At 42.1% G+C, this 144,179-nt stretch overlaps 2 protein-coding genes and 1 long non-coding RNA gene across 5 annotated transcripts; 1 reads left to right on the forward strand and 2 right to left on the reverse strand.

The window, feature by feature from the left end:
- Window positions 1-36,869: 36,869 nt before the first annotated feature.
- On the reverse strand, window positions 36,870-93,461 carry LOC125451460 (uncharacterized). The gene is made up of 5 exons (XR_009445803.1): window positions 93,406-93,461; window positions 93,062-93,158; window positions 51,921-52,069; window positions 39,013-39,072; window positions 36,870-37,015 (listed from the first exon to the last, which is right to left on the reverse strand). It is a non-coding gene; the product is annotated as an uncharacterized LOC125451460 (long non-coding RNA).
- Window positions 49,312-73,361, forward strand: LOC125451459 (tyrosine-protein kinase SRK2-like). The gene is made up of 8 exons (XM_048528537.2): window positions 49,312-49,885; window positions 51,679-51,800; window positions 53,214-53,377; window positions 63,333-63,498; window positions 68,377-68,535; window positions 68,661-68,839; window positions 72,442-72,598; window positions 72,685-73,361. The coding sequence occupies exons 1-8, from the start codon at window positions 49,404-49,406 to the stop codon at window positions 72,876-72,878; spliced, it is 1,623 nt and encodes a 540-aa protein (XP_048384494.1). The 5' UTR covers window positions 49,312-49,403; the 3' UTR covers window positions 72,879-73,361.
- Window positions 93,462-106,016: 12,555 nt separating the features above from the next.
- Window positions 106,017-109,291, reverse strand: LOC125451811 (pancreatic progenitor cell differentiation and proliferation factor-like protein). Of its 3 annotated transcripts, none has more exons than XM_048529415.2 (5): window positions 108,535-109,291; window positions 108,271-108,360; window positions 108,052-108,144; window positions 107,874-107,970; window positions 106,017-107,286 (listed from the first exon to the last, which is right to left on the reverse strand). In XM_048529415.2, exons 2-5 carry the CDS (start codon window positions 108,326-108,328, stop codon window positions 107,274-107,276), a joined length of 261 nt encoding a protein of 86 aa, XP_048385372.1. In that variant the 5' UTR covers window positions 108,329-108,360; window positions 108,535-109,291; the 3' UTR covers window positions 106,017-107,273. The 3 variants fall into 3 exon arrangements, with proteins under 3 accessions (XP_048385372.1, XP_048385371.1, XP_048385373.1); XM_048529414.2 differs by having other exon boundaries at window positions 108,271-108,378; window positions 108,535-109,256; XM_048529416.2 differs by having other exon boundaries at window positions 108,061-108,144; window positions 108,271-108,378; window positions 108,535-109,240.
- Between the last annotated feature and the right edge of the window lie 34,888 nt (window positions 109,292-144,179).

Genomic DNA, 144,179 nt, shown 5'->3' on the forward strand with positions numbered 1-144,179 from the left:
AAGTTTAAATTTACTATGGCAAATATATGAAAGAGTTTTTACATTTTAACTTAGGGAGCTCTGCATCAGGATTTGTAGCTCTTTTGTATATTAGATATAAACAACTGGGTTCAAATGAATCTCTTGAACAGTATAAAGAGTTGCTGTATTCTTTGGAGAGAGATCAGGAAGGCAAAGAGGCAATTGAGATAGGCTTAGCAGATAAGGGTAAGGATACTTAAGAGATTCTATAAATACATTAAAGGCAAGGGAGCAACTAGAGAGAGAGAAGAGTCCTTTAAAGGTCAAAGAGGATATCTTAGTGTCGAACCTCAGGAGATGGCAGAGATATTAAATGAATATTTTTTACCAGTTTCTACTTTGTAGAAAGAAATAGAGGCTAGAGAACTCAGGGCAATAAATATTGATGCTTTAGAAACGGTTTACATTACAGAAGAGGAAGTGCTGTAAGCTTTAGAAAATATAAAGGTGGATAAATCTCCCGGACCTGATCTGGTATATCCTGAACATTGAGAAGTTAGGGAGGAAATTGTGGGGCCCCTTGCAAAAATATTTGTATCATCTATAATTGTGAGTGATGTGACTGATGACTGGAGAATGGTTAATGTTGTGCTTTTGTTTAAGAAAGGATGTAAGGAGAGGCATGAGAACTATAGACTCATGATCTGACTTCAGTGCATAAGTTGCTGGAGATGATTCTGAAAGATAAGATTTATATGTATTTGGAGAGGCAAGGAATGATTAGAGAGAGTCCGCATGATTTTGAGCAAGGGAAATAGTGCCTCACAAACTTGATTGAGTTTTTTGAGGAAGTACCCAAGATGATTGAGGGCAGAGCCATAGATTTTGTTTACTTAGACTTTGGTAAAGCCTTTGACAAAGTTCCGCATGGTAGGCCAATGAGTAAAGTTAGATCACATGGGATTCAGGGTGAGCTTGTCATTTGGATACAAAATTGGCTGAACAGCAGGAGACAGAGTGATGGTGGAGGGTTGTTTTTCAGACTGGAGGCCATTACCAAGGGTATTCCACAGGTATCAGTGCTGGGCCCACCTTTGTTTGTCATTCATATAAATGATTTAGATGAGAATATACAAGGCATGGTTAGTATGTTTGCAGTTGACACCAAAATTGGTGGCGTAGTTGACAGTGGAGAAGGTTATCTAAGATTATAAAGAAATCTTGATCCATTGGGTCAATGGGCTGAGGAGTGGCAGATGAAGGTTAATTTAGATAAATGTGAGATATTGCATTTTGGTGAAACAAATAGCAGCAGACTGGTACAAATAAAAATAAGGCCGTGGGTACGGTCGTTAAGCAGAGAGATCTATGAGTTCAGATACCTAATTCTTTGAGTTTGTATCACGTGTAGACTGGCTGCTTAAGAAGGTGTGTAGGTTGGGACATTTTTCACTGCAGCGTAGAAGATTGAGGGGTGACCTTTATAGAGATTTATAAAAACATGAGAAGTATAAGTAAGCTGAATGGGGGGTACCTTTTCCCTAGGGTAGCGGATTTCAAGACTAGGGGGCATATTTTTCAGGTGAGATGAGAAAGATTTAAAGACATGAGAGCAACTTTTTTACACACAGAATGGTTCATTGGTGGAATAAACTTTCAGAGGAAGCAATGAATGCAAGTACAGTTACATTTCGGATAAGTACATGAATAAGAAATGTTTGGAGAAATATGGACCAAGTGCAAGCAGTGGAACTAATTTAGTTTGGGATTACGGTCAGCTATTTGGACTAAAGAGTCTGTTTCTGCACTGCATGAGTCTATGACTGGTCACAGTTTATTCTGAGGGCCACCACCCCCAGATGAGGGGTCAACACATTCCTCTCACCCCGCCCCCACAATAAGCACCCTAAGAGAATCCCCCTCGTCCTCACATACCACCCCACCAACCTCCAGATACAACGCATCATCCTCCAACACTTCCATCATCTACAATCCAACCCCACCACCCAAGACATTTTTCCATCCCCACCCTTGTCTGCCTTCCGCAGAGACCACTCTCTCCGGGACTCCCTTGTCCGCTCCACACTCCCCTCCAATGCCACCATGCCCAGCACCTTCCCCTGAACTGCAGCAAGTGCTACACTTGCCCCCACACCTCTTCCCTCATCCCCATCCCAGGCCCCAAGACGACTTTCCATATTAAGCAGATGCTCACCTGCACATCTGCCAATGTAGTATACTGTATCCAGTGTACCTGGTGTGTCTTCCTCTACATTGGGGAAACCAAGCAGAGGCTTGGGGACCGCTTTGCAGAACACCTCCGCTCGGTTCGCAATAAACAACTGCACCTCCCAGTCGCGAACCATTTTAACTCCCCCCTCCCCTTCCTTAGACGACATGTCCATCATGGGCCTCCTGCAGTGCCACAATGACGCCACCCGAAGGTTGCAGGAACTGCAATTCATATTCCGCTTGGGAACCCTGCAGCCCAATGGTATCAATGTGGACGTCACAAGTTTCAAAATCTCAGCCTCCCCCACTGCATCCCAAAACCAGCCCAGCTCGTCCCCTCCCCCCACTACATCACAAAACCAGCCCAGCTCGTCTCTGCCTCCCTAACCTGTTCTTCCTCTCACCTATCCCCTCCTCCCACCTCAAGCCACACCTCCGTTTCCTACCTACTAACCTCATCCCGCCTCCTTGACCTGTCCGTCCTCCCCAGACTGACTTATCCTGTCCCCACCTATACATTCCTCTCCACCTATCTTCTCCTCTATCCATCTTCGGTCTGCCTACCCCCCTCTCCCTAATTATTTCGGAACCCTCTCCCCAGGAAATGGGAATAGTGCCAGATGACTGGAGGTTAGCAAATGTGGTTCCCCTGTTCAAGAAGGGGAGTAGAGACAACCCGGGTAATTATAGACCAGTGAGCCTTACCCCAGTTGTTGATATAGTGTTGGAAAAGGTTATAAGGGTTAGGATTTTTAATCATCTAGAAAAGAATAAATTGATTAGGGATAGTCAGCACGGTTTTGTGAAGGGAAGGTCGTGCCTCACAAACCTTATTGAGTTCTTTGAGAAGGTGATCAAACAGATAGGTGAGAGTAAACCGGTTGATGTGGTGTATATGGATTTCAGCAAGGCGTTCGATAAGGTGCCCCACAATAGGCTATTGTACAAAATGCGGAGGATTGGAATTGTGAGACATATAGCAGTTTGGATCGGAAATTGGCTTGCTGAAAGAAGACAGAGGGTGGTAGTTGATGGGAAATGTGCATCCTGGAGACCAGTTACTAGTGGTGTACCGCAAGTGTTGGTGTTAGGTCCACTGCTGTTTGTCATTTTTATAAATGACCTGGATGAGGGTGTAGAAGGATGGGTTAGTAAATCTGCAGATGACACCTAAGGTCGGTGGAGTTGTGGATCGTGACGAAGGATGCTGTAGGTTTCAGAGATACATAGATAAGCTGCAGAGCTGGGCTGAGAGGTGGCAAATGGAGTTTAATGCAGACAAGTGTGAGGTGATGCACTTTGGTAGGAGTAACCGGAAGGCAAAGTACTGGGCTAATGGTAAGATTCTTAGTGGTGTAGATGAGCAGAGAGATCTCAGTGTCCATGTACACAGATCATTGAAAGTTGCTACCCAGGTTGACGGAGCTGTTAAGAAGGCATAGTGTTTTAGCTTTTATTAATAGAGGGATCGAGTTCGGGAACCAAGAGGTTATGGTGAAGCTGTACAAAACTTTGGTGCGGCCGCACTTGGAGTATTGTGTACAGTTCTGGTCACCGCATTATTAGAAGGATGTGGAAGCTTTAGAAAGGGTGCAGAGGAGATTTACTAGGATGTTGCCTGGTATGGAGGGAAGGTCTTACGAGGAAAGGCTGAGGGACTTGAGGCTGTTTTCATTCGAGAGAAGAAGGTGGAGAGGTGACTTAATTGAAATATATAAAATAATCAGAGGGTTGGATAGGGAAAGCCTTTTTCCTTGGATGGTGATGGCGAGCACGAGGAGGCATAGCTTTAAATTGAGAGGTGAAAGATATAGGACAGATGTCAGAGGTAGTACCTTTACTCAGAGAGTAGTAAGGGAATGGAATGCTTTGCCTGCAACGGTCGTAGATTCGCCAACTTTAGGTACATTTAAGTTGCCATTGGATAAACATATGGACGTACATGAAATAGTGTAGGTTAGATGGGCTTGAGATCGGGATGACGGGTCGGCACAACATCGAGGGCCGAAGGGCCTGTACTGTGCTGTAATGTTCTATGTTCTATGTTCTATCCCCCTCTCTGATGAAGGGTCTAGGCCTGAAACGTCAGCTTTTGTGCTCCTGAGATGCTGCTTGGCCTGCTGTGTTCATCCAGCTCCACACTTTGTTATCTTGGATTCTCCAGCATCTGCAGTTCCCATTATCTCTTATCCTTCACAGTAACTGACTTAAACCCACACTGTTGATATCACAAAGTATTGCAAAGAAGCATTCCTGCTAGCTAAACCAACCAAGCCCCAATCTTAAATCATAACCTTTAAATCAAAAAGTTGTTTTCTCTTTGTAATATGGGTTCCTTACTGTAACTTTTGAATTGATGTTGACAATGGAGTATCACTAAAATTTTCCAAGTCCCTATTTGCATGCAGTGACCCCTAATTCAGGATACGAGGTTGGGGTTATTTTGAAGTTCAGTTGTAGGTGTCAGTGCAGTTAACATAACCCAGAAGGAAATCAATCCAGACAAAGAAGTCTGATATAATTTGCTATTTTAGACCAAGGTCTTAATGTTAAATGATGTTGCTGCCATTAATGGTTCCTGTCAAGTATGCATTGTTTGTGCCATTATGTGTCTGCTTGTTCTATTATGTGTTCTATTTTTAAATTTATCCTGCTTTTAGTGAGAATATGTTTTCATTTTTTTACTGAAGTGAAATTGAATCCCACAGGAATGAAAATGGCAAAGAATGGTAGCAAGTAGTACACATACTATAGAAATGGAATATGTAAGTCGTGGTTGCGTAAAATTTATAATGTTTGTTTTAAGAAACACTTGATCAAATCTTTGCTTTCTTGTCGAAGTGACATTTTGGAATTATTATATTAAGACAAATGTATTGAATTATTAAGGCTCTTTCCCTCTAACACAACTATCATTATAATCTGTCTTTATCCTTAATGCCATAATTCTATTATCTTTAACGTTTAAATTTATTATGGCAAATATATGAAAGAGTTTTACATTTTCATTTCGGGAGCTCTGCATCAGGATTTGTGGTTCTTCATTTTTGTTCTCTCTTCACATTCTTACACTATTTTTGAAAATTGGAACAAAAATTTCCAAAAATATTGTAAATGTGTTGTAATAATGTCTACATTAATAATGCATTGCATTCAAACATCACTGTCACTATATTCATTAGGTACTTTTATTTGAGATAGGAACAAGATAGCGAATTCCGTTGCTACTTTCTTAATTTGTAACAGCCACCGCAACCTAAATGCTGTGAATTTAAGTCATCATATTGACTACATTGTATCCATATGGAACTAGCATCAATGGGTTTGAAAAAGAACTCTATGAACAAATCATATGCCATTGATAAGCTACTAGAAGAAGGATGCAAGTTCAAAGCAATTGTGAACAACATCCTCTGCAAGTGCTTTGTTCTGGAATAACTATTGCAGCTGTATGATTTTGGTCTTGTATTGCTCACCTAGACGCTGTCCAGGATTTCTGCCTGGTCATCTGAAACCTTTCACATTGTTGAATAAATGGACCTCCTATCAATACATTGATCTACATGAGCTTACAGTATGCGAGGTGACAAATCTGTCAGTTGCAACAGCAAAGCTCCAGACTGCATGATCAAGCCTATCCATCATCTGACGAACTTTTACCTGGACTGGTTTGATGCTACTTCCAATTTTAAGAGCACTGTAGTGTTTTATCTGATAGATGATGCCCATCACAGCATTTGCGCTCCCACACGTGCAACATTCATGTTAAAGAAAAGTTCTAATAAAGCACTCAATGGTGAAACAGTCTCTCCACAGTTATCCTGTCAAGATCTCTCAGGTTTTTGTACCTTTGTATCAAGTTGCCTGTTTCACTTCTAAACTCTGATGAATACAAACCTTGTCTGTCCAACCCAGCCAATTCTTCTGATGGCCAGTACTGTGCACAGTACTCCATGTGTGATCTCACCAGTGTAACTGAATTATAAGCTCCCTGTTTTTGTATTCAATTCCTTTCATAATAAATGTTAATATTCTATTAGTTTTCATGATTACTTGTTGTACCTGCATAATAACCTCTTGTGATTAAGAGATAACAAATCCCCCTGAATATTAGTATCTGTAGGCTCTCTCCAGTGAGATAATAGGCCCCATTTTTAACCTTCCTGCCAAAATGGGCAATTTTCATGTTTTCTCACATTATACTTCATTTTCCAGATATTTGCCCAATCACTTAATTTATCAATATCTTTTTGAAACTCCTTTATGTCCTCTTCACAACTCACTATCCTCCCTAACTATGTTGTCAGCAAATGTGGAAACCTTCGGCCCCTTCATTTAAATTATTTACATAAATTGTCAACAGTTGAGGTCGCAACATTGATCCCCAAGATACAGTGCTCATTGCAACTTGCCAACCTGAAAGAAACCATTTCCATCTACTTTGTGCTTCCAGTAGGCCATCCAATTTTCTAACCACACCTGCCGCACCATGACATTTTATTTTCTGCATAACCTTCAAGGTAGCACATTATTGAATGTCTTTTGGAAATCTAAGGTAGCGTTATTCATGTATCTTTAGATGCAAGATGCCTGAAGAATGCACTGAAAAAATGTGTCCACAGAAAATACCTGCCGTGGAAGAGCTTAATTCAAAGTTTTCAGATGGCAAGTTTATTTTTCATGCTATTTGCCAAGAAATGTTTTTAGTCCATACATCTCTCCCTGGAATATGACTTTTTCAACATCATTCTTAGAATTTGTTTTGCTCAATGAATAATCTAACACATAGTGATTTTGTCATCAAGAATCCAGCAGGTTGTTTCTGGATCACAGATGATGTCACTGTTCTCATTAGAATTAAACATGAGCAGAACACAAACTTCCATCACCTCATGACACTGTCAAGGAGACATGGCTTTGTTTTCAGTAGTTAAAAATGTCAAATCAGATCAATTTCTTTAATTGAATTTGCTCATCAACTAATATTTGATCTGATCCTCCCAAAAATGTAAGATGTACAGCAGGTGCCTCGCAGCAAGGCAATGGTGACTTACAAAGATTCTTGCTCTTTTTAAGCATTTTGTTCCTGTCTGTTGTAGTTTTTGCACCAGAGATATTCCACTTTTGAGATCATCTTCTCCACAAAAATTCCCCATATATATATATATATATATATACAAAATAGAACATAGAACAATACAGCGCAGAACTAGCCCTTCGGCCCTTGATGTTGCGCCGACCTGTGAACTAATCTAAGCCCATCCCCTTACACTATCCCATCATCATCCATATGCTATCCAAGGACTGTTTAAATGCCCCTAATGTGGCTGAGTTAACTACATTGGCAGGCAGGGCATAGAATTAACAGCAACGCATTTTCTAGTGCTTTAAAATGCAGCATCATCCAGTCAGTGTGTATTTCGATATTATGATCCCACCAAGGTTGAAACAGATGTATTCAGAAAGACCTCAGGGCATGTCTATTACAGGATTACAAACCTATTGTGTTTAGTTCTCAAGTCCTTATGGTGGCTCAGACAAACTACTCTCCAACACTGAAAGAGAGACATTTGTTCCAGTTTTCAGGATATAGTGGTTTTTGTAAGAAACTATTCAGCAACAACTTCATTGTTCAGACCAATCACAAACTATTAGAAATGACCTGTCAAAAACATCTCATAAGTGGACTTCCACGATGGCCACATATAATTGTTGTTACCCAACAGTATAATTTCTATGTATAATATCAGTCATGTTCCCAAATAAACATCTCTGGTGCTCTTAGCTGACATCCAAGACTCCATACTGAGAAAAAGATCTCATTTAAGATCTGCCAATTGATTATTATTGAATCTGAACTGAAAGATAGTCTTAAAATCTCTTATTGAACTTGGTTACAGCCAAGTAGAACCAAATCGTTAAGCTATGTAGGTCACATGGCTGCAGTGAAAGAAACAAGAGGTTTACATGTAAATCCATATTGACCCACCACTGATAATAAATTAATCGAGCCATGTAAAACATGCTAGTTCTATCGAACCAAACAGTCAAAAGAATATCTCATTCTATACAATATTCTTTTTGAGCCATGATGTAAAATTGCTACAGATGTTTGAAATACCCAGGAACATGATTACATTTTGGGTGATTGAGCATTTCATCAAATTCTCCTTAGTGAGGCAATAAATATGCAACTAGTACAACGTTGTTGTACTAATTAAATATTTATCTAATTTAAACTTACATCATCTTAATGAAATATAGAAAGATATTAAAGCAAGTATTATAAAATACAATGCAAATTAAACTTAGCTAAAGGAAAGTGTGTTCAAATGAGTCAAAGTGGTTAATGCAGTTAAAAACAAATTAATGATTGCGGAGTGAATTTTGCTGAATTTGAGTAATACTCCAACTGGCTTTCATTTCGGAAATAAATGCAATGTTGATGTTGATTTAAGAGTTATTCATGCTTTATCAACATCATCAATATTTCATGACCAATGCTGCTGAAATTGTGAAACGGACACAGAAACACAGCAGAAGACATCATGTGGCACATCAAGACTTCACCAACTCCCAAGGCACATATATTTAACAAATTCTCTAAAGGCTTCATCCAAAAAATGTAAATAGTTTGCTACACCACATTATAGGCTTGCAACATTTGAGTAAAGAAAAAAGGTTTGCCTGCTGAAGGATGTCTTGCTGGAGTTTCACTTGGTCAGGAGGGAAGAGTAGATTGAGGAAATGAGCTGGCCAGAGAAGCTCATGGAAAGGGGATGTGTGATGGAGAACAAGGAGCATGAAGTGGGCTCCTTCCCTTCTGAAGGTATAGTATCTCATTCTTCCTTTTGATGTCTTCAGCAGGCCCTTTTATTGTCATAACCAAAAGTAGTGGCTCCTCATCTATATGTCCCTAAACCATTCTGAAATGTGTCACTTGGTGTCAAACAGGCAAGTTCGTATCTTGTATGGTCACTGACTTTATCTTGAACGTAGGACTTTCTTAAAACTATATTAATGAGTATTCATGGCAAACAATGATATTTCAAGAATGAACCCACCACAAAGAGGCCAAAAACCACCACAAAGAGGCCAAAACCACACTATTGACTTTGTCAATGCATCATAACCTGCCATTGAGAAATTGAAATTTTGCATCCTGCATAACTAAGTCATCGTTCATATCATTTTTCTCACCCTTCTTATGGAGAGGGTTCGGAGGAGGTTTACCAGGATGCTGCCTGGACTGGAGGGCTTACCTTATGAAGAGAGGTTGACTGAGCTCGGTCTCTTTTCATTGGAGAAAAGGAGGAGGAGAGGGGACCTAATCGAGGTATACAAGATAATGAGAGGCATAGATAGAGTTGATAGCCAGAGACTATTTCCCAGGGCAGAAATGGCTAGCACGAGGGGTCATAGTTTTAAGCTGGTTGGTGGAAAGTATAGAGGGGATGTCAGAGGCAGGTTCTTTACGCAGAGAGTTGTGAGAGCATGGAATGCGTTGCCAGCAGCAGTTGTGGAAGCAAGGTCATTGGGGTCATTTAAGAGACTGCTGGACATGTATATGGTCACAGAAATTTGAGGGTGCATACATGAGGATCAATGGTCGGCACAACATTGTGGGCTGAAGGGCCTGTTCTGTGCTGTACTGTTCTATGTTCTATGTTCTATTCTCCATAAAATTCCCCCATCAGTTTCTGTTTAGCACTTTCAGGCCAGTTTGAATTAAAGTACTAATGAATTTGGAGTGAAGTTTCCTCTGTCTCTTCTCAATTTTACTTTGTTTCTGTCCTTTCCTCCTCCTCACCCTACACTGTCCCCCACATTACCTTTCTCCCTCCCTTTTCTGTTTTCCTTCTTCCTCTTCTCTTCCACTGCAAATCATCTTCTTTCTCCCTCCCCACCAACCTGTGTATTTTCTCCTTTGCACTTTCACTCCCACTACTCTACCCTTCCTCTCCTCCCCTTTGTCCGTGGCTTCCCTCTCAGTTACTCCTCTATGATCAGTCCCATCGCAAATTCCTCTTTCTTCCGTTTATCTTCCTTCTCCTTCCATTCTCCACTTATCTTCATCACTTTCTCCTTTTGTCTGTACAGGGATTGAGCCACAGGATTGGAGAACAGCAAATGTTTCATCCTTTCTCGAGTGAAGGGCAAAGTATTAAGCTGGCAATCCTAATTGAAGAATGTTTTGTGAAAAAGCCAAATGAGCAAGTGAAAACAAATTTAAAAAGAGCCAGTGCAAATTTGTTAAGGGCAAGTCACGCTAATTTTACGCTTTTGGATAAGATGATAGGAAGATAAATTAAGAAGAATCTTGTGTACATAGAATTTCAAACATTAGAATGGCACACTTTTGGTTCATTAATAAAATGTTTCCCATGAGATTAAAAAAGGCAAAATCAGTATAAATTAACTAAGGGATTGAACACAATAGTGTTGAATGGCTGCAGAATACAACGGTCTTTCCCAGCTTTCACTAATTGTTCCACTATCGATTTTAGATATGCATGAATTACTTAGAATCATTAGATTCCCTACAGTGCACAGAGAGAGGTCATTGGGTCTGCACTGACACTCAAAAATCGTCCCACCCACACCCACTGTAACCCCATAATCCCACTGTTAACCCACCTAGCCTGCTCAATAAGGGCAATATAGCAAGGCCAAGACCACACAGAGAGGGAGAATGTGCAAACTCCACACAGACAGTCCCCTGAGGCTGAAATCAAATCTGGGTCCCTGGTGTTGTTAGGCAACATTGCTGACCACTGAGCCACCGGACCTATTTGGAGTTGAAGTTACCGGACACAATGTTAAAATTTGCAGATTATACTGTAATTAGAAGTGCAGCAAACAGTGGAGAAAGATAGAGAAAAAAATTGGGAGGTTATAGATAGGCTTATGGTATAGGAAGACACATGGTAAGTCAAATTCAACACATGAAAGAATGTGGAAAGTAGAAAGAACATTAAAATCAGGCCCAAATCTGGCTAAATGGTACAACCTTAGCACTTTTGGCATTTTTTAGGTGTACATTAATACAAAAAATTGGCAGCAATTCTACACAAATCTTTGAAGCTGGCAGACCAAGTGAATAAAAATGTGAATGAAGCAAACAGGACCTTTTGGCTTTTTTAAGTATGTGCATAGAGTATAAAAGCCAGAATCATTCCTTCAAATTCAGCTGGAATATTGTTCCAAATTCTGGGCAATACACTTTAGGAAGGATTTGAACACTTTGTAGAATTATGGTCAAGTTTTTCTGAAATGTTTCCCAGAGATAAGCAATTACAGTGACAACTGTAGCACGGCTTGAACCCATGACCTTAAGTTAAAGGGCTGCCACAAAACTAATGATGGCTGTGCAGAGCCAAATCTTTAATGTTAACCCCGTACTGCACGATTTGAGCTCAGCATTTACGAGCCGACAAACCACGTAGGAACAATACCGCAGGTGGGATTTTGTGTTAAAACATCGCCATCATGTGGCTGGTAGGAAAAAAAAATAACTTCAATATGCATACAAGTAATTGGCTGGAAAGTTGACCAAAATTTAAAATTGGGTCAACAGCACAGCCTTTTGGAAAAAGTATGAAATTTATAACTTCTAGCAAGAATAGGAATGGGAGCAGGTGCAAGTGGCTGATGCAGCTCAGTTTTATCAATCAATGAGGAGTGAGAAATCCGTGAAGACGGGCAGAAGAAATCGATGATATAAAATGTACCTCCTCAGCCCTTGCTGCATATTTCTATCTCTGATACTGAACTCAGACCCAACAACAATATCAGCTATCATTATAGAAAATCTCAAAATGTTACTGATGAGAAATAAGAGATAAAGCTGAGGGTTTTGGAATTTTTTGGAATTCTCTCTCTTAGTGATGTACAGATAGTCAGTGCTTCCATAGGTAGGTAGACATTTTTGCTCTAAAGGAATTAAGAAAAACGGAGAAAGGCCAACAAAGTTGATGTGTTGTGATTTAACTTGACATTAAGGAGTATCTGTGGAACACAAGTGTATTACAACAATGAAGCCATCATAGGTCTATGTAATGCTTGATATGGCACATCTTGCTGAATGATGATACAGATTCAAGAGGCTGTTAGATCTTCTCACTCCTGTTCTTAAGTTTTTATGTTCTGTCTGTATACTGAAGGGAAAAAGAAGACAACATTAATAATTGAGGTAACTACGGTCATGTTATTTTACAATAATGTAAGAAACTCTATTTTTAATAGCACAAATTTGAAATGCTAGCCACGTGAAGTTTCCAAGGAAGTTCTTGAAAACATATCATAGTGAATATAGAAAAGGGAAGAAGTGGGGGTGGCAGATGCAGCTCAGTTTAACTGCTGAATTAGATCAAACTGAGATATCATCATCATGAATTTGAAGTTTCCCTTATCCCCATGTGTATATATATATTTGTTTTCAAATCTCAGTTCAATAGTTAGGATGTTTGAATTCTTGTATAATATCACCTTTCAACTCAATCCAAGATCTCATTTCTATTCCATCTCTTTGTGTTTTGCCTTATGATTTTTATGCCTCATCCAGTCACATCCTTCCATAAATCGTTCCATCTCCCAAGCCTTCCTGAATATCCTTCTTCAAACTCATCTCATTTGGTGCAAATGATTTATTCTCCTCTTCTAATGTGCCCTCCTCTGGGTCAGAAGCCATTCCTTTCCATTTTTCTGTGAGCTGTTTAGGATAATTTTTCTACATTTCTACATGAATTTGGCTGTCAATAAGTGTGAATCCTGAACAGAATGCACAGATTCACTGTTGCTGTAATAACTGGGGAGGTGGCGGCATAGTGGTAATGTGACTGTAATAAGCCAGAATCCCAGGAGAGTTTTCTGGGAAGTGGGTTTGAATCTCACCTAGCAGATGTTGAAATTTGAATTCAGTTGGAAAAATAATCTGGAATATAAAGTGATAGCTTAACAATGATCATGCAACCACTGACATTAAAAAAAAAAGGTCCACTAGCAAGTTTTGGAAAACAAATCTTTCATCCTCACCTGGCCGAGCTTACACGTTACTACGCACCTACAGCAATGTGAGTGACTCTTAATTGTCCTGTGTGCAACTGGAGATGGGAAATATATGTTGGCCAACTCAGTGACATCCACATCCCTTAAATAAATTTTTAAAAATCCAGAAAAGCATTTTCTTTTAAGAATGGATGGAAATTTGAATGGATATAGCAGACAATTAATGTTAATCATCTAATCTGGCTTCCACCCATCTGAAGCAGCCCTTATCAAAGCTGCAAATGATATCCTATATGATGGTAAACAATCCATCTGTCATCATCATTCTTGGACCTCTTCTATTTCTTATCTACTTGCTGATCCACTTCCAAAGTCATGTCAGGTTCCATATGCATGCTGGCTATATTTAGCCTGGCTTCACCACCACCTCCCTGGACTCTCAGCTGTATTTAATGTTGGGTGAGCAGAAATTTCAACTAACTATTTTCTTTAGTCTCTCTCTCACAAGTTCCATTCCTAAATCACAATCCCATCCCAATTCTTGACAACTCCCTGAAGCTGACCCATAAGATCATAAAACATTGGAGCTGAAATGGGCCATTCAGCCCATAAGAGTCTCTTCATACAAGCACTAGTATATGAAGGATGGAGGATAAGAACTGAGTAACTTAAGCATCAAAATTATCAAATCTAAAGGTAACATTGGGGGTTTCAGTTGCAGATAAGCTAAAGCAGACCAGGGTTGTGTAATGTAACAGAGGTGGAAATAGGAAGTCTTAATCATGGATCGGATTAGTGGAAATTGGAAAATTACCTTGAGACCATTATGACAGTTTTGACACACTAGGTCGCAATGTCATTTTCACTGAATAAGGTTCACCCTTTTAAGACATAAGGATAAGGATGTTTTTTTTTCACTTAGAGGGTAGTGTATTTGTGGAATTTCCTGTATTCTAACTCTGCTGCTTGTCTTCTAACTTGGACCAAGTCCAGTTCACCCATTATCCTGACCAACTTTAGATCCAACAGGTCAGCTTTAAAATTTCTATACTATTTTTAATTCCCTCCAAAGCAGCATCCCTCCCAAACTGAGACTTTTAGCCGTACATCCTACTGTAATCTCTGCACTTCTCTATTTCTGGCCTGCTGTGCATCCTTCAGCATCCTGAGCTGTAGGCTCTGGATTTCCAAATATTTCCATGTCTTCATCCTCCTTTGAAATGCTTCATAACATTGATGGGCAAGATCTTATGAGAGCTCATGGAACATCCTGGGAGACAGAAGAGCCAAAGAATTGGGTGGGAGAATGGCAAGGGCATACTCATCACTTACCTGGCCTCGCAGATCTTTTGAACAGTGACAGTGAAGCTGACAGATGGCACTCCAAACCAGTGACAAATGAATGGCCAAGTCAGGGCCTCTTCTTACCAACATTAGTAAATTGCCAGCGGACCCACTGCCAGTAAGGAGAGTGTCAGGTATACTTTAGTAGCTTACTTCCTGAAAGTAAGGCGCAACTAAATGGGCGCTTATTATCCAACACAAGATCCCAACTACTGTGGCTTATTTATTAGCACTGCTGCTTCACAGTGCTAGGGATCCAGGTTCAATTCAATCCTTGGGCAACTGACTGTGTGGAGTTTGCATATTCTCCCGGCGTCTGCCTGGGTTTCTCTGAATGTTCTGGCTTCTACCTACAGTCCAAAGAAGTGCAGGTTAAGTGGAAATGCAGGTTTACCGGGATAGGGTGGTGAGGCGTGGGTTTGGGTGGGCTGCTGTGTGGAGGATCGGTGCGGGCTGAATGGCCTGCTGCCACACTTTAGGAATTCTATGACTGTAATCCATGATTAACTAATAAAGGTAAAGATGTTCTCCAGAGGAAAAAACGGACAAGTGTACAAATGCCAGATCAAAAGTCTGATCTGAAAATTAAAATAATTCAAAAAAAATGAATAGAGATAAACAAGGCAGGAATGATTACAGTACAAGAGAAAGCCAGCCTGAATTATATTTTAAATAAAGTTTCTACAGATAGTTAAAATAGCAAAAGAGCTAACATAAAGGTTATTGGTCCTATAGAAAATGAATCTGGTAATTTATTCATGGAAAATAAGGAGCTGGCAAATGAACGGAACAAAATCAGTTGCTATAATAGAGAGTAGAAGAATCTTTACAGAAATAACTGTAAATCAGGAAATCGAAGAAAGGGAGTAATTAAGGAAAATCACAATCAGCAGAGAAGTGCTACTGAGTAAATGATTGGAGTTGCAGATTTATAAATTGATTGATTTCATCCTAGAATCTCAAAGATAGTGAGTTGGATATTCAATTGGTTAATTTAAATAGGTTAAAAACTAGGTTTAATTTTCCAAAACGTAATAGATTAAGGCAATGTTCCATTAAACTAAAAACTAACAAATGTAGCCCTTTATTCAAAAAGGAAGGAAGACAGAAAGTGGGAAACTATAGGCCAATTAGCATAACATCTGTCATGGCAGAAGATGTTAGAAGCTATTAATAAGTATTTTGTAGCCAGGCACTTAGGTGGATTCAAGACAATCAGGTAAAGTAAACGAGTTCATGAAAGAGAAGTAATGCTTAACCAACTTTTTGGACTTCTTTGAGAAAACAATGTGAGATATTTGATAAGACCACATCAAAATTTATTGTAGAAAATAAGATTTCATGGTATCAGGAATAACAAATTGGCATGAACAGAAGATTGGCTTGCTATCAGGAAGTAGACAATGGTAAGACGTAATGACCGGTGTGCTGCAGGAATTAATGATGAAGTCTCAATTTATTACAATTCATATAAATGAGTTGAATGAAAGAACCAAAGAATGGTTGCTAAATATTCCAAAGACACAAAAATAAATAAGCAAGTAACATGTGAAGAGAACATATACAAGTTACAGAGGCATTGTGTGAGTGGACAAAGGTATGGCACATGGGAATAACATGGGAAAATGTCAGAAGTCCAACAAATTTAATTGAAACCACAAGCTTTTGGAACGCTGCTCCTTCATCGGGTGAAGTCAGGTGAGCAGTGTTCCGAAGGCTTATGATTTCAAATAAACCTGTTAGACTATAACCTGGTTAACAAAGTCTGGAGCTGGATGAACACAGCAGGCCTAGCAGTATCTTAAGAGCACAAAAGCTGACATTTCGGGCCTAGACCCTTCATCAGGAAAGGGGAATGGGAAAAAGATTCTGAAATAAATAGGGAGCGAGGGGGAGGCGGGCTGAATATGGATAGAGGAGAAGATAGGTGGAGAGGAGAGTATGGGTGTGGAGGTAGGGAGGGGATAGGTCAGTCCGGGGAGGATGGACAGGTCAAGGGGGCGAGATGAGGTTAGTAAGTAGGAAATGGAGGTGCGGCTTGAGGTGGGAGGATGGGATAAGTGAGAGGAAGAACAGGTTAGCCCAGCTCGTCCCAGCCTGCCTGGTTCTGGGATGCAGTGGGGGGAGGGTAGATTTTGAGGCTGGTGAAACCCACATTGATACCATTGGGCTGCAGGGTTCCCAAGCAGAATATGATTTGCTGTTCCTGCAACCTACGGGTGGCATCATTGTGGCACTGCAGGAGGCCCAGGATGGTCATGTTGTCTAAGGAATGGGAGGATGAGTTGAAATGGTTTGCAACTGGGAGGTGCAGTTGTTTACTGCGAACCAAGCGTAGGTGTGGCTTCCCCAATGTAGAGGAAGCCACGCTGTGTACTGTGTACGGATGCAGTATACCATATTGGTAGATGTGCAGGTGAACATCTGCTTGATGTGGAAAGTCATCTTGGGGCCTGGGATGGGGGTGAGGGAGGTGGTGTGAGGGCAGGTGTAGCACTTCCTGCGGTTGCAGGGGAAAGTGCCGGTTGTGGTGGGGTTGGGGAGTGTTGAGCAGACAGGGAGTCGCGGAAAGAGTGGTCTCTCCAGAAGGCAGACAAGGGTGGGGTGGGAAAAATGTCTTTGGTGGTGGGATCAGATTGTAGATGGCGGAAGTGTCGGAGGATGATGCATTGTATCCAGAGGTTGGTGGGGTGGTATGTGAGGACTAGGGGGATTCTCTTGGGGCGGTTATTGAGATGGTGGGGTGTGAGGGATGATATGTGGGAGACACAGTCAAGGGTGTTCTCCACCACTGCAGGGGGGTGGAGGGGGTGGGGGGGATGTTGCGGCCCTCGAAGAACGAGGACATCTGGGATGTGCAGGAGTGGAATGCCTCATTCTGGGAGCAGATGTGGGGGAGGCAAAGGAATTGGGAATAGGGGATGGAATTTTTGCAGGAAGGTGGGTGGGAGGAGGTATATTCCAGGTAGCTGTGGGAGTCGGTGAGCTTGAAATGGACATCGATTTGTAGATGGTTGCCTAAGATGGAGACAGAAATTTCCAGGAAGGTGAGGGATGTATTGGAGATGGTCCAGGTGAACTTGAGGTTGGGGTGCCATGTGACTTCTGAGCTTGTCCACCCCAGTCCAACACCAGCACCTCCACAGCATGGGGAAAAAGTGATGTTTTCAATTTTGGTAGTTAAAACGAAACAGGGGCATATTATCTAAGTGTTGAGAGACTGTGCAGCTCTGAGATGTAGATGGATCAAAGTATCCTACATGTTTTGCAAAATATGAGTATGCAAGTGCACAGTCAATTAGGAAAGGTAATGAGATGTTACTGTTTATCTTGAGAGGAATTGAAAATAAAAGTAGGAAAGTTATGCATCAATTAGTCATGGCAGTAAAGCAACTACATCTGGAATACTGGATCTAACTGTATTGGAAGCAGTTCAGACAAAGTTTAGCTGACTGATCCTTGGAGTGCATGGGATATCTTATGAAGAAAAGTTGGATAGGGTAGGCTTGTATCTGCTGGAGTTTAGAAGAGCAGAAGATAATTTCATTGAAATATATTAGATCCTATGACAGGTTGGATGCAGGTAATATTTACTCTTGCTGCAGAATCTGGAACTGTTGTGGAGTTTGTTTAAGAATAAGGATTTTCCATTTAAGACAGATGAAGAGAAATTTATTTACATAGCGGTGTAAGAATTTTGGAATCTTGGTACTGAAAATGTGGTGGAAGCACAGTCTTTGAATATTTTTAAGGGAAAATGTTAATAAATCTTTGATAGATAAGAACATGAAAGGCTTTTGGGATTGGGCTTGAATATGAGCAATTAAATCAGCCATGATTTTGGGTGGAGCATATTCAGGAGTCCTGGTTTCCTGCTCCTGCTCCTGGTCCCTAGTTCATACTTTTGCTTGTTCGAAGGCAGAGCTTTATCGCTTAAAGGCTGAAAACGCCAGCATCTGTTCATTTCCTCCTCCACCAAAAATTAGGTCAGGGCCCAGTAACCATTCAAGATACCCCACCACCAACCCATTGGCTTTTCATTGGTGTACAAAACCTCTGACACCATATAAATCCCTGGCCTATGTCATTTTGCTGAAGTATCTTGTCATGCCTTGGTGTCAGGTTTTAATTGTGAACATTCCTTTGAAGTGCCTTAAGACGGTTTACTACATTAAACATGATGTACTGTTGTCACTGTTTCCTTGAGCAGTGTGCAGTTGGGCAAGTCAGAATTGTGGAACTGTAGAGATAAATATTTTGAAACCTTCACTTCAGGAAATAGCTGCAACGCAGATTTTTTTTATCAGTCTGTATTTCTGGGCTGCCTGCTAACTCTGATAATACGTATTTTATAATATGCTTTTTGTAATACTTAATCACAGAAATCTTGTGATAGAAATTACAAACTAATTTCTTGAACATACAGTGGAATATACAGCTAATGGTGTTGTCTCTGCCTATAGCTTTTGTGAAGATGCAACCCTCCACAATCTATGAAATAATGCAAAAATTGTATAACTGTTTTCATTCGTAGAAATCATACTGAGTTGAGACTGCACCTGATCATATGATCACAAAGAAAGCCCCAAATTTGTGGTCCTCGTGAAATTACGTACACCATGCTGCCATGTTCCCTGTTCTTTGGAGCTCACCTAATTAAAGGAATTCAATTTTTTGGTTGTGGATGTCATTTAAGTTAATCTCCTCATCTTGAAGAGGAGGTTTTGACTGCAATAACTGTCAGTGAAGATTGTGAAATATAGCAGGCAGAGCAGAAAGTTAGGTTTTTACATGCTCTGTTGGTGGTTTTGCTGGAGGAGATTGGCAGGAAGATGGAAAATGTTTTATTTATGTGTGTTAGGAAGATAACTAAGCAGGCTGCCCTGCACACGTGGGCAAAGGTCACAGAATGTGTGAAAGCCAAGGGCAGAACACGGCTGAAATGCCGAAAAATATTTAATGGCCTAGTTAGAGCAACTAAGGTAAACTTTCTAATGCATATATGTTTTATTCCACTCTTCTCAGGCATACACTATCAGATGGTCCAGCATATACAACACCATCCCCAATCACTAGCAGTCTCCTGAAGTCACTACGATACGTTAATGAATCACCCTACCTTGTTCATTAAAGAAGTGACATTAACAGTACTACCAAGCACAACTTCCTTCAGAATTCGCTGCTTAGTGATACAGTTTGAATTCTGCAATTTAGCACCTGTCATTACAGAAATTGTCCAAATATGATCAAAAAAGTTGAATTCTAGAGGTGAGGCAAGAGTGACCACCCTGACATCAAGGTAACATTTGATTGAGAGTAGCATCATGGAATTCCATGGAGGGTGTGGGAATCGGGGGGAAAACTCTATGTTGACTGGAGCTTTACTTGATACAAGGAAAGTTAGCTGTTTCGGCATTCGTCACAGTCCCAGGACTTCAATGCAGGATTTTCCTCAGATATTTTCTAATCAACCTGTTCAGAGATGCTATGACATACCTCTGGAGCAGGTGGAACTTGAGATTTGCCCTCCGGCCTCAGAGGCGGGGACTTTACCACAGCACAAGAAATGCCCAAGCTTTTCCTCTGTATTTTTCTGGACCCAACCATATTCAGTTTGCTTCATCAATGATCACATCTTGCGCTGGCATTTTGGAAGACCTGTTAAATTTAGTCCCATGTGCAAGTTTTTTATTTTAGCCATGTAAATTAGACTTATGCACATATCTGCCTAATTGTTTTTTGAACAAACTCGCAGAATCTAACCCACTCTCTTCTCAGTTGGTGTTTTTCAGATTTTCACAACCCTCTGTGAGAAATAATTTCTCCTTATTTTCCATTTGATTACTTTGCCAATTATTAAAATCTACCTTCATTGGCTAACAGCCCTTTTGCCTGAGGAAACCATTTCTCCTGATGTGTTCAATCGAAACCCCTTATAACTTTGATTACTTTTATTAGGTTTCCCATTAATCTTCTCTGCTCTAAGGAGAAGATAAAGTCATGGGGGGGTAATGATGGTGGAAAGCAGGATAGAACAATTAAATTTGAATAGCTTTAGTAAAGAGTTGGTAGGGAGACTTAAGGCCTCATTTTAAAGCAAAACATTCTAAAGCTTAACTTTAACTTATCTCTCCTGACAAGAAAGGGGCAGATTTCTATCAGCCTCCCAATTTACATCTTGTTCTCAACGTATGGGTAGGTTAGCACTGGGACTCATGATTCACTCTCTGGAATAGAATACATTTCAATTAAAATAAACAGGTCTCAGGATTCAGTTTGTTACCACATGAATCTTGAGATCTGTTTATTTTCTTGTAATTGCTGTCACACAATGACTGTTGCTTGTGCTATATCCTTCCAGAAAATAAATTGCAATGTTATTCTGTACTGTTACCGTAATAGTCATTTCCGGAAGACTTCGGTTTATGTCAGTTGTATATTGAAAGTTGATGGGCTCAACGAGTTTAATCACAGTGAGTTTTAATTCTCCATGGAGACCGAACCATATCAGCTGCTACAAGTCAGTGTAAAGGTAGATGAAGTTGAGGGTTAAATGAAATGATGGTAGGTAAATAAAATTATAGGTGAGGACAGATCAAGGATTTTGGATTTGTGATTTAGCTGATGTGGGGAGGGTTTATTTGCTAATCTTGTTAAAACTCATTGCAAGACATGCTAATAGAAAACAAACACGTTTATAGCTCTCTTTCTGTTTTTATTGACAATGGTATTCCTGTCATTGTAATTGCAGTAAACATCATTCAGCAAGACAGTAAAGGAAAAGAAGTGCTTTCTACTGTACTTCAAAATTCTAAGTAAGCATGAGGGAAACTCAAGGTGATTACCCCTAAGCATGGGGTCTAAGACAAATGGGCATGTGTTACCTGTGCAATGTGATGCAGTCAGTCCACAAAACTCCTGCTAATACAGACTATAGTGATCAGGGAGTGGTAAGCATGCTATTACTAATAACTGCACATATAGCAGAAAGACCCCAAAATTATGAGAGGCTTGTGCCAATTGAAACAAGCCTGCATAAAGCAAGAGATAATAGGAAGTGCAGATGCTGGAGAATCCAAGATAACAAGTTGTGGAGCTGGATGAACACAGCAGGCCAAGCAGCATCCTAGAAGCAGGAAAGCTGATGTTTCAGGCCCGAAAGGTCAGCTTTCCTCTTCCTAAAATGCTGCTTGGCCTGCTGTGTTCATCCAGCTCCACACCTTGTTATCTTGTATAAAACAACTCCATGCCTGTTAATATAATGTGTGCCTGTTAATATTTTGTGGCTGGAGCTGGTATTGGAAGTTGTTCTAAAACTGATTCTGAATTGGGAAACACAAAAGAATGGCACAGTATTAGACACAGAAAGCTTGAAGTCTTGGACACTATGCTGGAAGTCCCAGTGGAGATGATGCAAAGGATAAGTGATATCATTGTCCATAGGGAGCCAGGCAGTGCTCCATTAGGAAGTTCAGATAATATTCATGGTGTTCAACGTCCTAAGTGCCATCCCCCAACAAATATGTGAACTCATAAATACACAAGATCTGTGAAAGAATCTGCAAGTGCTATATCCTAACAACAGTACATGAGCTTCCCTCACTGCTCAATTTGCCACAGCTCTACCAGTCTACAAACAAAATTCTATTACTTAGAATATACCTGACATTCACCCTTACTTCATCTTCACACACTTAGAGTTATTGCAAGCCACACACCCACATCTCATAACTTACATATATTGCTTGGTATTCAGGCATTGCTCACACACACACCCAAGTAAGACTGTATACCAATCACTGACACATCTCCCTGTTTCTGTAGGATAAACAACATGGAGGCTGCCATGGGATTATTGCTTCAATACTTTAAAGTAACAACTATGGTAAAAGTCCATTCATGCCAGGCGAGAAACCATTCGAAATGCAAGTGAGTTTATAAATTTAAAGCATAGAATGATACAGTACAGAAGAGGTCCCTTGGCCCATCAAGATTGTACCACCAAAAATGTACTACTAGCTACACTAGTCCCACTTTTCCCCACTAGACCCATAGCCTTGAATGTTATGACACTTCAAGTGCTCATTGCAGTACTTTGGAAAAGTTGTGAGGCTTCCTGATTCAACTACCCTCTTAGGCAGTGCATTTCAGACTCTCAGTAACCTCTAGGTGAAAAGTTTTTGCCTCAAATTCCCTCCAAACCTCCTGCCTTTCACTTTAAAATTATGCCCCCTTGTCATTGACCCCATAATTAAAAAGAACATCAACTTTCTATTCTCCCTGTCTATGCCTCTTGTGCTTTTACACATCTGTATCAGCTTGCCTCTCAAACATTTCTGCTGTAAAAAGAACCGCTTGAGCTTATCCAGCCTCTTGTCATTGTGGAATACATTGTGCTATATCCCAAACAGAATCCTGGTGAATTTCCTTTGCACCCGCTCCAGTGCAACCACGATCTTCCAACAACATGGTGACCAGAATTGCAAGCAGAACTTCAGTTGGGCCCTAAACAAAATTCTGTACCATTCCAACATGACTTCCCTGTTCTTATAATCTAGACACAACTGATAAAGGCAAGCATTTTGTCTGCCTTAACTACCCTATTAACCTGCCCTGCCACCTTCAGGAATTTATGGATAAGCATCCCAAGATGCCTCTGTTCCTCTGAGCTTACAGGTGTCTTAACATTCCTTGAAGTGTTCCCTCTTCCAAAAAGTCTAACCTCACATTTAACAGGGCTAAATTCCAGTCACCACTGACCTTCCCATGTGACTAATCTGTTTATATCCTACTGTGACCTAAGACCTTCCTCCTCACTGCCAACCACCCAGCCAATCTTTGTGTCATCCACAAACTTCCTTATCATCAGCCCCACATTTTCATTTACATTGTTTATAGAAATCACAAGTCAATAAAGGACACAGCACCAATCGCTATGGTACTGCACTTGGGCTCTAGTCAAACAAATAGCCTTTTACCAGTACAATCTGTCTTCTACCACTGAGCCAATTTTGGAACCATCTTGCCAAGTTTCCTTGGATCCCATGTGCTTTTACCTTCTTTATTAGTTTCCCATGTGACACCTTATCAAAGGTCTTGCTGAAATCCACTTAAACCACATCAACTCCACTATCCTCATCCAAATGATTGGTCATTTCCTCGAAATATTCCATCAGATTTGTTAGCCATGACCTCTTTCTGACAAAGCCATGCTGACTATCCCTGATCACACCTTGTCTCTCTAAATGGCGATTAATTTTCTCATTCACTATTTTCTCCGATAGTTTCCCTACAACTGACATTAGACTCAGTGACCTTTGATTCCCTGGTCTATTTCTACTGCTTTTCTTGGAAAATTGAACCATATTCACTATCCTCCTGTTCTCTGGCACTTCCCCTGTGGCCACAGAACATCTCAAAATTTCAGTCAACAACCTAGAATACAACTCACCAGGCCTCAGATTTGTCCACTTTTAGATCCATCAAAACCTCTAATACCTCCTGACTTCTTATATCAATCTGCCCAAGAACTTCACAGCCTGTCTCCTCGATTTCTGTACATGCACCCTCCTTCTCCTGAGTAAATGCAGATGTGAAGTATTCATTTAACACTGTGCCACTGTCCTCTAGCTTCATGTTCAGATTGGCTTATTGGTCCCTACTCTGTCTCTGGTTATTCTCTTCCCCTTGATATACTTATAGAATATATTGGGATAACTTCAGGTCCCTCATTGGCCTCCAGGTTGGTTTCTTAAATTCAATCCCTACAGGTCCTATACTCTCTGGCACCTCTGTTATTTTGCCCCTTTTGTTTCTGTTATTTCTTTTTCCTTTATTATCCAGTCCTGAATGTTTCTCAACATCCATGGTTCTCTGGGCCAGGGTAGTGTTGGAGCCTATGACTGAGGTACTTGGAGCAGTGTGTACAAAAGGTTGCAGCCAAGGATCCAGGCCCACTTACCTCGGAGCCTGTGGGGCAGGCTCACAGTGTGGTGAGTTTACAGCTGAAAATAAATTCATTCTGAAAGAGGAAAAGAAATTCAGGCTGAAATCACAGGAAAGCAGTGAGCAGATTGGTTCTTAAGGGAATTGGCTTAAGTAACTCTCCCCAACTTACAGTTATTTTAATAAGATGTATAAAATGATTCAGGGATAATGCCAGCTAGTAAGACTAAGGAAGTATAAGCATGTCACTGAGCAGCTGCAGGGCATTCTGAAGTAGAAGGGTGATAAGTCCGAGGTTGTGGTCCACATAATATGTGTAAGATGAGAAATGGGGTCTTGCATTAAGAGCTCAGGGAACTAGGCAATAGTTTAAGAAGCAGGATCTCAGAGTTTGTAATCTCAGGTTTACTCTCAATGCCACGGGCCAACAAATATAAAAATATCAGGTTGGAGCAGATGAATGTGTGGCTCAAGAATTGTTGCAGGAAGGAGAGTTTTGCATTCCTGGGACTGGTTCTGAGGAATGTGGGCCCTCTACAAATAGGGTGACCCACATCTGAAGCAGGAATGGCAGCAACGTCCTTGTGAAGAGGTTGTTAGTGCTGTCTGAGGTATCTAAACTAGTTCAGCAGGTGCAGGGGGCACAATGCATTATTTCAATAGCAACACAGAATGCTACAGTAAAGAACGCAAGACAGAGGGTGTTCAGGCATGTGATGTCTGAAGGAAGTAAAGTGAGGCTGGATGGCATCTACTTTATTGTTCGGTGTATTAGAAGTGTGACAGATTAGTTAATGCAATTGCGATGTTGTTGCCATCACTGAGATATGTCTAAGGGATGGACAAGGCTGGCAACTTAACATTCCAAGGTATAGGGTCTTCAGGCAACACAGGGGGTGGTTCAAAAGTGGAAGTTGCACTATTTAATAGGGAGTTAGTTACTACAGTAAGGAGGGATGTTGTCAAATGAGGCTTTTGTGGGTAAAATATGGGAATAAAAAGGGGCATTCACACTGCTGAGAGTATATTATAGGCCAAAAAACAGTCAGCAGTCAACTGAAATAACAAAGTGTGGAGCTGGATGAACACAGCAGGCCAAGCAGTATCTTAGGAGCACAAAAGCTGACATTTCGGGTCAGGACCCTTCTTCAGAAATGGGGAAGGGGAAGGGGATTAGCTTCTTCAGGTTAGGCATCCCTGAAAAAGGCTTTGCAGTGAGGTTAAAATTGTATCAGAGATAATGGGAACTGCAGATGCTAGAGAATCTGAGATAACAGAGTGTGGAGCTGGATGAACACAGCAGGCCAAGCAGCATCTTAGGAGCAGGAAAGCTGAAGAGCAGATATGTCCTCAATTCACAATTTATATAAAACTAGTAATAGGGCATATTTTATTAGGGGATATCAACTACTCCAACATTAACTAAGATGATCATTGTATAAAGGGCTTTTAGGGGGCAGATTTCTTGAAATGTATGCTACGGAAAAGTGAAAGCTGGAGTTATTGTATCCTGACCAAGCTTGGCCAGTTTGCTGCAATTTTTTTTAACACAGTGCATTACACAATGAGAAAGACAAAGGGAACAAGAGAGTCACCTCATTGGACCTTCCTACCCCCGCTCAATGCTGGTATTAGACCCAGGCCACAGAATCTTTGAGAAGGGTGCAAAGAGGGGGATAAAAAGGCCAATCTGGAGCACTACCTTTATCAACAGTATCTCCAGAAAGATACTGGCAGCAAACTGCACAGCATCCCCCAATCCTGGTATCTCGTGGCAAGTATCACCAAATTGACCAGAAACCAGAAGACACCTCGGTGAGATGACCCAAAGACCAGAAGCTCCCTAGACAAGACAGTGATTCAAGGGAAGGTCCAACATAACTTGATTGAATACTTTATCAAGGAAAAACGATTTTATCAGTCTCTACTATGGTACTTTAATAAGAGTTTATCAAATCTCTTCACACATTTCTTCAGTAAATAGTTTTAAATTTCTAAGTGAATGATCTCAAATCTACACAGCTATCTACTTCTGATACTCACTTCAAAGAATTCATTACACCCTATTAATGGAATCCTACTCGTATAGATGACCTGTATGCTTGATAAGACTGGTAATACCCCTTGATAAGGCTGGGACAGGTTGCTCCTCGGACTTTGAGGGTTGGCTATTGTTTCAGGATTGCAGCTGTTCATTTGGGCATTCTGTCTTGTCTAGGGAAATTCTTGTCTTTGGGTCATCTCACCGAGGTGTCTTCTGGTTTCTGGTCAATTTGGTGATACTTGCCATGAGATACCAGTATTGGGGGATGCTGTGCAGCCTGCTGCCACTATCTCTCTGGAGATACTGTTGATAAAGATAGTGCTCCAGATTGGCCTTTTTATCCCCCCCTTTGCACCCTTCTCAAAGATTCTGTGGCCTGGGTCTAATATCAGCATTGACCGGATGTAGGAAGGTCCAATGAGGTGAGTCTTTCCATATTTGGAGTTGTCAGAATATAGTTTTGACCCTTCGCCTGTCAAATGCTGTCCTTGTCACACCACGCCTCTGGCCCCCTACTGAACTGGGTGCCACCAAATCTGTGCAGCGTTCTTCCAACAAAGCAGGTTCTCTGAAGGTGTAAACAACAGTCTGTTCTGAAGCAATGTGACTGTTAGTACCTGGCCAGGCAGCCCCAGGCCTGTCTGGTGTCAATGTTAATTGTCCAAATTCAGGCTGCATGAATCCCTCCTGTTCCAGCTCTGCAGTTTGTAAATTGCAGAACTAGCAAGGTTCAAACTTGGCCTCCACATTTTGAGTTTTTATCCATGATCATGGCAAATAAACCAATATTTCTGTACCAGTCCAGGAGGTCACCTGAGCACATTTCCTCCTGTTGATTGCATCAATTGAGTTGGATCACAGCACTGCCCAATCCATTGCACAGGTAACTAAACAGGTTTCCAAATAAACGAAAACCAACATTAATCTACACTAGTTAATAATACTGTTAACACAGCGAGCCAGGCAACGTCAGAAGAGGAGGAAAGCTAATGTTTTGGGTCAGGATCCTTCTTCAGAAATGGGCCTTCTTCAGAATCCAAGAGTGGATTTGTATATTTAAACTCAATTCCAAAAGTCATCCTACTAATTGGCATCTTCAATTTCTTTTATAGATTTTTGTATTTGCTGTCTGTTGTACTACAATCATGAAAATTTATGTGCATTAGCCAATTGCGTCTGGACCTTTTTATGATTTTTTTTCTAACAGGACTTCAAAACCAGGATCATATTTTCCAGATTATCTCCTGAAGTTAATCAGAGCTCATCAGTGTCATTATCAAAGATCCTGTATGTCTATGCATTCAATTAGGCCCATGCTGGCTGGTTATGTGGAGTCTAAAACAGAAAACGTTGCTGTAGATTTCACAGGTGAAGGTTTTGCATCAATAATGTTTTCTGGAAGTTGTGATGCAGTGTTCTCCCTCCTTGCTGTACACTACTCGGGTGATGTCAGTGTCCAGGCCCCAGATTTCTATGACACTTTAAATTGGTGCATGTCCAAAAAAACACACAAGGCATGGTCCTCTAAATACATTGGATAGGACACACAATTATTTGTTTGATTTGCTGATGTTTACCACAAGTGGTACTTCTAAGCCTTTTCCAACAGTGTATGGTGGGGTGCCATCATATTCTAGCCACATTGCCTCTTGGTCTTTGCCAAAATTTTCAAACTTCATGTGAACCACCTGCTGTTTTGTAACCTCGATGGGTATCTGTCTAGGGGTTGCAGTTACAAATGAGCAGATAAGAGACTTAGAGACAATAGACATGAGGTGACAGGTAGTTGAGGATGTGTCGACCTCAATACCAGGGTAGGGTCAATATCTGAATCAGACTTGCTGTTCCTGTATGTGAGCTGACGGAGCGTCTCGGCCTAAGTGAGAAGGCTCTAACTACCAGGGACTTGTTCCTCCATGCTAATTTGGCTGGAGCACTGCAGTGAATGTCTCAGCAAAGGGACTGTCTGTTTCTCGGTCTCTGGGCTTGAGCACTGCACTGGACTCTTCCTCAGGCAGACTACTTTTATCCACCTCTTTCACTTCAGGGATGCTGCATGCAGAGGCCTTACTCTCCCACCAGGTAGGAAGGGTCCAGCTGTGAGTCAAGTTTTGAAGTCAATGCCTTAGAAGGGACAGTACTCAAGGTTTGGCTCAGGATCAGGGCTTGTATCAGTAACTGGGACTTGCCTGAGATCACAGGGCTAGGATTGGGCTCTTTGCCTTCCAGTCCTTCTGCAGAGAGATGGAAATGCTGGCTATTGCTCTGGGCTCCATGTGCCTTTAATTGGTTTACAAGATACCCAAGACTTCCCAATGATCATCTGCCATTTGTAAGATATAGGTCAAGAGTGTGATGGAATAATCTTCATTTTACTGGATGGATGCCATTCTGACAAAACTGAAGAAGCTTGACATTTTCAGGACAAAGCACCATTCACTCTGTGTTTGTAGCCATTAGTACTATCTATAGGGTATATACTAATAACTCATCAAGACTTTTCAGACCACACCTCCAAAAGAAATGTTCACTACCATTTAGGACAAAGGCAGCAGAATATATGGGAACATTGTCACCAGCAAGTTCTCCTCCAAGCCTCTTACCATCCTGAGTTGGAAATGTATTGCCATTCTCTTCAGTGTCTCTGGGTCTCCATTCCCACAGCACTTGGCTATTCCTATAAACCAAGAGCTTCAGTGCTTCAAGAGGTTGCTCATCACCACCTCCTCAAGAGGAGTTAGGGATTGTCAATCAATGCTCGCCTGGCCAATGACACATGAATAAACTTTTAAAAATCCATAAAGATTCAAGGTCACAGACAGACCGCACAGAACAAAAGATTAGAATTGGACAAGCATTTGACAAGCAAAACAATGACTACTAAGAGTCAGTTTCAGCACTGAAATAGCAAATCTTCCTAGGCAGAGAAAATTACCCACCATGACAAAAAAAGATACATTTTGTAACAATGTAGATCACTTCCAGATCATGCAGAAGTAGAGTAGTTTCAGAAATTAGAGATGTAAGCAATAAAGATATAGCTGTAATTATGGATTATTATAATCTGCACGTAGATTGGGCAAATCAAATCAGTAACAATGCTAATTAAGGAACCAACTGGAAAGCAGGCCATCCTAGATCGGTATTGAATAATGAGAAAAGAATCTAGATGTATGTGGCCCTTGTGGGAAGAGTGACATTGATTTTGAAATTAGACACTTGAATGTAAATAAAGGAAACAATGAAGTTATGAGGCATGAACTAGCTATGATGAAACAGACACAATTGGTGAAGACAAATGTAGGTACCTTTTGATCATCAAAAGAAGTTATGATGGCGAACAAAGAGATAACAGAACAATTGAATACACATTTTGGTTCTGTTTTCACAAAAGAAGGCACAAATTACCACCTAAACACATTGGGGACAGGATCTAATGAAAGTGAGAAACTGAAGGAAATCAATATTGGTTGGAATATTAATGGGATCAAAGGTCAATAAATCTCTAGGGCCCAATAACCTGTGTGTGGCATCCGTCGGTCTCGAGAGTCTATGGATCTGCACCTGGAGAGTTTTGATTCAGCTGCTGATAGTGCAGCATCTGTTGTGGTTGTACAGGCCCACACGGGAGTGACATTCTCGGTTGCAGTGACTGCATTTGAAGACACTCTCCTCCAGTGTTGCCGTGTTGCTGTCTTTCTGTTGAGCATGCTTTTCCTCAGCGGCAAGCCTCAGTTTGTCCTCTCCACGCTCCAGCCCTCTGCGTGGTTCCCGTCTCTAGTGTGAACGATCGTTTGTGACATTTTCCCATCTCTCGATGTCCAGGTCGATTGACTTCATGTCCCTTTTGTAGACGTCTTTGAAACAAAGATGAGGTCATCCTCGCACTCTCTTGCTGACGTACAGCATTTCCTCGTACAGCACATTTTTCGGAAACCTCTCATCCAGCGTACGATGTACGTGACCCAACCAGCGCAGGCAGCGTTGTTGGAGTAGGGTGAAGAGGCTGAGTACCTGGGCGTGGGTGAGGACTTCGGTGTTGGTGACTCAGTCGGTCCACTTGATGTCCAGAATGCGTCTCAGGCTGTGAAGGTGGAAAGTGTTGAGGCACCTCTCTTGTCTGGAGGAGAGGCTCCAGGTCTTGCTGCCGTAAAGCAGTGTGCTGAGGATGCAGGCCCTGTAGACTGCAATCTTGGTGTTCGTAGTCAGCTTTTTGTTCTCCCAGACACTCTCGGTCAGCCTACCGAATGTGGAGACTGCTCGCCCGATCCGCCCGTTGATCTTGGAGTCTAGGGAGAGGCTGTCTGTGATGGTGGAGCCAAGGTTATGTGAATTTGTGGACTACCTCCAGCTTGTAGTTGTTGATGGTGATGATGGGGGTGCTCAATGCCTTAACCCAGCACATTGGCCTTCTTCAGGCTAATAGTCAGGCTGAATTTCTGGCAGGCTGTTGACAGGTTGTCCATAAGGCACTGCAGTTGCTCTTCAGTGTTTTGCCAACACTGCGTCGTCTGCAAACAACATGTCTCTAATGAGTACTTCACAAACCTTGGATTTTGCCCTCAGCCGGGACAGACTAAGCAGTCTTCCGTCTGATCTGGTGTGCATGTAGACACCATCAGTAGAATTTCGAAATGCGTGCTTCAGCACGACTACAAAGAAGATGCCGAACAGGGTGGGGGCAATCACACAGCCCTGCTTCACACCGCTGTGGATGTTGAAAGCCTCCGAAGAAGAGCCGTCAAATTGAACGATGCCTTTCATATCCGTGTGAAACAATTGGACTATTCTGAGGTGTCACAGAGGACAACCAATCCTGGTGAGGATTTTGAACAAGCTAAGGAAGTGATGCTAGAAATAGTGGATGCATTAGAAGCTTGAAAACTGACTGCTATAGACTCTGGATCAGTTCCTTTGATTGAAAGGTAGCTAATGTAACTCTTCTAATTAAGAAGGAAATTGAGGAAAAAGCAGGGAATTATAGAGCAGTTAGCATCAGGAGAGAGGAAAATGTTCAAGTTCATTCAGAAAGATTTAGTAGCAGAGTACAAGGAAAACAGTGACAGAATTGGGCCGAGTCAACATGGATTTACAAAAAGGAAATTGTGTTTAACAAATTTAGTGAATATTTTTGAGGATGTTAGCAGCAGAATTGATAAGGGAGTGATAGTGCACGTGGCTTATTCGGACTTCCAGAAGGGTTCCATTAAGGTCTGACACAAGAGACTAGCATGTTGATAGAAGCAGATTAGGAGTAGTGAACAGACATGGATGGTGAACAGGCTGGTAGGCAGGAAAAGAACACAAAAAAAGGCTCATTTTCCAAGTGGTAGTTAATGACTAGAGAGTACCACAGGGCTCAGTGCTTGGACCCATGCTGTTCAAAACATACATTAATGATATAGATGAGGGAACTAAATGTAGTATCTTCAAGTTTGCAGATGACACAAAACTGGATGGGGGGGGCGAACTGTGAGGAGGCTGCAGAGAAGTTTGTGTGCTTTGGACAAGTTAGGCGAGCGCATATATGCATAAAGTATGATGTGGATAAATTGTGAGGTTACCCACTTTGGTAGCAAAAACAGGAAGGCAGATTATTATCTGAATGTTAATAGCCTGGGAAAGGAGGATGTGCAATGAGACCTTGGTATCCTTATGCATCAGTTAATAAAAATAAGCACGCAGGTGCAGCAGGCAGGGAAGAAGTTAAGTGGTATATTGGTCTATGTACTGAGATGACTCAGGTGTATGAACAATGATATCTTGCTGGAATTGTACAGAGCCTTGGTGAGATTATACCTAGAGTGTTGTGTGCAGTTTTGGTCACCTTGTTCAGACAAGGAGAAAGCTATATTTTAGCTTGTTCAGAAAGCTATATTTTAGCTCTGGAGTGAGTCCATAAAGGTTTACCAGACTGATTCCTGGAATGGCAGGACTGACGTATGAAGAAAGATTGGACCTGTTAGAAAAATGTTAACTGGCCTTTTGGAGAACGAAGGCGTTCTCATAGAACATATTTTAACTGTTCTAGACAGGGTAAGCACAGAAACTACATATTTCCAATAACCAGGGCATCCAGAACCAGGGGTTACAATCTAAAGTTTGTAGGCCATGTTGGACTGAGATGAGGTGAATTTTTTTTAGCCGGAGAGTGGTGCGTCTGTGAAATTCTCTGCTACGGAAAGCAATTGAAGTCAAAATGTTGAATGTTTTCAAGAAAGAAATAAATAGTTTTCAGGGCTGAAGGGATCAAAGGGTCTGGGGCAAAAGCAGGAATAGGTTAGAGTTGAATGACCAGCCATGATCATATTGATCAGCAGAGCACACTCAAAGGGCCACATGGCCTACTCCTGCTCCTATATTCTATGTTTCCATTTTTCTAAGTTGTAACGAATGAGCCATTCCCCACTTTCTTTCCCAGCAATATTTGTAGGGATCAAAATGTTGGTGCTGATTAACAATCAGACCCCCAGGGTCTCCTCTGATGACTGTTTGGATAATTTTACTAAGTGATATTGTACTGCATTAGCGAGAGCAGAGAGATCTAGTTGTGTCCTGAGCCAACAACAATACTAAATTGTATTTCATATTATGTAGCACCTTTGACATGATGGAATGACATTAGCCATTTCATGGAAGCATTGTAAATCAAAGTATAACACCAAGCCACATAAGGGAATAAGAGGTCACATGACCAAATGCTTGGTCAAAGAGAGATTTTAAAAAGAGCCTTGGCAGGATGAAAGTGGACCAGAGAGATGGGGAGGAATAGAGAGATTATTCCAAAGCTTGAGATCTAGACAGTTGAAAGCTTGGCTGTTGGTGCTGAGGGGATTAAGATCAGGAATACACAAAAGACCAACATGTAAATTCAGATTCTCAGTGGTTTATGAGAATGAAGGAGATTACAAAGATGGAATAGGAATTTCAGAAGTGCAAATACTGTGGAGGAATTTGAAAACAAGGCATCTGACTAATTTGACAACCTCTGCTGTTGTGACAGTAAGGAAAGTAAACTTGGCCATCGCATTCTAAGCTAAGAAAGGAAAAATACGTCCACCTGATGTGGCTATATACTTGTCTAAGAATAAGACTGTGTTTGTCTGTGCTATCCCCATAACAAAATAATTGTAAAGTACAGAGGGAGGCTTTTCTTGAGAATGTGCTGTCAGCAAGGAGCTTGACCAGCATGAAGGCTGGATCGTATCAAAATTGACAGTGTCCGGTTCTCTGTGGGGTATACCAGAGGTGGACAGAAGTCTCCATCTCCATCATAAACTCAGTGCAGAGACTTGCCATGTAAAGTGGTTAAAACACAGGACAGTTGGAGAATTATCAATATTTCTGATTCTATACACACAGCAAGGCTCAATACTCTGAGCAGAAAAATGGAGAAACTGGAATTATGCTGAAAAATATAAATTCCAGATTGAGCTATTTAATTGACAATATGAAAAAAGAGGTCAGAAGGGAACCTGTGGAGGAACCTTGTATAGAAATCCAGACAAGATACAGCATTATAAGCTTAAAGGAGGTATAAAGCCTGAAAAATTAAAATGGGTTCACATTTAAAGGAGTCAATATAGTTCCCAATGCCTGAAAATAAGTCCCGACGTATATTCCCATATCTCTGTTTGCAGCAATAAGGCAATTGGGACACAGTCCCAAAGTTATAAAGGAATATAGCTTTATTGCAGTCTGTTAGGAGAGCCAGCGCAATTCAATATTTGATCAAAAAGTTCATCCTAATGCGTCACTGAGTTTGGATTGAATTCACATGGGTTGAGAAATGGAGGACTCCCTTCAGGCTTAGACATCAAAGTAACAGTGTTTATTCAGGGTTCTGAGAAGGCTCACTGTACCTGAAATATTAACTCTGACTTTTTCTTCATAGATGCTGCCAGATCTGCTGAGCTTTTCTAGCAACTTGTGTTTTTGTTCCTGATTTACAGCATCTGCAGTTGTTTCATTTTTTTTAATAGTATTTATTGTACATCAATTCTAAATGCTGCTGTGCACTCACAGTGCACTCATAGTAATGTGATTGCTTTTTGCTTTTAACCTTAATAAATATTACTATGCTTAGAGTTATATTATAATTAGGCTAATCATAAAATCCCTACAATGCAGGAGCAAGCCATTCAACTCATTGACACTCCGAAGAGCATCCCATGCAGACCCACTCCTCTGTCACTGTAATCCTGCATCTCTCATGGCTATTCCATCTAGCCTACATATCATTGGATACTAAGGGCAGTTTAGCAAGGCCAATCCACCTAACTTGCATGTCTTTGGACTATCAGGGAAAACCAGACAAAAGCAGGAAAACTGGAAAAACATCCGGAGGAAACCCACACAGACAATCGCCTGAGGGTGAAATCGAAACTGGGTCCCTGACACTGTAAGGCATCAATGCTAAACAACCACGCAATAATGATGTAATCATTATCTAACAACTAAACAATCTTCTTTGTGTGTTCATGTACGTGAGCTCTCAAAACTCTTTGAAGAGCTTGTCTAATGACATCTGGTGTAGACTGGTGGAGTGAATTCTAATTCCACCTACACTGTGCTGCTTATGTTGATTCAGAAACATCATCATAAAGATGTATGAAAGTCCTGAAGCCCTTACATAATATCCTCTCCAAGCAGTTTTCCCATCATCACAAACATTGATTAACAGTTATATACCTACTCAGATGAGTTACTTAAGTTACTTATTTTTACAACATTCTGTATACGTTTTGTCTTTATTTCTTCTAATTCTCCCAAATCTTTCATCTGTCTTAAAATGTAGTTCAGAAAAGTTAGAAACACTTGAGGTAAAATTGATGACCTTTATTTTTTTTCTGCTGGTTTTCATTAAATCAGGAATTCAATCAATCTACCTGAAGGAAACTGTGGTGAGGTAACAGTAGCTGTTCTTGTGAAGTATAATGTTAAACTCCTTCTACTCCATTATTTCTGTTGGATACCACTGGTAGTTCCTTTGAGAAAAAGAATGAAACAGAGAATTATGTGTTGTTCTTCAGTTGAAGCTTGTTCCCTAGCAATACGGACCTGTTCTTCAAGGTTCTTCTCCAAGGCATGAATGTATACATTGGGAATAATTTGATCAGCTCCGTTGTCGAACGGGGCCCTCAACCAGGTCTGACCCATCGCCTGCACTTCCACCCTCACCCCTTCTCTACCCTCCTGCAACAGCAGTAGAGTTCCCCTTATCCTCACCTGACATCCCACCAGAATCCACATCCAGAAGAACATCAGACGACATTTCCACCATCTCCAGCGAGATGCCACCACCAGACACACATTCCCCTCCCTTGTCCGCCTTCCGCAGGGACCGTTCCCTCCAGGACACCCTGGTCCACACTTCCTTCATGCCCAACATCTCCCCACAGCCCTACAGCACCTTCTCCTGTATCCAGCGAAGGTGCAGCACCTGCCCAATTACCCCCTCCCTCCCCAGTATCCAAGGGCCTAAACATACCTTCCCGGAATGTTTTCTACTGCATTCGCTGCTTACAATGTGGTCTCCTCTACATTAGGGAAATGAAGCGTAGACTTGCCGGCCGCTTTGCAGAACATCTACGTTCTCCTCGCAAAAATGACCTTGAACTACCTGCTGCCTACTACTTCTGAGCACCACCTGGCCAACATCTCTCTCTGGCTTGCTGCAAGCTGGGGGAACAACACCTCATTTTCCGCTTGGGCACCCTGCAGCCCTCCGAACTCACTCATTATTGAGTTCAATAATTTTAGGGCCTAAACTCTCCTATATCCCAGCCCTCTCCCCCACACACCAGGCCTTGTTACCACATAGCCTGCCATTACACACTACCTGTTGTTAGTCACTAACAGTCCCCATTAACAACTACTCACCCTCCCAGCCTGATCGTTAGCAACTCCTTTGTCTGTCCAACTGTCTTTCTCTCTTTGGGCTCCATCCTATGTTTACTCCATCCCCCCACACACATCCCTATTTTCTGCATATAAACTGACATTTTCACAGCCACCATCAGTTCTGAGGAAGGGTCACCTGATGCAAAACATTTAACTCTTGTTTTCTCTTCACAGATGCTGCCAGACCTGCTGAGCTTTTCCAGCAATTTTGTTTTTGTTCCTGACTTAGTGTCTGCAGTTCTTTCAGTTTTTATTACATTGCAGCAGCTCAGCATAGGACTTCTGCACATGGCCTGACAGCCCGCACTAGACCCTAGCCCAACAGCCATCCCCTCTCCGCTCCAAGCCTCCAGTCCACTATGTACTGGCACCTAGCTACACCATGGTAAGTTCCAGGACTGCCTCTCCCATGCCAACCTCTGCCTGGGGCTCGCTGTCCATGAACTGCCCGCTCTGCTCCAGGGCTCGCTGCCTTGTTTCTCTGGGGCTTGCTGCCCACGCTGCTCCAGGACCCATTGGCCACACTGCTCTGGGACTCATTGCCCAAGACTTCCACTGCTCCAGGATTCACCAATGGGCCTAAGGGGAGAGAGAGAAAGAAAAGGGAGAAAAAAAGGAAAAGAACATGTCGAGCAGGAGTGAGACCAAGCGTAGACTTGGAGACTGTGTTTTGTAGAGCATCTGCACTCTATATGCTATAATAAACAACACGTTCCGGTCTCGGACCATTTTAACTCCCTGTCCCACTCCCTGGGTGACATGTCCAGCCTAAGCCTCCTCCAGTGTCATGATGATGCCACCCACAAACTGAAAGAGTAGCATCTCAAGTCTGCCTCAGGATGCCTATAGCCCGATGGCCTAAACATGGAATACACCAGCTTCAAAATCTCCCCACCACTGGCCTCTTCCCATGACCAACCCTCTGATTCATCCACACCTCCTTTATCTGACACAACCTGTCCATCTTCTCTCCCATCTATTCACCCCTCCCATCAGTGACCAATCCCCTTCACACTTTACCTGCACTCACCTATCACCAGCCCACCTACCTTCTCCAGCCCCACCTTTCCTCTCCATTTATTTCCCAACTCCCTTCCACCTCCCCATTTCTGAAGAAAGGTCCTGTCCCGAAACATCAATTTTCCTGCTCCTCTGCTGCTGCTTGGCCTGCTGTGTTCCTCCAGCTCCACACTGTGTTGTCTCTGACTCCAGCATCTGCAGTTCTTGGTATCTCTGAGGTCCAGCAGGAGTGTCTAACTCTGCCCCCATCTTGCCAAGATTAATCTACATTGAGAGGCAGGGATTAATCAAGAACAGTCAGCATTGTTTTGTTAATGGGTCATCTTGACCAATTTTTCAAAAAGGTGATAAGGCATTTTTAGTCCACAGTGTAAAATATAAAGGTGTGGTCGTTATACTAACTAATGAAGTGAAGAGAGGATGGTTGTGTGAGAAAAGTCACCATTGAAGATGGTGAATTGGGTACAACAAATCTTAATTGAGAATACTAAAACAGAAATTGCAGGAAAAACTCAGCAGATTTGGCAGTAACCGTGAAGAGAAATCAGAGTTAACGTTTTGGGTCTGGTGAAACTTCCTCATAAGGGAAGGGTCATTAGACCTGAAACATCAACTCTGATTTCTCTTCACGGATGCTGTCAGGCCTGCTGAGCTTTTCCAGCAATGTTTGTTTGTTTCTGATTTACAGCATCCACATTTCTTTTGTTTTTAAATTGAAAATACACCATTCCTCAAAATGGGGAATATCAGCCCAATAGATCTCATCCCAGCTTTGCCCATCAATTCTGTGCTTTTGATTTGATAGGCAAATATTGTCCATTACATGTTCTAGACAGGATCTGAATGTATTTCAAAAGGAAATGTTAATAGGTACACTTATATATCACACACACACACACACACACACACACACACATATCGCAGAAGAAAGCCACTGACCCTAATTCGGGGAAAAACCACAGAAATTCATTTAAACATTCTGACTAAATGCAGCAGGAAATGATGTGAAATGATGCAAAGAGAAAGAACTTAAATACCCATTTACTGTGTTGCACCCTAAAGTTTCCAGCACTTTTAATTTTGACTTTGACTTTATATTTGCAATTTTTTTTATTTTTGTTTAATTTATCCCTTCATAGTTGACTGTTACTTTTTCCACTGATTCGGCTGGATAGACAAAAGGTAGCATCTTGGTTTTGAATGCATTTGATATCTAACTTAGTTTTTGACGCCATTATAGATTTCCGTTTTAGTGAACCTGCTTGACATCAATCCTGAAGTTGTAACTGATATGATTTCATAATTGGTCACCTTTATACTTCACTATAACTTGCAGATCTGAAATTACAGTTTATGGGGTGGTAGTGTTGGAGGACAAAAAATAGGTTAGGGAGGATTTCTACAAGAAGGTACCCCAAGTCTTGCCACCTCCTCCCTTATATATGAATATGCACACAGTCACACATACAGGCGCACACACAAGCATAAAATATTGAAAATCATTTTGAAACCTTTTAACTTTCATGAGAATTTCAAATATTAATTGTTTCCATTACCTGTATCTCCTAATAGGCTTCCCATATTTCTAGGAACTCCAAAATAGGCAGTCCATGGTTCTATTGAATTCACACAAATTGACATCTGGCATTACTGTTGTTAATTGTCTTCATGAAGACATCAGCTGATTCCACAGCAAAAATACCCCAATTATGTCAGGTCATCAAACAGTGAAAACACTGATCATTTCCATGTTGAAATAATTTCTTCACAGTAATTAGATATAAAAACACATATTGAGATAATAACTGACAATTTCCAATTATTTATGTTTATTGAGCTCCATTGTTTTCCCAATGGATAAATAGAAGAGAGATTTAGTGGGTCCACATGTCGATACACTGCTTGACTAACATTACAGTTTACTGAGAGCCCAAGATTGTGAACCATTATGGAAGAACAGAAGCAACATAATACCAATTGAATTCTGTGGGACCTTTCAGTAATGACAGGTACTTGTTTGAAATAGTACTCAGTGCCAATCATATAGAAAATATCAACTGTCATTGACTTAGTCTTAAAAATGCATTGTTAACTCCAGCAGTTCCGCATAATAAGTATATCTTTACTAGATCCCTATGAGTTATCCCCATTTTATCTCAAACTCCCAAAGCATTCATATTAAACCTGATGATCCATATAAACATGTTGCCATTGAATGATATTTTTATGTGATCATTTCCTTTCAGATATTTCTTCTGTTTTTCAGGTAAGCGCCTTTTTTTTCCTACTTCAAGTAATGTTATAGGTATCACTGTGTGCCAGCTAAAGTTGAAATTCAAATCTAGGAATCTCATTTCATACAGCAGAACAATACAATGTTTTGTCAATGGAGTGATAGTAGATTACTCACTCTATTTTGTACTCTTTTGCAAAAACAGTTAACCCTGCTAACCAGCCCAGTTCATCCCCTCCCCCCACTGCACCACACAACCAGCCCAGCTCTTCCCCCCCACCCACTGCATCCCAAAACCAGTCCAACCTGTCTCTGCCTCCCTAACCGGTTCTTCCTCTCACCCATCCCTTCCTCCCACCCCAAGCCGCACCCCCAGCTACCTACTAACCTCATCCCACCTCCTTGACCTGTCCGTCTTCCCTGGACTGACCTATCCCCTCCCTACCTCCCCACCTACACCCTCTCCACCTATCTTCTTTACTCTCCATCTTCGGTCCGCCTCCCCCTCTCTCCCTATTTATTCCAGTTCCCTCCCCCCATCCCCCTCTCTGATGAAGGGTCTAGGCCCGAAACGTCAGCCTTTGTGCTCCTGAGATGCTGCTTGGCCTGCTGTGTTCATCCAGCCTCACATTTTGTCGTCTTGGAATCTCCAGCATCTGCAGTTCCCATTATCTCTGAACCCTGCTAGATATAGCTGCTTCACTGAACTGGCATCTCCCCTGTGTATGTATTTTTGAACAAGACATCTCCATAATTGTACATTAAATCAAAATTTGTAGGAGAGTTATTAGCAGTGTGATTTCTAGGTGGCTTTCCCAAGATCACCTCAAAAGTTAAAACGTAGTTCTAACACTCCTTCCTTTGTGTTGAGTATTAAATCGCTGGATTTCATAGTCCTGATAATATAACTACTCACTGCCTTAAGGAGATGAGCCACTAGTAGTGTAAGTCAAAAGTGAGTTCATTCAAAATTTGGAATAACATTTATAGACAGGAAAGAAATCGATTTGTACCATTAGGTACAAGACAAATCCTTCAGGTCCAGAAATTGTGACATGCTTGAATACCAATCCTTCCTGTCATCACCAGGAGATCATATGGTCAACTCAGCCTTCAAGATGATGCAGCATAAAATGCATGAACCAAATGTTTTTAGCGAAGTTCTGCTGTTTCATGAATTTCCAGTGGAATAAAAGTTCAGTCCGTCACCTCACATTCACTTTCTGTAACAATATTTGCAATTAAGTAGTTACGAAAAATGTTAACCAGAAGACTTAACAAATCAACTAAAATAAAAAGCAGTAAGGCAAAATAGCTGGAGACTAGCATCCATGTTATATGGGGCTTGTGAAAATATTCTTTGGAGTTTTCCATAATTAGCATTGCCTTCTTCCTTATTTGGATAATATCAATGTTATGTAGTATTTAAGGTTTGAAGGAAGAGAGAATCCTCTTGATATTAAGGTAGCAAGGAGCACCAGCTAAAGTGTGGAGCAAGTAGGAACTGGGGGAAAAAGAAAATCTGGTTGAAGTTATGCCTAGCACAAAGGAAGATGTCCGAGTTTGTTGGAAATCAATCATCACAGCTGCAGGACATCATGTTCTGAGGAAGGGTCACCGGACCCAAAGCATTAACTGTTTTTTTTTGCCTTCACAGACACTGCCAGACCTGCTGAGCTTTTCCAGAAACTTTGTTTTTGTTCCTGATTTACAGCATCTGCAGTTCTTCTGGTTTTTACCCAGGACATCAGGGTTGGCCAGGATAGTGTTCTAGTCCCAAATAACCGTGCAGATCTAAATGTTACTGCTGTTTTTTTTTCAAACTTGTTTAAATGTGCTACAGAATAAAGCTATACCCTGACCACCAGCCTTGCTAGAACACCAGCGTCCTTATACTCCTTTGATAGGCATCACTTTTTGTTTACCAGAGGCCATCAGAACCCAACATAGTGAGGAATACCTGCATCATGTCAGTGGGCTCATCTGAAGCATTTATTTTAATGGTAGGAGGGCAGTTGACAAACTGTGAGATGAATACGAATTTGGCCCTCTACACTTTTCTCAGAGTAACCAGGACATCTGGTTTCCTCATCACACATCCCACCCCTGGATTTCAGTGTCTGAGCTCAGAAACAAAGATAGCATGCAGATAAGAGGATGTATCCACTACTTAATCTTCCAATCCAATGCTAAGCTTGACTTTAGTTGACAATTGACAGTCACTCAATGGAAGAACCACACATTCAGAACAGCAGGTGATTGCAATGCTTGTGGCATGGAGGGCTATTGTTCAACAGCCTAAATAATCTCCTACTGGAGATATCTACCTCAGTAGACTTATATGCTGAGCTATTTGGGTTGAACTTAATGGAAGACGTTGCAAATGGAAAACAGAAAAGCCAAAGAACTGCAAATCAGAAACAAAAACTGAAATTGCTGGAAAAACTCGGGTCTAGAAGCATCTGTGGAGAGAAAGCAGAGTCAATGTTTTGGGCACAGTGACCCTTCTGAACAAATCTAGGTTTTCCTGCCAAATTTTTCCAGCAATTTCTGTTTTTGTTGCAAATAGGAAATGTTCCCTTCTACATAGCTTAATGAATTTCCCTCCTGCTTCAGATGTAAGCTTCTACCTGCCATTTGAGGACTGCAGGAATCTTCAATTGGTTTGAGACTGCAGAAATCAGATAGGATTAATTATGGAATGAATGTTTTATTCCATTAGGTTCATCTGTATTTGATGTTGGCATACACCAAGAACAAAATTGGCTTCATTTGGTCATTATAATTGCATTTTGTTATCTTGAGACAACATCAATGCATTGATATAGCCTGAAATGCTGTTTGGCAATTCAGATTTTAGTCTGTGTCATGGAACCATGGAATATTCTCAGTAATGATGCCCTGTTATTTGCTGTTTCTGGTTGAACTGAGCAGGAACAGTTATAACATATTTCCTGACTTTCCTTCAGTTTATTTGCTGATCCGGAACTGCACAGGAAAAGTGAAACTGATGAAATGAGAACTGAAAGACACTTAGTAAAATTAATAGTATTACAAGAAGAGAAACAGGATTTTACCAAAAGAGTACCACTAAGGCATAGTTAATACCGAGGGGAACGAACTATTGTTAATCTGGCTGAAAATGACAGTGTGTTTGCTGTCACAGCTTCAGCAGCTGTAGTAGTGAATTGTTGAGTTTTACAGGCTGGTGCATTATTCTTTCCAAATCTTGTGGCATTGAAAAAAAATACCCAAAACTCTGAAAAAACTGCTTTCTACAAACAGACAAAGCTAATGAGTCATTCATATAATATTGCAGTTCTGGTCTGTCCTCAGGCACAACATGAGCTGAACCTTATAAGTTCTGCAGGATGGGATAGGAGATATCAAGTGTGGAAAGGACAAAAATTCAGGAGGCAGGAGAGGGGTGAATGCGCTCGTTCTCTTGTCTCCAACGTAACATTTGGCCAGCGGTGGGGAGGGAGGCTCTTCCAACCAAAAGTCAACTGTGCTACTGAAGTGACTAAGGGCCTCTTCCTGCTATTGATAATATTTTTTCCAGTAATGGTTGGACTCTTCGCTGTGTGTGAAATTACCAGATGAATATCACAGTGGCAACCTCTTTGTTGACTCACCAGACTGCCCCTCCTAAACAGGCACCAGATGATACACGCAAGGGTCACCTTGAAACAATAGCCAACGGAGGGATAACCTTTCACCAGTGCCCTTACCTCGTTGCCAGGGTTTGCCCCATGATATATATAACTGGTTAGAAAAGTGTCAGTCTTGTACAGTTTCCCTTTCTTCCAGGCACAGTCTCAGCTGTAGTCTTCATGTCCAGTTGTACTGCTGGCGCTGAATAGCAGCCAGTCCTTTCGATTGTCCGGTAACTTTTGGGGGTGTGCTCTCATGTCTTAAAAGTTTCTTCGCGGATGGAAAAAAATTGTGGCTGTAACAGCTGCTCCTTTATTGGAGTATTGTCCGTGTTGGAGCTGATTTCCTTTTGGAGCAATAATTACTGTCTTATAAGCTATTGCATTGTTTTGGAACTTTGGAATAAAAAAGATCAACACAATAGCACTTCAAAAAAGGAAGAGTGAGAAACTAAGGACCACATGGGAGGTGAAATGATGAGCAGTAAACCTGCCCAGCTGACTACCTCTGTGGTTAAGCTTCAAGTATCTCTGCTCATTGGAGTTCGTTCTGAGAAAAATGAACAAACAGTGAAATTCATGCAGAAGGCATGCATGTATGGAATGAGCTGCCAGAGGAAGTGGTGGAAGCTGGTGTGGTTACAACATTTAAAAGACATCTGGACTGGTGTGTGAATAGGAAGGGTATCTAGAGATATGGGCCAAATGTTGGCAAATGGTACTTGATTTCTTTTTAGGATATCTGGTCGTCATTCATGAGTTGGACTGAAGGGTCTGAGATAATGGGAACTGCAGATGCTGGAGAATTCCAAGATAATAAAATAATACTAAAATAATAAAATAATAATACTGTATCGGCGCCGCCTCTTGATCCCCAGAGGAGCTCGAACAGTTCATCCACTTCACCAACACCTTCCACCCCAACCTTCAGTTCACCTGGGCCATCTCCAGCACATCCCTCACCTTCCTGGACCTCTCAGTCTCCATCTCAAGCAACCAGCTTGTAACTGATGTCCATTTCAAACCCACCGACTCCCACAGCTACCTAGAATACACCTCCTCCCACCCACCCTCCTGCAAAAATTCCATCCCCTATTCCCAATTCCTCCGCCTCCGCCGCATCTGCTCCCACGATAAGACATTCCACTTCTGCACATCCCAGATGTCCAAGTTCTTTAAGGACTGCAACTTTCCACCCACAGTGATCAAGAACGCCCTTGACTGCGTCTCCCGTATTTCCCGCAACACATCACTCACACCCCGCCCCCGCCACAACCGCCCTAAGAGGATCCCCCTCGTTCTCACACACCACCCTACCAACCTCCGGATACAACGCATCATCCTCCGACACTTCCGCCATTTACAATCTGACCCCACCACCCAAGACATTTTCCAATCCCCACCCCTGTCTGCTTTCCGGAGAGACCACTCTCTCCGTGACTCCCTTGTTCGCTCCACACTGCCCTCCAACCCCACCACACCCGGCACCTTCCCCCGCAACCGCAGGAAATGCTACACTTGTCCCCACACCTCCTCCCTCACCCCTATCCCAGGCCCCAAGATGACATTCCACATTAAGCAGAGGTTCACCTGCACATCTGCCAATGTGGTATACTGCATCCACTGTACCCGGTGCGGCTTCCTCTACATTGGGGAAACCAAGCGGAGGCTTGGGGACCGCTTTGCAGAACACCTCCGCTCAGTTCGCAACAAACAACTGCACCTCCCAGTCGCAAACCATTTCCACTCCCCCTCCCATTCTCTAGATGACATGTCCATCATGGGCCTCCTGCACTGCCACAATGATGCCACCCGAAGGTTGCAGGAACAGCAACTCATATTCCGCCTGGGAACCCTGCAGCCATATGGTATCAATGTGGACTTCACCAATTTCAAAATCTCCCCTTCCCCTACTGCATCCCTAAACCAGCCCAGTTCGTCCCCTCCCCCGACTGCACCACACAACCAGCCCAGCTCTTTTCCCCCCAACCCACTGCATCCCAAAACCAGTCCAACCTGTCTCTGCCTCCCTAACCGGTTCTTCCTCTCACCCATCCCTTCCTCCCACCCCAAGCCGCACCCCCAGCTACCTACTAACCTCATCTCACCTCCTTGACCTGTCCGTCTTCCCTGAACTGACCTATCCCCTCCCTACACTCTCTCCACCTATCTTCTTTACTCTCCATCTTCGGTCCGCCTCCCCCTCTCTCCCTATTTATTCCAGTTCCCTCTCCCCATCCCCCTCTCTGATGAAGGGTCTAGGCCCGAAACGTCAGCTTTTGTGCTCCTGAGATGCTGCTTGGCCTGCTGTGTTCATCCAGCCTCACATTTTATTATCTTGGACTGAAGGGTCTGTTTCTTTACTGTACAACTCTGACCCTTATGACTGTATAACCACATGACAGCACATTAGCGGCCCAAATGCCAGAGTATTCAGCCAAACCTCCTCCAAACAAACTCAGCCTTCTGGTTAGCCATTAACCTACGACAATCAAGCCATCTATATTAGAATGTGCTTTGGAAATCCTCTGGAAAAGCTGACAAATGCTGTACACAAAGTTAAAATGGTAGTTGTATCAATATGTCACCAGATTTGTATGTGATCTACCACCTTTGCTCAAATATCTGGTAGAACTAACTAAATGTATTCAAACAGACCAGAGAAGAGTCAGGAGATGAAGAAAGGAAATATCCAAAGTTGAGTTTAAGTCATTCTGCTGGAATATCAATATGAGAATCCTTATCTAACTATGGACAGGGATTATTTTCTTGCTTTGTTTATTATGCAGTTGGTGTTTGTGCTGTGCTTCTTAATAATAATCAAATGTTGTGTAAAAAGGCAGCACAGCAATTTATTTCCAAAAATATATCTTATTCATAAAACCTGAAATTCCTCAAGTTAGTTTAATGGAATTGTGACCAATGGATCCAGCCACAGTAGGCATCATCATCACTATGGTCCCACTACAATAAATGTAGAGAAACACTGAAATCAAATAAGTGCACTACTAAGCTCAATGAGAGTGGTGGCCTTCACATGAGGCAGCTGAAGACCCCTTTGGGATGTGCAGGAGCCCCATTTTTAATTGTCCTTGATTCCACTTCCTCCAGATGACCACTGTGCTGCTGCAGCTGAGGATGCCCTCGAACACTGCCACCAAATTGTTTCATCAGTTGGAACAGCACATGACCATCAGACATGTGGGTGGCCATCAAGGAAGCACCACAGCAACCCCACCCCCACACACACTTCCTATACACCATCTATGGTTAGGAGACCCATGACCTCCAGGATTGTTGCAGAAATATTGATATTTTTCATGATTGCGGATCAAAAACAGGAACTGTGAAAGTCAAGTTAAAACCTAGTTGGACCCTGCAATTTGCAAGCTTCAGAGCTGGAACTGACAGCACGCATCCAGGCCTGGAACTGCCTGGCCAGGTGCTATTGGCCACATATTTTCAGAATGAACTGTTGTTTAGATCTCCAGTGAACCTAATATTCTTGAAGATTTGTAGCTCAGATTGTGGATGCAATGGTTGATTCGCTTGTCAAGCTGGTTCATTAATTTGCAGATGTTTCATTACCCTTCTGCGCATCAGTGCAGTCTCCAATGAAGCACAGGTTGTATTTTGCTGCTTGATATTTAAATTCTGGGGTCCATTGGAGTTGATTACCTCATTTCCGGATTTTCTTTGCAGTGGTGTGCATGTAGGGTCTAATTCTGTGTTTATTGATAGCTTTTTTGGTGGAGAACCAGGCCTCTAGAAATTCCCATGCTTGTCTCTGTTTTGGCTTGTCCTAGGATCCAGACGTTGTCCCAATCGAATTGGTGGTCCTCCTTGTCTGTATGTATGGAGATGAGTGTGTGTTGGTCATGTCTTTTTGCTGCTAGTTGGTGTTCATATATTCTCGTAGCCAGTTTTCTTCCTGTCTGTCCAATGTAGTATTTGTCACAGTCCTGGCATGCACCAGTTCGATGGGGATAACGTCAGGATCCTACAATAAACCAAACAGAGACAAGCATGGGAATTCCTAAAGGCCTGGTTCTCTACCAAAAAGACCATCAATAAACACACATAATTAGACCCTGCTGCAGGGTCTAATTAGAAGCTATACTGATGATGCCACCCAGAAGGGTAATGAAACATCTGCCGACTAATGAACCAGCTCGGTGAACAAACCAAGCACAGCATCCAGTGAACCTGTTTTGTTAGAAGAACGCATCACAGATTTGGTGGCACCCAGCTCAATAGGAGGCCAGAGGTGTAGCATATAAGCATTGCACTTGACAGTCGAAGGATCAAGACCATGTTCTGCAACCTCTGAATATGCGAAGTAGTCACCTCATTGACTCTTCCTGCCCCTACCCAATGCTAGTACTGGGTACAGGCCACAGAATCTTCGTGAAGGGCACAAAGAGGGGAATAAAGGGGGTAACTTGGAACTCCATCTACCTCTGTTTTGCATCTGCGTCAATGGCTTCTCCAGAAAGACCACCTCGGTGAGATAACCCAAAGGCAAGAATCAGCCCTAAATGTGACGGAAAGCCCAAATTGATGACTGAAGATTCAGAAATATAAGCCAATCCCCAAAGATCGAAGAACAGCTCTTCCCAACCTTGCTATTCCTTTCAGAGAAACTGTTCAAATATAGTGGTAGGGACCTGCGGACAGGGTGTGGCCAATCCTTGGAATCATGTGTCTGAAGTAGATATCTAGTGTAGATTTAAGTCTGTTTACTGAAGAGATTGATAGAATTTAATTATAGTATAATAGTGGACCCTAATAAATATTGTTTCTCCCTCATAAAGTGTTCAAGGAAGTTATGTCGGCTCTTCCTCAGACGAGTTTTTTCTTTGTCTATCTCACTGTGTGAAGTGCCTGTTTTAAAAAGGATTACTGCATTTGGTCTGGCACAAATTGAACCACCCTTTCGTTTTACAACACATCCATGCCTGTACTTATTCACTTATGCCTCATATTTTTCATGGTAATCTTTGCCCCTCCAGTCACCAATCCTTGCCTTATATCTAGCATGCTAACTCAACTAGCATATATAATTGATATGCCTAAAGACCATAATGAGCAAAGAGTAAGAGTCAGCCACTCAGCCCTTTGACTCTGCTCTGCCACTCAATAAGATCTGGTCTGACTTTAACTTCAACTCTACATTTAGACATAACCCCAATACACCAATACATCAGTCTATACTGACAGAATTACTCTGCCTGTGATCACTGCCTTATGATCTTCTAACATTGGATCTTTTCAAGCAGTTACAGGTGATCTATGTGATATCAGTCTTTTTGCAGTCAAGTTGCCTTCAATAGATTGCAGACATGCTCATCAAGTTTAACATCGGGCTTAGGCTACAGAGGGGAGAGTGAAGGAGCCCTTCCATGTTCTTGAATTTCTAGGGTTTAGCGTTCCAAACATAGCATACGGAGTACAGTAGAACGGCCATTGATATTGAAAAGCAGGAAGGATTTCCATCGCTAGCCATCTGTGAAACCAACGAAAACAGATATACTCGACCATTTGGCACCTGGAGTTTGAATGAGAATCTTACAGCCAATATATGACTAAAATTTAAAGATATAAATTTGGCTCCTGTCTGTTGAGATCGGAGCATGACAGTTAATTTAAGGCCAGTCTGAACATTGTGCCACCTAGGGAACGGGCATAATATTCTTTAAAAATATCTCTTTTGTCTGTCTTTTCAGTTTTTAAACGTGAACAAAGTGGTGTAAAGGAAGAGAAACTCATACAATTTATTACATTTTATCAACTTGCTATTTAATTCTTCTGTGCTGCAATATTAAATGTACGTTAAGTTTTCTACTTTTCAAAAATTATCTTAATTGATGTGCGCAAAGAATGTTTTAATGGAAAATTACGACATCCGAAATGTTTATAAACCCACAAGGAATTCCCCATTTGATTTAAAAGCACTTCCTCACCTCGAACTTAAACTTCCACTCGCTAAAATGCACTGCTTACATGGGCATAAGAACAGTTCTGCAAAGCAAGCAATTATTTTGAGTCTTGCATCAGCGCTATGGAAGTTCTATGCTGTTGTCCTTTCAGCAATTCTGCGACTTCAAACACCACCTCGGAGGATGGCAGAAATGCAAAGCCACAAGGATTGACAATCCACAACACAAATGACGGCCCTGAAGTTGGAGTGTTCACTCATGAAGCGAGGTCTTTACCTCTCCCGGCGGCGATCGCTGTTCAGCAGAATGTACAAAATGCATGTCGTGGTTTTTCAAGTTCATGCGCTGCTAGAGGAGACGAGGGGCTTTGCAAGAATGAAGCTCCACATTCCGCGGAGATTCACGTAGTGCAATTTGATTATATGGCGAGGGGCCGTGAGGAGCTGAGTGTGAAAAAAGGAGAGCGCCTAGAGATCCTCAGCAAAACAGGGGACTGGTGGCTCGCTCAGCAAGTTTGTAAATGTTCATACAAACAAAAAAAACCCTGCTCTGGGTTTGTGCCTGTCGAAATACTCGCAAAAGAGAGGAGCTTGGAGGGAGAACCGTGAGTATTCAACCGCATGAAAATCAATGGGAACAGTTTGGAAACAGGGGTTAGGATTTTGGTCACGTAATTGGGATACTAGGGATCCCTTCACTCATGGGCACTCTGTGCCTGATTGAGGATCCTGGCATCAAGAAAGGGGGAGGGTGTCACACAGAAAGGCACCACCTACCCTTGCTTACAAGCACCTTCCTCCGCACTGCCTTGTTCAAACATGCTGTAAGGCGAATCCTGGTAATTATAGACCAATTAGGTAACTTCAGTGGTGCGAAAACTTTTAGAAACAATCGAAAGTCTCATGGCAAAACATGGGTTGGTTAGGAAAAGTCAGTATAGATTCTAAAGGAGAAATCATGGTTAACTAATTTGGTGGAGCTTTTTGAAGAAGTAATGGAAACGGATATTGAGGGTAGTCTTTACAACATGGTATATATGAATTTGCAGACAGCATTCGATACAGTGACTCATAACAAACTTGAGGAAAGTTCTAGATCATGGTATGAAAGGAACAGTGGCACGATAGATTTATAAAAAAAATGGCTGAGTGATAGAGTAATGGTTAATGGATTTTATTTTCTGGCTGGAGGAAGGTTTGTAGTGAAGTTTCCTGGGGATTGATACTTGAACTCTTGCTTTTCAATATATATTTGTCTGTATTGATGATTAGGAATTTGCTGTGCAGAGGATAATTTTAAATTTTGCAGAAGGCACTAAACTTTGAAGAATTGTAAACTATGAGAATAATAGTGTGAAACTCTGAAAGGATTTTAACAAGTTGGTGGAGTGGGCAGAGAGGTGGCAGATGAGGTTCAGTATACAGAAGTGCAAGGTGATCCACAATTTGGTTAGAAGAACAGTGTAAGGCAATGTAAAATAAGGGGTGAAACTCTAAAGCGACCGGTGGAGAAAAGGAACCTGTATATGGGTGCAGATCATTGAAGGTGGCAGCAAATAAAGCTTACAATGTCCTCAGCTTTATTAAAGTACATGAGCAAGGAGGTGATGTTGAACATGTACAGGACACTTGTTAAACCTCAGATGAAGTATTATGTACAGATGTAGGTGCCACATTATTCAAAGGATGGGCATGCATTGAAGAACCTGCAATAATGATTTACAAGAAAGGAACAAAGAATAAGAAACTTCAGTTATGAGAATTGATTAAAGAAGTTAGAACTGTTCTCACTGGAGAAAAGAAGGCAAAGAGGATATCTAATGAAGGTTTTCAAAATTATGAGCAGGTTGGAAGAATAGATAGGAAACATGAGAAAGAGGACATAGGTTTAAAGACGTGCAAATGAAGCAAGGACGATGTGAGAACTTTTTCACTCAGCACGTAGTTACAGTTTGGAATGTACTACCAAAAATGTAATCGAGACAGGTTCAGTTGATGCTTTCAAGAGAGTATTGACTATTTTTTGAATAGTACTGGAGTGCAGGGATTATTGGTAAAGACAGGAAATAGGTAATATATTTTAAAGATAAATTTCACACCAATATGTTTGCAAATTTCCAGGGTGTGAAGTTGTGTTTCAGGTCTAATGGCCTTATTCTATGTCTTGTCTTAAGTGAAATGAAATATCTTTATCGTTAAAACTTCTGGACAACTTTCATATTGGTGCAAGTTGCAAATTGTAGGTTTTTGTAAATTCATCAGTGTGCTGAAAAATGCAAATTATGCAGAGAGCTAACATATTAATGAATAATATAACTTTGTAGTAAACTGTTGCATGACAAAATGATAAGTTAAATCTTTTATAGCCTAATTAATGTCATACTCATTGCAATTCTAGCTGGTACTGTGGAAAAATGACCAGGTTTGAAGCAGAAAACCATCTCCTCTCTTCTAAGCAATTTGTTGACATGTTTCTTGTCCGCAAAAGTGAGACCATTCAGGGCTCATATGTACTGTCAGGTAAGAAATCTACAAACAGACTATAAATAGAGTAAAAATTAGACCACTACCATCCATAAGGATGAAGACAGTATTTACATGGAACACCACCACATGCAAGTTCCCCTCCAAGCCACTTACCATTCTGAATTGGAAATAAATCACTGTTCCTTCGCTGATGCTAGGTCAAAATTCTGGAATTCCGAACAGAATTGTGGGTCTATCTACAATGCATGGACAACCTTCTCAAGGGTGATAAATGCTAGCCCAGCCAGTTTATTTTAAGAAAACTGAAACAAAACAAAACAAAAACAAGTTAATCAATGATTTTGATATAGCATTAAGACACGAACACAAGCCCAAAATAGTTATGTTCGCCATTTGAATCACGTGATTTGATTACTGATTTAAATTCATGAATAGAGTTGGTATTGTTTGCAATATAGTGCGGTGATTTTTTCTATATGTGTAGTAATTTTTATATTCCATATGTTTTCATGGTGTACGTCTGAAATCTGTATATATATGATTATTTCCTATTTGTTTCTAAAATATACTTTAGCCAAGTTAGTATGGTGTATGAGCTCTGCCTGAATATAGACTCATTGTCTGCTGATGATTCATTCTGAGCTGTTTCCTTGGCAGTTCTTATTGGTGGTTTATCATCTCTTTGTACTCATAGGGACAGGACAAGGAAGCAAGTTGCAAGCCCATATCAGCCGCAACAAGAATCAAACTCAACCACATGATATCATTCTGAATTATATGCTAGCAGTCTAGCTAACTGAACTAACCAACTCCCATCAAAATTCTAGTTTTAAATAAATTTTCCAAAGAGAGCCTCAAAAACATTAATGTAAATTGAAGGATCTAATGCCTATTGAAGTATGTACCCTGGACACTTACAGAGAAGTCTCTATCAAGTTAACAGGTGGCAAACATACTGGTGCTATACAGATTCTTAGGTCAGTATTTCTAAGTCCATAAAGTGGGCAAAGAAGTCAGTAATTTCTAGGCCAGTGATTCCGTAATTGGGATTTCTGGTGGATTTCTGATGATGTCCCAATGCTTTTGCAAGAGCAACTTCAGAAATGTTCCTGGTCAATATTGCACCAGTCCTAAGGGAATGTTGCTTTGAAATTCCTTGATTTGAGCAATTTGTGTTGGTATTAAGTTGAAAATCTATAAAGCTGAGCATGATTCTGACTTTTGAATCTTCAATCACACCCTTTCAAAATTGTTTAGAATTCTTTATTGGTATCAATAGCGTAGTAAGTCTTTTTGAGATTAGCACAACTATATTGTTATTTCCAGATAAGGGAAATGAAAATTGGCACTCAGTGTTTCTCTGGCATTGACATTTGTATCAATTACAACCGAAAAATTGACAATAATCAAATTTGATAACTAATTATTACCATCATTTTGTTTCAGTGAAAAATGGAGAATCAATCATTCATGTTGTGATTTTGCAAAAAGAGAATGGTCGCTATTACGTAACAGAAGATGCAGATTTTGGCAGCATTCATGAGCTGATTGAACATTATAAACATTATACAATACAATGCACTACTAGATTAAACAGACCCAGCAAAAGAGTAAGTACAAAAGTGAAATACATTCAAATTATTTGTATAGAATATTAAAATACTGTTCTTTCAGTTCTCTCAGGGCTATGAAGAAATGACAAAACCATAGGATGCTTAACACCTTAGCCCCAGAATTTTTTGGAAAATAATACCAATCTTATCATCCATTCCAGTTATGATCCCACTGGAGCATCAAGTAACAATGTACCATCCGGCTGGAATTGGCATGTACATTCAAGTCCGAGCTATCTTGATCGATCAAGTTTGGTGACACCACTTTGGCTGTTGTTTGTTAACAGCAGAAACTAGCACAGGGAATACTAAGGAATGATTTTTTTTGTGTGTTAAATTTATAATGAGAGCTGAAAAATAAATCTGCAAATTTAGCCACAGCATGAGCTAAAAACAAGCAGTGCAGAGATTGAGTACAAACACAGAGGCTGCTGGAGAAACACAGCAGGTTTAGCAGCATCTGTGGAGGAAGAAACAGAGTTAATATTTCAAACCCAGTATGACTCTTCTTGAGAACTGAAAGTTGTTGGAAAATTTGCTCTTTTTATACTTTTGACAGATGCAGATGTCCAGTGCAAATGACAAAGGCCTGTTAAAAGAGGAGGAAGAGAGAAAGAGACATAAATTAGATGGAAATTAAAGTGTGATAGGGAGGGAATGGGTCATCGATATTTAGAACAAAGTAAACAGTCACAAAACAAGACTGTAGAGGGGACGGAGGAGAGATATTAAGGAAAATGGAGAACAGACATAATGCAGTAAGTTTCTGAAGCAATTGAATTCAAAAATGACATCTCGAGGCTGTAAAGTGCCTAAGCACAAAAAGAGGTATTGTTCTTCAAGCTTATGTTGTGCAACATTGGAACATTGTTGCATGAACGCAAGGTGGCTTATTGAAATGGCAAAGATTTATAAGGCCATAGCCATTCCTAGTGGCAGTGTGGAGGATTTCAATAAAGCAGTCACACAACCCGTGTTTGATTTCAGCAATATAAAGGGTACTTGTTAACAGTAAATACAATAGACTAGATTGAAAGAAATACAAGTGAAATGCTGCTTAACCTGGAGGGTGCGTTTGGACAATGCAGAGGATAGCGAATGAGGAAGTGTTAGTCTTGCTGCAATTGTATGGGAATGTGCCATGACTAAGTGAGGAGTGTTAGAAGTGATGAAGGAATGGACCAAAGTTTCATGGAATGTCATGTGGAATGGTTACTGAGAGGGAGAAGATGATGAGTTTGCTGGAACTGGTAGAAATAGCAGAGGATGATCTTTTAAATGCAGTGGTGTGGAAAGGGTGAGGGCAGATGTGTGGGAGATGAGGCAAAGAGTCCTCTCAACCATTTAGTGGGAAATGCTTGGTTGATGAGCAAGGTGGTCATGTCAGAGGCATGTGAAAGGCTACAGGGTGAAAGGTGAGCTCATCAGAACAGATGCGAGAGAAACAGAGAGACTGGGAGAATGGAATAGAATCCTTGCAGGATGCACAGTGTTTTGGAAGGTGTAGTCACAGTAACTGCAGGGGTATTTGTAGTGGATATCGATGGACAGCGTGTCACAGAAATGGAAATAATGAAGCCAAGAAAGGGAAGGAAAAAGTCGGTGATGGGTCAGTTGAACGTGAATAAAGGATGGAATTGGAAACACAATTGATTAATTTTTCCAACTCCAGAGAAGTGCAGGGAAGCATCACCAAAGACACCATCAATGTATCAGAAGTCCAATCATATTTTGCAAAATTGGATAAGAGAGAAAAGCAATTGTAGTGTTACTAAGTACAGCTAGAGGAATGAGATAAGCTGAGTTACTCCTGGAGAGAGTTGTCACAGACAGTAAAAGCTTTCACAAATGTGTACAAGGAGAAAGGATAACTAAAGTCATTGTTGGTCCCAGAGAAGATGAGACTAGGGAGTTAATAATGGGAAACAAAGAAATTACAGACTTGGAAAAACATTTTATTCATACCACAAGCCATGAAAAGAATTCTAAAAAATAGTAGAAACTCAAAACACAAAAGGGAGGAACTTAAAACAATTATGATCACTATAGAAAAAGTAATCAAAAAGCTGATGTAATAAAAGATTGACAAGTCCACTGTAGCTGATAGTCTGCATCTTAGGATCTTAAAGATAGATATATTAGAGTTTTGTGATGTACCAGTTGATTGAAAAATCACAAATATAACATCTTTATTCAAGAAAGGAAGGAAACAGAAAACAGAGGCCAATTCATGTGAGTTGGAAGTCATACGTTTCTTGTTACATTCTACAAGCTGATTGCCACTGCATATCTGCCGGCTCTGACCAACCAAATTTTACGACCAGCGGGGATGGTATCAGGTGGACCACCTACTAGTGAACAAGCTCAAACCCTTAAGTAGCGATTGATACCTACTTGAGAACCTCATCCTGCCACTGCCAAGATTAAACTGGCAACTGGAAAGGTCCATATAAAGTGGAATCTAGAATAACAACTTTCCTTGTGCTAGCCTGTTGTGGAGAGAGTTAATTCTCCCTTGAAAGACTTATTGGAGAGCACAATTTCTCCTCCTTGTGCAAGCACCATGTACCAACTACACCCTCCCCACCAAAAACTCACTAGCCCCCCCAAACCCTGTAAAAGTCCCCACCACCTTGGTCTCTCAAACTCTGGCCCCTACTCACCTTGCTGATCACTAAACACTTACAAATTTTTGACCCACTGCAGCTCACTCCCTGTCACCTGAGTGGGCTGCTGACAAGTGGCCAATGTTCTCCCACTAACAGTACTGGTACTGGAGAGAAAACAGTCAGGCTCTTAATGGCCAGCAGCTCACAGAGGCAGGATGTTCTGTTCCAGAGGAGTGAAAATTTTCCCTCCATCCTATTTATAGGTGGTTGGCCATTAAATGACTCTGAATAGCCACTCTTTCCTTGACCAGGTTCCCCTCAACATTTTAGCTGGGTGTTTGCAGATCACATAATTAAGCTTCAATTTAGCTGTAGGCTAGTTAGGCTAACATTGAGGATTGGTTATGCAGAAAACAGAGGATAAATGAGTCATTTTCAGATTGGCAAACTAATTAATTGATCAGTGTCGGAGCCTCAATTATTAATGAATTACGTTAACAACTGAGTTGAAAGAATCAAATGTACTGTGTCCAAATTTGCTGATAATACAAACATAGTTTGGGAAACAAGTTGTGAGGAGGATACAGAATCTGCAAAGAGAGTCGGTCGATAGGTTAAGTCAGTAACTGTTCAGGGCATTGGCAAGGCTGCACCCAGAATGCGATATGCCGTGTTGATCTCCATATTTAATGAGGGTATATTTTCATTGAGCCAATTCAGAGAAGGTTTATTATGTTTATACCCAGGTTGAGGAGGCTATGTTATGAGGAAAATTTGACAAGATTGAGCGTATTCTCATTGGGTATTGGGAAGGGAGGAGTATGCAGGGAAACAGAGTTAAAGCCACACATCAGCTCAGGCAATGTGTCATTGAATGTAGAATGAGACAGCTGAAGGGGCATACTCTTGCTCATATTTCTTATGAACATAATCAAATTATTTCCTGTGTGTAATCATTTGAAGATTTTCCAACAGTGAACCATACTCACCTCCATCAGGCAGATCTTAATGTGTTTGAGATTGAACTCATTACATGGTACACAACTGGGATAAGTGCAGTGTTCTGCATTAAGGAAAGAAAATGCACAACATTCATTCATGCTTCAAATTAAAAAAAATGGACAATGGAGAAGAAAGGAGATTACAATTTCCTATTATCTGCATATTTAAAAGTTTGTGAGCAATTCCATAAAGTGATTGCTAAAACAAAAAGGTAATTTGCTTGTACTCACAGCAAAATTGATTATAAGAAGCATATTTTTTCTGTACTTTCACAAGCCTTTTTCAAGCATCACCTGGATTTTTGTATCTGATCTTCATCACCTTATATTGTAGATGTTATTGAGGCTATGGAAAAGATAAAGAGTCACAAGACTAATTCCCTGAGTTAAGCATAATTATCAAAGTAGAATAAGAAGGTTGGACTTTACACTTTAGAGAGGTATTTACATAGGGTTGAAGTTTATAAAATCACAAAAACAATGGACTAGCTATGCTATCCAGTCAATCCTTTCAGTAGACGTTATCAATAGGTTTCACCTGACATTATCTTCCAATTAAGTGGTGCAGGGTCACAAATGCTGATTTATACAGTCAGAGAGCCATCCAGCTTTGGTTGAACTAGTCCACGCTAACTATGTTTCAAATAAACTAGCTGTATCTGCCTGTGTTTTGGCCCATATCCCTCCAAACCTTTCCAAATCATGTGTAGATCTAAATGTCCTTTAAATGTTGTAACTGTACCCGCATCCACCACTTTTTCCAGCAGTTCATTCCTCAGACTAACCACTTTCTGTGTTAAAAAGTTTCCCCTCCTTTATTAAATCTTTCTCCTCTTACCTTGAAAATATGTCCCCTAGTTCTGAACTCCCCCACCTGAGGGAAATACCGTTTGCTAATTCACCTTATCTGTACCCCTCATGATTTTATAAATCTCCATAATGTCATTCCTCAAGCTCCCAAGTTCCAAAGTAAAAACTCCCAGTCTGATGTATTTTTTTAAACTCTCCATTCCTGACAACATCCTGGCAAATCTTTTCTGAAATCTCTGTAGCCTAATAATATTCTTCCTACACCAGGGTGACCAGAACTACACACAGTGCTCCAGAAGACGCCCCAGCAACATCCTATACAATCTCAACATGATCCCAACACCTATTCTCAAAGGTCTGAGCAGTGAAGATAAGTGTTCTGGAGGTGAATTTGCTCGCTGAGCTGGAAGTTTAGTTTTCAGACGTTTCGTCACCATTCTAGGTAACATCATCAGTGAGCCTCTGACGAAGACCTGGTGTTATGTCCCACTTTCTATTTATCTGGTTAGGTTTCCTTGGGTTGGTGATGTAATTTCACGCATTGGTGATGTCATTTCCTGTTCACGAAATGTCAATTCCCACGTTGGTGATGTCATTTCCTGTTCAGGGAATGTCATTTCCCGCGTTGGTGATGTCATCACCAACCCAAGGAAACCTAACCAGATAAATAGAAAGCGGGACATAACACCAGCGCTTCGTCGGAGGCTCACTGATGATGTTACCTAGAATGGTGACGAAACGTTTGAAAATGAACATTCCAGCTCAGCGAGCAAACTCACATCCAGAACCTCAACCTGAGCTACAAATCTTCTCAAAACTCGCTGAAGATAAATGTGTTAAGCAACTTCCTAACCAATCTATCTACCTGTGATGCATATTTCAAAGAATTGTGTACGTGAACCCTTAGGTCTGTCCATTCTACGACACTACCTAGGACCCTACTGTTGTATAAGTCCTGCCCTTGTTTGTTTTATTCACATTTATTCAAATTAAAATCTGCCTGAAACTCCTCAGCCTTTTGACCTAACTGATCAAGAAGGTAATCATAAATAACTTACTTCACTGTACACTATTCCACCAATTTTGGCTTCATCCATGAAATTACTAATGATGCCTCCTATATTCTCATCCAAAATCTCTATACAAATGACAAACTAAAGTAGACCCAGTACTGATCCCTGTGGGACACTGCTGGCCACAGGCTTTCAGTCTGAGTTTCATGAAGCAAAAATTGGACACGTTTCTGGTGGGGTCTGCCATCACCACTTACCACAAACAAACACTTCAGAGAATTCAGAGACAGTGTGATCTCTTGACTCAAAAACAAGTATTCAGTTTGGCAGGACTAGTAGTTTCCTGCAAGGATCTGTTTCAAGCCCTCCATCATTCACTGTTTTCATTTAGTTGGGTGATGAAATATGAAATTACACAGCCAAATTTCCAATGACATAAAGTCAGTTGGTATTGGAGATCGAAGCAAAATGGATCTGTGATGTGACCCCAACTGTAGGAGTTACAACTGTTGATGGCCCTATGATGTGGCAAAGATGCAGGGAATCCACTGTCACTTGTATTCCACAGAATGCCATATAGATGAGATAGGGACAGTGGCATTATATTCTCTCCAGAGGTGAAGGTCAGAGTGCCATATTATGCTGTTCATTTGTGTGCAATGCAATACTTTCTTCCACTGGATATCGATGTGTCACAGGATGGCCCTTCCACATCAGGTATCTATGAGGGTTATGTACAGGCCTTCATAGACTCTTTGTCATTGTCGTAGAGGTCTACAACACAGATAAAGGCTCTTCAGCCCATCAAGTTTGTGCTGGTCAAAAACAACCTAACTATTCCACTCCCATTTCCCAGCACGTGGCCCATAGCATTGTATGTCTTGGCGTTGCCATCATTTCTTGACCCTCAGAATTTCTGTTCTAAACAACTGGAGAATGCAACAACGCTATAGATGGATAATGAAGATCCATGACAGCTGCAAGATTGTGTGAATAAAGAACATGAGGATCAGAAGTTTCAGCATCCTACAGTATAGCAGTATCATCCAAAACAAGATAGTCAGGAGGTCTTTGTTGACCTCAGTCAATGGCCCAGTGTTGCATGAAGTCATCTTTCTCTGACTGGAACTGTTTTGATTTTGCTGAAACTAGCATCTCCTGTAGAAACACAGCTGTAAATGCAGCTTAATGCAACGATATTTCAAAGAGGTTCATGTTTAATAAAAGTTAAGGCAGCAAAAGAGTGGAGGTTTGCAAAATGTCCAATTCTCCCTTATTCATGCATGACAAAATTTCATGCTAATGTGTGCATTACAGAAAGAATAGCTATCACTTCAACAAACCTGCCTGCTATTCCTGCATCTACCTCTACACTTGGATAAAATTGTAAAAGACTGATACCATTGGTTGCTCTGCTACCTGGAGCCTGGTTTCCAACTGACCTCTGAGTGCCAGTGATCTGACTGACTGATTTGATTTATTGTCACGTGTGCCTAGGTGCAGTGAAAAGCTTTGTTTGCAAGCAGTACAGGCAGATCACAGTAAGCAAGGACGTACAGATCATAGGGTGCTTAGGTAGAGTGAGGCATGCAGGTTACACTGCACAGGAGGTGTGTGAAGCAAGATCAACATTAACAAGATCAGCAGTATTTGAAGTTAGACAGTCCATTCGTCAGTCTAATAATGGCAAGGAAGAAGTTGTTCTTGAACCTGTTTGTGCCTGTGTTCAAGCTCCTATATTTTCTGCCTGATGGAAAAGGTTGTAGGAGAGCATTACCGGAGTGCAAGGGGTCTTTGATGATGTTGACAGCTTTTCCGCAGCAACAGGAAGTGTAGGTGAAGTCCATGGATGTGAGGTGCCTTCCATGATGGTCTGTGCTACACTCACAACCTTCGATAGTTTATGGCGGTCTTGGGCAGAACAGTTGCTATGTTAGGCTATTATGCACCAGGATAGTATGCATTCTATGGTGCATCTGTAAAAGTTGATGAGTGTCCTTATGGACATGCCGGATTTCCTAAGCTGCCTGAGGAAGAAGAGGTGTTGTTGTGCTTCTTGATCGTTGTATCTACATTGAAAGTCAAGGACAGGTTGGCAATTATCATCGCTCCTAGGACCTTGATGCTGTCAACGCCCACTCCGTTGATGTAGCTGGGGGGTGTGTTCAACTCCTTTCTTCCTGAAGTCAATGATCAGTTCTTTTGTTTTGCCGACATTGAAAGAGAGTTTGTTATTATTGCACAATGACACCAAGCTTTCTACCTCCCTTCTGTACTCTGACTCTTCATTGTTTGATATCCATTAAGCCATGGTGGTGTCATCAGCAAGCTTGCAGATGCCATTCATTCAGAATTAGGCTACTGGCATGTTTCTTCCTTGATCAGCTGCAGAGACACTGTAGTAATCTGCTCAGCAGCATGTGCTCCTGATTCTAATCAAGCTAACATGCCAACCAAGGTAGCAGTAAATTATTTACTGCAGGTTGCAAGACACAGCCTAGTTGGTGCTTCCTCTTGGAGATCTGTGACATTTTCTTCAGGGTGGAGGAAATGATGAGAGGAGAGAGGGCTACTCTCATCAGGGCAGAGGTGATTGAGCTACCACTAGGGCCTCCAAGAGACAAAAGAGAGAATAAGTTGTGAAAAAGGGGTAGAAGTTTGGGCGTATTAAAATATTTTCACAATGGCAGTATCAGGAGAACAGCACAGCCGTTGAAAATGATTCTAATTTGGTTGCCAGGACATGGAGGCTTTGACATCACCACATATGCAGTCTCTATCATCTCCCACTAAATCAAGGATTCTGTCCTCATGTGGAGTGAGGACCTTATGTCTCATCTTATGCCTCATGTGGCATCAGCAACATAAATCCCAAAAGATCCCAGTAGTGCTATGAACCTGTGCTGCTGGCATTTTCCAAATAGCACAAGTGGGGCAGCGTAGAAACATAGTGCACAGACAATGTGGCAAACTGTGAGAATTACTTGAGATAATACACTGGAGCTCTCGGAGAGAAACCATCCATAACACTTGCTGAAATTGACAACAAATCTTTGGTAAAATTCAGCCTGTAGACAATTCTAGCAATTGTCATACTGTAAGGAGAGGTAAAAGAAACCAGTGTTATATTTCCTGGAATTTACAAATTACCTATAAATGCACAAATTAGGAACAGAAGTAGGTCATTCAAATCGTTGAGCCTGCTTCGTCATTCAATAAGATCATGGCTGACCTGATGGTAATTGCATTCTCCCTCACCTCAGATAACCTTTGACCTACTTGGTTAACAAGAATCTGTCAATCCTGCCTTAAAAAATATTCAACAGTTTTGCTTCTACCATTCACAGGGATGTCTTAGGTTGAAGTTATCAAACTATGATGGACGATAGATAATGTAAATTGGGAGAAACCATATCCAAAAATTCAGAAGTTTTAGCAGGGGAGGTAGCCTAAAACTTGGAGCAGACCGTGGAGGAGTGAAAAACTGGAAACAATTCTTCACACATTCTTATGAAGAGGGATTGAGCAGCCTGGGCCTAGAGTTCAAAAGAATGAGAGAAGACCAACTTGAGGCTTATAAGGCGCTGAAGGGGATTGACAAAGTAGGTGTAGAAAGGATGTCTTCTCTTTAGGGAAAACTGCAAAGAAAAGTCTTCAGTTTAGAATAAGGAATGTAAGATTTAAAATACAGGTGAGGAGAAATTACTTCTCTCAAAAGGTCACAAATCTGTGGAATTCACTGTCAAAGAATGTGGTGGATGCTTTGACACTGAATAATTCTAAGCAGGAGATAGACTACTCATTAAAGAGTAATGTGTTAAAGGGTTATACCAAGTGGGCAGGAAAGAGAAGTTGAGGCCAAGATGAGATTAGCCATGATCATATCAAATGTGGAGCAGGCTCAGGAAGTTAAATTGCCTAATACTGTTTCTAATCCTTTTGTTCTTATGATCTAAATGGTGGCAAAATTTTGAAATACTCTTCAGTGAATAGCAATTAGTGTTATTCAGTTGTGAAGAAGACTCAAACCAAACTTGAAATATTAACTCTATTTCTCTCCCCACAGATACTGCCAGACCTGCTCAGTGCCTCCAGAATTTTTTTTTAGCAATTAAGGCGAGATAAACCGTCAATTGTAAAACTGACATTGTTAGATTTTTATGAGTACAATAAGTAATGTTAAGTGTAAAGGCTAAATTTATAAAGTTAGTTCAGAGTTCAGCCATGATCACATTTAACTATGGGTACAGGCTTTGTGGGCCAAATGGCCTTTTCCTTTTTTATGTTCCATAAAATGGTCTTGGAAAATAGAATGGAGAGAAGAGGAATTTCTCAGATTTGTTTCTGCAAACTTCTATCTGTGTTTTTTTTTGGGTGGTTGCCATAACTACCCAAAATATTACAGTTCAGTGGAACAGGCTAGATGTTTCAGAAGGTCTTTACCGAGCAAACAATAGCCTCAAATATTCTATTTAGACTATTACTTATTTTGTCTGAATCAAGAATTATTTATAAACAGAAAAAGCCATCTCTTCGTCACTTATCATACAACACAGTGGACAAATGGGAAAGACCAAAGGAAGAATTCACTTTGGTAAAGTGCATAGGATCTGGTAATTATGGAGAAGTGTGGAAAGCCATCTGGAATGACAACGTACCTGTTGCAATTAAAATGCTGAAAGAAGGTGAGCATATTATTTAACAACATTTATTTTATTTGATATATTAGTTTTCATTCACGCATTGAATATGGACAGCACTAGCTAGACAAACATTTATTGCCCATCCCTAAATGCCTTGGACCTACCTGAATTGCTCGATTAGCCTTTTCAGAGATCAGTTAAGAGGCACAAACAGTGTTGCAGATTTGATGTATTTGATATGATTTATTTATTGCCAGGTGTACCTAAGTACATTGAAAAGCTTTATTTAAGAGCAGTACAGGCAGAACATAGTAATGACATACAGATTATAGGGTGAAAAGAAACTTAAACAGAGGCGTACAATTTACACAGCATAGGGCGTGTGCTAGGTAAGATCAACATTATTTGAAGTCAGAGAGTCCATTCATCAGTCTAATAACAGCCAGGAAGAAGCTGTTCCTGAACCTGCTGGTGCTTGTGTTCAGGCTTCTGTATCTTCTTCCTGATAGAAGAGTCTGCAGGAGAGCATTGCCGGGGTGTGATAGGTGTTTGTGCAAATGGAGTCCATTTGGAAGGTTGGCTTCCATGATGGTCTGGGCTGTGCACACCATCTTCTGGACTTTCTCACAGTCCTGGGCAGAGCAGTTGCCATGCCAGGCTCTTATGCACCTGGACAATATGCTTTCAATGGTGCATCTGGTAAAGTCAGTGAGGGACCTTATGGACATTCTGAATTTCCTAAACTGCCTGAGGAAGAAGAGGTATTGTTGTGCTTTCTTGATCATCGCTTCTACATTGGAAGTCCAGGACAGGGTGCTGGTTATCGTCGCTCCGAGGAGCTTGACACTCTTGACCCTCTCAACCTTGGCTCCGTTGATGTAGATGAGGATGTTTCTCCTCCTTTATTTCTGAAGTTAATGAGCAGTTCTTTAGTTTTGCTGACATTGAGAGAGAGGTTGTTCTCATTGCGCCACGTTACCAAGCCCTCTATCACCTTTCTATATTCTGACTTGTCTATGTTAGATATCCATGCTACCACAGTGGAGTTGCTAGCAAACTTGTAGATGGCGTTCATGGGGAATTTGGCTATACAGTCGTGGGTGTACAGGAAGTACAGTAGAGGTCTGTGAATGCATCCATGGCGAGGGGAGGCGGTGGTTGGGGAAGGGGACAGTGCTCCAGTGTTCAAGGTTATTGTGGAGGAGATGCAGTTTTCTATCTCAATTGTTTGTGGCCTGTGGGTCAGGAAGCTGAGGATCCAGTTGCAGAGGGTGGAGCCAAGATCAAGGTCCTGGAGTTTTGAGACCAGTCTGGAGGAGATAATGGTCATAGAGTCATACAGCACAGAAACAAACCCTTCAGTCCAATAAGTCCATGCCGAACATAATCCAGAACTAAACTAGTCCCACCTGCCTGCTCCTGGGCCATATCCCTCCAAACCTTTCCTATTCATGCACTTATCCAAATAACTTTTAAATGTTGTAACTGTACGTTCATTCACAACTTCTTCACGAAGGTCATTCCACACGTAAACCACCCTCTGTGTAAAATATATGTTCTCATGTCTTTTTAAATCAGTCTCCTCTCACCTCAAAAGTGTACCTTTCTGTACCCCTCATGGGTTTATAAACTTCTACAAGGTCACCTTTCAACCTCCTATGCTCCAGTGAAAAAAGCCCCAACCTATTTAGACTCGCCTTATAATTCAAGTCTTCCATTTCCAGCAATATTGTCATAAATCTCTTCTGAACCCCTCCCTGGCTTCATATCCTTCCAATAACTGCGCGACCAGAACTGGACACAGTATTCCAGAAGAAAGAGCTCAATGTTCCACAGGTGAGGTGAGAGTGACAGCCCTTGACACCAAGACCCCATTTGACCAGGTGTGGCATCAAGGAGCCCTCACAAAATTGGAATCAATGTGTGTGTCACGTGGCAAACTCTCTGGTGGTCAGTAGTGGAGATGGTTGCTGATGATTACGCAATGTTCAGTATCTTTTATGACTCCTCAGACACTGAATCAGTCAATGTCCGCATACAACAAGATCTGGACAATATCCAGGCTTGGGCTGACAAGTCGCAAGTAACATCCACGCCACATAAATGCCAGGCCACAACCATCACGATCAGTAACAATCTAATTACTGCCACTTGACATTCATTGGTGTTACCATCCCCCACTATCAGCACCCATGGGGTTACCATTGACCAGGAACAAAACTGGGCCTATCACATGAATGCAGTGGCTACAAGAGCAGGTCAGAGGCTAGGAATACAGTGGTGAGTGACTCACCTCCTTACTGCCCATAATCTGTCCGTCATTTACAAGGGACAAGACAGGAGTGTGATGGAATACTTCCCACTTGGTTGGATAGGTGAAGCTCCAACAACACTCAAGAAACTTGACATCATCCAGGACAAAGCAGCCTGCTTGATTGGCACACATCCACAAGCGTTCACTCTCTCCACCACTGGCATTCAGCAGCAGTGGTGTGTACTATCTACAAGATGCGTTACAGAAATTCACCAAAGATTCTCAGACAGCACCTTCTAAGCCCATGACCATTTCCACCTGGAAGGACAAGGGCAGCAGATACATGGGAACACCACTACTTTCAAATTCCCCTCTAAGCCACTCATCACCCTGACTTAGATTTTTGTCATCATAACCTCACTATTCCTGAATCAACATCCTGTGTTGAAGGTGGAGGTATAGTTGATGAACAGGAGTCTGACATAGGTTTCCTTGTTGTCCAGATGTTCCAGGGATGAGTGCAGGGCAAGAGAAATGGTGTCCGCCGTGGACCTGTTGCATTGGGAGGCAAATTATAGGAGCTTGAGTCAAGTTAGGAAACTAGAGCTGATGTGCACCACAACCAGTCTCTTGAAGCTCTTCATGATGATGGAGGTCAGAGCCATTGAGCGGTAGTCATTAAGACTGGAGTTGTCGTTAAAGATCTGGAGTTGCATGTAGGCTAAACCAGCAAATTTTGTTTCTAAAGAAACCAAATGCATTTTTGTGACAAAGGACAATGTTTACATAGCTCTGTTAGACTAGTTTTTTATTCCACTAACTTTATAGAATCCAAATGGTAGGTTCCAAACCCACAGGAGAGGCCAATAAATAAAATTAGACAGCATGTGACTCGCGGAAAAATGCTAACATAGATTGAGAATTAGTTAACAGACAAAAAGCAGAAAGTAGGAATAAATGGATCATACTCACAATGGCAAGCTGCCTTGGGAATGTACCACAAGGACCAGTGCTTGGTCCACAATTGTACACAGTCTAGATAAATGGTTTGGATGTGAGGACCAGTTGTGTTATTTTCAAATTTGCTGATAACACCAAACTGATGAGGTTATAATTTGTGAGGAATTTACAAGATGGCTTCAAGACTACTTGGACAGACTAAGTGAACTGGTTAGAAAATGACAGATGGATAATAATGTGAATAAGTGTGACATTATTCACTTTGGTAGGAAAAACAGAGGGTCAAACTATTTCTTAAATGGTTGGGAAGTGTAGGTAACGAAGAGACCTGGATATCCTTGTTCATGAATCAATTATATTTAACATGCAGTTACAGCAAGTAATTAGAAATGCAAATGAAATGTTGGCCTTCTTTGCAAGATGATTTGAGTACAGAAGAAAAGCTATCTTGTTGCATTTGTGTGAAGCCTTGGTAAGATGACATCTGAAGCATTGTCCGTGGCTTTGGCTCCTTTATCCAAGTCGGGATATACTTGTCACAGTTGGAGTACAATGGAGGTTCACCATATTAGTTCCTGGGATGCTGAACTGTCATTATGAGGAGAGTTTAGGGAGACTAGGTCTATATTCTCTGAAGTTTTGAAAATGGAGAGATAAATTAATTTAAACTTACAAAATTGTTACAGGATCTGACAGGGTGAATATAAATAGAATATTTCACTCTTGAATCAGGGGGCATCATCTCAGAATAAGAGAAAGGCCATATAAAACAGGGCAGAGGAGGAATTTTTCCAGTAAGACAGTGCATATCTTTAGAATTCTCGACATTGAAGTCTGTAATAGTTCAATCATTGAATTTTCAAACCAGAAATCTCTGCTTTCTGGAAATTAATGACATTTTGGAACATGGCGATAGTAAGGGACTATGGTATTCAGGTAGATGTTCAGCTGCAATCGAATGAATGACAGAGCAGACTCAATGTGTTGGATGGCCTACCCTTGGCTCGATGTTGCTATGTTTCTAGTTCCACAAATGTGCACACTGCAATCAAGTGCATTTTGGAGGTAAAACAGCACTCACAGCGCTGAAAATTCATATGCCGTTGGATCAAAATTTACAGCACATAATTTTTAAGCTTGCTGCACTAATTTTGTTGCCTCCCATAGCTTTGGGATCACCTGTAAATTTTAATGGATTTGCATTGGGATATTGATTGCATGCCTTCATTGTAAATTATCAATGAGTAGTTTCAATAACAATCTCTAGAGGTTCAAGTTTGTATTGTGGTGTGCTGAAGTTATGTCTGACAATAAATATGCGTAGGACAAGCCAAGAAAGATGGTCTACTTAACTTTTGTATATGTGACCTGTGCCTTCTCAGTTATGAAAATGTTATACTTTCAATCATCTGTGTCCTAACTTGTTGTTATCTCATTGGGAGAGGCAAGTACAGCAATACATTGCTACTTTATAAGGAGGACTTAATATCACACTTGTTGGGATTCCCCCTCCTAATCCAAACTCTCACCCACATTTTGCTGGACTATGAGTTGACCTGCCACTGTTGTCTCCACTTTTCTTTTGTGCTAATTTGTCAGTCCTGTAGTTTTCTAGGGAGAATTATTCAACTGCATCATCACTTTGAGCAGTAGTGTTTCATTTGTATTGTAAATTATGTTTGCTGAATCAATTTATGTACCTGCAGAAGTTAAAGACTCCAGCAATTTTCTGAAAGAAGCACAAATTATGAAGAACTTCCAACATGAGAATCTGATTCCTCTCTATGCTGTATGCACCAGAAAGCAACCTTTCTTCATTGTCACTGAATTGATGATACATGGAGATCTTTTGAATTATTTGAGGGGTGAGTGTTTGGTTTAAAGCTAAACAGATTTTCAGGTCACTGACCAGAGCAACTGTTGCGTTTTGATATTATATTCAAGTAATTGTTTTATGGTATGTTTGACAACTGTATGTATCTTTTCACAGAATCTGAAGGATGTTTTACAATTGCGCAATTAATTGAAATGGCAATTCAGATTGCTGCTGGAATGTTGTATCTTGAATCCAAACAATATATTCATCGGGACTTAGCAGCAAGAAATGTTCTTGTGGGAGACAATATTGTTTGCAAAATTTCAGACTTTGGACTTACTAGATTGCTTCAGGTATATATTTGTGTCTTAAAATTATGAGGAAGAACTTAGCAGTGCTTTCAGCTTATTTGCTGTCAATCAACCTCAACTAATATTGTTAGATAATAAAATGTGAGGCTGGATGAACACAGCAGGCCAAGCAGCATCTCAGGAGCACAAAAGCTGACGTTTCGGGCCTAGACCCTTCATCAGAGAGGGGGATGGGGGGAGGGAACTGGAATAAATAGGGAGAGAGGGGGAGGCGGACCGAAGATGGAGAGTAAAGAAGATAGGTGGAGAAGGTGTGGGTGGGGAGGTAGGGAGGGGATAGGTCAGTCCAGGGAAGACGGACAGGTCAAGGAGGTGGGATGAGGTTAGTAGGTAGCTGGGGGTGCAGCTTGGGGTGGGAGGAAGGGATGGGTGAGAGGAAGAACCGGTTAGGGAGGCAGAGACAGGTTGGACTGGTTTTGGGATGCAGTGGGTGGGGGGGAAGAGCTGGGCTGGTTGTGTGGTGCAGTGGGGGGAGGGGATGAACTGGGCTGGTTTAGGGATGCAGTGGGGGAAGGGGAGATTTTGAAACTGGTGAAGTCCACATTGATACCATATGGCTGCAGGGTTCCCAGGCGGAATATGAGTTGCTGTTCCTGCAACCTTCGGGTGGCATCATTGTGGCAGTGCAGGAGGCCCATGATGGACATGTCATCAAGAGAATGGGAGGGGGAGTGGAAATGGTTTGCGACTGGGAGGTGCAGTTGTTTGTTGCGAACTGAGCGGAGGTGTTCTGCAAAGCGGTCCCCAAGCCTCCGCTTGGTTTCCCCAATGTAGAGAAAGCCGCACCGGGTACAGTGGATGCAGTATACCACATTGGCAGATGTGCAGGTGAACCTCTGCTTAATGTGGAATGTCATCTTGGGGCCTGGGATGGGGGTGAGGGAGGAGGTGTGGGGACAAGTGTAGCATTTCCTGCGGTTGCAGGGGAAGGTGCCGGGTGTGGTGGGGTTGGAGGGCAGTGTGGAGCGAACAAGGGAGTCACGGAGAGAGTGGTCTCTCCGGAAAGCAGACAGGGGTGGGGATGGAAAAATGTCTTGGGTGGTGGGGTCGGATTGTAAATGGCGGAAGTGTCGGAGGATAATGCGTTGTATCCGGAGGTTGGTAGGGTGGTGTGTGAGAACGAGGGGGATCCTCTTGGGGCGGTTGTGGCGGGGGCGGGGTGTGAGGGATGTGTCGCGGGAAATGCGGGAGACGCGGTCAAGGGCGTTCTCAATCACCGTGGGGGGGAAGTTGCGGTCCTTAAAGAACTTGGACATCTGGGATGTGCGGGAGTGGAATGTCTTATCGTGGGAGCAGATGCGGCGGAGGCGGAGGAATTGGGAATAGGGGATGGAATTTTTGCAGGAGGGTGGGTGGGAGGAGGTGTATTCTAGGTAGCTGTGGGAGTCGGTGGGCTTGAAATGGACATCAGTTACAAGCTGGTTGCCTGAGATGGAGACTGAGAGGTCCAGGAAGGTGAGGGATGTGCTGGATATGGCCCAGGTGAACTGAAGGTTGGGGTGGAAGGTGTTGGTGAAGTGGATGAACTGTTCGAGCTCCTCTGGGGAGCAAGAGGCGGCGCCGATACAGTCATCAATGTACCGGAGGAAGAGGTGGGGTTTGGGGCCTGTGTAGGTGCGGAAGATGGACTGTTCCACGTAACCTACAAAGAGGCAGGCATAGCTGGGGCCCATGCGGGTGCCCATGGCCACCCCCTTAGTCTGTAGGAAGTGGGAGGAGTCAAAAGAGAAGTTGTTGAGTGTGAGGACGAGTTCCGCTAGGCGGATGAGAGTGTCGGTGGAGGGGGCCTGGTCGGGCCTGCGGGACAGGAAGAAGCGGAGGGCCTTGAGGCCATCTCCATGCGGAATGCAGGTGTACAGGGACTGGACGTCCATGGTGAATATGAGGTGTTGGGGGCCAGGGAATTGGAAGCCCTGGAGGAGGTGGAGGGCGTGGGTGGTGTCACGGACATAGGTGGGGAGTTCCTGGACCAAAGGGGAGAAAATGGAGTCCAGATAGGTGGAGATGAGTTCGGTGGGGCAGGAGCAGGCTGAGACGATGGGTCGACCAGGGCAGGCAGGTTTGTGGATTTTGGGAAGGAGATAGAAACGGGCCGTGCGGGGTTGGGGAACAATGAGGTTGGAGGCTGTGGGTGGGAGGTCCCCTGAGGTGATGAGGTCATGAATGGTGTTGGAGATGATGGTTTGGTGCTCGGGTGTGGGGTCATGATCGAGGAGGCGGTAGGAGGTGGTGTCGGAGAGTTGGCGTCTGGCCTCGGCGATGTAGAGGTCAGTACGCCATACTACCACTGCGTCACCCTTGTCTGCGGGTTTGATGGTGAGGTTGGGGTTGGAGCAGAGGGAGCGGAGGGCTGCCCGTTCTGCGGGGGAGAGGTTGGAGTGGGTGAGAGGGGTGGAGAGGTTGAGGCGGTTAATGTCTCGACGGCAGTTGGAGATGAAGAGGTCGAGGGAGGGTAGGAGGCCTGGGGGTGGTGTCCAGGAGGAGGACTTGTGTTGGAAGCGGGTGAAGGGGTCAGTGGAAGGAGGGTTGGGTTCCCGGTTGAAGAAGTAGGCATGCAGGCGAAGACTAGTATTGTTGCTTGAATTACTTAACTCATATTTAAAACTGCATTTGTACATTGTTGTTATAATTTGAATGTTATATTTTGTTTCACCTGGTGATCGAATGGTTTCAAATTAGTTTATGGTTTTCTGCTTCAAATCAATAATTTCTCTTTCCTTAGTTCTCAGCTATGTGCTCTTAAACTAGGAAATGGAACATTTTTCAATTCAGTCCCTTAGGTGCTCCCAGTTAAGTTATAACATGTCACGATTGACAAAGTAAGGCTCTGGTAAGAATATTTCAAATGTCTCACCCTCAAAGGTGCCAATTTGCAAAGCACCTATATGATTGCCTTCTCTTCACACCAGCCTCTAATATGACCTATATGCTGAGAGGCAAATCCCCCAGCTGAAGAGTTGGAACTTGGGGTCAGCTATTTAGGAGAGAATTGAGAAGAAATTCCTTCACTCAGAAGGTGAGGAATCTTTGAAATTTTGCCCATTACAACAACGAAAGTTCAATCATTATAATATTCAAAACAGAAATGAATAGTTTTTTAAACTTTAAAGAAATCAAGGACAGGGGCTAGAACTGGAAACATTATTTCACGTAGAAATTCAGTCATGATCTTGTTGAATAACAGAGCAGGCTCAAAAGGCCATAAGACATACTCTTGTTCCTACATCATATAATCTTCTGTACTACATAAATGATATGTCAAACTAAATTGCCATAGTGAAGAACAAAGGATAATTTTTAAGATGCAATCAAAATTTTACACTTCCACTTTGGAGCTCTGTACAATGAATGTGGGAACTATTAGTGCACAAGTCGTAAGGAATTTTAGCCATTTAAGATAAATGGTTTGAAGCTACATTAAAAGAGAGAATGCCTTACAAATGGGATAAATATTTCAATGAATTTCACTATCATAATCAAGTACTTTTGAATTATTCTTATGATTCTAGATTTGCTATTAAAATATGCAGATTTGTTTATGAAACTGCTAGAAATCTATTAAAGTTTCGTGCTTTTCATAACAGAATGCCACAACTGGTAGCATACCTGATGCTCAACTTCCTGTTAGGTGGACTGCTCCAGAAGTAGCAAGTATGAATCAAACTTCGATGAAATCTGATGTCTGGTCATTTGGTATTGTTCTGTTTGAGATTATCACAAATGGGAAGATACCATATCCTGGTAAGTGTATTAATATATAATTATGTTTCATTGTACTGACTCACATTATTCACTTCAACAGAGACTGACATTTTCTGATCTTGCAGGAATGACAAATAAAGTGGTCTTATCTGAACTACTACAAGGCTACAGGATGCCATGTCCTAATGGCTGTCCACAACCCATTTATAACATTATGAGACAATGCTGGAATGAAATTCCATCTCAAAGGCCACCATTTAGAACACTGAAACTACAGTTGGAAGAGTTCATCATAACCAATTACCATCCTCTCTACTAACCATCTTCAAAATGGAAGAACTATTTATTTAAAGTTACCAACAAAATGAGAAAATTCTTCAAAACGTAATGGACTGAATGGTGTAGTATGAATGAAACTAATTGCATAGATTGTTTTATACATAGAAATTGAGCAATAGTTTCTCGTGACTATTAAATATGCCATTAGGTATGGAAGTTGTTGACTGAAGTAAGCTATTCCTTCAAAAGCTGTGCAGTATCTCACCCAGGGTCCTGCCATTCAAATAGTTATATATATCTAATATATGTGGACTAAATTTGCCAGAAAATGTTATGATTTGTCCATTTCAGCATCATTACTTTTTTTGATGGGATGCTGACTTTTAATTTCTTCCAGACAAACTGTCTGGCACTGGAGATTAACTTTGAGATTTACAGCAATGATGTGGAGGTGCTGGTGTTGGACTGGAGTGGTCAAGGTCAAAAATCACACGACACCAGGTTATAGTCCAAGAGTTTTAATTGAAAACACAAGCTTTTAGAATCTTGTTACTTCTTCAGAGAGGTGGCATCAGACACAGATTTTATAAGTAAAAGACCAAAGGGTCACAGAAATGGTGCAATTGTAATGAACAAACCTAAGATGCTTGTTAAATCTTGAATCAGTTAGGAAAGAAATACAGGTTTCATTTGATTAATATGTGAATCCAAGAATTTCTTTCAAGTCACTGCCCTGAGATAACTAAAGGTTTTATGCACTATGGACAACTATCTGCTGATCCAACCAAAGAACACAGCCATGAACTCAACAGACTCTTGATCCAGTCCTTTGGAGTACCCTACACACTCTCATTCCACATACTTCTCACATAGGGGACGTCCACTGCCTTCCAAAGATACACAAAGCCAGGACACCCGAACATCCCATTGTATAAGGCATTGGGAACCTGTGTGAGAACCTCTCCAGCAAAGTCGAGGCTATCTTGAAACCCGTTGTACAAAGAACACTCAGCTTCTTTCACAACACTATAGATTTCTTACAGAAACTCGACACTCACGGATCAGTCGAACGAGGAACATTCCTTGTCACAATGGGTATTTCAGCACTCACCAGCATCCCCCACAGGAACGGCATCGCTATAACAGCCTCAGTACTCAATACCAACAACTTCCAAATTCCAGATGCCATTCTCCAACTTTTCTGCTTCATCCTCAACCAGAACATCTTCATCTTTGCTAACCAGTTCTTCGTCCAGACACACAGAACAGCCATGGGGACCAGATTTGCAATATGTCAACATTTTCATGCACAATTTTGAACCAGACTTATTTGCTGTGTAGAATCTCTGACCAATGCAATGCACCAGATACATTGACAACATTTTCTTCCTTTGGACTCTTGGCGAGGAATCACTGAAACAACTAGACAGCAATGTCCAATAACAAGACATAGAGCTGGATGAACACAGCAGGCCAAGCAGCATCAGAGGAGCAGAAAAGCTGATGTTTCGAGTCTGGAGTCTGAAGAAGGATCCAGACCCGAAACGTCAGCTTTCCTGCTCTTCTGATGCTGCTTGGCCTGCTGTGTTCATCCAGCTCTGCACCTTGTTATCTCAGATTCTCCAGCATAGGCAGTTCCTACCATCTCTAGCAAGCAATATCAACAAGTTTCATCCCACCATCCGACTTACCATGGATTATTCTTTAAAATCAGTTTCATTCTTGGACACACGCACCTCCATCAGGGATGGACCCCTCAGCACCTCACTCTATCCCAAGTCTAAGGATAACCTCATGATGTTGCACTTTTCTAGCTTCCACCCTAAACAAAATAAAAGCAGCCACCTCCTAAAAGCAAACCCCACACATGCACAGGATCTGTTCAGATAAGAAGGAATGCAGTGGACACCTGAAGGTGTTGAATGACACCCTCATAAGAACAGGATATGATGCTCAACTCATCAATCGCCAGTTACGACGTGCCACAGCGAAAAACCATAATGACCTCCTTGAAAGACAGATATGGAATACGACCGATAAGGTACCCTTCATCATCCAGTACTTCCTGAGAGTGGAGAAACTATGCCACGTTCTTCGTAGCCTTCAACACATTATCGACGAAGATAAGCACCTCACCAAGATCTCCCCTACGCCTCCACTTCTCTCCTTCAAACAACTGCCAAACTGTATCAGACCATTGTTTGCAGCAAACTACCCAACCTTTAGGACACAGACTACATGCTATACAACCCTGTCATAGCAACCTCTGCAAGATATGTCAAATCATCAACACGGACACTACCATCACACCTGGGAACGTGCACGGCAGATACTCATTTGACTTGGCTAACATTGTCTATTTCATATGCTGTGGGCAAGGATACCCCAAGGCATGGTATATTGGCAAAATCACACAAACACGATGACAACAGAAGAATGGACACCATGCAAGAATTGCCAGATAGGAATGTTCCCTCTCAGTGAGGGAACACTTCGGTGGCCAAGGACATTTGGCCTCCAATCTTCAGTACATGTCCTCTAAGATGGATTTCGGGATACACAACAACACAGAGTCGCCGAGCAGAGGCTGATAGCCAAGTTCAGTACCCATGAGGATGGCCTCAAGCAGGATCTTGGTTTCACGTGGCACTACAGGTGACCCAATCACACAACACACCCTCACACACACAGTCACATACACGCATACATACAAACACACACACACACACACACACACACACACATATCCATGGGTGAATTTGCAATTGCAGATATATTCTATTTTATTCAAACAGCAGACAACGTGTAGACAGTCAATGTGGCATTTTTAAAATTCCTACTTTGGAAACAAAAACCAGTCTGACTCCAAGTTAAAACACAGACCGATTCCGAATAAAGCCTCACATGTCTGACTTGAGATGAGATTTCTGGTAAAACCTTGAGTTATCTCAGGGTAGTGACTTGAAATAAATTCTGGGATTGAAGTGTTAATCAAACAAAACCTGCATTTCCCTCTGAACCAATTAAAGATTTAACAGACATCTTATGTTTGTTCAATATGATTGCATCAGTTCTGTGAACCTTTGATCTTTTACGTACAAAATCTGTGTATGATGCCACCTCTCTCATGCTGACCTGAAGAAGGAGCAAGATTCTGAAAGTTTGTGTTTTCAAATAAATCTATTAGATTATAACTTGGTGTTGTGTGATTTTTGACTTTGAGAATTATAGAGCATTGTACCTACAGATTTTTGTTATTATATAAGAAAATGATAGTTGACACTTTTTCAAGTAATGTCCCTATCATTGTTTAATCCTCTTTCTTAATCCAATCTATCCTTCATTTTCTTTATTAATCTTCCTTTACTTAGTTAATCTATGAATTTAATATTTTGACACATTTTGATTCAGTACTTGTGAAGTTGATGAACAATTCTTCACCAGGTTTGGTTGATGAGAAATTTGCTTTGCCCTGTTCACAGAGATATCAAACTCTTGAAACAGTGCACTGTGCATTTTTGATAGTTGGTTGATGGGAGTCCCTAGTGTTAAAGCCCGTAGAAATCTGTTTCCTTCATCACTACTGCAGACATCAGGTTGGTCTTCCTGAGAACGAACTCGAGGAAAGTGATGGGTCTGGACAAGTTCATGACCGTGCACTTACATCCTGTACGGACCAGCTGGTGCAGTCATTCACTGACATCTTCAACTTTTCCGTCCGACAAGCATAAGTCCCACATGCTTCTAGAAGACCACCATCATCCCAGTACCAAAGAGAGCACATGCAACGTATCTTAATGTCTACTGCCTTGTGGCTCTGACCTCTATAATCATGAAGGGTTTCAAGAAGCTGGTCATGGCCCAAATTAACTCTAGCCTCCCAACCTGCCTCGATCCCCTGCAATCTTCCTACCAGCATACAGGTCTACAGTGGACACCATTTCCCTACCCCTGCGAACATCTCTGGAACTTATGAACAAGAAGAACACCTATGAAAGACTCTTACTCATTGAATACAGCTCTGTCTTCACCACCATAATCCCCTCCAGACTCAAAACTCAGATGTAGGTCTCGGCTTCTCCCTCTGTAACTGGATCCTCAGCTTTTTGACCCACAGACTGCAGTCAGTGAAGATAGACAACCGCATCTCCTCCACACTAACCCTGAACACTGGATCACCCCTCCCCACCAAAGGATGCATTCCCAGCTCCCCACTGTACTCCCTGTACATCCACGACTGTGTAGCTGATGACACCATTGTGGTAGGCTGGATATTAAACAATGATAAGTCATAATACAGGAAGGAGATTGAGGGCTTGGTGTCGTGGTGCAATGATAATACCCTCTGCTGAACGTCGGCAAAAGAAAAGAATTGATTATGGACTTCAGGAAGAAAGGGGGAGAACACGCCCTCATTTATATATCAATGGAGTGGAGGTTGAGAGGGTTGAGAGCATCAAGTTCCTAGGAGCAATGATAACTGACAACCTGTCCTGGTTGTCCCACGTAGGCGCAATTTCTTTCGCAGGCTGCTTAGGAAATTCGGCATATCCATAAGGACCCTAATCAATTTTTACAGATGCACCATACTATCCGGTGCAGAACAGCAACTGTTCTGCCCAGGCCCAAGAGAAACTACAGAAGGTTGAGTGCACAGACCATCGCTGAAACCAACCTCCCATCCATGAGCTCCTTTTACAAATCTTGTTGCCACAGAAAGGCTATCATTAAAGAGCTCTCCCATCCCAGTAATGCTCTCCCACAACCTCTTCCATCAGGGAGAAGATATGTAAGCTTGAACATACGCACCAACAGATTGAAGTACAGCTTCTTCCCTGCAGTTATTAGAGTGATGAATGGACTATCTAACTTCAAATAATGTGGATCTTGTTAGTGTTGATCATGCTTCATGCACCTCCTGTGCAGTGTAATCTGTATGCCTCGTTCCATCTAAGTACCCCAAGATCTGTATATCCTTGCTTGCTATGATCTGCCTCCACTGCTTGCAAAGATTTCACGGTAGTTATGTACATGTGACTATAATAAACCAAATCAAATCAAGTTTAAAAAATCCATGGGTATGTGTGCATCTAACAGATGACAGTGCTGACTGCAAATTTCAACCTATTGTCACTATATGGGTGTTTTTTTAAACGTACACTTGAATTCTTCCATTGTCATATGGCTGTTGTATAATTATTAGAGAAAATTATTCTGCTGATGCATCGATATGACAATCAAAATGCTGCCACATAGATGTGTACAAGTATATATTTGCAGTCACAAGTAAGTATATAAGTCCTACAAGATTAGTACAACTATGCAGCATATTTTCATTGAAACTAATATTTTGGTTTTGTGCTGACCATGGTGATAATTGTATAGTTTTGAAAAAAATTAAGAATACTTGTATTGAACTGAAAACTGCTGTACAATGTTCAGACAAAAGAGTACTTTTGTTTCCTTTTTGATGTATTTATAAAGTTATCGCATTAGAAATGTATACTGTTCAATACTTTCATATTTAATTGTACATAGCATAATTTATAACATTGCATTACAAAAGCAGAATTGACAGCAATGTAATTGTACTTGTTTTGAGTGTTTATTTCCTTGTCTTGTATGCCAGATTTGAGTCAGCTTTCAAACGAGGAAATAAATAAACAAAATGCTTCCAAGTTCATCTGCAGTATAGCAGCAGCATAGATCCTGTCATATCAGTGTATGACAAACTGAAAAAAAAGAGCAAAAGCTTTGAAACCACTGACGCTGCCCAAAAAGTTGAAAACTCTGAAGCTGTTTACCTCTGTTGTAGAGATATCCAATGTTCAGTTGCTGTTCAGCAGGATATAGTCAGCAAACGTGGTGGTCTAGAAATTTCTGAGAATGGATATGAGTACTGCAGAACTCCTCAGAGTGTGTGATGCCTGATTTCATACATTTATTACTTTGTGGAAACAATTGCAGTGCAAACACGAGACTTAATGAAAATCATCGAGAAAACATTTCCCTTACCTCAAAACATAGGACTGAAAAAAAATGTAAGGTAACAGTCAGCCGTACATGAAATAGCTATGTTTTATGTGCTGTGTTTTAATAGCTTTCATATGTCCTGGTTGTTTGGACAAATGAAACAATAAATTTAATTTTAAAAAAAAGGTATCCATAGTTTCAGCTGATCATCAGTTCACTTTAACTAATACTGCCTAAAGTCTGATTATTCATGCCCTGTCTTTCAATCAGTCAGCCCCTGATTGACTTCAGACCCAACGGGTGAATTATCTTAGTGGGCGGGATTTTCCAAAGAGTAATAATCTCTCACATGTCACCATTCATCATCCTCTTCTGGTTTTTACTCCACCAATGATGTCCACATTTCTTAGAGGAGATTCTGACCAGAATTCTGTTGTTTATTATAACGAGGTCAGTCAAGTGGGCCTCATGGAGTATGAGTTCCCCGATTGGAGCTGTTAATCTGGTCCAATCAGGGACCCCTGGCTGACAGCTAAAAATAGGCGTTTCAGCCCGAAGGTTGCAGGAACAGCAATTCATATTCCGCTTGGGAACCCTGCAGCCTAATGATATCAATGTGGACTTCACCAGCTTCAAAATCTCCCCTTCCCCCACCGCATCCCTAAACCAGCCCAGTTCGTCCCCTCCCCCCACTGCACCACACAACCAGCCCAGCTCTTCCCCTCCACCCACTGCATCCCAAAACCAGTCCAACCTGTCTCTGCCTCCCCAACCTGTTCTTCCCCTCACCCATCCCTTCCTCCCACCCCAAGCTGCACCCCCATCTCCTACCTACTAACCTCATCCCACCTCCTTGACCTGTCCGTCTTCCCTGGACTGACCTATCCCCTCCCTACCTCCCCACCTATACTCTCTCCACCTATCTTCTTTTCTCTCCATCTTCGGTCCGCCTCCCCCTCTCTCCCTATTTATTCCAGAACCCTCACCCCATCCCCCTCTCTGATGAAGGGTCTAGGCCTGAAACGTCAGCTTTTGTGCTCCTGAGATGCTGCTGGGCCTGCTGTGTTCATCCAGCCTCACATTTTATTATCTTGGATTCTCCAGCATCTGCAGTTCCCATTATCTCTGTTTCAGATATCCTGTTCTTTTTGAGAGCTGATTCTGAGGGAACCTTTACAGACTAAGGATACAACTTCAGTTCCAGGCTCTTATGAGAAGCAGTTGGTTCAGTTACCACTGAGTGTAGTAAAAGGTTCGGTCCAAGCTTTATAGGGCGAAATTTTTTGAGAAAGCTTCACCCAGACCAGCTGAAACTTTTTTGATTAGAAAATAGCTGCCTGAGTGAAGTCCTACATTAAATACCCGGTTCTTTATCAGGAAAGTCTGGGACTGGAGTTTAACCTAGATAAATATAAGGTGCTACGTTTTGGTAAGGCAAAGCAAAGCAGGACTTGTACACTTAATGCTAAGGTCCTGGGGAGAATTGCTGAACAAAGAGGCCTCAGTGTGCAGGTTCTTAGTTCCTTGAAGTTAGACAAGGTAGTGAAGAAGGTGTTTGATACATTTCCCTTTATTGGTCAGCACATTGTGTATGGGAATTGGGAGGTCATGTTGCGGCTGTACAGGACATTGGTCATGCCACTTTTGGAACGCTGCTTTCAGTTCTGAACATCTTGCTGCCAGAAAGATGTTGTGAAACTTGAAAAGGTTCAGAAAAGATTTACAAGGATATTGCTAGGGTTAGAGTGTTTGAGCCAAACAGGGGGGCTGAATAGTCTGGGGCTGTTTTCCCTGGAACATTGGAGGTTGTGGGGCAACCTTGTAGAAGTTTATAAAATTATAAGGGGTATGGATAGTGTAGATAGTCAAGGTCTTTTCCTCAGGGTAGGGGAGTACAAAACTAGAAGGCATAGGTTGAAAGTGAGAGGGAAAAGATTTATAAGGGACCGGAGTGCAACATTTTTGTGGAGAGGGTAGTGTATGTATGGAATGAACTGCCAGAAGAAGTGGACGCGAGTACAATGACAACATTGAAAAGACATCTGGATGTGTACATGAATAAGAGGGATTTATAAGGATATGTGCCAAATGCTGGCAACTGGGACTGGATTAATTTAGGAAATCTGGTCATCATGGAGGAGTTGGACCAAAGAGTCAGTTTCCATACTGTATATTTCTGTGACTCTCACTATTAAAGGAGACAAGGCCACCTTGCATGTTGGCCAGGAAGCAATTCCACAATTCAGCAAGGCCCACCCAGTGCCACGATAAATGTGGAGGAAGAAATCAGAAGGCCAGAAAGTAAAGGAATCATCAAACCCAGTCAAGGTTCTGGTGCAGAGATAATGGGAGAATGGGCAACGCCAGTTGTACCAATCACGAAGCCTAATCGGTTAGTTCACCTTTGTGGGGAACTTAAACAACAGTAAACTAATTTACACAGCTGGATAAATACCCAATCTTGCATATAGGGGATTTATACACAAAGCTGGCAGGGCGAGGGGTCGCTGTCCTTCATGAAGCTGTACATGACGCATGTGTGTTTGCAGTTGGGGTTAGATGAGGATTCCCAGAGTTATGCTGCAATTAATACCAATAAGGATTTGTACCAAAACATGAGACTGCCATTTGGGGTGTGGTCCAAATGTGCAATTTTTAGCAGATGATGGAGCACATTTTATAAGGTCTATCCCAGGTTGCTGTTTATCTGGGTGATGTGCTGATAATAGGGATGACCAATAAGGAGCAATTAGAGAACTTGGATATAGTTCTTAGGTATTTCTCCAAGGGAGGCATATCCTTAGAAGGGAAAAGTGTATGTTCCAGGTAGCTCATGTGACCTACTTGCACTTTGGAGTCGAAAAACTGGGTTACACCCATTGGTCGATAAAGTGAGGGCAATCAAAGGTGCCCTGGCTCTCATGTCAATACGGGAGCTTGAGTCTTTCCTCGGGTTGGTGATTATTATGGAAAGGTCATGCATAACATAGCCTCCATCCTGGCACCTTTGCCTCAACTCTTAAAAATAGGCTCAGCCTTGGAAATGATCACATAATCAAGCAAAGCCCTTAGAGAAATAAAAAAACAGTTATCATCCTCTAAGGTGTTGGCATACAATGATCATTAGGGAGATCTGGTATTGACATGTGATGCCTCCCCTTTCAACATTGGGGTAGTATTAGCTCATAGGTGGCCTAATGGAGAAGAGCACCCAAAAGGGTATGGATCCAGGACTTTGGCTGACATGGTGTAAATTTGCCCAGATAGCAAAGGAAGGTTTGGCTGTCATATTTGGAATCAGGATTTTCTACCAACACCTTTACAGATGTAAATCTCCAATAATAACAGACCTTTGCTAGTTCTACTTAAGAGGACGAGGCCGTGCCACCCATAGCTTTAGGCCAAATTTAGCATTTGTCTCTAATACTAAGTATGCAAAATTAAAAGAACATTGTCCAGGATGCCAAGTAGCAAATGCGGCTGCATTGAGTTGCCTCCCGCTGGCAGATACACCATCGGTGGTATCGTCACCGGAAGACTCTGTAATGGTTTTAAATTTTCTGGACACACTTCCAGTCACAGTTGACTTTGGACTTCGGACGCAGAAAGATCTAGTCCTGGCAAAACTAAAATAGCAAGTGGTGATGGGGGAAATCAAAGTGTTGTCACAATCAGATATGAAAACTTGGGGCCAAAGAAACTAGGTCGCAGTAGTAGATGGTAAATTATTAATGAGAACAAGGGTGATTGTCCTGAGCAAAGATCATGGAGTCATAGAGATATTCAGCAGAGAAACAGATCCTTCGGTCCATGCTGACCAGATATCTTATATAAATCTAGTTCCATTTGTGACTGACAAAGTCTATCTGACAGTAGAAATACGCTCACTGGCTTCCACACATCCATACACTTCCACCAAGTTTGTCCTCTATTCTAAAAGAATAGAAAGCAGGGAGATGTGAGTGTTAGTAGTAGCTGCTATTCAGAGGAGCGAGGATAATATTTGTACATGGTGATTGCAAAGAATGGAAAAGGCTGAGGGAAACTGTGAATCTTGGCCGATCGGGTGGCGATGTGAGGAGCCTGCAGAGGCAGAAATTCTTCAAATTGAAAGGTGTGTTTTTCTGAGATGTACTATGCAGTACAGTGCTGCCTGGTGTGGGACTTGGCACTTGTGCTGTGCCACCCATCTGTCAAGCCCATCTGAGATTCTCAATCCTCTTGGTTTCTGGTTTACAGGATGGAGGGGACACATTTTTGTTGTTTACTTCTTTGGTGATTTCCATCCATGCCTAACTGGCAATATCCTCTGCCTACATAATGTTTGTGAGCAGGATTCATATCCCATAGAATCACACACATCATGCATTTCATATGCAGGATACAATGTATATTGACAACTTCAACCTGTACTGTGAAAGTATGTAACTGCCCCTTGAAGGGCCTCACATCCCATAGAAGTAGAAACCTCTGTGCTCAGACTGTAAAAAAGTCACCCACTCTGGGGATGGTTGCATCCATTTTCCTATTCTACCGCACATTTAGGATTTACGTCAGTATAGAAAGAAATCCCGGTCACTCTTGGCACGGTGAGTATCCAGCTTGAAATCAAACGGCTTCCCCAAATCTCCAGGTTCCTTTATTCTTTGCACTCCCTGCCCAGCCTATGGTACTGAGTCCCCACAAACCTCTTTTGAATTATAACTTAATCTCTCAAAATTATGCTCTGAGCTTGGGACCTAGAACTTAGCCATACTAATCATTTTGCTGCGCTGCTCCCCTGTTGATGCCAGAATGGTGGTGATTGTTGGCTATGGGGTCAAAGTACAAAACTTCATGGCAAGGCAAGGTAGAAAAAGCATGAACATTCCAGTACAAAGTGAGTGAGTGTTAAGAGAACAAGCAAGGAGAACAACCCTGGTCCAATCCATGAGAGGGTGCCTGAATCCTGACGGAGGCATTACAATGAAAGGTGCTGGTGCCATCCGAAGTGCAGCACTGAATGCAGAAAATTCAGAATTGGTTTTAAATTAGTTGGAGATGTGCTGTGATGAAACTGGTGCATGTTTAATGTCAACAGTCATGAATAGGGGTGTGTGGATGGTCGCTGCCGATGGAGTGTTTCCTGAGATGTTGGTGACTGCTACCTAAAATAGAGGCCTGGCAAGTGGAGCTGCCAGGTATTCACTGTGACCTTAATTTGGGAACTGTACCTGTTTAGCTTCTCTTCAGTAATTAGGAGAATGGGAATATGCTTAAAAATTGAGGTGACGTTAATTACTATTAAAGTGTTAATGTATACAAGTTGGTCTCTTGCAGTTTATTGGCAAGATTCTCATCCTGCCGTTTAAATTTTCTTTCTCTTAACATTGACTATCTTATTACCACTAATCTCACTTTATCATCCCAACTGATGTGTCAAAGCCCATGAGACTTTTCCTGTCCTTCTGAATTGTAGCTCACAGATGACACTCTTAAAACTCATCTGAACTTAAGTTTGCTTCATACCAATGCATACAATCAATCTGTAATGGCCAATAATATGGTCAAGATTTCTTATGGCCAGGATTTGTACTCCACATAGCTAAGCAATGTATGCATTCCACATATATAATTATATGATAAGAACAGATGTCTTTAACCTATACTGCGCCTGACTAATGTAATTGTTGCTTGAAGGGCTTTGCATTACTCAGAAGTAGAGAAAGAAAACATTCATCCCACCCACTCTGGGTGTAGTGTAGCATTTGAAATTTCAATTGCACAATGATGACTCTGATGAGGAAGAAAAGTAACAGACATTGGTCACCTCATCTGAACTCTGTTCAAGCTCTTGACATTTTTCCTGCAGTGTAATGCTGTGTGCATACTCCAGTTCATACTCAAGCAGCGATTTGCAAAGGTTTGACACAATTTGCTTTTTTGTATTCAATATCTCCAATTATAAAGCAAACACTCCACCCCAAGCCTTCCCCCCCCCAAATCTATCAAGATCGGATATAACCTGGTGTGGAGCCTTCTCCGTTGGAGCTATCGCTATGGTTGCATGAGGGGTGGTCCTTTAATCAAATAGGAACTGAGACAGTTTGGTGTCTAGTGAATCTGTAGGCTGTTTAAGCCTGTTTTCAAAGTTTGATCTGCTTTTTTTCTGCCATCATTAGATGATAGATGGTATAGAGCTGTTCTCATATGAAGAGTGAATAGCTTTTAACTTTAGGAAATACCCAAACTCCCTGCTGGTAAATCATGGCCTTCTATCTGTGACCAACATTTCTGGGAGTCCATGTTTTTGCAAACGATGCATATAGCTTTTCTATCATCATACCAATGTTTGATGAATAAACTCTATGCACATTCTAGCCATTTTGAGTGAATGTCCACAATGACTAAGAAGACTATCTTTGTGGAGTTTGCACATGTCTATTTGGGTTTTCTCTGGGTGCTCCAGTTGCTTCCCACAGTCCAAAATTGTACAGGCTGGGTGGATTAACAATGGGAAATGCAGAGTTACAAGGATAGGGTAGGTGGATGGATGAGGTTATCTTTGGAGGGTTAATGGGCTGAATGGCCTGCTCACACCATGAGTAAAACAATTCTGATAAAATTGAGCGCATAAAGAAGCCTGCATAGTTGATGTGTAACTGAGACCAGGATTCACCCGGCTATTCTCACAAATGTCGGGGAGCTGCTGGCCTTGTTGGCATTCCGAGCACTGCCGCACCAAGGCAGCTATATCTGCACCAAAGAAATAACTTCTCATCGACATCATCATTCTGGATCCCATTGGATGACCTCAGTGCAGTTCAGCCGGTATCTGGCCGCAAGGGTAGTGCATGTATGGGATATGCTACCAGAGGAAGTGGTGGAGACTGGCACAATTACAGCATTTAAAAGGCAACTGGATAGGTATATGAATAAGAAGGGTTTAGAGGCAAGTGGGCCAAATATTATCCTGGCTCCCCTGAATAGCAGCTACTACTAACACTCACAGCTCCCTGCTTTCTATTCCTTTAGAATAGAGGACAAACTTAGTGGAAGGTGGATGGGTGTGTGGAAGCCAGTGAGCAGATTGCTACTGTCAGGTAGACTTTGTCAGTCACTCTCACTATTGTGTCATGTATTGGGAAGAATGTTTTGCAGGTTAGGGGTGAAGATAAGCAGTAAAGACCTGCCTTAGGAGCCTAACTTCCTGTGGGATAGCTGGGCCTCTGCCTGCTGGCTCTCTGGTGAAGATTTAACCTTCTAAATTCATCCCAGTGTTTATACCCTCTGCACTGTGGAGATGTGGATCTGGAGAAGGGTGCTGGTTATAATGCTGCTGCTGCTGCTGGTGTCCCTCCTTCTGCAGTTGGAACACAAGTGCCCCACCCTATAGTCACAGAAAATGGCATGGTGCAGCTGGATACATTTATCTCATGCCACTCTGAAAGATAGTAGCTACGACGTGCACCTGAAAGTATGAAATTTAGTTCAGGTGAAATGCCTTCCAAGTGTTGTATGAGTGTCAGGGACTGAAAGGGATCATTCTGAGGAGTGCCATAAGTAGCATCCATTATAATGATGTCATATGGGCTTGGTAGGAGGGCTCCTTAGGATTTTAAAGAAGTGAGGCTATCTAGGTCTTCCTCATAGCCAGTGTAACAATGTCTATCATATTAATGTAACTTGTACCTAGTTGCCACCATGCAATAAACTACATTTTGTTTGAGGCAAGAGCAGCTTCTCATTAGCAAGTGCTATCCTCCACCACACTAAACCAAACAAGCCCTGCCCAGCCCTATCCCAAAAGAGGATGTTGACAGCAAATCTGTCTCAAAATGAACAATAGTGCCCAAAACTCATTCAACGTGATGAGCAGTGATGCAGGTTGCCCATGTACACTAGGGAGTTGCCGCTTACCTGTCAAACGGTGACTCTCATTTGGCTATGGGGGTCTTCCATGTAGCTTCATAGCTTGTCAGTTTCACTAAGACAACCCCTCCAACTTTGGAGTCATCAGTGTAAGACTGTTCCTACACTGAGTGGAAGAGGTATTTCTTCTTAACTGCTCCCTCAATGATCTCAGTCAGGGGCTTTCCAACTTCTTTACTAGGCTGCTCGGGAAAAGTTGGAAGGAGGCAGGAAGACATCAAGAAAACAGACGAATTGTTTTTGTTATCCCTGCCTCCAAACCTACCTGCATTGGCCTGAGGTCGTTCTTGCCGTTATTCTATGGCCTGTCTATTGTAGTTATATACCAATCAGCTGAGTCCTGCAAATTTCTGATTACTTATTTCCTCCTCTCCCATTCTGCTTTTGAAATCTTAGGCCATTCTTCTCTCTTCAAAAAGTGCACATGCATTTCTAGCCTCCTGAGTCAACACAGTATCCCCCGTTACATGTTGTTTACAGCACCAGCAAATTTGCAAATAACGTAGCACATAATTTTATGCCAAGGTCAAGAACTGAGTGGCTCAGCATGTGTAAGTACTGCTTTGCAGATCAAATTGCCCTAGAGAATTTTGAGCCCTTACTGTTTACGAACAGATACCCTCAGGAAAAGTTCAACCATATTATCAGTTTGCAGACTTTGGAATATGTGATTGAAAATACTTTGCTTACAATTCTGACTACATTGGGTCAAAGTTCTGACATGTTGCCCTTGTCTTTTATCTATACAATTGTTTTTTTTTGCTGACATATGTGAATGCAAATATTTCTCAATAGCATCTGAGCCTATGAATCACTATATGTAAGGTTTAAGCCAGAAGTGACTAATGGTAGTGAAGCAATACAAGTCAAAAACACAACGTTTTTACTGCCAAAGCTTCCATGCACTGATGATACATTCTAAACCATGAGGAGTACACTGGCCCATTATGAGAAATGGAGACATTTCAAGGGCTTCCAAAAATAGATGCAAGATGCTGCCTGAGATGGCATTTTCCACTGCTAATATCCTTTGCCTTGACAAAAGAAAAATCAGAAAACATTTTCATTCAATGCGATTTCTCCTGATTCTTCCTTCAGGTAAAGTAATTCTTTCTTTCATTCGCACAATTCTGATACTTGTATTTTTGTTCTCTTTGTGTTTACCCAACTTCACACAATTGGTCTTCAGAGAGTTGCTTTACAATGTCCACTACAGCTTCTACTACTCTACAATGCACTCCATTTACATCATTTATCAATACACCTGCTGCCTATTTCAATCATGGCAAGTTCAATATTTGCAAAGAAATGGGTTGAAAGCCAAGAGGCTAATGATATAACTTGATCCTTGGTCATTTATAGAATGAAGACTTGGACCTAACACATGTTCATGGAGCTGGCCTTTCTAAGGAACGACATCTAAAAGGCAGTGAAAGAAACATGAGATCAAAGATAAAACTAGCTATATAAAGATACACATTGCAAAGCTACCACTTCTAGTTTAGGGATCTAACATCAGCAATTGTTCAAGGATATTTAAAAAATTGTGAGCAGAAGAGATTCCTTTGATGAGGGGTGAGTTAAATGAATTGAAATTTTCCACAAAAGATGGGATGGATAAGATTGCGGGTGGTTTTAAGCAATACAAGCAAAGAATAAGTTATTCGCCTGAAATTTTGGTGGGACTGTTATGCTGGAACCTAAGCTTGCCTTAATGAAGAAGCATAGACTCAATCCCAAATTACAGAGCAATGGTACTTATATTTAGGCAAAAGGCATATGGTGTTTGTAAGGAATGTTCTGATGGCCACCTGATTGTTCAGAAGGAATGCTGGAGCAGCTCCATATTTTTTCTGATTCAGACTAGAAGGCTGAATTAGGGCCCAAAAGCTTTTGTGGAGATTTCGTCATGATCTGTTACCTATAGCTATGGCTGTGTGTCTGTGTTCTCAAACTTCAAAAATCTCATACATAGATGGAATTGACAGAAGACATATGGATATGTGAGACTGGGGGAGACAAGTCAGTCTAGGAATTTGTTTGTGCTTGTTTTTAATTATATTTGAAAACTATAACTGCATGCTGCTTCCTACCACATTATCTATGAACAAGATACTTGATCTAGGCTATAATCTAGCTATTAATATCACTGAAATTATGTTAGGCAATAAAAATAAACTGATAGCCTTACACCAGCTTTGGATTTTTAGATCACAGCACTTACTATTTATCTTGAATAAATTATACAAATTTTAAAAAATACACATGATTTTTCATGAGATCAACTGAAAGTTATCATCATTCAGACTCCAATGAATTGTCCAGAACAGAAAAGAAATGTAACTGTAACCATATTTAAGAAAGAAACATGCAAAATTCAAACTATTAATTGTGATGTTTTATAATTAGGTGAACTCAAAAAGTTAAATAAAATAGTGTTTAAATCTATTCAAGGTGAAACATGTGTACAACTCGGAATATTGGCTGGCAGGATCCTGCCAGCTTCCTTGTTTTTTAATAGCCTGTATCTACCAGTTACGTTTGAAAAGAGGCCAAACTGAACCTACAAGTTCATGTCACATAGCACAGTGAAAGCAACAGCGGACACTCGTATGAACATTCAGGAGAGTGAGCAAATGAAAAACATCAAAGTGTATTTTCCCATTTTATCGGCATTATGCTTTCTCAGATGAGATTCAAGGCAACTGGTCTACCATGACCCATGTAGATAAGTGGTAAGTGTTGTAATCCAAAGAACCAAAGTTAGTGTAAAGTTATTAATTTGTTTTTGTTGCCTAATACAATTTATGTAGTCTAGATTATATATCTCATCCATAAATAATGTGGTAGGAAGCAACATGCAGTTATATTTTACAAATGTAATTAAAAACAAGCATAAACAAATTCCTAGACAGATCTGTCTCCCCCAGTCTCACATACCTATGTGTCTTTTGTCAATTCCATCTATCTAGAAGATTCTTGGAGTTTGAAATCACAGGCGCACAGCCATAGCTATCCCACACAGACTTCTGCTCTTCAACCCACTGATTATGCAACTAAGCTTCTTTCGCACAATCTCATGGAATCATACAGTAACAGAGGCAAAAGCCAGGATGTTGTGATGTTCGTGCCACTGCCATCATGTTTAAATCTAATCCTGCAGCATTTCAGGTGCTGCAAGCCAGGAACTGTCCCTCACAATCTGGTGCTTCAATGTTATTACTTAATACAGTGCTCACAAAGAAAAGCTCATCCACATTTTACTAACAGGAACCTGAAAGTGCAGGCACAAGACGTAGTGAAAAGGATGATCTTTCAGCAGACCGCCAAAGGAAGCCATCCTAGCAGACAGACCCAGCCTGGCCTGAGGTAGCGGCTCAGGCCAGTTCAGTGTCTTGTGTAAAACATCACACACAATGCAGGAAGAAGGTTAATGATCTTTTCCCCTCCTCATGGGTAGGAGCCACCATTTTCTCTCCGGTACATCACTTTCACAGGATCACCACTCATTCTAACTCTGCCAATACACGTACCTCTCATCACGGCTTATACACTATTATGCACTATTTAATTCACTATGTCCGCCCAACTCATCCTCCCAAACTCCCATGTCCTCTACACTTCCTTCTTACTCACTAGGGATGCTTTAACACCACTCCTGCCGCTGCATCATGACTAATGGCTTTCCAAAACAATTTCATTAGACTCAATCCCTCCATTTGTGTCATTGCATAACTGGAGTGTGGCAGGTGCAAGGGGAGGAGGGTACTTTGGAGAACATAAGGCTCCTTAGGCTATATAAGGGAAAATGGTAGATTTCTTCTGACAAAAGTTTAATCACTCATCTGGGAACATGGAGAGCTCTGTAAGCAATCAATCCAATCAGCTAGGAGCAAATTATTGCAGATTCTGGAATCTGAACTGAAAACAACAAATGCTGAAGATCACAGCAGGTCAGGCAGCATCTGTGGAGAGAGAACAAGCAGTCCTGTGTTGCTGTCCCATTGCCAAAAGACACTAAACCATTTTTAACTTGCATAATCTTTTATTCTCCACCTTGGACAAATCATTTCCTCCCCTTTTAATGTAGGCATAGTGAGTTCCAAGAAACACTGCAAACAATAGGCCAGTTCAACATCTACATTTGAGGAGAAAGCCACTTAACCCTTAGAGGATGCACTAGCAAGGTTTTCACACCACTACAATTTTGAATATCTCTTGGGTTTGCATGGCCACATGGCATATGTTAGAGGTGGGACAGCAAGGTTTGGATTTGTGCTCACTGTACAGCAATCTATTCTGACTGTTCTTCAGCCTGAGGTTCATAGCCCCAACTACACTGACAGTCACTTTCCTGAGTGTGACCTGATCCCAGCAGCTCATCTTTACCCAGGATCCAGATGATGTTATCGTGCATACTAAAGGAAGGTAGTTGGGGTTGGTCAGTGTTAAGCCTTCTCAACTCCATTCAGATATTTCCTCCTTCACTGTTTCAGTTACATGATCCTTCAGCTGCCTGTCCCTGGTTGATTTGAAGGAGGGATTTGGTGGATGATGCAGCTAATCAGCCTCACCAGGGATATGGAGACTAGGCTCTTTCCTACCATTTACTGACACTCAGAAAAACTCTGTTTTGTCTTGGCCAGCCACTGCTGTGGTCAAAATCCATGCCTGGATCTAAAAGATTCTCTGTGGACTTCTTTGAACATCTATACTTCTCCTCAGCATTTTCCAATTGGACTTATGCTCAGATGTTCCTCTTGTGGAGGTCCCGGAATACGATAACTAGTTGCTCATTCTCAGTCCAGATTGGTTGCTGGTTCACTGGACATCTCCAGTCTTCCCCCTAGTTCGTCCAGCTTTCTATCTGTTGGCAGGTAGATAGTCAATGGAGGGATATTCTATCCTCCCCCTGTCACATGACTGAAATTCCAGGTCTATTAGGAAATCATCAAGACTTTAATTCCAGATCTCAAATCAACCAGGTATTCTGAGTTAAGACAGTAGAGTTCCTGTTGCTCATTTCCAATAACCACATCAACAGATCAACATCTCTTCCTAACACATGGAGAATTCATTTTTCTGTAGACTTTTGACTTCAGGGATGCTGTCCAGTGTGTCATATCTCTGGCTATAGTCAGAGATTTACGTTGTTCTTTATATGACCTTGGCTCTGAACACGTTACAACTTACCAGTCCTACACTCTAGCTCTGTGCTGTTCTCACCCTCACCTCCCTACAGCTGGATCTAACCCTCATCTTGCCAAAAATTCTAATCCCTGTACATAAGGGCCCACAGAATCTGACTAGTTTCTCGTCTGGTGCTCTCCCCTGCCGTCACCACCCTCTTGTGGAAGTTTTTGTTCAATGCATAAACTTTTCAGCTTCAATTAACGTCATTTTTAAGTACACTTTTTTGTGATTTATGTTTTATATTGCAATAAACATTTCAATTCAAAGATTCTCTTTTGTGCACCTGGCAAACACTAAGAAGTAAAGAAACAGGGCTGGAGTTGCGTAATGGATCTCTGGTCAGTTTATTTCAAGCAGTGATGTACTTCAAGATCTTCCAAGAGTATATAAATTACTTGTATGAAGCAACGATCAACCATGCGAACAAGACTGGCTTAAGGATGCCTTCTTGCTCAATTTTGTTGCCAGTATTTCTCCTTCAGACAACAACCTAAGATATGTCAGAAAGATCTGCTAAAGAGAGTGGCCTTTCTGTCATGTGCTGTCCTTGGTCTTAGATTTGGCAATCTTTTGGCTACTGCTACTTTACATTTCAGCTGTTGCCAGCTTTTCAGTGCTAAGTACACATCATGTGACAAAATGTTGACCCTGTTACAACTTATGCAAGACCGAATATCAGCTGGCATTGGGTATAAAGCCACAATATCCAGGACAGTTTTGTGTTTTGTGGACTGATTATGTTTGTACTGGATCAACTAAGCCACTATTTCTGGTCTATTTCCTCATCCTTGTGTACTCTTGCTCTGTGTATCTTGCTATGCTTAAACTGAGTACGGATAGTTACTCCGCTTTTGAAGCCAGGAGTTTGTTGTTAACTAATTGTTTGGACAAAGTTCACATCCAAAAATGCCCGTCTACATTAAATAGCGTTAAAAATAGTCTGCAATAGTAAATTAGTGCACATTTTCTTTCTCGGTATGCTACAATCTGAAAGATATGAAAAATTCTGCTCAAATGGTAATTACGCTTCAGTTTAATTATGTGACAATTTAACCAATGGGTCGTAAAATGATTTCATGTTATGATATGTAATTTCTTTCATCAAATATTTCCAGCAAACATATTTATAATTTAAGACCTACTCACCACATGTTGTTAGAATTTAACCGGGAAGATCCAAAATTCCACGATGCTCTGTTTTGTCAACAGACAAGTTTTTGTGCAGCTGACCCGGGCCTAATTTCTGGAATCAAAAGCAATTGCATATTTAAAGTGGATATTAAGACCATTTATCCTACAATTAGAATGCATGGTTTAGTGTGAGAATGACAGCCAGAAACTTGCTATGGTATCTTGAAACAAGCAGTCTACGTGCTGGTGGAACACTTTGGAAAAATTAAAATGGCCATGTTCAAATAGGCCAGCTCCCTTCCTGAAAGTTAATCTGCAAACAATACAAGTAAACACATTTAAAACTGCGATATGCTTACAGAATATGTTCGTCTGAGACTGCAGATTTGCATTATTATACATTGATTTCCAGTCTGCTGAAGTTTATATAATTTAATTCATGAACTTAAAAAACTTTGTGACTTAGAGCCAATTGAACTATGGAATTTAGTTTACATTCAACCAACTGTCAATCAATTAATTACAGACTGGATTTTATGGTCTTGCAATTCATTTGTCACCATGATGTTGATACTGTATATCTTAATAAACAGTTTCATAGCAATTAAGACAGACAAGTTGCCAGCAGACCTAGTCCTTCATAGTAAAGCATCCCAGTTGATTTATTTACATCACTTTTCAGGCTTTTCGTTAAACCAAAATAGGGTTGTTGACTCTGCATTATCTGTAGTGCATTTCTTTCACATTGGAATTCTGTCATTCTTTTTAATACCTACCATTCATATCAGATTGTTGAGTTTACAATAGCATTTCTGCTGTTACTTAATTACAGCCGAAATTTCCCTCAGCCACAAATGACTGGGAATTAAGAGGCATTTTAGAGCCAGCACCCACACAAATGACAGTTTCCCTTATTTCATAAGAGTTGTTCAGACTGTCAGTCAGAAACATTCAGATGCCTGGCGGTGTGCACACAGTGGCAGGCTGGGGGCAGGACATGGACGGTGCTACCACTCCAGGCAGGTCTACTAGAGACACTTCCTTGCCAGTCTGGGTGCAAACACAGTTAGTTATTAGTGCTCATAGAAGGTTTCCCCTGCATCCCTGTCCCAACCACAGTAGTGATGCGGCTGCAATAAATATTTTTTACATTTAAAAAGTTTGGTGAGAAGGCATCTTCAAATTGAAATAACTGACACTTACATATCATTACAGCCTGTTGCTTATTACAAGCTGATAAGCTTCCTATTGACCATTTCAAAAATCATCTACTGACTTTAGTTAAACAAGAATCCTGTCATGAGCTAATTTACCAATTTTGCATGAAAAGCTCAGTGAATGAGTTGTGCCCAATGAAAATAAATTCAGAACCTGGAAACAATCCCTTTGTCTCCCACCCAAGCAGGAAAAATCCATATCACGGACCAAAGGATATTTCTGAGAGAGCTTTTGAGGCAAAGTTTAAAATAGAACTAAGTTCATCACAGAAGTGATAAGAAACTTTTCATTTTGCATTTTGTTCCATATTGCTCCCCTCATCATTGTAAGTTCACAAAGCTCCTCTCTTACAGGCAAGTGATTTATGATTATAACTGCAATTTTTTGTATCCTCTCTTGTATAGTCACAAGCAAAATATTTGTTTGTTTCCTCTGCCATTTCCTTATTACCCACCAATAACCTCTTAACCTCATACTCCAGAGCACTAAACATAGAAACGCTGAAGTCAGGAGCAAGAGTAGGGTATTCAGCCCATTGAGCTTGCTCTGCCATTCAATATGATAATGGCTGATCATCCAACTCAGTAACCTGCTCCTGCTTTCTCTACACAAGGTGTAGAGCTGGATGAACACAGCAGGCCAAACAGCATCAGAGGAGCAGGAAAGCTGATGTTTTGGGCCTAGGCCCTTCTTCAGAAATGGTTACTATCCCTGCTTTCTCACATACTCTTTTATCCCTTTAGCCATAAGAAGTATATCTAGTTCTTTCTTGAAAACATCCCATGTTTTGGCTGCAACTGACTTCTGTGGCAGAGAAATCCACAGGCCATGTGAATGAAGTAAATTCTCCTTATCTCAGACATACATGGCCGACATATACTGTGATTCCTTGTTTTAAACCCCCCAGTCATCAGGAACATCCTTCTTCCATTTATCTGTATAGCCCTTTGAAAATTAATAGGTTTCTGCAGGTTTCCATTCTATAGGTTTCCCTCCTCATTTTTCTAAGTTCCAATGAATGCAGTTCCAAGTAATCCAATCGCTCTTCATATTTCAGACCTGCCAAACCAGAAATTAGACTGTTAAGAGATAGTAGGAACTGCAGATGCTGGAGAATCTGAGATAACAAGGTGCAGAGCTGGATGAACACAGCAGGCCAAGTAGCATCAGAGGAGCAGGAAGGCCTCACAGTGGGGTTAAAATTGTTTCAGAGATAATAGGAAATGCACTCCTTCCATAGCCACAACATCACTCTTCAGGTAATGAGACCAAAACTGCACACAATACTGCAGGTAGAATCTCACTAAGGCCCTGTACAACCGCAGAAAGATATACCTGTTCCTGTGCTTGAATCCTCCTGCTATGAAGGCCAACCTACCATTTGCCTTCTTCACTGCCACCTGCACCTGCATGTTTACTTTCAGTGACTGGTGTACAAGAGTACATGGGTCTTATCATACCTCTTCCTTTCCCAATCCACCTTTCTCACAGTAATCCACATCATACCGCATCTGCTACACATTTATCCAATTACTCAACTTGTCCAAATCACACTGAAGCATCACTGCATCCTCCTTACAGTTTACCCTGCCAACCAGCTTTTTATCATGACCAATACACTCTTACTTACGCTTTTTCTTTTTAGATACCCATAGAAACTTATGCTATCCATTTTTACATTCCTAGCCAGCTTTAGTTTCATTTCTAATTTCTTCTTCATGTTTGAACTTTTAGTAATTCTTCGTCATCCTTTCTCTATTCACCAATAATCTGACCTACCATAAATCTTTGTGCAGTTACATGCTTTCTCCATGAGTATGATAATTTCCTTCATCCCTTTAGTTAACCACAAATCATGGGTCCTCCCTGTAGAAACTATCTTTGTAATACAAATGTAGTCATTCTTAGTATTTTGAAATATCCCCTTAAATTTCTCTGTTGATCCATCTCTTAGCCAGGTATGTCAGCCCGATTCAACTAGCTCAACTTTCCTGCCACCATAATTGTTGTTACTTAGTTTTAAAATATTAATCTGAAGTATCTAATCTTTCCCCTTTTAAACAAAGTGTAAAACTCAATCATATTCTGGTTGCTGATTTTCTGAAGAAGAATCTAGGCCCAAAACGTCAGCTTTCCTGCTCCTCTGATGCTGCTTGGCCTGCTGTGATCATCCAGCTCTACACCTTGTGATCTCATATTCTGGTTGCTGATATGTAGAGGTGCCTTTAGTCTGAGGACATTAATTAACCCTGTCACATTCTATGGTGGCTCAGTGGTTAGCACTGCTGCCTCACAGCGTCAGCGAAACCGGGCTCAATTCTACCCTCGGGCAACAGACTGTGTGGTGTTTGCACATTCTCCCCATGTCTGTGTCGGTTTCCTCTGGGTGCTTCAGTTTTCTCCCACAGTCCAAAGATGTGCAGGCTGGGTGGATTGGCCCATGCTAAATTGCCCATTGGGTTCAGGAATGTACAGATTAGGTGAGTTATAGGAGGACAGGTCTGATTGGGATTCTTTGAGGGTCAGTGTGGGCTTGTTGGGCCGAAGGGCCTGTTTCCACACCATAGGGATTCTATGATTTTATGAATATCCTGCTCTCTGATTGGTTTTAGATGGACTGAACTAAGAATTTACCTTGAAAGTATTTCATGAACTCCTCATCCAGACTATTACTGCTCTATCTGACTTTACCCATCTAGATGTAAATTAAAATAACACAAGATTAACACCATTCCTATATCACAAACACATAATCTTCCTTCTTGTGTACGTTGTCCCACATTGTGGTTACTGTCAGGGGTCATGTAGTCCACTCCCACTGTTGACTTCTTACCCTCATTGTCAACAAAAGCTGATACTACATCCTGATCTCCTGAACCAAGGTCACCCCTAACTATTGCAGAAAGGCCATCCTTGATTAACAATGCTACCCTCCATCTTAAACACCTTCTTAATCTTCTTAAATATCATATAGGCCATAATATTCAGGATTAAATCCTTGTCACCTTGTAACCATGCTACTTCCTCTGACAACTACATTCCTTGTTGTTGACAAAATTAGAATGGTTTCCAGTGCCATAGTGCTGCAGTCAGTTTGCTCATCCGCCCTCGAGCCCCCAATTTCATTCAAAAATGCTGAGCCTCAAACCTATTGGACAATTGTAGACAGTGATCCTCCTACATTCCCACTGATGGTTCCCTTCAGCTGCCTCACTGACAGTATGTCCTCCTCTCCCTGGTCATTGACAAAATCAGAAGGCCCTATCCTGAGTGGTATGACTACCTATTGGTCCAAAGAATCCAGGTAACCTTTGCCCTCTCTGATGCATCACAAGGCCTGTAGATTATGATCTAGACTGTAACTTTGAGCTGATGATTGTCAGAAGTCATAGAATCCCTACCATGTGGTAACAGGTCCTTTGGCCCATTAAGCCCATACCAACCCACCCAGATCAATCCCCCTATAACCCACCTACTGTGCACATCCCTGAACACAACAGGCAATTCAGCATGGCCAATACGCCTAGCCTGCACATCTTTGGACTGTAGGAGGAAACTGAAGCGCCCAGAGGAAACCCATGCAGACATGGGGAGAATGTGCAAACTCCACACAGACAGTTGCCCGAAGGTTGAATCGAGCCTGGGTCCCTGGTGTGTGAGGCAGTAATGTTAACCACTGTGCCACTGTGCCACCGTTGAGCTCCAAACACTCACTGCAAGAGTTGGGCATTAAATGCTGCCAATTAAATTTGTTTCTCTCTATAAATGCTTCTTGATGTGCTTAATATATCTGCTATTTTGTTTTTATTTTAAATTTCATGTACCACAGTATTTTACTTTAGTTAGAATAAGGAATTCTGACTTCAAGGTGATATAGTTTGGTGACCAGATCCAGAACTTTGTGTCCAGCTTTGATTGTCTTCGTGGAAGAAATTTGCCTTTAGAGAAGTGCAGCACCTTCACTAAGTTGATTCTTGGAATGAGATATCTTTCTGAATGAGGAGAAATTGACTGCAATATGTTTATGGTCCTTGGAATTTGTGAAACTTAATCTCCATGAAACATAGAAACTTCTTCAAAGGCTGGAGTTTTCATGATAAATGCTATGGCTAAAAGGTTACTTACTTTCACTAGAGAGCCTAGACCTCAGAATCATGGGTTTGACAGAAGGAAACAAGCATTTAGGAATGAGATGTGAAGAAATTCCTTTAATTAAGAAGGTTATGAATCTTTGAAGTTGACATCTGAGGGAGCTGTAGAACTCAGGTTAAGAAATGCCTTCAAGCCTGGGATCAATAGATTATCACTCACTAACAGAATCATAGAAAATGGAGACGGAACAGAAAGTTGGATTAATGAAGAAGTTCATCTACAGCCTGATTGAATGATAAAATAAGTTTGAGGACTTGTATGGCTTACTCCTGTTTCCATGTTTTATTATCTTGTGAAATCTAAACTAATGCATACAAGAATCAGGCAAGAGTTTTAGGAGAGTATTAGATTCTTAATTCTAGATCCCAAGATGGCAGCAGAGTAGGTCTCCTGAACCAGAACTCACAGTTACTTCCATTGTTTGAGTTTTATTTTCTCTCTCTTCTTTTTTTTCCTTTCTACTGACCTTCAATGGCTTGGATAGCAACAAGTTGAACCAGCGCGGACACGGTGTGAAACCCAGCGCAGACTCAGTGTGAAACATAGAGCAGACTCGATGTGAAACCCAGCGCAGAATTGATGTGAAATCCAGTGTGGGTCAGCTAGAAGACCAGCATAGGCCCAAGATGAAGCACAAAATAGGCTCAAGTTGACTTCCTTCGGGGTCTTGTCTGCTCCATCTGCTTTTACTATTTTAAACTTTAACTGCACTTACCTTCTGTGGAGACTACCCAGTTGCTTCAGCAGTGGCAGCTGTGCGGAGATCAACCCGGTCTCATGGTGGCGACATCATTAGTTGAAGTAGGATGACAACATAGTTCTGAGACGGCAAGGGGACACATGCTAGTGATGGTCTCAGTGTCAGGGTGAAAGAGCCTGGATCCAGCCCCATGGCTAAGCACTTAAGAAGGACTGTAATGCAATACCTTCAACTTTATTCCTTTATTTTCTCCTTTATACCTGAGATTTTGAACCTAGGTACCTTTGTATCTAAGATTGTGATGGAGAATGGTGACGTTGTATACTTTTCACTGTACTCCTGTATCCCTGTATTTGAGTACATGTGACAATAAAACCTAATCTTAAATTTTTAAACTTATTTAGATGTGGGTACCAATTACAATATTTACAAATATGCAAATGATACCAAGCAGCATGGGAACATAAGTTGTGAGAAAGACACAAGGAGGTTTCAAGAGGACTTGGTCAGGCAAGGTGAATAGGCCACAAAACGGAAGATGAATGGTCATATGAATAAGCATGAAGCTATTAATTTTGGTAGAAATAAAGAATAAAGACAGAATACTTTTTAATTGGAGAGGATTCGAGAAGTGTTGCTGTTCAAAGGGTGTTTGGTGTCTTTGTTTGTAAGCTGTTTAAAATTAGTTTGCAGATACAGCAAGCAATTATGAAGGTAAATCGTTTGATGGTCTGCATTACAAAGGGATTTGAGTACAGGAATAAAGGTATTTTCCTACAATTGTATGAAAGTTTGGTGAGGCCTTACCTGGAGTATTGTGTCTATTTTGATCCCATAAATAGGAAGGGAATTCCTCCAAATAGAGGGAGTCTAGGTGAGGTTCATTAATATAAAAACTGGGTTAACAGGGTTCATGTATGAGGACAGATAGAGCAAACGGGGTCTGTATACACTAGAGATTTGAAGAATTAAAGGTGCCCATATTGGAACTTACAAAATTCCTGTGAGGCATGAGTCATGGAGTCATAGAATCATACAGCATGGAAACCGGCCCTTCAGTCCAAACTGTCCATGTTGGATAGGTTTTACAGCACAACTGAATGGCAGTTAAATGCCCATACAGAAACATTCACTAAAATCTTAACTGCAAAGATCTGGACAGCTTCTCAGTGGCAGGTAGAACATTTTGCAGATACACTTGCCTAGTTCAGCATGAAATCCTATCCAACAATTCATCTTGGGGCTCCACTTTGTACTTGCACAAATGCTTAGATACTTCTTATTGTTCAATTACCAGAACTGGATTCACTTTTCAAAGTGTTATCTGATAAAGCACAGCAGTTTATCATTACTGGCACCTGGCCTGCTGACCAACATGTTTTCTTTGAAACACGTACACTTACTATTGAACTAACCTTTTTCATAAATTTACTTGTTCAAAAACACATGTACTCATTTATTACTGCTACGCCTTCTCTCTCAATCTCCTCCAGTTATGTAAATCTGAAGTCTCTGCTTTCCTCCAGTTCAGGTTTGTTGCACATTTCTTGCCATCAATCACTCCATTTTGGCTCTGCCTAAACTTTGGAATTCCTTTAAAAATCTCTACCTTTTCATCCACTTTAAAATGCCTCTTAAAACCTACTTCTTTGAACCAAATATAACAATTATCTCCTAAGTTAATGACAAATTGTGTTTTATGACACTCTTATGGTGCATCTTGAGGTGCATTATTACAATAAGGGTGTTTTATAAATGTAATATATAATATTGTAACTTGATTGATGAAACTACAAGGTACACTATTACTACTGGAGTTCTGCAAGAATCAAGGCTAGTCTGAAGGTGGTTCGCAATCTTTACATTTCATTTGGATGTGTGGACCAATCACAAGATTTACAAATTTGCAGATGACACCAAATGGCATGGGATCATAATTTGTGAGAAAGATGCAAGGAGTTTTCAAGAGGACTTTATCAGGCAAAATGAATGGGCGAGAACATGGAAGGTTTAGTATCATATGAATAATCTTAAGGCAATTCACTTTGGTAGAAATTAAACACTAAGACACAATACATTTTAAATGATGAGAATTTGTGAAGTTTTGGTGTCCAAAGGGAGCTGTTTACTTTATCAATCCCCATCATGATTTTATAAACCACTATCAGCCTTCTACACTCCAGGGAAAAAATTCTCAGCTTATCCAGCCTCTCCTCAAACCTTAGATAAAACGCAGTGTGGAGCTGGAGGAATACAGCAGACCAGGAAGCATCAGAGTAGGAAAGCTGATGTTTTGGGTCCAGAGTCCCAATCCACAACTACAGCTTTCCTGCTCCTCTGATGCTGCCTGGCCTGCTGTGTTTCTCCAGCTCCACACTGTGTTATCTCTGACTCCAGCATCGGCAGTTCTTACTATCTCTCCTCAAGCCTTCCTTTTCAGCAGCAGATGGTAAATCTTTTATGCACCCTTTCCAACTTAATAGCATTATTTCTATATGGGGGGGTGACCAGAATTGTATGCAGTACTCCAAATTTGGTCTTGTCAATGTATTGTACAGCCCTAACGTAATATCCCACTCCTGTACTCAATGCTCTACCATTAACTGTGTAAGTCCTGACCTGGTTTACCTTAGCAAAAACGCAGCACTACGAAAGGTGGCTTTGTAGTTCCCCAGGCTTTTGAGCCTAAATCCAGTACACATAATCTCAGAATAAGACAAAGGCCCCTTAAGACTGAGATCAAGAGAAATGTCAGAGGATGGTTAACCTTTGCAGTTCTCTATCCCAGAGGACAGAGGAAGTTCAATCATTGAGTGTGCAAAAATTGATAGTTTTCTGGAGATTGATAACATCAAGGGATATGGAGGTAGCACAGAAAATGGCATTGCCATTGATGATCAGCCGTAGTCTAAATGAATGGTACAGGAAGTTTTGTGTCTGAAAGGCCTACTCCAGCTCCTCTGTCAGCTTAATTATTTGTATTGTCAAAGTCCCTCCCCGGCTTTGAGGCCAGAACTAAATAACCACAAAGATCCAGGTTAAATAATTAAGGTTCAGAGAGAAATTGAAAAAGTAATGACAGGCAAAGCAGAAGAAAGACCATCAACTGGAAAGACCACTCCACTGAAGTCGTACCTGAGGACTGGAGAGAGGCAAATGCAATTCCTCTCTTCAAGAAAGGAAATGGGGAAATCCCCGGTAATTACAGACTCACATCTGTCGTCTGCAAAGTGTTAGAAAGGATTCTGAGGGATAGGATTTATTACCATCTGGAAGAGCATGGCTTGATCAAATGCAGTCAACACGGCTTTGTGAGGGGCAGGTCATGCCTCACAAACCTTATCGAGTTCTTTGAGGATGTGACTAGAAAAGTTGATGAGCGTCGAGCTGTGGAAGTGGTGTATACGGACTTCAGTAAGGCATTTGATAAGGTTCCCCATGGTAGGCTTATTCAGAAGGTCAGGAGGAATGGGATACAGGGGAACTTAGCTGCCTGGATACAGAATTGGCTGGCCAACAGAAGACAGCGAGTGGTAGTAGAAGGAAAATATTCTGCCTGGAAGTCAGTGGTGAGTGGGGTTCCACAGGGATCTGTCCTTGGGCCTCTACTGTTTGTAATTTTTATTAATGACTTGGATGAGGGGATTGAAGGATGGGTCAGCAAGTTTGCGGACGACACAAAGGTCGGAGGTGTCGTTGACAGTATAGAGGGCTGTTGTAGGCTGCAGCGGGACATTGACAGGATGCAGAGATGGGCTGAGAGGTGGCAGATGGAGTTCAACCTGGATAAATGCGAGGTGATGCATTTTGGAAGGTCGAATTTGAAAGCTGAGTACAGGATTAAGGATAGGATTCTTGGCAGTGTGGAGGAACAGAGGGATCTTGGTGTGCAGATACACAGATCCTTTAAAATGGCCACCCAAGTGGACAGGGTTGTTAAGAAAGCATATGGTGTTTTGGCTTTCATTAACAGGGGGATTGAGTTTAAGAGTCGTGAGATCTTGTTGCAGTTCTATAAAACTTTGGTTAGACTGCACTTGGAATGCTGCGTCCAGTTCTGGTCGCCGTATTATAGGAAAGATGTGGATGCTTTGGAGAGGGTTCAGAGGAGGTTTACCAGGATGCTGCCTGGACTGGAGGGCTTATCTTATGAAGAGAGGTTGACTGAGCTCGGTCTCTTTTCATTGGAGAAAAGGAGGAGGAGAGGGGACCTAATTGAGGTATACAAGATAATGAGAGGCATAGATAGAGTTGATAGCCAGAGACTATTTCCCAGGGCAGAAATGGCTAGCACGAGGGATCATAGTTTTAAGCTGTTTGGAGGAAAGTATAGAGGGGATGTCAGAGGCGGGTTCTTTACACAGAGTTGTGAGAGCATGGAATGCGTTGCCAGCAGCAGTTGTGGAAGCAAGGTCATTGGGGTCATTTAAGAGACTGCTGGACATGCATATGGTCACAGAAATTTGAGGGTGCATACATGAGGATCAATGGTCGGCACAACATTGTGGGCTGAAGGGCCTGTTCTGTGCTGTACTGTTCTATGTTCTATGTTCTCTATGTTCTAACTAACATTAATAGAAATAATAGTTTTCTATTGGAAATACCACATCTTTTAATTTTGCTGTAATTTTGATTGTGGACTGAAAGGCAAAAATTAAAGCCAAGGAATGTGGAAGGAATTGTTGCACTTATTAAAAGCAAGTTGCTGAAAGTCATTTTAACTCATGTTTACACTCGTGCTTTATTTAAACAGTGAGGAGGCGGTTTGTAAGCAGTCTGGCACACAGATTGGTTCCTTGAGTTGTCACCAGTAGTGGACAGCAGAGAGCATCAGCCTGACAACAGCAGTCTGATCAGAGATAATGGGAACTGCAGATGCTGGAGATTCCAAGATAATAAAATGTGAGGCTGGATGAACACAGCAGGCCAAGCAGCATCTCAGGAGCACAAAAGCTCCTGAGATGCTGCTTGGCCTGCTGTGTTCATCCAGCCTCACATTTTATTATCTAGCAGTCTGATCAGCTCATAAGTGGCTGAACAGCTTGTGGCAGAAACCTCAGTCTTTTGCAAGGGTAGATGGTGTACTTTTCTCTCCAGTAAAATACCTAAAGAAAAATATAATAAGAAAGACAGTTTATTTTCCTTCACCAGTTGTTGTAAGCTATAGCCTTTAAGCAGTAACTAAGATACTTTGAAGTTAAGAGTCCCAATCACCTTTACCCTCTGCAAAGAAATTAAAAAACCTGCAGAAAAGAGACTGTAGCACAGAAAAGATGTAGAGCTGGATGAAGACAGCAGGCCAAGCAGCATCGGAGGAACAGGAAGGCTGATGTTTGGGGCCTAGAAGGGTCCAGGCCCGAGAAATCAGCCTTCCTGCTCCTTTGATGCTGCTTGGCCTGCTGTCTTCATCCAGCTCTACATCTTGTTATCTCAGATACTCCAGCATCTGCAATTCCTACTATCTCTGTAGAACAAAAAATCCTGGCAAGCAAAAAGATTATCTTAGTGAATCCAGTACAGCCATTGAGTTGCTTCCTCAGTCTTTCTTTTGTCCTTCCACCAATAACAAAAAATGTTTTTTTTGTCATTTATGTCTGTCTGTATGTGGGCTAGTGGAACAGGAGTTTAGAAGAGAGTAAAACATTTGGCTCGGGAAGTTATATGTTAATAGTTTGTTGTTGTTTACCCTTGGGTAGAATCTATTTATTTGCAATAAATAATAGTTCTACATAAATACTAAATCCAGGTCCATGTTTTCTGTTAGCCCCATTCTACCTGAGATGTAAATCAAGCACTTTGCATATTTTGGTAGAAGTTTGAACTTTGGTGTAAGTCCTGGGAATCATGGGGCTTTATTTCCAGCATTCTACCCAGCAAGGTATGACACTATTGTATTTACATAATAAAAGAATGGTAGGTGGAGAAGATGCTCATTAGGGACCTCAAAGAGGATTTGTGTAGGGGGGCAAGGGGTATGGATATTATTACTTAGATTTTTGTTTATCAAGGAAGAAGATGCTGCACGGGAAACTAGATTAGCAGATAATTGGGGTCAGAAGCAAATATATTTTCTTGTTTAAAGTACACAACAGTTCAGGACAGTAGCCATGAGACATCAAACCCAGAGTTTAAAAAAAACTGTAGATACTGTAAATCAGGAGCAAAAACAAAGTTGCTGGAAAAGCTCAACAGGTCTGGTAGCATCTGTGATGAAGAAAACAAACCTGGAGTGCTTGTTTAGAAATTTGCATATTATTAGAAGCTGTGAAAATCTAAATTCTCAACATTGTGAGTATTCATGCAAGAAGACTTACAGTTCACTGGAGACAAAGGGGGTTGGAGGGTAGAAATTAAATCAAACTGAAAGACTTGATATTCAGGGGTAATTTCTCCAGACTTGAGCTTTTGCAATGGATAGTGTTCAGGAAATTGGATAAAACTTTGTTTGCTATGTTTTTTAAGACATTTTGGACTATCTTCTATACTTTTTTGTGGAATAAACTTCTGCTCTGTGGAAAAGTCAACAGCCTTGTGTGACTACATTTAATAAAAGACCTCCACATTAACTAAAATAAAGAAAACATTTGATTTATCAGCCCAGATTTCATTTGGGATTTGACTTATCTAGTAATACCAACAATTGGGATCATAATGAAAGAATGTGCAGAGCTGCACAGAGGCAACATGCTGACTTACTGAAGAAGAGGTATACATGTAAACATATGCAGATACATGGTGAAGTTGATTCTATGTGTGTTTTTTAAATGAAAATTGAATAGTTAGTTGAAAAAAGGAGGGAGGGAAAATGCCACTGCAGGCTTGATAGGCTAAATGGCTGCTTGTGTTCCAGTGTTCAAAAATGTCATGTCACACTTTGGTAACAATACGAAGCTTAAGGGATAGAAGTTCATTAAAAAATTTAATAATAAAGCATTTTTATAAGTCCCACAATTAATTCAGTAGTGTATCATCCCAGCAGCTAAATTTCACAATTGAGTGCCGTTTTGGAGAGGTTGCTGCATTGGAGCACATAATCAAGAGATCAGGAACAGGGATCAGCCTGCTTTCAACAGGTTTTCTTTCAATCAAATCTTATTAATAAGATTGGTGAAGCTCCTCAAAGGGAGCAGAGAGACTTTTAACTCTTTCCTCCCAACACATATTTCCCCAGAACAGGCTGTCAGATTCTCTCAGAATGGCAAACAAGATATCATTCAATTTAAACTGAAATAACAAGCAATGAATGAGCCCTTTCTTATATAGCCCATTCTCTAATTCATTCATTTCAATAACAACAGTTTCTGTCAAAGTTAAAAGTTACACACAATGGATAATTAATACATATCAAACTAAAATTCAGCCATGTACAAAAAAAGCCAGTTTTGCTCAGGCTTTTACATAATGATGTATGAAATCTACTTTACCAAAACTCTAAGTAAGAATTAAAATTATTTAGAAAACAGAATTTCTCAATTTGCACCCAAATCAACTCTTTCATGAAAATGTACAGATTGAATGGTAGCCTGTCGGTGACTTGGCTCATTAAAATATTGCAGTCATTTTGACGTTATTTTAAACAAAATGACTCTGCTCTATGTTTTCAAGCAAAGTAAATGGATTTTCTGACACGTGGTCATCCTCACTCAGAAGCATGTCACTGATCAGGCAACTCAATAACAGGAGTTAATACTTAATATAAAAGACAGTATACAGCAAATAACCAAAATACCAAATACACATATTGTACAAGACACTCTGTGCACTGCCATAGGAAGACATTACGTCAACATTTGTTCCTACGCCACAAAGAAATTATGCTGAATTGAGCTAAATATCGCAAATTTAACTTTGGCCAAAATGTGACATGTCTTCAGCTTTTAAAATCAGTTTTCCACTTTTTGATATTCAAATCTAGATGGTTTGAAGATTATTGATGTGCTCTTTGGTTAATCACCTTGGTTGAAAAATAATAAAAGAGCAATACTGTAGACGGAAATATCGCTTGCTTCTTGAGATAGGCATCAGCTATTTCATGGCAGTTCAAATCTCTTCTGTGTATACTGCAACTAATTCCCTGAATCAGTGGCAACATGATACCAAATACTGTAGATTAAATCCTAATCCACAAAAAACCATTTGTCCAAGAATCATTCCTGATCAACGATGGCCACTGTCAAACAAAAAGAAGAAATGGTTAATTCACTCAATTTTCATTCAAGATTTTGTAGTCAATAATACAAGCTCAAACCCTTACAAATGATAAATCAAATAAAGTTATCTTTATTGACAGCCAGGAAATGTCTGGATATAAAAGAATTTGTAGGGAAGTGAAATTTTCCTAGAACTGTTCTTGCATTATTAAAAAATTATGTTTTAATATCAGTTATACTGCATTTATTTAGATTCTCAAATGGTTTAGCTATCTCAAAAAGTCTTTAGAAATCCTTTACAAAGAGACCAAACTCTACTTATATGGCTGGGCAATACTGTTCTATGTTCTGGGCATGTTTACTTGTTTGCCAAGCTGGTAGGTTGGTTCATTTTATGTTCTGTGGGAAGATGAGATTAGTTTAGCATCATGGTCAGCATAGAGTTGGCGGGCCAAAGGGTTTGTTCCTCTGCTGTGTTGTTCTACACGTCATTTCTGATGCAAATATTGAAAATTTATTTAACTTTGGCACATCTAAATAGATCTATTCATCTATAGTCAAAATGAACTTCAAGAGGTTCTTCATAGTTAATTACGGATTTCTTTACCTTCGTGTGGATAGCTCAGTGTTAACGGAGTGATGAGCAGGCTCCCAGTTCAGAAGATTCTTTAACCACAAACATTTTTCCAGTGCGAGAAGAAATCCTGAGTACGCGAAGGGAAAACAATAATGAGCTGCAAAACCGCAGAAGGAAGATGCTCACAATTTAGTTTTATAAAGTTTACCTTTATTACCTTGATGGGGTTTTTCATGCTCCATGGCATTTTCCAAACGGCTTGAACCACTGGAGGCTATATCTGACGTAGAATGAAGTCGGGCTGAAAAGAAACAGGAATACTGCAAGATAAAAATTCAAGTTTCGAGAAACACGAAAATATTTGCAGAACTGGGACGTTTATAAAAATTGCATTCATTATTCCCAGATGTTTCACTTCTAAACTTACTTCTATAATATTGATTCCTTGCTGCGAGCAAACAGCCAGCTGAAGGAACAGATGCCATGACGGTATGAGAATTGGACGCTCGAGGTTTTCCTGGAGAAACGAAAAATCCTGAAAACGTCAAATAGAAAACATGAAACTGGTTTTTTAAAAAGCTGCCAAAATATATTGCACTACTCGCACCCGCAGCTCAAACAAACCTGTACCCATCAAAGAGATAATAGCAAATAAAACTCAGGATTTAAGTGAGAACGGTGTTATGCTTACACTTGTCGGGACACAGGAAGGGATTCACTGCAATAATTTGATTGCAGCACGGTCTCAGAACACAAACTTTCCTGACACCAGGCAACGACTGATTTGCTATTGAGCAGCTGGCTTGTATATATCAACTGATGCTCAGCAACTTCCGCATTGGACTGTGTGCAGTCTGGCACGTTGACTTCGCTGAGCTGCAGTCAGCTGGAAACCCACGGAAAACACAACCAGTTCAGACCAGAAACAGCAGGACGCGGGCCAAGCACCAAAGTCCAATGAGCTCAGAGTCCGACTCATTAGCGGCTCAGCCCGAGAGCACGGAGGCAGCGCCAGGAAACTAAGCAGTTTGCACGGTCATCGGCCTCCTCTGCCAGTACATATTATATTTAGGTTGCATTGCTTTCCGGCTTTGTCTCTAGGGTACCGCAATAAGAACAAACTATGTGGAAATAGCAGAGATAATGAAATGTGAGGCTGGATGAACACAGCAGGCCCAGCAGCATCTCAGAACCACTAAAGCTGACGTTTCGGGTCTAGACCCTTCATCAGAGAGGGGGATGGGGTGAGGGTTTTGGAATAAATAGGGAGAGAGGGGGAGGCTGACCGAAGATGGAGAGAAAAGAAGATAGGTGGAGAGGAGAGTATAGGTGAGGAGGTAGGGAGGGGATAGGTCAGTCCAGGGAAGACGGACAGGTCAAGGAGGTGGGAGGGACGAACTGGGCTGTTTTGGGATGCGGTGGGGGAAGGGGAGATTTTGAAGCTGGTGAAGTCCACATGAGGAAATAGCAGCTCTGTTTATGCAAAACATACGCAGAATGTGTGACTAACAGGAGGAAGGAGTGGCTTGACGTTCACGTCAGTCTAGTCTGATGCAAAGTGACTGAGCGTACTGCAATACCTTTATCAGCAGATTTTTACTTCGCTTTAACGACCCTTGCAGTCTCCAGATACAGTAGTTGGCTCACTCAAGCTGCATAAAGCTAAATGAGAGATAATGGGAACTGCAGATGCTGGAGAATCCAAGATAACAAAGTTTGGAGCTGGATGAACACAGCAGGCCAAGCAGCATCTCAGGAGTACAAAAGCTGACGTTTCGGGCCCAGACCCTTCTCTCTGATGAAGGGTCTAGGCCCAAAACGTCAGCTTTTGTGCTCCTGAGATGCTGCTTGAACTGCTGTGTTCATCCAGCTCCAAATTTTGTTATCTTAAAGCTAAATGAGAGTTAATTATGTTGTTAACCTCAGAGTTGGTAAGTTAATGTCAGTTATGATTTGTAAAAGCAACAGTTAGACACGCAAGTCCAGAGTCTACCTAATGCTCCTGGCAAAGTGGCCAAAAGGTGTGAGGAAATGAGTAATAGATCTGCAAATACAAAATGTTCCACATGCTGGAGATCTAAAACAAAAGAAAAATCTAGAAAAATTCAGCAGATTAGTCACCATCTGTGGATAGAAGTGTTGATATTTCAGATTGATGACTTTATTCACAAAGGGATGGGTATATCTGCCACACGGCCTACAGCATTTTTCATTAGTGACGTTGTGAGGAAATAAAAACCAATAAATTCAAGTAGATTAGTGGTTGAAGCTGAAACCTGCCAATCACAAACTCTGTGGCAATTCCTCTGCAAATTATACTGCTTTGGATACTGTTGGGCTGAATGGCCTCTCAGGGGAAAGTAACAACAGTCAAATTTGTTGCACTATGGTTGGCTCTACTGCATGGGAAAGGAAGAATGTGTGGGAACGCTATAGTAATGGAGGATGCATTCATAAGGGGATAGAACAGATGTTTATGTCACTGCAAATGAGATTCCAGGCTGGTATATTGCTTCAAGGGGTCAAGGGTGTCTGGGAGTGGATGGAGGACATTCTGGAGTGGTTTTGGTACACATTGGCATCAATGATGTAAGTTAAAAAAAGGAATGAGATTTTAAAAGTTGAATGTAGAGGGTTAGGAAGCAAATTTGAAAAAAAGTAGGAACTCAAAGATAGTAGTTTGGGGATTACTGCTAACACTGTGTTATCAGTGTAGAAATAGCAGGATCTATTGGATGAATATGTAACTTGACAGATAGAATCCTGGGCAATAGGGACTTGTCCTGTGGTAGATGGGATCAGTACAAAGTGGAGAAGTTACCCTGGCAGGACCTGGACTGATGTCATGGGGAAGTATTTGCTCGTGCGTTTGCACAGGATTTAAACTAAAATGGCTGGGGGCTGGGACAATAAACAGGAAAACTAACTAAAGAAACAAGGGCAAAAACAAAAGACAGAATGGGAAAATAAAAAAAGTGAAAGGCAGAAAATTCAAGGGATATAATCGACAGGACACAATGCAAAATAATGTGAATGGGAGTAAGAATGTTAAAAGAAACAAACCTTACTGCCTTTGTCTTATTGTGCAGAGCATTCACAATAGAGTGCATGAGTTGTTCATGCAAGTAGATATAAACTGGTATATAATATGGTATATGCATATTATAAGAGATAAATAATATACTTGGGATTACAGATACATGGCTGTGGAAAGAGCAGGGTGGGAACTGAATACCCGGGGGCGTTCAAATTATAGGAAGGAAAGAAAGAGGTGTGGTTAAAGAGGAAATTAATGCAAATTGAGGAATGACGTCAGCTATGGTGAAATAGAATCTGTATGGGTAGAACCTATGAACACTAAGGAGTGTACCTAGATCACTAGACTGAAGTGGTAATGCTGGGGAAGGCATTAAACAGGAAATTACAGATGCAAGCAAAAAGATATAGCTGTAATTATGGCTGATTGTAATCTGCAAATGGATTGGGCAATCATATCCATAACAACGCTGTAGAGGAGGAATTCCTGAAATGTGCACAGCTTAGTTTTTTTGGAGCAATACATTTAGGAACCAGTTAGTAAACAGGTCATTTTAGACTTGGTTTATGGAATATTTGTCAATCTGGCTGTGCAAGGCCCTTGTGGATCTGTGTCCATACCATGACTTGATGGGTCGAATGGCCTTACTTCCACTCCTATGTCTTATGATTGAATTCTTTGTTAAGTTGGATGGTGATAACAGTTGATTCTGAGATGAGGGTCCTGAATCTAAATAAAGGAGACTATGATGAGATGAGACATGAGCTGGCTATGATAATTGGGGACTGTTATATAAAGGGATGATAGTGGCTAGGCTACAGCAAGCATCTAAAGCATCCATGCAGGACATGGAACAGTTGTTCGTTTATGTCTAAAACAAAAAAACAAAGTGGAAAAGATGGCCTGACTTATCCTGACAAAGGAAATTAGGAATCATATTAGATCCAGGGAAGAGACTTATGAATCGTCCAATAAAAGTAACAGACGTGAGGATTGGGAGCAGTTTAGATTTCAGCAAAGGAGGAGAAGTGGATTAATTAAGAGGGGAAAAATAGAGTATGAAGGTAAGGTTGTAGGGACTATACAACTGAATATAAAAGCTTCTACAGGTATGTGAAGAGAACAAGATCAGTGAAGACAAACGTAGGTCCCTCTTATTTAGAAACAGGAGGGTTATAATGGGGAATAAATGATGGCAGACCAATTAATTTGGTTCTGTCTTCACAAAGGAGGAACAAATGACATCTCAAAAATGTTGGGGAACATAGGATCTAGCGAGAGGGAAGAATTGAAGGAAACCAGTATTAGTTGGGAAATGGCATTGGGGAAATTTACGGGAATAATGATAAATTCCTGAAATAACTGCAGAGGCCAGTTCCCATCACCAAATCACGCTTTATCTACAGGTGCACAGTAGCTGTGACTAGCCAGCTTGCAGTCAGTCCTCAGGAGGAGATTCTAATCTCCTGATTATATTGGAGAGCCAAGGGTTTCCTGATTGACCCAGGGCAACAACCACAATCAAGAACCGCATAGTAAACAAGGTCCATCTGATTCCAATCACCATCACGCACCCCGCCCCCAAACCCCAAACCAACTTCAAAGATGTAGGCCTGATTGTTCATTTCTAGCTTCTCTTGCGATGCTTTCACCCTGAGTCCGGTTCCCCTGACTTGGACACAGTGGTGTGTACTGGACGTGGCCCATCTCTTGCATCTAAACATCTCAGAAGTGTCTCCCCCTCTTCTTCAGTTGGCAACGGTATCAGGACTGCATCCATTTTGGACTCTGAGATTTCCTCAATACTAGATGAAGGCGGGCAGCATCTGTGGTTTCTGCTGGGCTTTCAGGCTGTTCCGAGGGGCAGGTATGTTTTGCTCCTGCCGCATTTGCAAGGTAATGGCTTTCAGGTGATCCATATGTTTGTTCTGGACTTTTCATCTACTCGACCTTTGAACGTCAGGACCTGACCTCGTATCAAACTCACCTTGCACCCATATCAGGACATTCCTATGGTTCTAGCCCTAAACTTTATCCCCAGAATTGAATTGTTGCTCTTGCTTAGAGGAGGCAATTGGCTAGCATTGGCATTCCTGCTACTGTTTCACCGTCCCCCCTGTCACCAGTGTTAAAGTATCAGGTTTAACCTGATGAGGAATCTTCTACCCATCGGCAACTCCATTGGAACTATCCCTGTTGTTGCGTGAGGGGTGGTCTTATAATCCAACAGGAAATGGGACAGTTTGGTATCATTCGACGCTGTAGGCTGTTTTTTTTAAGGCTGCCCTCAATGTTTGGACTTCTCGTTCCTCTAGACCATTGGGCAATGGATAGTATGGAGCTGTCCTTATATGCCGAATGCCATTGGATTTCAGGATATGTTCGAATTTCCTGCCGGTAAATGACGTCCCATTGTCCATGACCAATACTTTGAGTATCATGAACAATGCTCGCAGCTGCTCAGTTGTCATCTGAGTTTGCTGAACGAAATTTATGAATGACCAACCACTTTGAATGGGTGTCCACAATAATCAGGAACATCAAGGGACCAGCATAGTTGACATGCAACCAAGGGTTTACCCAGCCATTCCCATGAATTTGGGAGTGCTGCTGGTGGCAATTTTTGTCCTTGTTGGCACTCTGGGCACTGCTTCACCAATGCAGCTATGTCAACAACCAGTCCTAGCCACCAGAATTAGCTTCTTGCAAGCATCTTCATCTTGGAAACCTATAAATGAGCGTGGTGGAGTATGCCCCGTGTCTGGTGGCGACCTTTACTTGGCACAATCACCCTTGCTCCCCACAGTAATATGCTGTTCTCTGCAGTGATCTGGTCTTACTGGGTTCAGAAAGCTTCCAATCCTGGTTGTGATGGCCCTTTTGTCTCCCCCATTACCACCAGGTGTTTCAGTTTCGCCGGAACAGGATCTTTTTGTGTCCACAGTTGGATAATGTCCACAGCGACTGGAAGGATGTCTACAAAGTTTAAAACCAAAACAGGTTCTTCAGGGGGAGGCACCACCATTGGAGTTTCTAACACTGGGAGGTGGCTGAAGGTATCCGCATTAGCCACGTCACTTTCTGGATAGTATTTTAACTTGGATGCAGTTAGAATAAGGACCAAATGCTGAATTCTACAGGAAGTTGTGGATGGCCCTGCCTTGTCTTCCTTCAGTAGCCCTAGTCAGGATTTGTGATCTGTTGTTATGACAAATTCTGATCCATAAAAGTACTGGTGGAACTTCCTGACACTAAAGGCAACCACTAAGTCTTTCTTCTCTATCCGGGCATACTTGCATTCGCCATCAGCCAGAGTCTGGGAAGAAGATACTATTGGGCGTTCATCTCTATTGTGTGACCAGTGAGCCAGTACCACCCTGATACCCCATGGGGAGGCATTGCATGTCAGCACCAGATCTCTGTCAGGGGTGTGAAGTGGGTGGTGATGGCTTAAAGGTATTATCACTGAACTGTTAATCCAGAGACCTGGGTAACGTTTGGGAGACCTGGTTCTAACCCCATCATGGTACATGGTGGAATTTAAATTCAATAAAAATCTGGAGTTAAGAATCTAATGATGACCATAAAGCCATTTTCGATTGTTGGAAAAACCCATCTGTTCATTAATGCCCTTTATTGAATTGAATCATTTATTGGCATGTGTATTCAACGCAAAAGTACAGTGGAAGTGTGTATTTTTGCAATATATACATGGTGCTATTCACATTAACTTAGAATAAGATAAGAAAAGAAGATAACTTAAGAGTGTCTAAATTTCCTTTCTACTGCCGCAGTCCTGCTCCAGGCTTTCCAGCCCTCGCAATGCTGCTGCCAGCATCCTACTCTGGGCTGCCTCATAGGTTTGCTCTCGTTGCCGCTACATCACCGGCCCACTGATCCGCTGCTGGCCCACGCTCAATCTGCCGTCGCTGCAGGGCGCAACCTGCCACGTGGTTCCCGGTCGTGACCCAGCTCCTTAGGTCAGTAGTTAAAAGGGTTGGGGTTGGGGGATAGAATTACAATAGAGGGAGAGAGAAGAAGGGAGAAAAAATGGAAGGAAGGACAAGGAAAGAAAGAGAAACGGAAATGGTGAGCAGCGTTGATCTCCGAATGGAGCGACTTATCCTGCCGTCGTCTTGCTGGAATTGTAGAAGAAAACTGCCATTCTTTCCTGGTCTGGATTACATATGACTCCATACTCACAGTAATGTGGTTGACTCCTAGCTTCCCTCTAGGAAGGGCAATAAATGCAGCTCTAGTCAATGATGCCCTCATCCTGTGAATGAGTGAAAGAAAAGGTGCAGAATTAATGTTGCTGATCAAGACCCCACTGATTGCCATATTTCAGAAGTTGGAGGTACTTTTACAGGAACAGAGGAAAGGGAGGTGTATAAGTGAGAGGGAAAGCTGGCAGTTCGGTGAGGCAGGTAAAGGGGTAGTGTTCCAGATAGGTGGATCACTGCTTAGGGTAGGTCAGAGGGCTCAGATCAGGTCAGATTGTCTCAGGGTTGGGGATTGTTGGTTACAGCAGGATATATTTGAGGCAAGCTGGGCTGAGAAATGGTAGGGGTTTGGGTCCAGCTGGGTTGGGGATGTTAAGTTTAGCATTGGGGATTGTAGTTGGACTAGGGCCAAATTGAATTGGGGGTCAGTTTAATAGTTGCCCAGCATTTGGAGTAGGTTTTTAACCCTCTCAGTGTTCCTGGGTAACTATTACGTGAATTGGAGTGCTGCAGACTCTCCGATTTTAATGGATCCTTCTGGGGGGTTCCAGATGCTGGGGATTTTCCATCAGAAAGTTCAACTGACTGAGCAGTTCCTTCACAGCCAGCTGCATCGGGTATTCAGCAAATCCTGATGGACACCGTCTGCACTGTTCGAACAACTCGCCCACCATCAGAATACTTGGGCCAATTAATCGGTGTACCATACCCATTTACTGCATTTATTTCTTCACTGGTAAAGTTGTATGTCCTTGAAATCAAATCACCTTAAAATTATTTATTGATTTTATGGCTGAGGTGACTGACATGCACTTGTCAGGCCATCCCACGATACATGGGATAATAGTTTTGCCGTTTTGATTATTTTTATCCAACCTCTCTACATTTTTACAATTCTCTTATTAGCCCTTTGAATTGTCCATCATTTCCATGTGACCTTAGATCCACCCAGCTTCACCGTTCTGGCCCTGCTGAAATGGCAGCTAACATTAGCCTGAAGCTGTGCAAACTAAATTGCAGCAATAGGCTCAAACTGATTGCTTCTTTAATAAAATCAGACTACACTGCAAAAACTTAGGAAGGCTATTGGCATATGTGGAGAGAGAAACCGTGACCATTGATGAGAACTGAAAAACACGACAGGGTTTTCAGTAATTTATAAGGGCAGAGGGTAAGGAAAACAAAAGGGGAATCCAGTGAGAGTGGCGTAGTGGACATGTCACTGGACTAGTGGTCCAGAACCCCGGCCTAATGCTCTGGGTACATTCAATAAACATCTTGAGTTTAAAAATAAACCTCTTCTTTCAATGACAATAAAGGAACAGCAATATGATTCCAAGCCAGGATGATATGTCGATATGAGGCAAACTTGCAGTGTGGGTTTACATACGTCGTAGGTCATGTACTGACTCAATACAGTTATTTTTGCTGCAATTGATGTAATGATGTTGTTTGTGGTCATATGTTGAGTTCTGTACCCAATACTGCTGGTCTTTTAGTGTCCACTGAACGATAAATACTTGTGGTTTCTGTGCAAATTTGCCATGGCTGCATTTCACATTGGGAGCAGAAGACTGAATTCCCACGCGATCTGCTTCCTTTCTGTTTGCTGACTGTGTGCTTTATGGTCTGCTGCATGCAAGTCTTGCACGTGCTGTTGTTCAGCTACAATGACCTCATTTTTCTTAAGTCTATTTGAAATATGTCAAAATTTAATCTTTCTTTTCTCCAAGAGATCTTTTGGAAGATTTCAGTTTTTTGATGCTGTAACCACTGAAGAAGGATCTGGGCCCGAAACATCAGCTTTCCTGTTCCTCTGATGGTGCTTGGCCTATTGTCTTCATAGAACACAGAACTGTACAGCACAGTACAGGCCCTTCAGCCCATGGTGTTGTGCCGAACTTCTACCTTAAACCTAAAGTCTTTCTAACCTCCACTGCTACCTTATACAATCATCCATATGCCTATCTAATAGCCACTTAAATGCCCCAAATGAGGCCGACTCCACTCCCCTCTCTGGCAATGCATTCCACGCCCCTACCACTCTCTGAGTGAAGAACCTACGTCTGACATCTCCCTGATATCTACCTGCTTTCACTTTACAACTATGTTCCCTCGTAAAAGCTACCTCCACTCTAGGAAAAAGTCTCTGGCTGTCTATCTATACCTCTGATCATTTTGTACACTTCTATCAAGGTCACCTCTCACTCCTTCAAAATTCTAAAAAGAAGAGTCCTAGCTCTCTCAACCTTTCCTCTTAAGACCTTCCCTCCATTTCAGGCAACATCCTGGTAAATCTCCTCTGCACCTTTTCTAATGCTTCCACATCTTTCCTGTAATGAGATGACTAGAATTGGACACAATACTCCAGATGTGGCCAAACCAGGCTTTTGTATAGTTGGAGCATAACTTCATGGCTCTTGAACTCAATCCCTCTATTCATGAAAGCTAACGCACTAGACGCCTTCTTAACAACTCTATCCACTTGGGTGGCAGCTTTCAGGGAACTGTGAACATGAACCCCAAGATCCCTCTGCTGTTCCACACTGCCAAGAATCTTTACGCTAACCCTGTATTCTGCTTTCAAGTTTTTCCTTCCAAAATGAATCACCTCACACTTTTCAGGTTTAAACTCCATTTGCCACTTCTCAGCCCAGCTCGGCATTCTTTCAATGTCCTTTTGTAAGCTAGAACAGCCCTCCACACTGTCTACAACGTGACCCACCTTCGTATCATCCGCGAACTTGCTAATCCAACCTTCCACTCCTTCATCCAAACCATTTACGAAAATCACAAATAGGAGAGGATCCAGAACAGATCCTTGTAGTACACCGATTGTAATTGAGCACCATGTTGAATATTTTCTGTCCACTACCACCCTTTGTCTTCTAAGGGTCAGACAATTCTGAATCCAATCTGCCACATTTCCCCCGATCCTATGCCTCCTTACCTTCTGCATGAGCCTACCATGGGGACCTTTATCAATCCATGTGTACCACATCCAATACTCCACCTTCATCCACGTGTTTGGTCACCTCTTCAAAGAATTCAGTAAGGTGTGTGAGACATGAACCACCCCCACAAATCCATGCTATCACGAATCAAACTGTGCCTTTCTAAGTGATCATTAATCCTGTCTCTCAGAGCCCTTTCCAATAATTTGCCCAACACTGATGTAAGACTAACTGGCCTGTAATTTCTGGGGTTATCCCTGTTCCCTTTTTTGAACAAGGGAATGACGCTTTCCTCTTTCCAATCTTCCGGCACTTATACCCATGGACAGCGAGGACCAAAAGATCATTGCCAAAGGCCCTGTGATCTCGTCCCTTGCTTCCCATAGAATCCACGGATAAATCCCATCAGGCCTGGGGGACTTATCTATCTTCAACTTCCTCAGAGTTCCTAGCACATCTTCTTTATGAACATCAACCTCCTCTAGCCTACCAGCCTGTTTCACACTGTCCTCCTCTACAACTAGGTCCATCTCAGTTGTGAATACTGAAAAAAAGTATTCATTAAGGACCTCTCTTATCTCTTTAGGCTCTGTGCACAAATTACCTTTACAATCTTTGGTCGGCCCTACCCTCTCCCTAGTCATTCTCTTGTTCTGCACATACATGTAAAAAGCCTTACAGTTTTCCTTGATCCGATCCGCCAAGGTTTTCTCATGCTCCCTTACAGCTCTCTTAAACCCTTTCTTCAGCTCATTCCTGGCTAACTTGTATCACTGTAGAGCCTTTTCCATTCCGCTTTTCCTAAACCTTACATATGCCTCTTTCTTCCTCTTAACCAGTCGTTTGACCTCTCTCGAGAACCTTGGCTCCCTCACTCGACCGCATCTTCTCAGCCTGCTAGGGACAAACATATCGAGCACATGCAGTATGCATTCCTTAAATAATCTCCACATTTCTGTGGTGCTCTTCCCTAACAGCATCATCCAGCCCTACACCTTGTTATCTCAGACTCTCCAACATCTGCAGTTTTTACGACCACTGTCCACTCAAACAGTTCACCTCCTGATCATACACAGTCCTTTCCCTTAGATAGCACCTGCTGATGAGTTGATCAATTGGTTCTTGTGGCTGTTGCCTTAAAGCTATCAGCTGCGATCAGTGCATTCTGAAATGCATATTTTCATGAAGCTGCTCCTTCAACATGTTTCATAGCTTAACAGTCAGGTCCAAAGTGTTGATTCTATGTAATCGCCAGTTTCAATGGCTATTTTCAATTTAACCTCTTGTTTATCAACTTTTGTGATGGATAAATCTCAAACCCTTAATTTACAAAAGAGCACAATTGTGAAGACATCTGCGGCCTTTTGATTCATGCTGAGGAATTTGTTTTGTTATTTTCAGTAAGTCTTGTCTTTTACAAGGGGTTTAATAACCTCTTTACTCCATTGGTATCACAATAGAGAACAATGCAATTTTCATACATATGTACTGGCCATCGCAGCAGACTAGCCCCACGGTTCAATGTTGTCTCCCTGCATGTTTCCTTCCAAACCATCAGGGAAAGTGGGAGGTGCTTGTTCCTAAAGATGCCATCAGAAGTCCTCCCCTTTTCCCTCACAGGTCAAACTAAGGTAGCTTGGATTGAGGTGACAAAAAAGGTGAACAACCATGAGTTCACAACTGAATCCTGGGTCTAGTGCAGGAGATGGGTTAACTATCTGCTCTGATCCAAGCCGAAGTGCCATTGTCACATCTTCAATCGGTCTTTCTCTTGTGGTTACCAGTAATATGTATGCGCAAGTGGGCACCTAGGCCATAAGAATGAATGCATGATTAGTCTTAGCATATGGAAGGCTATCTTTAGTGTGCACACTATGTGTGAATAATAGATGAGTATATATGATAAGAATGGACATTGTTAAGGTGATAGATGTTACTTGACATGTCACTGACTTTGTGCTTTGCCATACAGGACAAGAAGACAGAATACCGGTGAGCGGACATGTAGGAGGAGAAGTTCCTTAAGGTTCTGCACAGCTGCCAAGAAACAGGCAATAGAAATCACTGATAAACAGGAAGCAGAATTGGTGGCAGATGACAAGGCTGGATCTCCCAGGGGTGGTGATGAGGCAGTCATCTGTTGATGCCATTTGGGTGCACAGGATGGATGTGGTAAAATATGAAGCACTCAAACTCCAATGATTCTTAATGCGACTGCTTTTGTTTTCCATTACAGGTCTCCACCATCCAAGGACCAGGCTGCATTGACGGAAGGACCTGGGCATGAAGAAACCACTGCCCCAGAGGATGCACTGCAATCTGGTTCAGCATCCATCAGCTCTGTTACAGCCACACAATCTGCAAAAGTTTCATTTTTAGATTCAGGAGTCCGTTTTGGTGAGCCTAACACAGACATACCACAGCAGGTCAGGGAGAATGTGACAGCTTGATTTATTTCTTGAATGTTAGAAATGAGACAGGTGCACTTACATTCAAAGTTACTTTTCAAAGTTGTGGTAGATCAGAATGGTTGGGCAAGACATGCTATTTTATGTATGTATATCCAAGTATCCCTAAGCCGTACTTGGTGCTCGTGCTCAACAGTAAGTGTGTGTGTGGCACACCCCCTCCACCTTCCTCCTGCATTCTGTCATTAGTGGTAGTGAGTGCAGGCTTAGATTTAACTAGGCAAGGGAAGATTGCTGGACTGGTCCATGACTCAGCAACGTGATGTAGTTCAGTCAACAGAGTAATGGTCATGCAAATATGGTACTGTTGTATATACATTGTTAGATCAAGTTTTCCCAGGCTTCCCTTGCTTATCTGTCTATTACTATAACATCAATGAAAGGATTGTATGGCTTTAGGGACTTTCTGCAGGCTCTGAGAGAAAAACTCATTATCTGAAGAGGGCTGCCAGTGCAGACTCTGTCCGTGTTGCTATGACAGGTCATGCTGTGTAAAGCAGACAACTATTACTTGGGATACCCTCTGTGGTATGTAATATTGAACTCCTCCAGATTGGTCAAGATTCTGGATGTATATTTTAAGAAGGCCAGTGGTGCGTTCAATGGTGGTTCTATTGGAGACATGATGTTGGTTGCAAAAGTCTTTTACTTTGCTCTGGAGCTTCCTTGCTGGTGCATTAGCTATGTTTGCAGGAAATAGCCCTTCTCACTGAGGATCTATCAATCAACCTGGACTGTGGCACCCAAACTCTCTGGAAGTTGAGTTCTACAAATGTATGTTTTGGGAAAAGAGCATAGACCTGCATTATTCTTCTCAAGTGGTCACACACCAGTGTGCTTCCAAGAATCAAAGCTTTCATGATCTACAATTACAGCTGACAGTTCTGAGGGAGTTTAAATGGCCACAGAGCGCATTCGATGACACCTTGCTTTTGTGGAAACCCAGTGACGTCAAAGATGGCTGACTTACAGCCTGGCTGCCTTCACTGGTGGTAAAGTGGATAATTAACATAACTAAATAGGACATCGGTTACCTCCTTTATGTACCTATGTGAATCAGCCTGTTAGATGCCACATTTTTACCTGTTGCACCTTGGCTGCTACCAATTACATAAAACTTGAGTGTTTCTGCAACTTTGAAGGCCAATGTGGAATGTGATTTGCAACAAATCCACATAGTTGCATATCCAGATGGCCAATCTGACTGTTTCCCAGGACATCCTCAGGTGCCTCTGCAGTCATCTCTCCGATATCTGCAGGTCATTCGTTCTTGTCCTCCTAATGTGGTGAATCATCATTTCCTACCTTATGAGTGTTTTCTCTGGATGTCTGAATCCAGACCAACTTCCACCTTTCATGGTGCCTGCTAGTGGCCTTGTAGCTCTGTTTTTGGACAACAGTTTAATCAGGTTCCATCTTCCTTGTCCCCACGTTGCAAGAAAATTGGGTGAATGAGACATGGGGTTATGGCTGTAATTGTTTAATCCTCATGCACCACACAAACTCATGAACATACCAAAGGTGATCAATTTTGATTCAAAATAGTATCTCAAATTACCTTGGAAGCAGAAGGTATCACAAAAATTTGAGCAACCATAGTTGCCATTTCGCAACATTACAGTGCACCAGTGATTCACATAGTACACTGCATAAATAAGGTGCTGCCAGTGAGACCCCAGAACCTACTTTGAAGTCCAGCTACAGCACAGTTCATTGTTGCTGGGCTCTGCCTATGAGCCCAGCAGTGGTCACTGGCGTTGCTGGGACAGGAAAGCTTCCAGTCACTTGACTGTGCAGCGTTCTGAGAGTTGGGTCTTCCTATCTGTTCTGCCTCAAGCTAATTAACAAACTGATTGGTGTAAAATGGCTATGGGCCAAGTCAGCCAAACCAAGGCAGGACTGCCACAAGTGTTACACGAGGGGCCAGGGACCCCACCCAAACCATTATTGTCAGGACTCGGATATTTTTAGCTCCCCCTTGGAGACAGGCTGGAGGGTGGGAAGGCTGGTAAAATGGCTTTGGAATGTGATACTGATGTCTGGCTGCTGACACTGGTATAGAATGAGAACTTTAGCAGCCGTCCGATGGAAGTCAAATTGTACCAATGAAGTGTGCAATCAAAGTCTACTTTCTTCACCACTCCCAACCCCCAACACTTTACCAGCATCAGAACATGCATCAATTATTGGGGGGTTGCGGTGGGAGGCCTGCCAGTTAAAATGTGGTCGTCTCCCAGAAAGATACTGGCTATGGGGCACTTTTGTGGCCACTCTGTAGCCTGTACAGGAGTCCTCTGATGGTAATTGCCATCCTTGTATCTACTGTGCCACCTCTGGTTGACAGACTTGACCCCTGACACTAATCAATGCACAGTAAGAGAAACAATTTACCTCAGCATCAAGGGGACTTCAGCATGGAGGAGCCATCTTCTTCTTTCCACAACCTCTACCGTGGTCACTTCTAAAAGGCCAAGCCTGCTGATCTGGTGACCTTGGCAGCCTCCAGCAAAATGAACCAAGAGTTCTGCTGCTTTTCAGTTTAAGACTCAATCTTGAATCCTGGCAGCAGGGCTTCACTTGAACTCCCCCTCCCACTCCTTGGATGACATGTCCATCCGGGGCCTTCTCCAGTGCCACAACAATGCCACCTGACGGCTGCAGGAACAGCACCTCATATTCCAGTTGGAAACCATGCAACCCACTGGTCTCAATGTGGACTTTACAAGCATCAAAATCTCCCCGCCCCGACCTCATCCCAAGACCAGCCCCCTTCTCGTCCCTGCCTCCTTGGCCTGTCTGTCTTCCCTCCCACCTACCCGCCCCTCCGTCATCATTGACCAACCCTCTTCCCAACTCCCTACCTACACTCACCTGTACCGGCTTCATCCCTACCTCCTTGACCTGTCTGCCTTCTCTCCACCTATCTGCTTCTCTATCCACTTTCTATAATCGCCTCCCCATCTTTCTGTTTATTTCAGAGCCCCCTTACCCTCCCCCATTTCTGAAGAAGGGCCCAGACTCGAAACGTCAGCCTTCCTGCTCGCCTGATGCTGCTTGGCCTGCTGTGTTCATCTAGCTCTACACCTTGTTATCTCAGACTCCAGCATCGGCTGTTCCTGCTGTCTCTGACTGAGTTTTAACCCCACTGTAAGCCTCTTCTGGGGATGCCTACCTTGAAGAAGTTACTGTACTCCCTCTGGAAAGACCTCGGTGGATCTCCGTCTGACTGCAACCGTCTTGTAATCTCTTCGGCCCTGTAACTGCTCGATCACATACTGAAGCAAACCAGGTGCTACATTGCCTTTCTCAGTACCTGCCTCAGAACCAGATCATCCCCAATGGACGACAGTCTACATTCAGGCCTTCCCTGACCACGACGACCACTACATACAGAACATTCAGATCCTTCAAAAATGTTTCTTCCTGTGACCCCCTCAAACACAAACTCACAACAATGCACTGGCATCTCCTGGCACTATAATCAATCCTACCCCAGCTCAGAACCTGCCTTTCCCAGATCAGGAAAGGAGCTCTCCTGTTTTTCATTCTTCACAGGATCCACAACTTCAGCTCATGATTCTGCTCTGCCTTTTTGGACACTAAAAACTGTAAGTATATTAAACTTATTGGTCTCACACAGGCCTCTTCCAACCCCAAGTCTCCAACCCTACCCAGGACCTTCCCTACAATGTGCCCGCCGCCATTGGCCATGTGGCCACTATTATGGCACCCATGGACTCCATGGATGACATCACATCTGCCGACGCGTGGCACGCCACTTCCAGTACAGTGAATGCCATCGACACCGCAGATGCCGCTGCCTCTGTTGCTGAGACCGGTAGCATTACTGACATCAGGGATGCACCTGCCGACACTGCTCCACCGATGCCAACGCTGCTCCTCACGCCGCTCTGCCCACTGCTTATAGAGCCAGCAGCTCCACAGTAAACACCAGTCCCAAACACTGCTGGGTCTTCACCATTCCCCCAGACCTCCCCCTCACTGAGGACGAACGGTTAGTTCTCAATAAAGGACTCACCTTTATCCCCCTCTACCCTAACATCAGTGAAGACCACTCATGCCTAGAGATTGGACAGTTTTTCCGCCACCTCCGCCTCCCAGCTTACTTCTTTAACCGCGAGTCTAACACCCCTCTACTGACTCCTTTTCCCACCTCCAACACACCTCCTCCTCCTGGACACCACTCCTGGGCCTCCCACCCTTCCTTGACCTCTTCATCTCCAACTGCCGTCGTGACATCAATTGCCTCAACCTCTCCAGCCCTCTCAACCACTCCAACCTCCCCCACAGAACGGGCAGCCTTCCACTCCCTCTGCTCCAACCCTAACCTCACTATAAAACCCACGGACAAGGGAGGCACAGTTGTAGTATGACACACTGACCAGTACATCGCCAAGGCCAGACGTCAGCTCTCTGACACCTCCTCCTACCACCCCCTGGATCATGATCTCACCCCCGACCACCAAAACATCATCTCCCAGACCATCCACAACCTCATCACTTCAGGTGACCTCCCACCCACAGCCTCCAACCTCATCGTTTCCCAACCCTGCACCGCCCGCTTCTGTCTCCTTGCCAAAATCCAGAAACCTGACTGCCCTGGTCGACCCTTTGTCTCTGCCTCCTCCTGTCCTGCCAAACCTATCTCCACTTATCTTGACTCCATTTTCTCCCCCTTGGTCCAGGAATTCCCCACCCATGTCTGTGACACCACCCACACCCTCCACCTCCACCAAGACTTCCAATTCCCTGGCCCTCAACACCTCATCTTCACCATGGATATTCAGTCCCTATATACTTGCACTCCCCGTGCAGATGATCTAATATCCTGCAGGCCCGACCAGTCGCCCTCTACTGACACCCTTATCCGCTTAACCAAACTTGTCCTTACCCTTAACAACTTTTCCTTCAACTCTTCTCACTTCCTACAGACAAAAGGGGCTGGCCATGGGTACCCCATTGGGCCCAAGCTGTGCCTGCTTGTTTGGAGGATATGTGGAACAATTCCTCTTCTAAAGCTACATTGGTCTTAAACCCCGCCTCTTCCTCTGTTATATCGATGACTGTATCGGCGCTGCGTCGTGCTCCCACGAGCAGCTCAAACAGCTCATCCACTTGACCAACACCTTCCACCCCAACCTTAAGTTCACCTGGATCATCTCTGATACCTGTTTCTACTTCCTGGACCTCTCTGTCTTCATCTCTGGTAACCACCTCGAAATTGATATCTATTTCAAGCCCACTGACTCCTACAGCACCTAGAATACACCACCTCTTATCTACCTCCCTGCATGATTGCCATCCCCTATTCCCAATTCCTTTTCCTCCGTCGCATCTATTCCCAAGATGACGCGTTCCACTCCTGGACATCCCAGATGTCCTTGATTTTCAAGGACTGCAATTTCCCCTCCACAGCAGTCGAAAATGCCCTCAAGAGCACCTCTTGTGTTTCTCGCACCTCAGCCCTTACATCCCCTCTCTGCAATAACAACAAAGACACAATTTCCCTTGTATTCACGTATGACCCCATCAGCCTCCGGACTCAATGCATCATTTTCTGTCATCTGCAATCTAACACCACTACCAAGGATATATTTCCCTCCCTATCCTTATCTGCCTTCCGGAGGGACCACTCTCTCCGTGACTCCCTCGTCTGTTCCACACTCCCCACTTGCCCCACCACCCCTGGCACTTTTCCCTGCAACTGCAGGGAGTGCTATACCTGCCCCAACACCTCCCCCCTTATGTCCATCCCAGGCCCCAAGAAAACCTTTCACATTAAACAGATGTTCATCCGCACATCTGCTAACATAGTATAATGTATCCACTGTTCCTGATGTGTCCTCCTGTACATTGAGGAAACCAGTCGATGCTTGGAGACGGCTTTGTGTAACACCTCCGCTTGGTTTGTGACAAACGACAACACCTCCCAGTCGCGAACCACTTCAACTCCCCCTCCCATTCCTTGGACAACATGTCCACGCTGGGCCTCTTCCAGTGCGACAACGATGCCACCTTAAGGCTGGAGAAACAGCACCTCATATTCTGCTTGGGAACCCTGCAGCCCAAGGGTGTCAATGTGGACTTCACAAAATCTCCCCACTCCCGACTTCATCCGAAGACCAGCCCATTTTATACCACTTCCTTGACCTGTCTGTCTTTTCTCCTACCTATCTGCTCCTCCCACCTCACTGTCCAACCCCCAACCGCACTTCCTACCAACTAGCCTCATCCCCACCTACTTGACCTGTCTGACTTCCCTCCCACCTCACACCTCCCTCCTCATTGACCAACCCTCTTCCCAACTCCCAACCTACACTCACCTTTACTGGTTTCATTTCCATCTCCTTGAACTGTCCGCCTTCCCTCCACCTATCTGTTTCCCTATTCTCTTTCTATAATTGCCCCGTCTCTCTGTTTATTTCAGAGCCCCCTTACCCTCCCCCATTTCAGAAGAAGGGCCCAGACCCAAAAGGTCAGCTTTCCTGCTCCTCTGATGCTGCTTGGCCTGCTGTGCTCTACACCTTGTTATCTCAGACTCCAGCATTGGCAGTTCCTACTATCTCTCTATGATAGAACTTAGCCCATTGTCTTGCACGTTTCGAAAGTTGACCCTGGAGTTCTCCAATTGCTGAATATGTAACTATATGCAACAATAAACTGTACACAGGTTTATGCCTTGTATCCTAACAAAAGTCAAGAAGCATTTATCCTGCATAGGTTTTCAATTTCCTCTTTCTTTCGCATATCCCATTGAGTTAGAAACTGCCAGCTCAATCTCTAGCAATGGTAAGAGATAACAAGGTGGAGAGCTGGATGAACAGAGCAGGCCAAGCAGCATCAGAGGAGCAGGAAAGCTGATGTTTCAGGTCTGGACCCTTCTTCAGAAACCCTTTTTTTCTGGAAAAGGGTCTAGACCTGAAACGTCAGCATTCCTGCTCCTCTGATGCTGCTTAACCTGCTGTGTTCATGTAGCTCTCTACCTTGTTATCTCAGATTCTCCAGCATCTGCAGTTCTCACTATCTCTATCAATGGTAATATTTGTGTTGAACTAGAGTAGTGCAGATTGTAAAGAAATTGGGAATTGGAGTTTTCATTTTGCAGCTCCAGTGTTTTGCTAACCTACTTTCCATATTGGCACCACATCCATAGCCTGAGATTCCTGGTAATTCTGCTGCCAGCACTGTTGATGCACCTATACCATATTAAGTTCAGCAGTCCAAACAGGCAACTTAGCACCATCTCCTCTTTGAGGTGGATAGCAAATGCTAACCTTGTCAGTAATTCTTGTGTTCGAAATGCGAACAAACCTTTTTTTGCCATCTGTGCTGGTGAGCTCCACACCCAAGGAATCTTGTGCCTGTCTCATTGCTTCTTTCAGTGTCTCCATTAAGATTTCTACAGTGTTGCCAGACTAAATGTCAGTCTGAGATTCCAGCATCTTACAGTTTTCATGCGTCTTCATTTCAGCCATTTACCAATTAAGGGGCTGTTCTTCAAGCGATATGGATTGTTTTTATCTGATTAAAACTCCCTGAAACTCCTGTTCACCCTTGCTTCCCCCTCCCCAGTGGTAAACTAACAGTTATATGCCTTCTGTTCCAATGATAAATTTACCAGTACTGAGGTGCAAAGTGCTCTTCCTAAAAGAGGCACAACCAATATGCCATGACGGTGATGAAAGCCATTAAAGGAAACATAAATAATCAGATTAAAGCAGCATTTCTAGAGGTGATGATGCATCGCAGCACACAGACACCCCATCCTGAAGCCCACAGGCATGGAAGACATTTTGTACCAACATGTTCCTACTCTAAGGCCATATACTCAGAAACAAGTAAGAATAAAGCAGTTTGGCTGAACAATGCCCTCAACAGCTCATTGCCTGGAACTGTTGCTGGCTGCATGGCTCCACATCAGTCCCATGAAGTGGTTCCCTGAACTTGCTTCTCTCTGCACCATCTGGCCAAAAATCATGAGCACTGAATTGAACTGCAGCCAGAACTTTAGGTATAGCCCCTTCAGATAACAAAATAATGCTCCAATCATGCATATCCCATATCAATGTATCATTAGGCCTCCTCCAAGCTGCAGAAATTACAGACAGCCCAAGAGTCACGAATCAGTTTGACAATCTGTTGTATAAGATTGCAAGAGTGCTCTAGAAAAAGGAGTCTGTCTACCACTGTCCAACTGGACTATGGAACATTTGTCCCAGTTGATCCTGACAAAGGACCTCATAAGAACACAATGATCGTGTTATAGGAGCACTACCTGTATGCCTGCTTTTACTCTCACATCCTCCATTGGTCGATGGGATCTATGATTGTGTGAAGCACGCCATAAATAGGAATCAACCTTCAGGTACAGGCAGGTAATGGCAAAATTAAAAGAGGTGTATTGATTAAATTTAAAGAGAGAAATAATAAACAGGTTAGGATAAAGCATTAGCGCTGAGGGATAGTTCACAAAGTATGACCCAAATAATCGATATACAAATGTGTGAAGTGTAAGGAAGAAATTAAATGAGCTGAAGGCTCAATTTCATTCAATTGGAAATTGTGATACTGGGGCATGGCTGCAAGGTGGTTGAGGTTGGGAACTGCAAGCAGTGAACCCTGGCACAGGATATGAGCTACAAAACTTGGAACAGTGCAAGCATTGAGCCCTGGTAGAGAACATGGGCTGTGAACCTCACAGCAGCATGGTAAAGCTTCCCTGGAGCAGTGCACAGGCAGCGAGTCCAGGGCAGAGACTGCATGGGATGGCCGTTCTGGCACTTACCTCGGAGCAACTGAGTGCCAGTACGGACCAGACTTGGGCTTGGTATGGAGCAATGACCGTTGTTGGACTCTGGTCTGGCACTGGTGGGCAGACCATGTGCAGGGGCTCTATGCTGTAATGTCTATTTGAACTTTCTTATCTTTGGGTAATGTCACCCCTTTAATGATGTCCTATTTTTAACTTATTTTTCAACTCTGTAAGTAATGCAACTACTTTTATTCATCTGCTGTATCCAAGCATTGTGCCTAAGATGTTGCTATATGAAGGCGGACATTGTAAAAGCTTTTTGCTGTACTCCTACAATGGAGTCCATGTGACAATAAAGGGATATTGTATTGTCTTGATATTGAATTGTAAGGTTATAAGGCTCATTGGATGATCTTGAAAGTGACTGAGGAGGTGGAGAAGCCTAACTAAATAGAATCAAAATTATTTCAGTGGTGAGGGAAGATATAGTATGGTGAAAGCATTCAGTGGAGACTGTGTGGGTGGAACTGAGGCATAATTAGGGATTTAAAGCTATAATAGGCATTGTGTACGGAACACCTGATAGCAGCTCAGAAGTAACTAGACTGTGTAAATGCAGAAATTAGACAAATGTGCAGCTAAGCCAATGTGATATTAATGGGGAATTTTAAACTTAATATAGATTGGGAGAGACAGAAAAGCACTTGTCAGAAAGATAGTGCATTTCTGGAGTGCATCTAGGATATCTTCCGATAATAGTATGTCCCGGATGCAACAACGAACACGCAACACGCTGAGCTCATCCTCACACTCAACAACTTCTCTTTTAACATCTCTCATTTTCTTCACATCGGAAGAGTGGCCATGGGTACATGCATGGGCCCTAGTTATGCCTGGCTATTGGTGGGGGACGTGGAACATTCCTTGTTCCAATCCTATTCCGGCCCCTACCCACAACTCTTTCTCCAATACATCAATGATATCATTGGTGCTGCTTCCCTCTCTTATCCAGAATTGGAAAAGTTTATCAATTTTGCCTCCAATTTCCACCCTGCACTCACTTTCACCTGGTCTATCTCTGACTCCTTCTTTTCCGAACTTAACATTTCTGTTTCCATTTCTGAGGATAGACTGGCCACTAATATCCACTACAAACCCACTGACTCCCACAGTTACCTGGACTATACATCCTCACAACCTACTTCCTGTAAAGACTCTGTCCCATTCTCTCAGTTCCTCCGTCTCTGTTGTGTATGTTCACATGAGGGCCACTTCAACAAGGGAGCCTCAGAAATGTCCACTTTCTTCCTCAACTGAGGATTCCCCAGCTCCATTGTTGACAGGGCCCTCAACCAGGTCCGACCCATCTCCCACACTTTTGCCCTCACCCCTTCTTTCCCTCCCACTACAGCAATAGGGTTCCCCTTGTCGGGGGGAAGGGAAAGTGAAAGAGACAGGGAGTATGGAGTTAAATGGAAAGATAAGCAACAGGATAGCATGTGTACAGGTGGATTTAAACTCGAGGCAGACTAGGAATACAGCAAAAAGGAAGGATAGCTTAAGACATCTTGGGATTTCCAACCTCTCTAATAATGATAAGAAAACTAGCATTAAGACACTTTATCTAAATGCTTGTCGTATTCGCAACAAAGTAGATGAATTAACAGCACAAATCCTCTTGAATGATTATGATGTGGTAGGCATCACAGAGACATGGTTGCAAGGAGCACAGGACTGGCAGTTAAACAACCAAGGATTCACAACATATCGAAAAGACAGGGAGGTGGGCAGAGGGGGTGGGGTTGCCTTGTGAGTTAAGAATAGAATTAAATCTACGGCACTAAATGACATAGGGTCAGAAGATGTGGAGTCTGTGTGGGTGGAATTGAGGAACCACAAAGGCAAAAAAACTATAATGGGAGTTATGTACAGACCTCCTAACAGTGATCAGGACCAGGGGCGCAAGATGCACCGAGAAATAAATAGGGCATATCAGAAAGGCAAGGTCACGGTGATCATGGGGGACTTCAATATGCAGGTGGATTGGGTGAATAATGTTGCTGGTGGATCCAAAGAAAGAGAATTCATGGAATGTTTGCAGGATGGCTTTTTGGAACAGCTTGTGATGGAGCCCACAAGGGAGCAGGCTATTCTGGACTTAGTGCTATGTAATGAGCCAGACTTTATAAAAGACCTTAAAGTAAGGGTACACTTAGGAGGCAGCGATCATAATATGGTAGAGTTCAGTCTGCAGTTTGAAAGAGAGAAGGCAAAATTGGATGTAATGCTGTTACAGTTAAATAAAGGTAATTACAGGGGCATGAGAGAGGAATTGACGAAAATCGACTGGAAGCAGAGCCTAGCGAGGAAGACAGCAGACCAACAATGGCAGGAGTTTCTGGGTGTAATTGAGGACACAGTACAGAGGTTCATCCCAAAGAAAAAAAAGATTATCCGGGGTGGGATTAGACAGCCATGGCTGACAAAGGAAGTCAGGAAATATATCAAAGAAAAAGAGACAGCCTATAAAGTGGCCAAGACCACTGGGAAATCAGAAGATTGGGAAGGCTACAAAAACAGATGGAGGATAACAAAGAGAGCAATAAGGAAGGAGAAGATCAAATATGAAGGTAGGCTAGCTAATAATATTAGAAATGATAGTAAAAGCTTCTTTCAATACATAAGAAACAAACGAAAGGCAAAAATAGATATTGGGCCGCTCCAAATTGATGCTGGAAGGCTAGTGATGGGAGATAAGGAAATAGCTGAAGAACTTAATAAGTACTTTGCGTCAGTCTTCACAGTGGAAGACATGAGTAGTATGCCAACAATTAGGGAGAGCCGGGGGCACAACTGAGTACGGTAGGCATTACAAAAGAGAAAGTGCTAGAAAAGCTAAAGGGTCTAAAAATTGATAAATCTCCTGGCCCCGATGGGCTACATCCTAGAGTTCTGAGGGAGGTGGCTGAGGAAATAGCGGAGGTTTTGTTCATGATCTTTCAAAAGTCACTGGAGTCAGGGAAAGTCCCAGATGATTGGAAAATTGCTGTTGTAACTCCCTTGTTTAAGAAAGGATCGAGGCAAAAGATGGAAAATTATAGGCCGATTAGCCTAACCTCGGTAGTTGGTAAAATTCTAGAATCCATTGTCAAGGATGAGATTTCTAAATTCCTGGAAGTGCAGGGTCAGATTAAAACAAGTCAGCATGGTTTTAGTAAGGGGAGGTCGTGCCTGACAAACCTGTTAGAGTTCTTTGAAGAGGTAACAAGTATGTTAGATCAGAGAAACCCAGTAAATGTTATCTATCTAGACTTCCAAAAGGCCTCTGATACAGTGCCTCACGGGAGGCTGCTGAGCAAGGTGAGGGCCCATAGTGTTCGAGGTGAGCTACTGGCTAGGATTGAGGATTGGCTGTCTGACAGAAGGCAGAGAGTTAGGATAAAATGCTCTTTCTTGGAATGGCAACCGGTGATGAGTGGTGTCCCGCAGGGTTCAGTGTTGGGGCCACAGCTGTTCACCTTATATATTAATGATCTGGATGAAGAGACTGGGGGCATTCTGGCGAAGTCTGCCAATGATACAAAGATAGGTGGACAGGCAGGTAGTACTGAGGAGGTGGGGAAGCTGCAGAAAGATTTAGACAGTTTCGGAGAGTGGTCTAGGAAATGGCTGATGAAATTCAATGTGAGTAAATGTGATGTTTTGCACTTTGGAAAAAAGAATACAGGCATGGACTATTTTCTAAACGGTGAGAAAATTCACAAATCAGAAGTGCAAAGGGATCTGGGAGTGTTGGTCCAGGATTCTCTAAAGGTTAACTTGCAGGTAGAGTCCGTAATTAAGAAAGCGAATATAATGTTGTCGTTTATCTCAAGAGGGTTGGGATATAAAAGCAGTGATGTGCTTCTGAGGCTTTGTAAGGCTCTAGTTAGGCCCCATTTAGAATACTGTGTCCAATTTTGGGCCCCACACTTCAGGAAGGACATACTAGCCCTGGAGTGTGTCCAGCGGAGATTCACATGGATGATCCCTGGAATGGTAGGTTTAGCGTATGATGAACGGCTAAGGATCCTGGGATTGTACTCATTAGAGTTTAGAAGAGTGAGGGGAGATCTAATAGTAACTTACAAGATAGTGTATGGTTTAGAAGGGGTGGACGCTAGGAAGTTTTTTCCGTTAGGCGGGGAGACTAGGACCCGTGGGCCTAGCCTTAAAATTAGAGGGGGTAAATTTAAAACTGAAATGAGACGACATTTCTTCAGCCACAGAGTGGTGGGCTTGTGGAATTCATTGCCGCAGAGTGCCGTGGAGGCCGGGTCGTTGGATGCCTTCAAGGCAGAGATCGACAAATTCTTGATCTCAAAAGGAATCAAGGGCTATGGGGAGAGTGCAGGGAAGTGGAGTTGAAATGCCCATCAGCCATGATTTAAATGGCGGAGTGGACTTGATGGGCCAAATGGCCTTACTTCCACTCCTATGTCTTATGGTTTTACCTATCATCCCACCAGCATTCACATCCAGAACATCATCAGATGCCATTTCCGCCACCTCCAGCAAAATGCCACCACCAAACACATATTCCCCTCCCCTCCCTTGTCCACCTTTCACATGGACCGTTCCCTCTGGGACACCCTGGTCCACACTTCCTTCATTCCCAATACCTCCCCACAGCTCCATGGCACCTTCCCTTGTAACTGGTAAAGATGCAACACCTGCCCATTTACCTCCTCCCTCCCCAGTATCCAAGGGCCCAAACATAGCTTCCAGATGAAGCAACATTTCACCTGCATTTCCCAGAATCTAGTCTACTGCATTCGCTGCTCACAATGTGGTATCCTCTACATTGGGGAAACAAAATGTAGACTAGGTGATCGCTTTGCAGAAAACCTACGTCTGCTCGCAAAAAAGACCCTGAACTACCAGTTGCCTGTCACTTTAATGCAGCACCCTGCTCCCTGGTCAATATCTCTGTCTATGCCTTGCTGCATTGTTCTAACAAAGCTCAATGCAAGCTAGACGAGCAACACCTCATTTTCTGCTTGGGGACCCTGCCGCCCTCCAGACTCAATATTGAGTTCAATAATTTTAATCATGTCACAGCCCTCAACCCCACACACCAGGCCCTGTTACCTCAAAGCTGGCCATTACCCACTACCTGTTTTTAGTCACTAATAGTGCCCATTAACAACTATTCACCCTCACAGCCTGATCATTATCAACTCTTTGTCTGTCCAAATGCTCTCCTCTCTCTTTAGGCACTATCCTATAATTTATTCCTTACCCCGCCAACCCCCCAGCCCCCAGCCACCATCAGTTCTGAGAAAGGGTCACTGGACCCAAAACGTTAACTCTGTTTTTACTTCTCAGTTGCTGCCAGACCAGCTGAGCTTTTCCAGCAATTTCTGTTTTGTTTCCTGATTTACAGCATCCACAGTTCTTTTGTTTTTTTTTAATTAAGGAACAAGCAACATTAAATTTAGTCATGATCAGATTTAATTAATAACCTAATTGTGTGTGAGCACTTATCAAATTGCTATCATAACATAATCAAGTTTAATGTTGCATTTGAAAGCCAAAGCATGAATCAACTACTAGCATTTTAGATTTAGGCAAGGGTAGCTTTAATGTGATCAGACACCATCCCCACTGAACTGGGAAAAATTGCTAATAGGTAAAACAATAGGGGAGGATGCTTAAAAAAAATTTCACAGAATAGAAACCCAGTTTATACCTCGACAGGGAAAAGTTCCACTTCACAGACAAAGCAGCCATTGACTACAGCAATTAATGACTAAAGACAGTATTAAACTATAAGAAAGGACTTATGAAATGCAAAAAAAAAGCACAGATCCTGCTGAATGGAAAAGACACAAAGGCCAGCAAAGGGCCAAGCAGCTTAGAAGAGCTACTAAAAGGATGAAAGGAAACTTGCAGAGGACATTGTCAGTCTATCTAAGGTACATGGGCTGCAATTGTTCAAGAAGGCAGCTCACCACCACTTCCTCATGGACAACGAGGGATGGGCAATAAATGCTAATCAGTCAGCAATGTCATTGTCTCTTGAGTGTGGGGATCTGGCAGACATGCTGAATAATCAATTTGCCTCAATGTTTACAATAGAAAAGGAAGATAGATTCAGAATTGGTTGGCTGACAGGAGGCAGAGAGTGGTTGCAGGTGGTAAGTATTCTGCCTGGAAGTCAGTGCTGAGTGGTGTCCCGCAGGTCTCTGTTCTTGGGCGTCTGCTCTTTGTAGTTTTTATAAATGACTTGGATGAGGAGGTTCAGGGGTGGGTTAGTATGTTTGCTGATGACACAAAGGTTGGAGGTGCCGTTGATAGTATCGAGGGCTATTGCTGGCTTCAGCGAGACATTGACAGTATGCAGAGCTGGGCTGAGAAATGGCAGATGGAGTTCAACCTGGATAAATGCGAGGCGATGCATTTTGGAAGGTCGAACTTAAATGCTGAATATAGGATTAAAGGCAGGTTTCTCGGCAGTGTGGAGGAACAGTGGGATCTTGGTGTTCAAGTGCATAGCTCCTTCAAAGTTGCCATCCAAGTGGATAAGGTTGTTAAGAAAGCATATGGTGTTTTGGCTTTCATTAACAGGGGGATCGAGTTTAAGAGCTGCGAGGTTATGCTGCAGCTGTACAAAACCCTGGTGAGATGACACTTGGAACATTGTGTCCAGTTCTGGTTGCCCTATTATAGGAAAGATGTGGAGGCTTTGGAGAGGGTGCAAAGGAGGTTTACCAGGATGCTGCCTAGACTGGAGGGCTTGTCTTACGAGGAGAGGTTGACTGAGCTCGGACTTTTCTCTCCGGAGAGGAGGAAGAGAGGTGACCTGATCGAGGTGTACAAGGCAATGAGAGGCATGGATAGAGTCAACAGCCAGAGACTTTTCCCCAGGGCAGATTGACTGCATGAGGGTTCATAGCTTTCAGGTGTTAGGAGGAAGGTGTGGAGGAGACGTCAGAGGGAGGTCCTTCACCCAGAGAGTTGTGAGCGCATGGAATAGTTTGCCAATGGTAGTCGTGGAAGCGGAGTCATTAGTGACATTTAAGCGACTGCTGGACATGCACATGGACAGCAGTGAATTGAGGGGAATGTAGGTTAGGTTATTTTAATTTTGAATTAGGATTATTCCACGGCACAACATCGTGGGCCGAAGGGCCTGTACTGTGCTGTACTTTTCTATGTTCTATGTTCTATAGCTTGCCGAAGTCCCGACGAAATTAATAAAGGATAGAGAACAGGCACTGAATAAAATTAAAGCAAGTAAAAGATTGGAAATGAAGAAATTAATGAAATTAAAGAGAGATAAATCCCCAGGACCCAAAGATTTCCATCTAAGGGTATCGAAGGAAGTAGGGGACCACACTGTAAACAGCCTAACTATAATCTTTCAGAGTTCCCTAGATACAGGAGTGACACCTCTAATTTGAAAAATTGTACATGTCACTCCAATTGGTGGAGAAATTGTCGGAGTCTATAATCAAGAATGGGGTTATTGAACACCTTGAAAATTTTCACTTAATCAGGGAGAATCATGGATTCATGACAGGTAGGTAATGCCTGACATGCCTCAATGGATTTTTTTTAAGAGGTGACTGCGGTAGAGGACATTGGAATCGCTATGAATGTTGTTTACATGAACTTACAGAAGGCATTTGATAAAGTTGTTACATAAGTGACTGTTAACTAAGATCGGAACCCTTGGAATTGACGGCAAATTACTGAAATGGCTGGGAAATGGGTTGAATACAGATGACATATTGTAGGGATATCAGGTAGGTCCTTAAATTGGCAAGATGTAATGTCCTGCAAGGAACTGCCTAGGATAGTGGCATAGAAAGTGATATATCTAAATTTTTCGATGACAATAATTTTAGGTGGCATTGTATACCGTGTAAACGATAGCATAAAATTATAAAGGGATATTGATAGACCAAGTGAATGGACAAAACTGTGGCAGATGGAGTTCAATGTAAGAAAGTGTGAGGTTGTCCATTTTGGACCAACCGTGGATAGATCAGGGTACTCTCAAGTTGTATGAAGTCAAATACAGTGGATGTCCGAAGAGACATGGGGTTTCAGGTGCACAGATTTTTAAAATGTAATGAACAGGTGCAGAAATTAATCAAGAGAACCAATGGAATGCTGGCTTTTCTAACTAGAGGAATGGATGCAGGATGCAGATATTATGCTGCACTTAAAATCCTGGTTAGACCCCACTTGGAGTACTGTGAACACACCTAGACACCACACCCTTGGAAAGATATATTGGCCTTGGTGGGAGTAGAATATAGATTTACAAGAATAACTCCTACACTTAAACAGTTGTTATGAGAAGACATTATACCAATAAAGCCTATTTTCTGTAGAATTTACAAGGTTAGAGTATGATATGATCAAAGTCTTCAAGGCATTAGCAGGAAAAGACAGGGTAGATAAAGATAAACAATTTCCACTGTTTGGGGATTCGAGGATGTGGGCGTGCATAATCTCACAATAAGGGCCAGACCATTCAGGAGAGATGTTATGAACCATTTCAAATACAAATAGTGGTGGATGTTTGGAATTCTCTTCCACAAATTGAGTTCCGGAACCAAGAGGTTATGGTGAAGGTGTACAAAACTCTGGTGCGGCCGCACTTGGAGTATTGCGTACAGTTCTGGTCACCGCATTATAAGAAGGATGTGGAAGCTTTGGAAAGGGTGCAGAGGAGATTTACTAGTATGTTGCCTGGTATGGAGGGAAGGTCTTACGAGGAAAGGCTGAGGGACTTGAGGCTGTTTTCATTAGAGAGAAGGTTGAGAGGTGACTTAATTGAAACATATAAAATAATCAGAGGGTTAGATAGGGTGGATAGGGAGAGCCTTTTTCCTAGGATGGTGGCGGTGAGCACGAGGGGGCATAGCTTTAAATTGAGGGGTGAAAGATATAGGACAGATGTCAGAGGTAGTATCTTTACTCAGAGAGTAGTAAGGGAATGGAACGCTTTGCCTGCAACGGTAGTAGATTCGCCAACTTTAGGTACATTTAAGTCGTCATTGGACAAGCAGATGGACGTACATGGAATAGTGTAGGTTAGATGGGCTTGAGATCGGTATAACAGGTCGGCACAATGTCGAGGGCCGAAGGGCCTATACTGTGCTGTAATGGTCTATGTTCTAAATGACAGCCAATGCAGAATTAGTTAGTTTTAAATCTGAGGTAGGCAATTCTTTTTTTAATCAAAAATATTTAGGGATAATGGCCAAAGGCAGGTATATGGAGTTAGGCCACAGATCAACCGTGATCTCATTCAATGGTGGCACACGCTCAAGGGGTTGAATGCTCCTGTTCTCTACCTATGTTCCTGACATAAGTCCCCTGATGGCTGGCCCTGACCATGGAACTGAAGCATTAACTTTAATAGCGTGTATCTCACATGGTATCCTTAAGCAAACGTGGCAGATGTTCTACTTTCTTCACAATGGATCTTGCATGCTGGTTGAAAACCCACCCCGATTCTGATACAGTCTCACAGTGCTAACCACTTCGCATATTTGCCGAAGTTGCAGTTACAAAATAGCTGGGAAGAATTCAGCACTAGAGGGCGCTTGAGGGAATAAGCAAGACTGCTGAAATCAATTACAGAGCTTGTCTAACAATGATTATAGCTTCTAAATCAGGTTATGTTTATTTGTGGAATGATCAGACCAGCTCACACTTTCCGACTATATTTTTTTTAAACAAGTACCACTGCATGGCTGTAATAATGACAAAGGTTATCACCAACTATTAACTATTAACAGCTTTTGTGATTAACTTTCCATGCAGCTCATACATCACCCAGCAGACGCCGCTAAGATAGTTGACCAACTTTCAGAAATTGTGATCGATTGAGAGATAGTGGGGACTACGGATGCATTGAAGAAGGGTCCACTCGCGAAACATCAGCTTTCCTGCTCCTCTGAAGCTGCTTGGCCTGCTATGTTTGTTAACGCTGATCGATTTAGTTTGCTTTGAGACGATAGATATACTTAAGGTGAAGCATGAGCTAAAATACATGACCAACGGCACTGAGACTGTCAAGAGACATAACAAATGATACAAATACAAAATATTATGTTTTATTACTTTACAAAATGTTTTCAGATTTCCTTTCAAACACCTAATAATTTGTTAAGAAATTTTAAGTCCAAGGCATCTTAATGCATATTGCAGAAACTAGCTACATCTATGTCACGTTGTTTATGAACTGGGCCTCCTGCAGTGCCACAACGATGTCACCTGGAGGTTGCAGGGACAGAAACTCACATTCCGTTTGAGAACCCTGCAGCCCAATAGTATCAATGTGGATTTCACAAGCTTCAAAATCTCCCCTCCCCCTACCGCATCCCAAAACTAGCCCAGTTCGTCCCCGCCTCCCTACCCTGTTCTTCCTCTCACCTATGCCTCCTCCCACCTCAAGCCACAACCCCATTTCCTACCTACTAACCTCATCCCAAACTCTTGCCTGTCCGTCCTCCCTGGACTGACCTATCTCCTCCCTACTTCCCCACCTACACATCACCTTTACTGGCTCCATTCCCACTTCTTTGACTTGTCCGTCTCCTCTCCACCTATCTTCTCCTCTATCCATCTTCGATCCGCCTCCCTGTCTCTCCCTATTAATTTCAGAAACCCCTTCCCCTCCCCATTACTGATGAAGGGTTCAGACCGGAAATGTCAACTTTCCTGTTCCTAAGATGCTGCTTGGCCTGCTGTGTACATACAGCTCGACACCTTGTTTTCTCAGATTCTCAAGCATCTGCACTTCCTGTTATCGATGTGTGTGTGATGTTTAGCCTGATTCAAGAAAGAACACAAGTGGCCAACAAACTAAGCACTGAAGGTGGAAAGAAGGAGGCAGAGGCGAACTGGACTCTTCAACACAGCAACTGACCCTCCCCCCGCCGCAACCTTTGTCAGGAGCATAAACCCCATCACATTACAATCTCCCTTCAGTTCCCAAAAAGAGTTATATTGAACTTGAACTGTTAACTCTGTTTCTCCAGCATTTTCCTATTTTATTTCAGATCTCTAATGACTTTGCTTTCATTTCAAATATTTTCTAAGCAATTAAATTAATACAAAATGGGAACAACTAACTTTGAATGGATACACAATTTGCCTACTTTTCCCCCATACATCCACATGATACTTTGCACCTAAAGTAGAAAGAAAAATCCAGCCCTAGAAATGGACCATTCTGTCTGCAATGTCTTGGCCTATCATATATCGCACACAGTGCCTTTGTCCCTTTTTCTCAGAGCACATTCTCATGCAATCATAGGAGGTAGAATATATAGCTAATTACCTATACTCTCCTGGTTGCCCAAAGCCCTTGACACTCTATGATGAATAGATAATTTGTATTTCTTTCATTCGAATCTGCTTATACTTGATGCTCGCAGTTTGATCTCCAAATTGGAGAGACCAAATGCAATCTGGGCAACAGCTTTGTGAACATAACAGAAGTTGCTGGAAAATCTCAGCAGGTCTGGCAGCATCTGTGAAGCAAAAATATCAGAGTTAAATTTCGGGTCTGGTGACCCTCTGTAAATACTGCTGCACAGTCCAACTGATTGCGCCATTCTACAGGAATGTGGCAAGATCCATTCGTTGGAACACCAGTGAGGTACAAGCAGAGTAGTCACCAGATCCGAGACGTTAATTCTGATTTTTTTCTTCACAGGTGCTGCCAGACCTGCTGAGCTTTTCCAGCAACTTTGTTTTTGTTCCTGATTTACAGCATCCACAGCTCTTATGGTTTTTATTTGGCTTTGTGAACATCCATGCTCAGTCCTCAAGTGTGACTCTGATCTTACAGCTGCTTGCCATGGTAAATCAACATCTTGACCTTCTGTTCAATATCCATTCTCAGTCTGCTGCAGTGCACCAGTGAAGCTCAATACAAGCTGGAGGAACAGCAACTCATTTTCTGACTAGGTTATTTACAGCCTTCTGGATTGAACATCAAGTCCAACAACTTCAGAACATGAACTCTGGATTGAACATCAAGTCCAACAACTTCAGAACATGAACTTTGCACTTCCTTTTGATTTTTTTTATCCAAAATGCCTGTCCATATCACATTTGCATGCTTTTTACTTCCAGCAGAGCTGACCGAGACCCTTATATTACCACTTCCTCTGATTTTTCTATCACAACTTTGATAGATAATCTGCCCTGACCTCCCACCAATAGATGGCCTTCCCTTTGGATTCATCTGACTTTCCTTCCTTAGACATAAACCCCATCATATTTCTGCCTCACTTCAGTTCTGAAGAGGAGTCACATTGGATTTAAAATATTAATTCTCTTGGACAAAGATGCATTTTCTCCCCTGTCTTGTTCATGTGTTAAATAGAATCATTTGCCAGGTCCATTGGGAAGGATTTAGACACAATAGGGACGATGATGGTAGTGAACATACGTGGATCAAAGCTTGTTGGCATTAAAGGGTTTGGAGAGAAAGCAGGAATATGGCATTGAGATAGAGGATCAAAATGATCATGCTGAATGTTGGATCACGCTCGTAGGGCTGAATGGCCTACTCCTGCTCCAGGTTTCTATGTACATGGTCTATATTAGGATTTGCTCTCAAGTAGAATGATGAGTATCTGTGACCAGTCTGGACAGAACTCATAAATCATGGAGAAGATGTCATGTTCTTTAGGAACTTGGCTAACTGATCACTTGTTCCTTTCAAGTCAGATTATTGAATGTGCTGGGAATATGGTTTAGATGAGCTGGGTTATGGACTAAAAATTGGATGGATTGAACAGCAATAGTAAAATAAAAACTGGGCATGTGAGAGCAGCACTCTCTCTCCACTGCAGGTACAAGTCTGGTCACCAGATGTGGGCCATGCTACACATGGCATGCATAGTTTATTCCAGAAATGTGGCTATATTCTGCTGTGCTATGGTGATCATCTTAGCCATTTTCCTTTTTTATCTGGAGGTCAAAAATGGACATGTTTGCAGAGACACAGTGTATAATCCTCTGGATAATGGGAAAAGGAATGTTTCAACATTGTCCTCATCCCAATGACCACCTATCACACAGCTTACATCAAGCTGTACATGCATATTTGGCATGCAAAGACTAAGTGTCACAATGTGCTGATATTCTGCTTGTCTCTCACTGGTGTTCCAACAAATGGATCTTGCCACATTCCTTTAGAATGGCACAGTCAGTTGGACTGTGCTGTTATCACCTGTCCCATTTTGGGAAACAGGCAGGCAGTAGTTTTTACAAAACATTCTGGAGACCCTGTGGATGAAGGAGATGGTAAGCTATCTCAGATGGTTTCCTGGATAGACTGCCAAAGATATTTGACAGAGTGCCACATCAACAAAACTTTCGAACAAGCACCTCAATGTAGCTTGGCTGGTGGTGAGAAGGGCTCACCTTGTTAGATCCTCCCTGCACATCAAAATCTCTGTAGATTGCCTTTGAGATGGTTGCACTGGGGAAGTGTCCTAATCCGTTACCCTCTGGAGGGAGCCTTTGCAATGAATATCTGAAGAGACAGGCAGTCGTTTTTCTTGAGGTTCAGCCTGAGCATGAAGAAGGTTTCTGTGCCCAAAGGCTGTTCCCAGGAATGGAGATCAAACTGAAAATCAGCGACAACTAGAGGCCAAGAAATTGGTGAGAGACACTCTTTGGTTTGTCAGAAACGTGCTGGTCTTTCAGTGTAAAGAGTTATCCTTGCCCAAATATTACAGACAGGCACATTTCAAGATCCAGGCCTACAAGGCAAGAAATACCCCTGAAAATGTCCCTGATGCACTTTGGAAAGGTTGGTCTTTAAGACCTTTCAGACATTGTACATCATGGGGATGGAAACGGTGTACACCTTAGGCTATATGCCTGACAAAAAATGTATACTGTAAACAGCTAGTGTATTGAAATTGAGGCACCAGTCAATAAAACACGCTGTGTGGAGAAAAGTTTAATTCCACTGCACTTGCTGCAATTTTCAATTTGAAATTATTTGCCTTCAGACTATGGAATATTTTAAATATCAAAAACATTAAAATTAAACTGGAATATGTTGAATGGAGAGAAATCAGACTTTAATGCACTTTATGTAATTTTCAAGTACAAATGTTTAAAATATATGCTTGGAAGGAAAATATTAACTCTATTTCTTTCTTCACAAATCCTCCCAAACATGCTGAAGTTTTTTATTCCCCCAGAACTTTGTATTGTTAATTATAGAAAATCATCTGAGTTCCACTGTAGGCATGTGCCTCTACGTTTCCACAGTGCATTGCTACCCCCACCATCATTTATGTTTTCATAAGTAAAGGGCAAATCTAACTTACTACATTGAAGTGCAGAGACAATAATGGGACATTCTACACAAAGAGCAAAAGTAAATTTCTATATACAGTCACAGGAGTCATTTGAAGAATCATCTTGGCTGTGACAAGTTATGACTTCTCTCATGATCCTGCTATCTGAGTAGATTATGTTTGATTTGAGAATAAGATCTTCCTCATGAGTTAAGTCATTTGCAAAAGGCTAAAGTGCAGAAACTGGTAAGGAGAATTTGATATTTTCTGAAATATTTCCATTATGACCTACTCTAATGTCTAAAATGTGTGAGGTGTAAATAAAAGTTAAAAAAAAGGTTTTTGAAAATGTTATGCCCTTGTTGAATGTTTGCTGATATGTGGAAAGTATCGGTTGATTTTTGTTTGCAGACTTGGTGTCATATTTGACTTTGAGATGAGTTTCTGAAAACATTTATGTGTTGTTTGTGACCTCTAATTTCCACTTTCCTGACATTGCTCACATCCATCCTGTCTCAGCTCATTTTTTTTTATTCATTCATGGG

This window comes from Stegostoma tigrinum, chromosome 5 (genome assembly GCF_030684315.1).
Source record: "Stegostoma tigrinum isolate sSteTig4 chromosome 5, sSteTig4.hap1, whole genome shotgun sequence".
Lineage (NCBI taxonomy): Eukaryota > Metazoa > Chordata > Chondrichthyes > Orectolobiformes > Stegostomatidae > Stegostoma > Stegostoma tigrinum.

Bases quoted from the DNA above. Each gene is read 5' to 3' on its own strand.
- LOC125451811 (XM_048529415.2), bottom strand. From the start codon at position 108,328: ATGGCATCTGTTCCTTCAGCTGGCTGTTTGCTCGCAGCAAGGAATCAA. The intron at 108,145-108,270 runs GTAAGTTTAGAA...GTTTCTTTTCAG, and splicing joins AAGGAATCAATATTATAGAA to CCCGACTTCATTCTACGTCA. The intron at 107,971-108,051 runs GTAAACTTTATA...TCGCGTACTCAG, and splicing joins ACCCCATCAAGGTAATAAAG to GATTTCTTCTCGCACTGGAA.
- LOC125451459 (XM_048528537.2), top strand. From the start codon at position 49,404: ATGGAAGTTCTATGCTGTTGTCCTTTCAGCAATTCTGCGACTTCAAAC. The intron at 53,378-63,332 runs GTAAGTACAAAA...ATTTATAAACAG, and splicing joins TAAACAGACCCAGCAAAAGA to AAAAAGCCATCTCTTCGTCA. The intron at 68,536-68,660 runs GTGAGTGTTTGG...ATCTTTTCACAG, and splicing joins TCTTTTGAATTATTTGAGGG to AATCTGAAGGATGTTTTACA.